The following is a 132,477-nucleotide window of genomic DNA, read 5'->3' on the forward strand; positions in this document are numbered from 1 at the left end:
AAGCCCGAAGATATCGATCTAGTAAGTGGTTTATTTATGCCTTTAATCCTCTAATACCTACTCTTTACTGCGGAATTTTCTGTTAACATCTGAAACAGAACCATGTGCGGTAAATAGCGTAATATATTTTATATTTAATTAACAGCTTTCAGGTATTTGCACCTCAAATAAAACTGCTTGAATCTGAGCGATACACAAGAGTGGTAAAAAAAAACAAGTACAGATGACAAATGCAAGGGGGATACATGTATTTTCTTTAGTCGGGTTTGGCTCTTCCGAAGCATGATATTATTATTAAATAATGGCAACCAAACAAATTAGAATAGTAAAAAAATCAGAATTTTTTAAAGCATGTTATGTAAATTCATTTTAAGTGATGCACAAAAAACAAAAAAACAGGGTTATGTTTAGTGGCTAGTTTTTTTTCATTACTTTTAATGACTTTTCAAAAGTGTTAAAATGCTGATTTGCCACTGTCCTGATTTTTCATGGAACCAATTACATTTAATATATACTCGTATATACGAGTAAGTAGGGACGTAAACAGCCCATGTTCAGTTGTAAAAATAGGAGTCATAGTAGATTCCGAATTAATGTTATGGAAGAATGGAGAGAATAAACCAAAAAAGAAAGGAAATGAAAGGAAAAATGGAACCTTTAGGCTAACAACAGGAGATAATTATATAGATACCAGAGAGGTAAGCAGTTCTAATTCTATACAAGAGAGGTAAGCAGTTCTAACTCTTCAGATACAAGAGAGGTAAGCAGTTATAATTCTATAGATACAAGAGAGATAAGCAGTTCTAACTCTTCAGATAAAGAGAGGTAAGCAGTTCTAATTCTATAGATACAAGAGAGGTAAGCAGTTCTAATTCTATAGATACAAGGGAGGTAAGCAGTTCTAACTCTTCAGATACAAGAGAGGTAAGCAGTTCTAATACAACAAAAAGCGACTAATTGAACTGATATGATAACGAACACTTTCATGTGGCTAACCTAATGAACTTCAATACTTAGAAAGGTATCTAGAATTCAGAACAATAAGACTCACAAAGAAACGCAATTCCAGGAGACAAGTTCAAGGCCAGTTAATTCACAGAATTTGATCAAATTCATCAAATTTAATAGTTAATTTTTAAGTTCTGTGAAAGCTCTATTCAGGATCTGTTTTCATTCAAATTATGTGAAACAACTGGCCAATAATTATATAATAACAGAACTTGAACAGAACGTTTACAGATCTTGAAAATTAAATTTGAAATTTAATGATTTTTTCTTTTATTTTATAGATTTTTAAATATTACAATTTTCAACTACCATATTAGGCTAATGCCCGTGTTATGGTAGTCATACAAATTATACAATGTGAAAAAAGGTGAAGATACAAAATATATATATTTTTAAATAGTTTTTGAAAGTCTTTAGAAATTCTTTAAGGAATCCTCGCCCCCTTTCAAATATCCAACGTTTAACACCTAAAGTAAAAAGGGATATCTTATTAGTTGATTTTATATCAGTGCTCAATGCGTTGTATATTTTAAGGGCGATGAACCCGAATTGTCGCTGAGCGAATGTGGTTCTAGTTTTTGGGAGCTCTCAAATCAAGTTTGCTGAAAAGTGGGTCTGTACTTGATGTTGTGGAGCCACGAGCTAGTTATTTTTACGCATGTAGGATAAGCTTGTCTTAGTGAATGGTTGGCGAATATCTAAGACCTTGATTTTAGTAAATAGCACATTGGAGGGATTTGGATTTTTGTACATGAAATTTGTGGTATTTAAAAACCTGCATTAAAACATTTTTATCGGATCAAATATGAATGTGGACTAGAGTTATCAATATATATGTTCTAAATTATTCCTAGAGATTAAGAGATTTTCAAATACCCACAATTTCTTTTACCTCCTAAGTGAAACGAAATTCTATTGAAATGAAAATTTAATCACTTAGAAATATTTCAGATTAATTAAAAACTGCGACTAGAACACATCTTGACCTTTGAAATAAAGAACTGCATTTTAAAATTTATTTTTATTTATCAATAAATGACCTTCTCACAATACTACTTCTAACTAATATTTTGTATATATTTAAATATTATAACTTGTTTATTTTGTTATTGAATAGTTAAAATAATATACACATATTTATTTTTCGTGTCTCCCAAAAACGCATCAAATCTGTGGTATTGAAAAACCTGCATTAAAACATTTTTATCGGATCAAATATGAATGTGGACTAGAGTTATCAATATATATGTTCTAAATCATTCCCAGAGATTAAGAGATTTTCAAATACCCACAATTTCTTTTACCTCCTAAGTGAAACGAAATTCTATTGAAATGAGCATTTATTTATTTTTATTTTCTGATCATTTTCAAATTTTCTCTTTCGTTCAGGCTTTAATAATAGACTTTTTTTGGAAAATTTGCTGCAATCGAAAAAGAAATATAGTGCGTTATTACAATTATTGTTGTTATATCTCTGCTTACTATGCAAATTTAGTGTGTTGGGAACTGTTGATAAAGTAAAAGGTTCTTTACAATAATTGCGCGTATTTACGTTACAATAAATAAGTCTGAATTTAGCTACACTGTTTATTACCCGAGGGTTGGTAATTCTCTGTTTCTAGAAGCTTGAAGTCTGACAAGGATACCCCACAGGCAATTGCTACACTCTAGCGACATCTGTCGGACTCTGGAGTAAGCTTTCTGACTAGTGCCATCTATTGCTTGAATACCCAACTTATTACTATACATCACAATTGTTAATATTATTTTTAAATATGGTTGGTTAATCAAGAAATGATCATAATCACTGCATTTTCCCCACAGCAAAATTCTTCCCGCAAATAACCCAATTCTTGGAAATCTTAGAAATTCCCCGCAAATTGGGGGATTCTCCACGAATTGGCTTGGTGTAGAAAATTTAGACCATAGATTTAGAATATAGACTGGTTGTAATAATCAGCATATTAGTCATACTAACCAAACAGTTAGTTTTAATGACGTTGTGTTTTATTCGTTTTTAAATTACGATTTTTAATTTGTACGTATAAAACTTGTATATTCCGAATCAGCAAATGTTGATTTTTAAGCCATAATATATATTTTTTCGAGTATTTTTATCAGCCCAGTAAAAATAATGTTTCAGACTAAAAAAAAACTGCTAGTTCAAAATCTCCTACTTTTCGATATTGGTTTTATTTTAAAATGTTGCAAATTAAGTTCATTAGAAAATGATCATAAAACATTTAAATGTTTCAAAAAATATTTTAGAAACTTTGAAGATGAATGATGGACCAACGAAACGGATGATACTTTATGGAAACTATCAGTTTAGAAACTAGCTATGAGCTAATAACAAATATCATGTTTTTAAATATTGCTTAATAAGTATTATTATTGATGTCAGACGGTCTGCATAGATCAGGTAAACACTAGGGAATACAAGAAGGTGCTGCAAAAAAGCGCAATACCTTTGCACGAAGATGTCATCTCCCACCCGGCATGCCACTTGAAGTCCCGAAAACCCTTCTGGGCGGAAGGAGAGAGGCTTTTCCAATTACCTCTCACCCCAGAAGATAGGTGGATACTTGAGTGGCAAACGGCCAACGTGGGAAATGCCCATCTCATACAGGATCCCACCGAGAGACAGCCTGGGTTCTCATTGCCTCGCAAAACCTGATCCGCCATCAATAGGTTAAGGTGCTCCCATAGCCACACACCCACATGATGCACAGGTAGGGCCTTAAAGAGTCGGCGATGTGTGAATGTGGTGCGGTACAGACTACCGAAGATGTGGTCAACGAATGCCCGCTCAATTAATTCCCCGGCGGGATTGATGAGGTTCACATGGCGACGCCTGAGGCCCTAGAATGACTCGCAGACCTAGATGTCCCCCTCTGACCCCCCCACCATACGAAAGAAGAAGAAGAAGCAGAAGCAGTATTATTCCACAGTTCATATTATTCCATTAAAAGTTATAGCTATTTCGTTTATTAGAGTTCACCTGGCGATGTCCAAATTCCACAAAATGTATTCTCTGGTACCTAAGCCTTCTTTCCACAACAGGGGGACATTGGCTCTATAGATTAATACGTGTTTCTTCAATCTTTTCACTATAAAATATCAGAATTTTTATGAACACGTGTTCCGATATCCCTATATAGTCGTGTTTTACCGACAGTTTGTTAAACGTGTTAATTTCCCGTTTCAATTCAATGTCCCTTTTTTAACAGAAATACGCAAAATTTGACAAGTATTTTAATAAATTAGCAAAATTTTATGGTAAGTTTTCTCCTTGAATTACTGATTTTGGTTGATTGTTGTTGTTTAATTTAATTAAGTTTACATAATCATGTATTGTATATCGTGTCTTATTTTTATCATGATATTTCGTCTTAATATGACATCTTCAATTACGACCAGAGATGTGCTTTATTTCAAATAAATCCATTTCAAATGGAAATGCAAAATGCAAAATGGGTATTTTCCATTTTGCATTTTAAATGCTTTTCTAAAAACCATTTTGCATTTTAAATGCTTTTCTCAATGCATTTTCCATTTTAAATGCTTTTTTGCAACATTCTTCCTACTATCTTTACTCATCCTTTTTTAATAACCCCCAAATATCAGTCGGTTTTCAACCTCGCTATGAGAGATAATTTACATTCGTCAAGTTGCTCCCTGGTAGGAGCCCTGGCAATTGAGTGAGTGACCATTACAAAAAATACTGATTCAAATACTGAACATGTGGCCATGACGCTGTAATATTAAATGTTAGATAGCAGTTTCTATTTATTGTTATCAAGTTTAATTTGTAAAACTCCATTTTATTTTTTATATATTCAATTATATGTGTTTGTTGCACACAGAGATGTGCTTTATTTCATTGGGTTTATAAAAACAGTTTATTTTTAAACAAGTTCTACTGTGTAATTATTTTTACGCGTAACAGTTTGATAATGCCTTCAGAGAGCAAAACAGCTCTCACGCGTAATAATAATCACACAACAGAACTTGTTTAAAAATAAACTGTTTTTATAAACCCAATAGCAGTTTCTATGTTTTTACGTTGGCAACATTTGTCCCGCGCAAATTTTTTGTGGTTTCATAATCTGTAGTCGTGGTGTTTTTGGATTTACCATCATGTAATATGTTTGTTCTACATTGATGTCCATTATTAAACGACAAAATTGTTTAAAAATTCTATAATTATTTTAATTGTTTGACCTGAGAAACCATTTTGCATTTTCAATGCATTTTGAAAATAGGTATTTTGCATTATGCATTTGAAATGCTTTTCTAAAAACCATTTTGCATTTTGCATTTTCAAATGGAAAATTTTTGACCCATTTCCATTTTGCATTTCAAATGGTTTTGGGTACCCATTTTGCAAATCTCTGATTACGACCAGAATAAACTGTGTAAAATAAATGTGTTTCTTAATTGTCATGAGCGATTTTTTTTTGTTTTATATATTTAAAAACAATTATTATTTTTTTATATGTTGTCTTATTATAGGTAAAGTTACAAGAAGGAAATTCTAAACAGGTTTTATTTTGATATAAAATGTAAGCCGTCGGTTTCCCGAAAAATGAAAAAAAATATATGATGTCTATGTCTTTCTAGTCGATAATCGATAACAATAACAATAATAAGAATTTATTCCAGAATGTATGCAGGGATAGTGCAATGCAATGCAATAAAATAATTGAATAATAATAGAATAATAATAATACAATAGATAGGCACAAAACAATGAGGAATTTATGTGAGAAAAGATAAACACAAAAATGTGTGTAAGCAGCCGTTTATGGAGGATATTTGGACATCTCCCGTCTCCATAGGGCCATCAGACTCCATCCAGGCAACCATGGCAGTGATGATTGTTTTGTTTGATTGGCGTAGTCTGCGCCATAAGTTTCCCATGTGGTAGCGGAGAAGCGCTTTGAAAGAGTGCACCCGTCCCCCCAGGAACATTTCCGTAGCGCTGCAGTATCCCGGTAGGCAGAATAGATGGCGATAAGCATTATACGTCGATAGTCTTTTCGATAGTCAGTATAAGGAAAATTTTGTCGACAGATAATATGACGAGAGTCCACCACTTTCTAGAAACGTAAAGTGATGATTCTTCAGCCTACATTTAAAATGTAAAGCAGAGATAAATAATTGATGTAAATACAGAGACAAAACAATAACAAATAAAAAGAAGAAGAAAATATTTCATCTACTTTTTTATATGAAATAAATACCCACATAATTATTAACCAATATGTGGTTATTGTATCACTTAAAAGCAGTTTAATTTCGAAGGAAGTGGTTTTATCTGCTTTTATACCGGATTTAGGTACGTAGGAGAGGTACACTAATCAATGAAATGTATTTATTAAACTAATTGTTGGAGATATTTAACTACATATATAAAAAAATATTTATTTTACTTTGTCGGTTGGTAAATATATAATAAAAGGGACTGATTATACGAAGTTCTGCAAAATCGTGTGTTTTTGTTATTTTTTATGATGGTAAACTAATGTTTATAAGACAAGATTTTTTTATGGATAGGCACAAAGGATAACAAATTATTATAATCAGTAGCTCAGTGGTCCAGAGCACCTGACCGGAGATCAGAAGTCAATTCCCGTCGGCGGCATTTATTTTTACTCTTTTAGTTTGATCGTCTCCAGAAAAGTTCCCACAAAAAACTCAACACATAAACACGCTACAAGGTTCACAGAAAACTTTTCAGAAAATTAATCCTAAAAGCAAACAAAACTATATTTCAAAAAGGACCACACTACATGGCCATTAAAGTATATAACAACCTTCCACGTAGCATCAAACAAATAACCGACATACTTAAATTTAAATCATCACTAAAAACATTTCTCTTAAGCAAATGTCACTACACCTTAAGGCGATGCCATACGTCGTGTAATATTTTGAATCGAGCCCCTTTCAATAACACTCCTTACGTAGATGGCGATAAGGCTTAAATTCCCGCTTAACGCCATCCAGCTGTTTTGATTTAGGCAAGAAAAAAACATGTCCAAAAGTGCCTTTTATTTTATTTTGTGGATGTCCAGGCATAAATATTTAAATGTTTTTCGATCATTTTATAAATAACTTAATTTGCCACATTATACAATAAAACCATAACCGAAAATGGGTTCTTAAGTAGGAAATTTTGAACTTTAAAGCAGTTTTCATAGGCCTTATAAATTATTTTTTTCTGGGCTTATAAAAAGATTTATGTAAAAAATACTCGATTATTTCAAAGGCCAAGGATGTATTATACTCGCGGTATTTATTTAAAGCATCTGAAAATTTTCTAGGCGACCAAATTTTCAAACCAAAAACACATGAGTTTGCATTACTACGTATGGCAACGCCTTAAATGAATACCTTGCATAAATTAAATACCTATGTTTTTTATTTTTATTTACATACATTTGTTAACATATAATTGTTGGGTTATGTAATATGATGTGTATTTGTCGTGTTAGCTGGAAGAAATAGGATGTAACCTATAAGCTACCTATACACTTTGTACTCTGTATTTTAGTGCATTAAATATTTTTTTAAATTTGAATTTGAAATTTGAATTTGAAATTTGAATTTGATATTTTCAATTTGTATGGATATTTCAGGAAACTAGTTATTGATTATAATAATTTGTTATGTGTTTTTAGTTTGAAAATTTAATCGCTTAGAAATATTTCAGATTAATTAAAAACTGCGACTAGAACACATCTTGGCCTTTGAAATAAAGAACTGCATTTTAAAATTTATTTTTATTTATCAATGAATGACCTTCTCAAAATACTACTTCTTACTAATATTTTGTATATATTTAAATATTATAACTTGTTTATTTTGTTATTGAATAGTTAAAATAATATACAAATATTTATTTTTCGGGTCTCCCAAACACGCATCAAATCTGTGGTATTGAAAAACCTGCATTAAAACATTTTTATCGGATCAAATATGAATGTGGACTAGTGTTATCAATATATATGTTCTAAATTATCCCGAGAGATTAAGAGATTTTCAAATACCCACAATTTCCTTTACCTTCAAAGTGAAACGAAATTCTATTGAAATGAGCATTTATTTATTTTTATTTTCTGGTCATTTTAGAATTTTCTCTTTCGTTCAGGCTTTAATAATAGACTTTTTTTTGGAAAATTTGCTGCAATCGAAAACGAGCTATAGTGCGTTATTACAATTATTGTTATTATATCTCTGCTTACTATGCAAATTTAGTGTGTTGGGAACTGTTGATAAAGTAAAAGGTTCTTTACAATAATTGCGTGTATTTACGTTACAATAAATAAGTCTGAATTTAGCTACACTGTTCATTACCCGAGGGTTGGTAATTCTCTGTTTCTAGAAGCTTGTTGTCCGGCAATAATATCCCACAGGCAATTGCTACACTCTAGCGACATCTGTCGGGTAAGCTTTCTGACTAGTGCCATCTATTTCTTGAATACCCAACTTATTACTATACATCACAATTGTTAATATTATTTTTAAATATGGTTGGTTAATCAAGAAATGCACAAAATCACTGCATTTTCCCCACAGCAAAATTCTTCCCGCAAATAACCCAATTCTTAAAAATATTTGTAATTTTCCGCAAATTTGGGGATTCTCCACGAATTAGCCTGGTGTAGAAAATTTAGACCATAGATTTGTACTGAGATAGACTGGTTGTAATAATCAGCAGATTAGTCATACAAACCAAACGGTTAGTTTTAATGACATGGTGTTTTATTCGTTTTTAAATTACGATTTTTAATTTGTACGAATAAAACTTGTATATTCCGAATCAGCATTTGTTAATTTTTAAGCTATAAATTTTTTTTTTCGAGTATTTTTATCAGCCCAGAAAAAATAATGTTTCAGGCTCAAGTTCAAAATCTCCTACTTTTCGGTATTGGTTTTATTTAAAAATTTTGCAAATTAAGTTCATTGGAGAATGATCATAAAACATTTAAATATTTCTGTCTAAATTTCGCAATATAAAATTAAATATGCTTTTTGGCGATGTTTTTTTCTCGATTTTTTATCGAAAAAATATCGGTAAATTACCAACGTTTCCGGGCATAACTATCTCCAACGAACAAACAACAGTTCAAGTCGACAAAACATGTGTAATATAGTCGAGATGAACTAGTTATAGTTGGTTTTTCGTTGGCGATCAGCTCGAGGTGTTAAAAAATAACGGATATTATCGATAAAACTTTTTACGATGTGCTAGTGCTAGCCTTTTGGGGCAGAGTGGAATATACTCTCAGTGTTGCCCTGGTGTAAGACCATCAGCATTCACAATTGAAAAGTTGCTTCAGCCGTGGTTGGTGACTAGATTTGAATAGCCAGGAACAACTCCATCATCCTTTACCCCATCTCCTTTCTCTCCACACTACCTTGAGCCTCCCAAGATTAGGGATGTCAAAATCTTACGGTCGGTTGGGAACAGTGAGGACTCTCGTGCTGTATTCCCCAGACGTTTAAAACTGTTCTTTTACACAACTTTTAACAACGGAGGAAACTTACTGATGACGAAATACTGTTAATTTATTAAAAATCTGGTCAAGATATTTGTTTTGCTGTTAAAAATTGGACTGCAGGCCTGTAATGAAAAAAAGGACGGCGAAACACGTGTTCATAGAAACACTGATACTGTCGCATTCCGTCATGATATTTATTAGGAAAAGAACACGTGTTATCGATATATTCTGAATGATTAATATGTTATCAGGAATTTGGAACGCTCACACTTTTTTCTAAGTGCAGAACATTTTAGTGATGACTCGCTGCGATGAATGTACAGGATCGACATATTGTTTATTGTTTATTGTAGTATTTTAAGTAGGTACATAGTTATATATGTCCTAATACAATCCTTACATACATATAATTATAGTTACACATTTAAAATGAATCAATCACATATTTTCGTAATTTAATTTTAAATGTTTTTATGTTTTCTTCTGATTTTATTTCTTCTGGTAGCTCTCCAAATATCTTCAACGCTCCGTACATCAATGACTTTTGACTCTGTGTTTTTTTCCTGAAGGGGAGTCTCAATTCATTTCTTTTCCTCGTCTCATGTGTGTGTTTGTTCTGTAGTTTATCAATTTTTCTTAGGAATTCACTAGACGTATGGCCATTGATTATCTTGTAGATTAAAAATATGGTACTAAAGTAAATAATTTGTTTAAATGACAAGATATTTAACTCCTTCAACATTTTTGTGTATCTATTTTTCTTCAATATGGTTCTCATTGCTCTATTTTGTAGAATTGTCATTTGTTTCATTAAACCGTCGTTGGATAAGAATAGGATGCTGCTACAGTAATTTATGTGTGGTACAATAATTGCGTTGCACACATTTTTACTGGAAATTGTGTTAAGGAATCTTCTTATTCTTCCCAACAGTGAGATTTTTTTGGCAATCTTTTTAATAATTTGTTTTGTATTTTGAGCAAAAGTTAATTTGGTTTGTAATTCGATACAATATATATGTTGTGCATGTTAATTATGTTTATAAATAGGTTGGTAAATGCATCAATAAGTATGGTCTATAGTAAACAAATTTCAATTATCATTGTATTTGGTATAAGATCTAAATGTTCTTTTGTTCAAAATCTTAAATATCCGTTCTTCACCGATTGCTTTGAAATTTTGACACAACATTGCGTTCGAATACGCATGTGTTTTATATATACTATAAAGATGTCATCTGTGGCCGGTAAAAACAGCGCCATCTGTTGGACGTAAAAGCAACACGCGCTTTTGTTATTTTTTCTGCACAGACAGACTGAGCCATAGCAACGGGTTGTGCGGAGTACAGCTAATAAATCATAAAAATCCATACAGCTAATTAATCAAGATTACTTTAAGTAGTAGAAGAAATTTAAAATACAGGGTTTTCCAATAAGAGGTGTTATTTTGATATTCAATCGTAAAAGATCAATGGTTTCGTTGCTTGTGTGGCACGTAGCGCCGTCTTGTTGAAAGTAAACGTTGTCTAGATCAATAACATCCAATTCCGGCCATTAAAAATCATTAATCATCTCTCAATAGCGCAATCCATTCACCGTAACTGTTGCTCTAGCCTCATTTTCAAAAAAGTAAGGTCCAATGACTCCACCGGACCATAAACTGCACCAAACAGTCACACGTTGAAGATAAAGAGGCTTTTCAACAATAAATCTTGGGTTTTTCGAGCCCCCGATGCAACAATTTTGCTTGTTGACGAAGCCACCGAAGTGGAAATGGGCCTCATCACTCAAGATGATTTGCATTTGATTCACTCAAGTGAATTTTAATAACTTCAATGCGTTGTTGAAGCGTGTATCGTTCCATTTTTATTAATGGCGTAGTTTCTACTTGTAAAATGTCAAAAAATGACAGCTTCAAAAGTAACATCTACCGAAATAGCGGGCTATTCAAAATAACGCCTCTTATTGGAAAACCCTGTATTATGTTTTCTAAGAGCGCCGTTAATAAACATTTCCTTCCAATGTTATTATGAATGTTCACCTTCTAACTTCTCTACCAGTATTTTTAAAATTATTTTATTAATCCGACGTACCTCGGTCTGTCGGTTAACAGTAAGGTCAATCCCCCTCGGGTTGGTATGAAAAGAAAAACAAAAACAATTTAAGCATTTAGCGAGATTTCCAAAAAACAAATCTTTTGAAATAATTTGTAAACAGCAGTAACGGTAGCAGTAGTATACGCAGCGCAATTTAGCACAACATTGGCCAATCTGTGAGGTAGCTGTGTAAGTGGTCTCAGAACACGACGACCAATCACAGAGCGTTTTAGTGTATTGCGGTTTTAATCGTTTTTTTATATATTTAAAACAAACATTGACATTCAGAATAAATTTGTATATCTATTTGATTGTATCCACTTTAAGATATATTATTTTTCACTCAACATAACTAACTAACTAACTAACTAGCCATCAAGCCGTTCCCCCGCAGGGGTAGGCAGAGAGGACGGACCGCCAAACAACTCGGTCTTGGCACACACTTCTTGCCTCATTCACATTCATGCATCGTCTCATACATACTCTTCTATTGTTCTGACTCTTGACATGGCCCGACTCGAGTATCCGACTTCTGCTACCATTCGCATTTGCATAATATATCCTCCTTACACTCCTATCTTCGCTCATTCGCTCTACATGCCCAAACCATCTAAGCGTCCCTTTCTTAATCTTACTCATTACGCTTATATCAGTCTTGCACTCTTTGCGAATTCCACATTCCTCACACGATCAAACGTGGTTTTACGACACATACGCCTCAGGGATCTCATTTCAACAGCATTAAATCTACTTTCATCCTTTCTTTGCCAGTTCCATGCCTCACTTCCATACATCAGGGTAGGTACCAGCACTCCATTGTGGACTGCTAACTTCGCTTCTTTGGACAATTTTTTGTTAGCGCCAACTGCGTTCAGTCCTCCATTAATGGAGTTACCTGCATTTATCCTTCTTTCAATATCTCTGTCAGCCTTCCCATCTCTCGTAAACATACTTCATAAATACATAAACTCATCCACCTGCTCCAATTTCACTCAACATACTTATTCTTATATGGGCCAAATAGGAACATATTGAAACACGCTGTTGAGGTGGGAATTTTTTGATTGCGGAGGCAGATGTCCATTGTCCAAGCTGGATGTTAGAAAGTTTTAAGAAGAAGAAAATATGACGACGTGATTTAAAAAAAACTGACTTTTAACATTTTTAGAGAAAATTGACTTGGAAAATGTAGAGAAACTTTTGTGATACATTTGGAGGTAAGAGAGATTTTAGGTTAGATAATTTGTTGCTGAAACAATGGTGATTATACATCTGACAACATGAGAGGAAATAATCCGTTTATTTACGAAATACAATTACTATATAGTTCTCTGAACAAATGACAATATTAAAAAAATTTAAGTCTCCGTGTAGTGAAGTCAAAACAATAATAACAGATTGTTATTAATTTATTGCCGAAATTTAAAAAAAAACCTGTTTGGACGGCCATTTGCGTAAATGGTCACTTCTGGTGCGTCTTTACCATTTTTTGCAATACCTTTCGTTGTTATTATGTTTGTATTTATGTTGGGATTTCCCCCGTGACAGACCTCAATTGCTCGTTTGCAGACTTGAATTGATTGGAAACTGATTCTTTGAGCGTCATGCGGATTTTGTAACTGGGTATATGTTTCCATAGTCAATGTTTCTCACGTGATTTTTAGATTGAATAAAATTGGTTGATTTTGAATCAAATTCTTAAGTGGATTTAACCTTTTATCAGTCTAATCATTATAGGACTCTTAAATGAACACAGCAACTTTAGGAGAAACGTGTTGCTGCTGTTGGGAGAGTAAAGCAAAAGTATCTCTTGTGAAAAGGATGAAGAAACGCCCACTCATCTATAATAGTGAAAACATATTGTAAAAATACTAGAGCTAGTGGGTATATTAAGACTACCCCCGGGAGATATATGCAACTGTTGGAAGAGGAAAGCGCCAATTGTGAAGAAGATTAAGATATACCTATTACTGTATTGTGTCAGTACAGGAAATACTATATCGTGTCAATATATCTATAGGAATTTAAAAAAAGATTAAGATATACTTATTAATATATTGTGTTGATATAGGAATTACTATTTTGTGTCAATATATCTAAAGGAATTGTGAAGAAGATTAAGATATACCTATTACTATATTGTGTCAATATATCTAAAGGAATTGTGAAGAAGATTGAGATATACCTATTACTATATTGTGTCAATATATCTAAAGGAATGGTGAAGAAGATTAAGATATACCTATTACTATATTGTGTCAATATATCTAAAGGAATGGTGAAGAAGATTAAGATATACCTATTACTATATTGTGTCAATATATCTAAAGGAATTGTGAAGAAGATTAAGATATACCTATTACTATATTGTGTCAATATATCTAAAGGAATTGTGAAGAAGATTAAGATATACCTATTATTATATTGTGTCAATATATCTAAAGGAATTGTGAAGAAGATTAAGATATACCTATTACTATATTGTGTCAATATATCTAAAGGAATTGTGAAGAAGATTAAGATATACCTATTACTATATTGTGTCAATATATCTAAAGGAATTGTGAAGAAGATTAAGATATACCTATTACTATCTTGTGTCAATATATCTAAAGGAATTTTGAAGAAGATTAAGATGTAGCAATTATTAAATTGTGCCAAAATACTCGATATGGAAAGAAACGCACCGAGGGTGATAGTGGGAATATAGGATATCACTACCACTGGATTATAACATCTACAACAGCTGTAGGGAATGTGAAGAGGATGAAAACACCTATTAATCTATTGTGTCCATATACTCGAACACACTGAGGGTGATAGTGGGAATATTAGAAAAAAATAATTCTTGAATAGCCTAAATATCGTAATTTAAACACACAAATAAATAAAAATAGCAAATACCCGTACTAGATATTTGCTATACCTTATGCTTAAAAAAAATATGTATATTTATATATATTTTTATTTTGTTGCTAGAGCAATCCCGATGAGGTACAAAACCCTTTGTAGGACGAGAGGAACTTACAATACTATCAATGTGAGGTGTCAGCGCTTTATTAGCAGCAGACACATACCTGGACGGATGATGAACCTCGTGCTGGCACTGTTGGTGGACGCGGTGGACTCTTTCGCTGCAACAGCTGGTCCAGTTTCTTCACCACATATGATTCTTAAGTGGTCTTCATTCATTTTACGTGTACTGTTGTTTGTTTGTTAGCGATCTGCAGTCGTGCTCGGGAACAATGACGAGTTATCGACATTATCGATAAATACTTTATTTATTTTTTAGAAACAGTACAAAACAAAAACATTACAAATGCGATAAAAAAATATATAATTGGCTTAATATTATCAGGGCCGGCCCTATGCGGGCGCAATCGGAGCAGTCCGTTCCGGGCGCCGAATTGCCTAACTTAACCTAACAAGTAACAGTCCTAACACATGGCGCTTGAGATTATTTTTCATAAAAACGGCGCTACACAAAGGGTAAAAATCGGGAGACATTGATGCCAAAATGGTAGATCGGGAGATGAAGTGATAAATCGGGAGATTCGGTAACACAGCATCTCTCCTAGAACTAAGGCTTCAGATACCCAGCATTCCCAAGATTCTGCCATGGTTAAAATCGGGAGATATTGATGACAAAACGGTAGATCGGGCGATGAAGTTTAGTGATAAATCGGGGGATTTGGTAACACTGCATCCCTCCTAGAACTAAGGCATCAGATACCCAGCATTCCCGAGACAAAGCCATGCGTAAAAATCGAACTCTCTCACGAGAAGATGAGTTATTATGAGTCATGACTCATCACATCTGACTATCTTTTTAGTGGATATAGTTTCAGTTGTCTAAAATCTAAATTTTATCCAGCTTGCATTACCTTTTACGATGTACTTAATGAATTCACTTGCGGTTGAAAAAAAACATAAACGTATTACATATTTATAGTGGTCATAATATTATAATTTATATTCGCAAAAGATTTAACTGCATTGAATGATGACTAAGGCGTTTTTCATATTAAAGAGGAAATAATAAATCAAAATCTAACTTATCCAAAGTTCAAAGTAGTAGTTTTAATTGACATAACCGAAGACCCTTGCCTTGCCGAGGCACCGCTCTACCAACTGAGCTAATGTGACCCTATCTCCTTCGGTCATATTTAACTGTATCATACTTTGAATAAGAACTACCAAATATTGTCTTTATTTTCTCACCGTACTTTTGTATTGGCTGCTATCTTTATGTATGTTCGCAAGATTTAACCCGAACTAAATGCAATGTAGACAGTGTCTTAGAAAAATATTTTTTATTTTAATGTGCGACATCTTTTGTCTTTTTCTGCAAGTTAGGGTGAATATTTATTTTTGGAATAACTTAATAAGTAAAGCCTCAAATTTTAATATTTAATTATTGAAGACAATATTAGCGATTCCTACAAGAAAATTTGGAACAGAAAAACCCTGAAAAAATTTTGAACCCTATTTTTTTCTTTTTCTGTTTCAAATTTTTAGAATAACGTTTTCAAACTTCATTTTTTTACATAAATTTTCAAATAACATAATTTAGACAAAATCACGACTTTTAATTGTTGTTTTACATTCAAATATGTAAATAAATCAAATATTATGAGTAAAGTTACTTGCTGAGAAAACATATTTTATTGTACAAGCTGAAATAAACTAGTAGTGTTTATACCTATTTCTTTATCACGCATTTGCGAAAAAACTGATGATTTCGATAAAATAAATCTTCGTGAAAGTTCTGTGTTCATAATACAAATAAAAAATACTATATTTTTAATACTCATGCTTATTTATTTATATTACAGATCCATACAGGCTTTTTCTTAGAATTTTTAAAATTAGGTATATAGAACCCACGCAGAAGAAAATATTATGTTAACCTTAATTGTAATTATTACTATAGTTATTATAGCCTTCTTGTAACTATATTTCATACAGTTGAACACATCTACAATTTCTGTGAAAGTGTTGCCAACTGCATACAATCTAGGTACAAGCGACTATCTAAATGACTCAGTCCTGATATCGATATGAAGTAATGCGTACGATCGATTATTAATATGAGAGTATGGAATGTATCAAGAGCATCTCCTATCCTCTTCCTATTTTCCTCTTCCTCTCCCCTTCCTTTAACACCAAATTAATTTTAAGATATTAAAACTTCATTTCCAATGAACTTTAGCATAAGAAACTTTTGTGGCTTGACTTCATTTAACTTGTATATTTATATCTATCATTGTATATTATGTAAAAGCTGTTTGTTTCTTACAATGTAATAAATTATTGTTTCAATTAAAAAAAAATTACTATACTCGCTAAATCAGGGCTGTCTATAATTTCAGTAAAAATAAAAGGTAACAAGACTTCTATCTGAGAGTTTTAATATTTTTTAATGGTGACCTTGTTCATGTTTACCTGTCATTAATTCTGAGAAGTATCTGTTTGGTAATGAGCGCCACGTATTAATCATCCAATCTGCAGGAATATAAATTATTTGATCGACTTTTTTCTCCTAACTGCGCGTAATTTTGAGAATTCATCGCGCAATGATGTTAAATTGATTCGATTGTCTCGATCGATCGATTTGATCGTCTCTGATGGGTTAAATATATGATGTCCTGTCAGAAGGTGCGAGTTTGGTTGTTTACAGGTGAAAACAATATAATAAGCAGTAATTGTCGATTGAAGTACTTGTACACATTGAATTATTTGGCAGGTTGGGAATAAGCCGACGCAGCTCAGAGGTCCAGAGCAGCTGACCGGACATCAGAAGGTGTGGGTTTAATTCCCGTCGGCGGCATTTATTATTACTCGGGAGATATTTTCAATGTGGACATTTCAGGCGAGTAATTGATGCTTATAATAATTTGTGTAATTTTTTATTAATTATATTCATGTATGATTACATTTTTACTATTTATTACAATTTATTTTGATTAATATGGCTTCTACAATCCTGTTTAAATACAGGGTTTTCCAATAAGAGGTGTTATTTTGATATTCAATCGTAAAATATCAATGGTTTCGTTGCTTGTGTGGCACGTAGCGCCGTCTTGTTGAAAGTAAACGTTGTCCAGATCAATACCATCCAATTCCGGCCATTAAAACATATTAATCATCTCTCGATAGCGCAATCCATTCACCGTAACTGTTGCTCCAGCCTCATTTTCAAAAAAATAAGGTCCAATGACTCCGCCGGATCATAAACCGCACCAAACAGTCACACGTTGAGGATAGAGAGGCTTTTCAACAATAACTCTTGGGTTTTACAAGCCCCAGATGCGACAATTTTGCTTGTTGACGAAGCCACCGAGGTGGAAATGGGTCTCATCACTCAAGAAGATTTTTCGATGGAATTCCAAGTCATTTTCACGCATTTCAAGGACCCAATCAGCAAAGATTTTTTAGCTCATTCAAGATCATTTTTATTAATGGCGTATTTTCTACTTGTCAAATGTCAAAAAATGACAGCTTCAAAAGTAACATCTACCGAAATAGCGGGCTATCCAAAATAACACCTCTTATTGGAAAACCCTTTAAATCAATTGGGGCAGACGTTATATTTTCTGGCAGCACATTATAATATTGCATTCCTTTATGCTTTTTTGGTAGCCTAATTTCATTGTAAGTTCTTATGTTATGTCTGTGAATTGCGTTGTTGTACATAATTTCGCCTGGAAAGTATTTCGGTAACTGGTTATTTATTATTTCATGTATAAACATCATCGTGTTCAAGATTAGCATTTTACTACTTTACTATTAGCCAAGTTATTTGAACTTTTTCATTTTTTTTGGCAATTAGTTAAAGGGTTAAACAAAAACTCTAGCACAAGTTAAGGCTTCGACGCATATTAAAATACAACAGTTGATATTAACCCCCTGGCAACCGAGTTTTTAAAATTCCAACTTCAGACGATGATTTAAATGAAATAGTCTAGAGTCTAGCGATCAAAAGCGTCGGGTTCCCACAAAGGCCAGTCAAGTCCTTCTTCATCATCAGCTCATTATGATGGTAGCAGACTTTCAATATTGTCAGGAATAACATATATATATATAGGTACGTTTGTAATTCTTTAAAAAAAATCATACTTGCTGACGTGTACCATACTTGAATGGTTTGCAGTCAAGTTTTGAGGTTGTAAATTCTAGTGTACCTGAAAACGGAGTGCATTTTTAAGGTGGAAATAATATTATTGTGTTGTAATAAGTATTTGATTTACTTGATCGTGACATGTCTTCTTCCTGCCTCCTCGACTTCTACCCTTCACTTCCACGTCGTACATTCTCCTTACATACCTTTCTTAGTTCATCAGGTATGCCACATTTACCACACTTAAGTAGTTTTTGATTCATGTATTTCTCGAGCGTCCCCGATTTTTTCTAGCATCCACTTTGCGTATTTATCATGAAATTCACATTGCCACTGGAAAAAATTACGTAATATGACTTTAATTCCAGTCTAACTAAAACTACCGAATCCGGTCTGCGCGCACCGCTCATCGTGTTCTAATAGAGGAACACGTTTCGACGAGGTATTAACACGTCATAGAGCCTCTAATTGTATAACTCTATCTCCATATATCACATGTTTACTATTAAAAAACTACACTATGTCCATGACTTTTATTTGATTCCTTATCTCATTAATTGCGTTTAATCTTCCTCGGGTGTCCTCAAACACCCCTGTTCCAGTAGTTTGGAGTCCATAGGGCTCATATATTGCCTTTTATTTATAAAGATATTCAAATAAACTAATGTACGAGACTACAAATAGAAATATAAAATTACTTAATCATTCTAATTAAATATTTCATAATTAAACGCCATTGCGAGCAATAATTCGTATTCCGTACCTAGATGAATAATCAATGACGGAAAATACTGCAATAGTTCGATAAAAAACATATTGTATAAATAAGTCTAGTAATGTGACTCGTTGAGTATTTTCAAAGCGTTTGCTTGCTTATTGTCACAAGTGATTCGCTCAGTCTGCCTTTTAACTCCGAGCTGCGACGGTTGTCTCGTTTAGGCCAAAAACCGCAGCTAAACGTACAAAATATAATAACAATAAGATTTAAATAATTCAAACGCCTTATCAATTTATTGTGACAGTTTATTTTCAGTTTGTCAGTGAGTCCAATTGATTAAAAAATTATAATAATAAATAAACTAATTTTATGCAAAGTTTTGTGTTTTGTGAATTTTTGTGTTATGTGTGTGTTTTTTGTATAAAATCAATTGTTTAAAAGCGTTTTATATAAATTTGTTGAATTTAAATTTCACGTATTTAATTTTAGTGATATTTTATTGTTGTTAAAGTGTTATCAAAGAAAGGTAATACAATTTTTCTTAATGTGGCCATAAATTTGATTTTATTGTTTATGTTATGTTTTAAATTGGTCTGAGAAATTAATATCGGTCTCAAAAGATTATTTCTGTGTAAAATTAAGTTTTCAGTTGCTGTTCTCGGAATTTTAAATAGCGACATCTGTTCAATGTTATCTTTTGTGCCCTTGATTATAATATGTCGTAATAAAATATTGTGCCTAAGATTTAATTTTATATATTGGATTCTCGGGTTTAATCTCTTTTAAGTTATGTTGGGAAATATACAGAAAATGGAGACACGGTTAATAAGCACATTTAATAGAAAAACATTGTATCAATTATATTTCAATGAGAAGTAAGTATTTCAGTTTTCATAAAATCGAAAATAATGCATTTCAGTAGCTTTTTCGTAAAAAAAACGGAGAATTTGACGTATTTTCTTCACGCAATGTTCACATAATTTATTTTTATTTAATGCTAGTTTTTTTATTTATGTTTTAATTAAACCCAAACTGATAACCCAAGAACCTATTTTAGGGTGGTAGGTACATCTTTTTGTTTAAATCAGGGAAGAAAAAAACTAACCTTAAAACTTTGACATCAACAACAATGGCCACCAAGTAAAAATCTGTTCTAATTTTAAAATGTTAGATTTACCGGTCGGTGGTTGAGTTGACATCGCGTTTGGGTCCCACCCAGGCGTAGTGTGTTCAATTCCTCGGCTGGCAAGTCCTCCATCACAACACAAGCAACATTTTCCGCTTACTGTGGCGCTAGTAGGAGATTTTAAAATATTGTCAGGTTATTCGTAACCCGGGAATATTTTCTTTAAAATAATTTTTTTTCAAAAAGTTTTAAGTAAAATTTTTCTTCTCTTATCTAATCAAAAATACGAACTCAAGAACCAAAAGTAGGTTTATAGATTGTTAGTTTGAGTTCAATTAAAACACTTAAATATTATTTGCATGGTGTGAAGAAAAACGTCAAATTATCCGTTTTTAAAACAAAATTGCTAATAAATAGTTTTATTTATCTTTTTCGGTTAATGAAATTAATAGTTGATCCTTATTGTTATCTAACTGATACATTGATTATAAAATAAAATAAGCTCATTAATTATGTATCATTTTTTTTTGAATATTTTTCAATTTCTACAGCGCCATTTTTTCGCCTCTAGGACGCTGTGCAAAGATTATAATTGAAAAATGTAAATTTAACGGTACCCTTCTCTATAGGAAGTTAGCTATCATTATCAGTTAGTTACGAAGTTAGTTTCAGTAAGTGTGGTGTCTGCCTCTAATATGCTTTCTAACATGAAACCGCAAAGCGTTAGTTTAGCTAATCTCCAATATTTTATTATACCACTTTGTTAGTTACTTACGCTTTGAAACAAGGAAACCATAACCTATTTTGATATTTATATATGACGTAAATTAATGCGGTAATAAACGTTCTCGACTAATCTCTATCAAGCAATTTATATTGAAATAATACATTTTACATCAAAAGCGCTTTAAACTAGTCAATTTAAAAAATAATAATTAAATTACTTTTAACCCGTCTGGCTAACTTGTTCGTTTTTGGGAACAACCCATAAGGTCTCACCTTATGAGTTGTACCTCCTTTTCATGGTGAGAAATGTAATCTAAGTATAATCTGTTACAAATAGAAAACACAACGCTTTATATTCAAATCTAGATGTTAACCACAGAATAATTATAATGTGCACTTTTATGAAACTAAAAAGTGAAATTTTCTGATTTTTTTTACCAATTATTTTTATATGAAATGACAAAAGTTGTAGATTGTAGGTGATAGCAATTGAAAAAAAATTATGTTCGCTTTCAAAATTTTAATATACCAAAAATGTAATTTTTATTTATATTAATAAAATTTGAAAGTGTATTTTATCACCTTTCAAAAATAGTTTTTAGTTTTCGGATACGTTTAGAAATATTCCATTTAAATTAACTATTATTATTTGAAGCGTATTTGTGAAATGGTTCAGAGTTAAGGGAAAAATGTTTAGAATAAGAACGGTTTAAGTACGTAGGTACCTACTCAAAATTAATACTGTAATTTACCACTACCACACTCCGTCACTGTCATTGGCATTGTTTCTCGTGTTCAACAGCTGTTATTAGCAAGTGTGTCAAAAAGCTTCTTCGCTCTTTCATACACACTAAATAATAATAGTTAAAAATGAGATGAATGGTGCCGTGCCATTTCGTTGTGATTGTAAAAACGCGCCAATGTAGGTACGTACGTATATTATTCAACGAAACTCGAATAAAATATTGCCAGATGGGTTTTCAAACTGTGACAAAGGATAAAACAGTGGTGACATGTGGTGAAAATATGAATGATAAATTTTTTATAAAAAAAAATTTTACCGGACAGCAAAGTGCCCATAACATTTTTCACTCGAAATGTGCTAAGGAATAGCTGGTTAAAGTTTGTCGGGTACGTGCCGATACACCCTATATACACCTCTAAGCAGGTTACCGACACTATCACACTCACTCATCAAAAAGTCCCCAAGCACCTTAATGAAACTGTCGTATTTGGCAATTGACTTTATTTCTATTGGTAAATTGTTGAAGATTTTAGGAGCAAGAAAATTAAATTGTGACTGCCATTGAGGTTCTTGTTGCTGGAATAAAAATTATAATATAAACTAAAAATATATAAATCATTGAAGAAGAAGTTAATACTAATAAATCTAAACAAAACATGAAACAGAACAAGACACAGAAAATTAAAAAGGTATAGGTCGCTACTTGGAATCGAACCCAGGATATTTGTCTTACACGGAAAACAAAGAGTATGCCTGATTTATTAAAATTTTGTTGAAAACATGATTGCAATCCATTTCCTTATGAAATATTAATCCATTCAGAATATATCGGAACATTTTTTCATATTTTTATTAAAGAATCCTTTCATTTCAATCGTTTAATGCCCGTTTTTAAAGGGAATACAAATAATTTGACAATTTTTAATAAATTGTCTGGAAAATGCCTCATCCACTTGGCCATTGCGACCTAATTTTTGGCGTCATTTCTGTTGATCTCATATTCAAAAATCAAAATTAACTTCAACTAAAATTAACTTCGTTGCTTTTTTATTTTCTTTGTCTTGTTTCGTGTTTCTTTCAGATGTTTTATTTTTATTTTTTTTATAGTGAATACCTCACAAGAGTCCCAACTGCTCCCGTATGGAGCCAGTGAGACTATGGGATCCCCAATTGGGGGATGTTGTGAGGCTGAAGTAAGATGTATTAATATTATCTTGTTCTTCAGTGGTTAAATGTTACATTGATGGACATAAATTTTAAAAGTTATTCCAATAAAAATTATAATTTAACGTAGATGAACAGGGGATTATTATGTCATCTGTACAGATGAACATGGATAGTCTAAGACCCCAAAAAACAAAAGCAGGTATTCCTAGACAGCGTATGAAATGGACGAACGATGTCAATATGTTCATTGTTCGTTCATATTTTTATGTAACCAAAGTAGAAACAGATATGTTGTTATATAGGAAAAAATTACATTTACTTTTCTCACAAAATTATCCGATTGCCCAAGTAAGCGAACAAAGATTAGCAGACCAAAAGCGAGCTATTTTCAAAAATAATTTAATTTCTGTAGTCACATTAGAACAGATTAAAAGAGAAGTAGCAGATAGATTGCAAAGGGGAAATAATTTAGAACAAATTAACACAAGTTACAATGTCATATCAGATGCATTGAATGTAGATAGTTTGGATAATATTCTAGTCGAAATGTCCAATGATATTACAGTAGATTCAAATAACTTAGCCGTTATTTATAATCTTAGGGAAATCAACATTGCAAATTTAAACTTTGTTGATGAAAATGTAGTAGAATTAGCTAACTTACTTCATAATAATATAAACAGATATATAGATGTAGAGCCAACAGTTAGACCAAAATTACCGAAATTGCATACGTCAAAGAAATTATCTAAATTAATTTTTGAATTAAATAACATAATTTTACCAAAAATCATATTTGACGAAATTAGTTTTTTAGATCTTCATACAATAGTATACGCTAGTGCGATTACTGTTTGTAATAAGTTAGGAATTAAATTATCATCCTCTGATGATAGATCATATAGTTATAGTAAACCAGAATGGCAGATCAGATTAGAAAATGATGTAGTATTTTTAAGAAGTAACATAGCTAGAGTAATAGAATATAAAAATGGAAATAGAAGTAGGAAAATTTTGAGACATGTAGATGAAATTGGTAGAAAATTTGGTTATAACATTGATAGTCATAATAATGAAAATATAATCAATGATTTATTGGATTTATTAAAACAAAAATTAGGCGTAAAAGCTAGTAGATTAAAAAGATATAATTATACGTATAATAAAAAAAATAATAATAGATTATTTCAGAAAAATGAAAAAATATTTTATTCCAAACTTGACGATAAACAAAATATTATTTCGAATAATAATATTCCGTTACCATCTGAATCAGATATGCGCGATTTTTGGACTAAAATTTGGAGTAAAGATATAAAACATAACGAGTCAACTCCATGGATAGAAAATGAAGAACTCAATTTTTCAGGTATTGAACAAATGAGTTTTTCTAATATATCGGTTGAATTGTTAACCAAAATTATTAAAAATACTCATAACTGGAAAGCCACGGGTTGCGATTGGATACATAATTTTTGGTACAAACGTCTGACTACTTTACATCCTCTTTTGGCAAAAAATCTTTCAAAATTTGTCAGTCAACCTCAAAATTTTCCAAATTTTCTAACTAAGGGTATTACTTATATGTTACCCAAAAGCGAAAATATTAATAATCCTTCTCAGTACAGACCCATTACATGTTTACCGACAATATACAAAATTTTAACCTCTTGTTTAACAGATTTAATATATACTCATTTAGATGAAAAAAATATTTTACAATGGGATGGGAAAAACATATGGGATGTAAAGAACAATTAGTTATCGATTCTGTAATTCTAAAACAGATTCAAACTCGAAAACGTAATTTACATACTTACATACCAAAAGGCTTTCGATAGTGTCCCGCACTCGTGGCTGATCAAAGTATTAAAAATATATAAAATTAACCCCATTATTATTAGCTTTTTGGAAAATATTATGTCCTTTTGGAATACCAATTTACTTATCAATTTAAAAGGTAAGAAAATAGTAATACCGGGCATTTCAATTAAAAGAGGGATTTTTCAAGGAGACTCATTGAGTCCTCTTTGGTTTTGCTTAGCATTGAATCCTCTATCTAAAATGTTAATTAAAAGCAAGTTTGGAATAAAAGTTAAGGGTAATACAAGGGAGAGTAGTACAATTTCGCATTTATTATTTATGGATGATATAAAATTATTTTCGAATTCTGAACAAAATTTAGAGAAAATGATCGAGGTAGTTAAAAACTTTTCAGATGATATCAAAATGACATTTGGTTTAGATAAATGTAGAACGATCCATATAGAGAAAGGCAAAATTGTAGATGGGGACGAGAGTATATTTAGAAATTTCCAAATTACTAGTATGAAAAGGGATGAGGTTTATAAGTATTTAGGATACCCACAATCAAATAGATTAGACCATAGTAGTATTAAAAATGATATTAGGATTAAATTTCAAACTAGGATAAGGAAAATTTTAAAATGCAATCTATCTGCTAAAAATTTAGTAAAAGCAATAAATACTTGGGCAATACCTCTATTAACGTACTCATTTGGCATAATTAAATGGTCTAATACAGATTTAGATAACTTAGAAAGATTAATTAGAACTACGCTAACAAAATTTAATTGCCATCATCCAAATTCAGCTATAGAACGAGTTAATTTACCTAGAAATTTAGGAGGTAGAGGTATAGTCAAAATAACTTCTTTGAAACATAATCAGGTAGAAATGCTAAGAACTTTTTTCCATAGGAAAGCTCATAGCTCAGAAATGCACAAAATAATTTGCAAGGCAGATAGAAATATTACATCTTTAAATTTATACGATGAGAATGCCAACATTTTTATAAATCCCAACCAGGAATTATTAGATTCCTGGTCAAATAAAATTTTACACGCAAAACACTTCAATTATCTCAACCAAACGTATGTTGACAAAATTAAGTCAAACAAATGGTTGAGTATTGGAGAGTTGAGCGCAGAAATAGAAGGATTTATGCTTGCAATTCAGGATAGAGTCATTAATACTAAAAATTATAGAAAGCATATAATCAAAGATACAAATCAAATTGATGATTTGTGTAGAAAATGTTTGGCTTTTCCGGAAACTATAGAACATATTATATCGGGATGTTCTATATTAGCACCGTCCGAGTATACATTTAGGCACAATCAAGTTTTAAAAATAATTCACCAAAATTTGGTAATTAAACATAACTTGATTGACTGCCGTAATGTAGTACCATATTATGAATACGAACCAAATTCATTTTTAGAAAACGAATTTTATAAAATATATTATGATAAAACTATACTAACAGACCGAGCGATTAGTCATAATAGACCCGATATAGTTTTACATGACAAAATTAAAAAAAAATAACTTATATCATTGATGTTGCTATTCCAAATTCCTGTAATATTCAAAAATCTGTTAGTGAAAAAATAAGAAAATACACAGATTTAGGAAATGAAATAAAAAGAATTTGGCATTCTCAGACTATAAAAATATTACCATTCGTTATTTCGGCTACTGGCATTATACCTAGCTCTCTAATTAAAAATTTAGGCGTATTAGATCTATCAAAAAATTTATATATAAAGATGCAAAAGTCGGTCATTTTGAATACATGTAGGATAACAAAAGATTTTTTAAATATTTATGTTGAGGGATCAGTAGGATTTATAGGCCCTGTTAGAAGTTCTACCGAGCCGAACCCTCTGATATGAAAATATCTGGAGACGGTGAATTTTTTTTTCCCATTTGATATCTGGTGATATGACGTGTTGTTGTTCTTGTATTGTTTTGTATTTATTTTACTTATATAATGCACTTACATAGTGTTGATTGACTAGCTGATCATTTGTGGAAAAGTGAGTGGAAGGGTTAAGTTTTTCCTTTGGGGAAGACTTAACCCGGACAACTAAATCGGAAGTTTAAAAAATAATTATATAGTTTAGAAAAACACAGTTTAAAATAAAATGATAGTAGCGGATAGTGATTTTGTTTTATATTATTTAGAGATAAAAATGTATTGTCGCGATTACGAATTTACTAAAAGTTTATAAGGAAACGGCCTGCAATCCCGCTTTTAGTTCATTATGATCTAGAATATTCCGGTAAGTTCCGGGATTTTCTCAAACGTTCCAGACTATTCCTGAACATTATACAACATTCCTGAATATATCTTCTATCTTCTATATTCTATCTTCTATCTTCTATCTTCTATCTTCTATCTTCTATCTTCTATCTTCTATCTTCTATCTTCTATCTTCTATCTTCTATCTTCTATCTTCTATCTTCTATCTTCTATCTTCTATCTTCTATCTTCTATCTTCTATCTTCTATCTTCTATCTTCTATCTTCTATCTTCTATCTTCTATCTTCTATCTTCTATCTTCTGTCTTCTGTCTTCTGTCTTCTGTCTTCTGTCTTCTGTCTTCTGTCTTCTGTCTTCTGTCTTCTATCTTCTATCTTCTATCTTCTATCTTCTATCTTCTATCTTCTATCTTCTATCTTCTATCTTCTATCTTCTATCTTCTATCTTCTATCTTCTATCTTCTATCTTCTATCTTCTATCTTCTATTTTCTATCTTCTATCTTCTATCTTCTATGCTTTCTGCCTTCTGCCTTCTGCCTTCTGCCTTCTGCCTTCTGCCTTCTGCCTTCTGCCTTCTGCCTTCTGCCTTCTGCCTTCTGCCTTCTACCTTCTACCTTCTACATTCTATCTTCTATCTTCTATAAATAAAAATGTAAATGTTCGTTTGTAAAAAATCTTAAATCTCCGAAAGTTCTTCAACGATTGCTTTGAAATAATGATACAACGTTGCATTCGAATACGCGTGTGTTTTTATATATCTATCCTATATAGATGTCACGTGTGTCAGGTAAAAACTTTTTTTAAACTCAACAGCGGTTGAATTGCTTAAATCTGTTGGACGTAAAAGCAACACGTACCATTGTTTCTTTATCTGTATAGACAGACTGTTCCACAGCAACACGTGGCGGGGTACAGCTAATTTAGTGAATACAAAAGAGAAAAGAGTTAAATCCTATGGGGGTGGGAGGTGGGACGGAGGGGAAGGGAATGGGTCTAGTCTGTGTGGATGTTATTTATTGATGTTAGGTACGAAAATGTGGTGCTATGTATAAGTCGAATTCACTGTATGATGTGTTAAAAATGTATGAAGCGCGGTAAATGGATGTGTTATGTTATGAGTTAGTTTTGCGTTGTCTGATTTGTCTCACGGCTTAATTGAAAAACAGTTCCGGGCATTATGTGTTATTTCCATTGAGGTAATGGTTATTTTAAATTTAATTGTATGGTAGATTAAAATTCATAGTCAAAACATTGCGTGGAATTTGCTTTAGGCGTGTTTCGTGACGAGATCTAAATAATATCCAGGTGCTTCCCAGCCAAGTTGGTACTCTCGTGAGTGTGCTACGTTAAAAAAAGCGTTTTCCAATAAGAGGTGTTATTTTGATATTCAATCGTAAAAGATCAATGGTTTTGTTGCTTGTGTGGCACGTAGCGCCATCTTGTTGAAAGTAAACGTTGTCCAGATCAATACCATCCGATTCCGGCCATAAAATATCATTAATCATCTCTCGAGATCCATTCACCATAACTGTTGCTCCAGCCTCATTTTCTAAAAAGTAAGGTCCAATGACTCCGCCGGACCATAAACCGCAACAAAAAATCACACATTGAGGATAGAGAGGCTTTTCAACAATAACTCTTAAGTTTTCCGAGCCCCAGATGCGACAATTTTGATTGTTGACGAAGCCACCGAGGTGGAAATGGGCCTCATCACTCAAGATGATTTGCATTTGATTCACTCAAGTGAATTTTAATAATTTCAATGCGTTGTTGAAGCGTGTATCGTTCCTGTTTTATTAATGACGTAGTTTTTACTTGTCAAATGTCAAAAAATGACAGCTTCAAAAGTAACATCTACCGAAATAGCTGGCTATTCAAAATAACACCTCTTATTGGAAAACCCTGTACTATTATCCATTGCGCTATTACTCTCTTCAAGGCCCGGACGACTTGATCATGCCAGAATTAACGCGACCTCTTGAAGCATCACGAAATTCTGTCAACATTTCAACAGATCGTATTGGACATGTTCATCTCAGCAGCGGTGTCAGCATGCTATCTCTGGATAATATTTATGCCAAGGCAGTTTTTTCAAGTAAAAACAACTTTGCAAACCTTGTGAACGAAGATGTTGAGCAAATAGTAATTGTTCATATTATATTTCAATTGATTGATTTTTCTAAATATCTTTGCAAATCCAAACCTTATGTCATCATCCATTTTTATAGCGGCACGACATTTTATCTATTAATTAAATATTCAATATTTTATAATCGAATAATTATTGAGTAAAACCTGAAATTCTAATTTATACTCATTTATTTATTTATTTTTATTTTTATTTGAGACACAAGCAGGACATTTAAAGTACATTCTTGTGGTTAGTATAAAATAAATTTTCATACAAATATAAATATCCCAAGACTAATGTGTCTGCAGCAATCACATTTGCTCATCCACTATCACAAAAATATCAGTATTTTTTTATGCAAAGCTTAAAATTGCAAAAATTACAAGACATAATATTTAAAAAATATCTTTAATCTCTGGTAGATACTACGTCACGATCAAAAATTTGTAATTTAGCTTGAAATGCTTTGATTAAATCAAACATAACAATAATTGTTTTGTTGACGCCTTGCAATTTAATATTTAATTCATTTAAATGTAAGCACAAATCAGTAAAAAACATTAATTTTGAAAGCCATTCGAGGTCTAGTAACTCATTATATTTTTCAATGAGATTCTCATTTATTAAAAAAAGCCTAACTTCTTCCAAACACTCAACGAATCTTTGAAGAACTTTTCCACGACTTAGGCTGGCCGCATACATACGTTTTCCGTATTCGATTTCCGAATTCGTTTTCCGTATTCGGAATTCCGTGAGACTAGCGCAAACGTTCGTTTTTCTTCATTCGGAATGTATAAACGTCAGTACCAGTGTTGCCAACAAGGGCGATATATCGCCATTTAGGCTACTCAGAGCGAGAATCGGCGCCGAAAAAATCTAAAAGGCGACTGATCGCCAATTAAGCTACTTCAAAAACATCAATTTTAAACATGTCCCGAAATTCTCTAGCCACCCCCTCCCATGAAATTTATTTTTCTGGGGAAAAATTTTATATTTTCTTGAAATTCTCTAGCCACCCTCCCCATGAATTTTTTTTATTTTCTGGGGACTAATTTTATTTTTTTGAAATTCTCTAGCCACCCCCCCCCCCCCCCCACGAAATTTCATGTCCCACCTAACAGCAAATTCGGCTACTTTACGCTACCTTATGTATGAGAAACGGCGATATTAGGTCAAGATCCGTTGGCAACACTGAATTACGAACGGAAATTTCCGTACGTTTGCGTCGGCACAAACAAACTGTATGCAATAGCTGCGTTCCACATGACGTCATTAGGTTTTTTCCATTCGGTTTCTCCGAACGCGCCGGCTCGCATTCGGAACGTGCGTAAGGAATTTGTTCCGTTCGGAACTAAAACGAACGTGTGCGGCAGTTAATGTATTTTCTACTGATTCCGTGCATTCGGATGTCCGAATACGGAAAACGAATTCGGAAATCGAATACGAAAAACGTATGTATGCGGCCAGCCTTAACCATCACACATTGTTGTACATAAGTAAGCCCTTACATACTGAGTTTACCTCATTTAACAATTCTAAAAATTTTCGTTTGTTTAATCCGCGTGCAGATATCAAATTGATTAATTTTGTTACAAGAATCATAACATCTTCCAGTGACTTTAATCCGTGCTTTGCGCATAAAACTTGCTGATGTATAATGCAATTAAAACCCAGAACGGAATGTCCAACACGTTCAGTAAATAAATTGACAAAACCATTTTCCTCTCCAGTCATACTGCGAGCGCCATCCGTCGTTACTGATACAATTTTGGAAAGATCTATTTCTCTTTCAGTAAGTGCTTTTACAACTGCATTGCAAATATCTATTCCTTTTGTTCATGTTGCGTATGATATTAAACTGATCAATTCTTCTTTGATATTATTTCCATTGCAGTATCGAGTAAAAATTGCTAAACGAGCTGATCCAGTTATATCAGTACTTTCATCAAGGCAAAGGGAAATTAAATAGGATGACTTTATATCTATGTTTTACTGATGAGTTACATTTTTGGCCATTTCAATGATTCTATGTTTCACTGTATTTCTAGCCAAAGGCATATCATTAATTCTTTAAATAATTTTTTGTTTGTGTTCAAAATCTTCAAAGAGATTGGAAGCGCATTTTAGCCATGCTTCTTTCAGATATTCTCCATCGCTGAATGGTTTTCCGTGTTTAGCGATTACGTTTGAGGCATCAAAGCTAGCAGCAGTTATATTTGAACAACCGCCTATAAATTTCATTAGGGATGTTGATTGTACATTTTTATTTTTATTAGCTCGAGCAATAAATTCTTTTCGTTCCTCCTTACTTTTTTCAAGGAGAGATTTATGTTTTAGCTCAAAATGTCGTTTAACTGACGAAGTTCTGCATACAACTGTACCGGAGCATAAAACACATACCGCTTTTTCACCCTTTTTTATCATACCATTCTCTTCAGTCCACCAACTTTGGAAGTCTCTGCGGTTCGTTTCCGATACTTTTTTATTTCTACCAGCCATGTTTACCCTAGAAAAAAAACACAAGTAATGTAATTAAACACATAGTTATCGAGTTATATTATTTAATTATACACGTTAAAAATCATATCACACCATACAAACTTTGGTAGATAAGTTTCTGAATACGGATAAGACATTTTTTTACAAAAAATCTTGCACTCCAAGCCTATCAAATGTCGAGTAAAAATACACAAGTAACCTGTATTTCACGACGTGTTATGTGGTCTTTAAAACTTTACTGTACAAGTAATTAACTAAATACGAATAAAAACAGCACTTACGTATTTGTGCGCACGGCGAAAATAAATAAACCAATCAAGTTGCAAGCGTAAAAAAAATATTCCTATCGATTTCTCTGGAAAAATTGTCAGTTTCGGCGGGGAACATTGAATGAAATTTTCAAATGTAACGTAAGTTAAATTTGAGTTGAAACAACCCAATTATGGCTTGAAAAAAATCAACAGAATGACTGTTAGGACGGGTTGTTTCGGAGAATCTGAACAATTCATCAAATTTCAACGTTCATTTTCAAGTTCTGTGAAAGATTTTTTCAAGTTCTGTTTTTATTTCAGTTTTGTCAAGCAACTAGCTTACAATGATATAAAAACAGAACTTGAATAAGTCTTTCACAGAACCCGAAAATGAACGTTGAAATTTGATGAATTGTTCAAATTCTCCGAAACAACCCGTCCTTACATTTGAAAAGAAAAGAAGAATATGAACGATTGTTCAGATATTTTTGAAACAACTGGTCAAACCAAAAAAAAAATAAAAAATCAAACCAAAAGGGGTTGGTTTTCAGATTTCTAACGATGTTGGATTAACAAACAATATCCAGTTTCGATTTTCCGACGAAGTGGATCAACCTAAAAAATCTTGTTTCCATATTTCCGACGAAGTTAGGTCAATCTAAAATATCGTGTTTCTAAATTTCCAACGATTTTAGTTCAAAGTAAGAAGTTGTGGTTTCCATTTAATATCCAACGATATCAGGTCAACATAAAAGTTATGGTTTCCATATTTCCAACGTTGTTAGGTTGACATAATAGGTATCATGTATGTATATATTATGGCCAACAATGTCAGGTCAGCAAAAAAGGCCAACATAAAAGGTCTGATTTCCATGTTGGATTCAACGATGTCAGGTCAACGTAAAAGGTCGGGCTTCAGCGTCTAAGCAACGAATTTAGGTCAATATAAAAGTTTTTCTTTCAATATTACGTAATTGCAACGATGTAAAGTCATCATAAAAGGTCTGATTTCCATATTTCGAACATTGTAAGGTCAACATAAAAGGTCTGATTTTCACAATATCAGGTCAACATAAAAAGAGTCTCGTTTCCATATTTCCAAAAGTTAAATGAACAGAAAAAACATCTTGATATTGGAATATTCGTAAACACTTATAGCCCATCAATAGTATATTATAATACAAACTTTAACTTCTGAAATACACATTATAATCATGTGTTTTTATTTTGTTCTTTCATGTTTTCAATCAGTATATTGTAACACGTTGGTTTAAATAAATAAATCAATAAAGTGTAAAAAGAAATCCGTTAAAATTAAGCAAAAACTTTATTTGAAATGTTAGAAATTATTTTAGGCCTTATCACATCGAGCGTTGGCATTACAAGAAACATGAGATTACGTAATTCGAAATTGCAAGAATGAAGCTGTTATGTATCACGATAATTATTTTCTAGGTTACTATCTATGGTACATAAGGCATATCTTTTCAAAATATTTAAGAATAAAGATTGAAAACGTGGCAAAATTGCTGTTTTATTGTTTTTATATGTAGGGTCCACTGTCACATGAATATGTTGTAAAATAAGCAGTCAGTGTTATTTTTGCCATGGTAGTGATGAAATATTGAAAACATCCTTAAATAAACAATCTTATAGGGAAATAAAATATTCCCTGGATGGTCTGTGTTATTTACACGCCAGATCAACAACCACCTGCTTAAAAACTAGCACATCTCTAAATTAACTGTACTAAATATGCAGACAGAAAATATCACACGTATTTTTTTGATTTCTTTCCCAGAATTAAAACTTTGAATCGGATTTTCTCAGAATTCCAAATTTGGATTTTTAATTTAATAATGCAGAAATATTGAAAAAATTTCTGAAATACCTGACCAAAATCTGTGAAATCTAAAATTTCGTTTAGACGAACTGTACAAAATTTGTATTCTGTACATATATTTGAACTGTGCATATATTCTTTCTCTGAATTGAATCTTTGGATCCAAATATCTAGACTAGGGGTGTGATTTAGTTGTGGTAGTTAACACTCACCATTTTAAAAATGGTGAGTTTTGACCACAGAATAATAAAAATGTATTCCTCCATGAAACCAAAGGTTCCGACCAGAATTTGAGACAAAAAAATATGAAATTTTGTGAATTTTTTATTTATTATTTTTATATTAAACTTCAAAAAAGTGAGATTGCAGTAAAGTTTACAATACATTTGTATTGTAGAGTACGTATTTTTTTGTTGTTCGCAATGTTAAGTTCAGTGTTTAGATGAAAAAACGTATGCTGAACCATTTTTAAAACTGATTTCAAAATATTCATATTCAAAAAACTATATAATAAAATTGGGAAGCGTATTATATCACCTTTATATTTAATTTATTTTGAAACGGAAATATACACGAATTCTAGGACTATGTCTTTAAGAAATATAACGGTTTATATGCCAGCGGCCTGAGGGGTTTTAAGGATTGGTCAAATCTTTAGATCACGAGACATATGGTATTTGTATTTGACCGCCCGCACAGATAAAGCTATAAAGCTGTAAATGCCTACCTAATTATTGTCATTATGTGTTTAGATATATTTTTTTTTTTAGGAAATTTATCAGTTTCTTTCATGATTTTTGGCAAAAAAAATTGAGATCAATGCTCCAATTTCAACTCCACAATTCAAATCCACATTTTAGGACGGGTTGTTTCAGAGAATTTGAACAATTCATCAAATTTAAAATTTAATTTCCAAGTTCTCTGAAAGTCCTATTGAAGTTCTATTACTATAACAAAATGGGCCAGTTGCTTTGCAGAACTTAAATAATAATAGAACAAGAATAAAACCTTCGCAGTCCTTGAAAATAAACTATGAAATTTGATGATTTTTTTAAATTCTCTGAAACAAGTTTTGGCACCAGAATTGAGATCAATGTTCCAATTTCAACTCTCAATTCAAATCCACATGTTAATGTTTGAAATTACATTGTTGACATTTTTACTCGCAAATTAATCGTAATTTTTTTTATCTCACATTCAACTTAAATGTAGAATTATGAGATAACTAATATTGAATTGGGTCAATTAACACGTAGAGTTCAAAAGATGAAACGATGTTCAATATGCTCTACTAGGTGCCACACCAACGATATTATTAGATAACCATCTATAAAAATCAACCCGTAAAGGACAATGTTTTTTTATCATAGTACATCTATTATTATTATGTAGCGAAACAGTTTGGACTCTTCTCCTCCAACGACACGACCTACTTTGGCAATCATTTTATCAAATTTCAGAAATATATATATATTTTTTTTATATTTACTCCACACAGGAGGCCCTGAAGAAAATAATTTCCCTCAGGGCCTATGTCATCTTTGGGGATGCTGTGTGGAGGGTCTTTTTGTGGAGAGGAAGGAGTGAACATGGGTCTTGAAGAGTCCCATGTTGTAGGAGGGAGGAAACACAGAGGCTGGCAGTTCGTTCCACAGCCGAGCTGTTGAACTTAAGAACGAATCGTAGAAGCGACCCGTTCTCATGTGACAAGTGTCAACTGTGTACAAATGTTGGGCGCGCGTTTGGCGTGTATCCCGACTACGCACCGGTGCCGAAGGGATCAATGACGCTAGTTCCTCAGAGCATCTTCCATTGTAATACCGATAGAACAAGGACAGCATACCTACCTGACGCCTGTGCTCTAAAGATTGCAGTCCGTTTGTTAAGATTGGGGAATCTATCAAACGGACCGCCCGTTTCTGCACAGAGTCAAGGGTTTAAAGGGGTTGGCGTGTGTGCGCACATGTCTGTGTGTGAATGCTACCAAACGCTGATATAATGCATTGCCATCAATAACGAGTCTGTTTGTCGAGTTTCAGTTCGATCGGATGTCGGGAAACGGGTTAATTTCCACTTCCGAAATTTGCACTCACATAAAAATTTTATGAAAGTCAATAATGGTCTCAATCAAGGAAGATGATGGAATATGAACCAGTATACAAATAATATTGCTGAATTCGCGACAGACAGTTCAAATTTTGAATTACATTTGAATTTAAAGCTAATCCGTGTTCAAAAGTTCTTTGAACAAGTCACAGACAGACAAAGGACGGAAATTAGTATTTTCGTTCACTAGCAGACCCATGGAAAATCACTCAAATCATTGTAATATTACTTATATATTGCTTGTTAGCTAAAAAGCGCTGAACCGAACGTCACGAAATCCGACTTTACTGAAACAAAAGAAATCAAATTTTTATTTATAATTTCCTAGTAAAAAATATTTTATACATTATTATAGTACTAAAAAAAGAACTAAAGGTGTACAGAAGAAATCTGGTTAAAATGTTATATTACTGGTAGGTAATTTATCGTTTTATCGCTTTATTACAATCAGTTACAGTTTTCAGCGTTACACTTAAATTCAAAGCAAATTTTTAGAGTTTATCGAACAAGAGCAACAGACAAACGCACAACCGAAATTATTATTTTTGATGGTATTTAAAAAAAATATATACCACATAAGAGTTCCAACTGCTCCCTCCCCAATTGTGGTATATTGTGGGCTGATGGATATGGGATTGCGAAGAGATATTGGGAAGAGGAAGGTGAGGAAATACCTTACTATTATAGATCTGGTCACCAAACACTGCTAAAGTCATTTTAAGCAATGTTTCTATTCTAAATGATGGCGTTTGAACAGGGCGATCCTGTACATTATTGTTTGTATAAATGACTACCTAACGTGTACCCGAACGTGGCTACGAATGGTTTAATGTTTAGTAACTGAAAACTGTGTCTATTTTTTATATTATTCTAAAGAATTGAAAAGTTTACTTTTTATAAGTTTTTTTTCCTCGGGTCTCGCCGACTTCCATCATTCACTACTGCATAAAACATTGCTACTAATAAAAAACTACATAATATCGAATTTTATTCGATTCCGTTCAGAGTTAAGTCTTCCTCGGGGGTCCCCGACTTTTTCTACTGTTCACTACTGTCAGAGATGTACTGTATTTTCCATTTTGCATTTTAAATGCTTTTCTCAATGCATTTTCCATTTTAAATGCTTTTTTGCAACATTCTTCCTACTATCTCCACTCATCTTTTTTTCATAAGCCCCAAATATCAGTCGGTCCTCAACCTCGCTATGAGAGATAATTTACATTTGTCAAGTTGCTCCCTGGTAGGAGCCATGGCAATTGAGTGATACCATTACAAAAAATATTGATTCAAATACTGAACATGGGGCCATGACGCTGTAATATTAAATGTTAGATAGCAGTTTCTATGTTTTTACGTTGGCTACATTAGTCCCGCGCAATTTTTTTGTGGTTTCATAATCTGTAGTCGTGGTGTTTTTTGGATTTACCATCATGTAATATGTTTGTTCTACATTGATGTCCATTATTAAATGACAAAATTGTTTAAAAATTCTATAATTATTTTAATTGTTTGACCTGAGAAACCATTTTGCATTTTCAATGCATTTTGAAAATAGGTATTTTGCATTTTGCATTTTCAAATGAAAAAGTTTTGACCCATTTCCATTTTGCATTTCAAATGGTTTTGGGTACCCATTTTGACCATTTCTGACTACTGTATACCACATTGTTACACACAGAGAAAATGCGTAAAATCTTCGTCAGGCTTCCCGACTTTTTTTATCATTCAAACCACTCTCTAAGACACTAATGAAAACCAACTTTGAAATTTTTAGCGAAATCTGGCCAGTAGTTTTTGAGTTTATAGGAGACAAACAAAGAAACATTAACAAATAATTATAAGGAGTAATTTGTCGCCTGAAATACTAATACAAATTGAAAATGTCTCCCGAGTAAAAATAAATGCCGTCAACGGGAATTGAACCCGTGCCTTCTGATGTCCGGTCAGGTGCTCTGTAATCACTGAGCTATGTCGGCTTATTTCCAACCCGCCAAATGATTCAATATGTACTAGCACCTCAATCAACAATTACTGCCTATTGTATTTTTTCACCTGTAAACAACCAACCTTATTTTTGTAGGAAAGGATTTGTTAGTGCTAAATTTTTCACTAGATGGCGTCGAGACATATTATATCTTCATTTATTGGTGAAATATTTTTGACTTGTCAAATATTATTATTTTAAATGATAAACTAATGTTTATAATACAAGGTTTTATGCATAGCACAAAGGATAACAAATAATTATAAGCGAGAATTAGTCACCTGAAATATCATTTCAAATTTATTCATATTATTCGGGAGATATTTTCAATTTGTAGTGATATTTCAGGCGACTATGTATTGCTTATAATTATTTGTTATCCTTTGTGCTATGCATAAAACCTTGACTTATAAACATTAGTTTATCAATAAAAAAAAATAATATTTGACATTATTTTTTATAAATATACATAAATAGGTATATAGAGGTGTTAAATAACACAATTTTCTTCAATGAAATTTAATGTCTGCCGTGATTCGAACATAGTTAAATAGATTTTTGTGGATCATAAAATCTGTTGCCGAATGTGAAGTGTTTTCCATTTGTCCGTCGAGTTTCGGAATGTCTATTCTACCAAAACTAATACCCATACTACCGGATTTATTTTTCGCAATTTTGCACACTCTATAAAGATAATTGATTCAATACATTCATACAATAAATATCGAAGTAAGGTCAGTCGGGGGAAGTGCGTCCACGGCGTATGTGCGTCTAACAGCTTTTATGAGAAAACTTAATTTGTGACATCTCAGTACATATTTTATTCCCAAACTAAAAAAATTGTAGGTACGTTTATCTATCTTAAAAAATCAATGTGTGAATTATAGTGATTTGTTGTTTCACATCATCGGGGCAGATGTGTAATTGTATAATGTAACATATGGATTACACATCCGCCCTGATGATGGACACTGCAATTCTGTCCGAAACGTTGGCTAAAGAAAGAGGTAGAGCAACACGGCATAATACCACAAAAACAAATCACTATAATAATTTTCGCCGTGAAAACCTCAAATCATACCACAAAAATGTGAATGTTCGTTTGTCAAAATCTTAAATCTCCGAATTTTCTTCACAGATTGCTTTGAAATTTTGACACAACTTTGTATTTGAATCCGCGTGTTTTTATATGCCTATATTATAAAGATGTCACCTGTGACAGGTAAAAACATGCTATTTTAGAAGAACAGCGCCATTTTTTTGATGTAAAAGCAACACGCGCCTTTATTTCTCTATCTGCATAGATTGACTGAGCCACATCAACGCGTGACGGGGTACAGTTAGTTTTTAAAAATAAAATTTGAAAGCGATTTCACCACCTTTCAAAAAACATTTTTTAGTATTGGTATACGTTCAGAAATACGTATCGCATTTATTTGGATATTATTGAGATGCGGAAGTATGTACAAATTCTGTGACTGCTGACGGCGTCCTTAAGAAATATAACGGTCAATATGCCAGAGGCCTGAACGATTAAAAGATATTGCCCATAAAGAACGTTGTTTAATTTCGATGAGTATCTGACTGGGAAAATTCGAAATTCTTGCAGTTTTTGTCTCTTTCAGTTCCGTGCAAGATGTGTGAGAGAAATACAGGGTTTTCCAATAAGAGGTGTTATTTTAATATTCAATCGTAAAAGAACAATGGTTTCGTTGCTTTTGTGGCATGTAGCGCCGTCTCGTTGAAAGTAAACGTTGTCCAAATCAATACCATCCAATTACAGCCATAAAAAATCATTAATCATCTCTTAATAGTGCAATCCATTCATAGTAACTGTTGCTCCAGCCTCATTTTCGAAAAAGTAAGGTCTAATGACTCCGCCGGACCATAAACCGCACCAAACAGTCACACTTTGAGAATAGAGAGGCTTTTCAACAATAATTCTTGGGTTTTTCGAGCCCCAGATGCAACAATTTTGCTTGTTGACGAAGCCACCGAGGTGGATATGGGCCTCATCACTCCAGAAGATGATTTGCATTTGATTCACTCAAGTGAATTTAAATAATTTCAATGCGTTGTTGAAGCGTGTATCGTTCCATTTTTATTAATGGCGTAGTTTCTACTTGTCAAATGTCAAAAAATGACAGCTTTAAAAGTAACATCTACCGAAATAGCGGGCTATTCAAAAGAACACCTCTTATTGGAAAACCCTGTATAATAATAAAGACATTAGCACGATACGCTTTCTTTGTCGATGACTATTGGTGGTCCCCAGCTGAGATCGACTAGATAGGAAGGTTTTTTCAGAACTTATCTGCGATTTCAAAAAGGCAAATGCTAAAAATAGTTATGGAGAAATGTTTTAATTTTATTTACAAGTGGATTAGGTTATACGCATATAATATAGATCTTTATTAACCCCCGTAGTAAGTGTTCAAAGATGGTTTGAAAGGGAGATATGTACCTAAATACGAATGTTAGAGGGAGAGCGCTAATATTAAGGCCCCGTAGTAAGTGTTCAAATATGGTTTGAAAGGGAGATATGTAAATACGAATGTTGGAGGGAGCGCGCTAATATTAAGGCCCCGTAGTAAGTGTTCAAATATGGTTTGAAAGGGAGATATGTAAATACGAATGTTAGAGGGAGCGCGCTAATATTAAGGCCCCGTAGTAAGTGTTCAAATATGGTTTGAAAGGGAGATATGTAAATACGAATGTTGGAGGGAGCGCGCTAATATTAAGGCCCCGTAGTGAGTGTTCAAATATGGTTTGAAAGGGAGATATGCAAATACGAATGTTAGAGGGAGAGCGCTAATATTAAGGCCCCGTAGTAAGTGTTCAAATATGGTTTGAAAGGGAGATATGCAAATACGAATGTTAGAGGGAGCGCGCTAATATTAAGGCCCCGTAGTAAGTGTTCAAATATGGTTTGAAAGGGAAATATGTAAATATAAATGTTCTAGCCCAGCTACACTACTCGCGAAGTTGATCGAAGTTGACCGAATACGATAGTGTGGGCACGAACTTCGCTTCGCTTCGGGCAACTTCGCTTCGCTTCGCCCGACTTCCGATTGTTGTCGGTAAATGCGCCCGAGTCAAAGGACTCGAAGCGTCACGGCATAAATAAACCAATCACTGACTGGTTGGACTGAGTTACTCGCAAAGTTGCACGAGTGTGTGGGCACGCACTTCGAACTTCGGCTAACTTCGTCGAGGACTTCGTCGAAGCGTCGAAGCGAGTAGTGTAGCGGCCGCTTTAGAGGGAGCGCGCTAATATTAAGGCCCCGTAGTAAGTGTTCAAATATGGTTTGAAAGGTAGATATGTAAATACGAATGTTAGAGGGAGCGCGCTAATATTAAGGCCCCGTAGTAAGTGTTCAAATACGATTTGAAAGGGAGATATGTAAATACGAATGTTAGAGGGAGTGCGCTAATATTAAAAAAAACGATATGGTGAAAATATTTAATAATACACGACACGTTTGACATAGAACCAAAATTTTTGGAAAATGCTTTAATTGCATTTAAAGATACACTGTGAATTTTTCCATGTTTATAACATATTAAATAACAGAATAAAACGTGTTTTTAATAATTTTCGGAGCTTACTTTGCGGATTTTTTCTATCGAAGGAATTTCATATAATTAACGTTTCGGCATAACAATGTACCTATCTTCAAAAATCACATAGATTATTTTGCAACTTAAATACTTTAAGAGACGAGAAATTTGTTATAAATCGGTATAAATTGTATATGCGGGTGCTTAAGTAGTTATGTAGGTTTCACAATTTGGAAGGCGGGTACGGGTACCGCCGCCCCGGGAATCATTTATTGGACAAACAACACCTCTTTCATAGGTCACCCTAAGTGGTTTACTACGTTTGGTGACTTAGTGGGATGCTTGGGTTCATAGGATGAGGTTTATAGGGTCTGTTTGTATGGCGACGGATGCGTCTGTATACCAACTGCGTGGCGGACCTCTTTCGGAGAAACTGGTTAACGGAGACGTTTTGACCTCTCCAAGAGGATCTTGCACCTCAGTGGGAGGAATGGATTAATAAGCATGTCACTTCTGGACTCAATGACCGCTAGATTACTCCCCACCCCTCTTACCATTGTTTTTCCCAGAACTAAAAAAAACCATCCACACAGCACCCCCAAAGATGATTTGCCTCCTGTATTGAATCTTTTACATAATAAAATTACAAGCGTAATTTTGCATAATTATAGCAGTAGTTGTCGATTGTCGACGCATGACCGATGATAGTGTCAGTCCATATCCATGGCGTATCTGCCTTGAAGTTTTCATTAATTGTTTTGTGCTAAAAAAACTATGGTATTTCATTTAGGTTAACCTATGATTGCGTTGAAACATTTAACCTCTCTTTCGATCTCATACTCGTTGTTTGTAACAGAAAGAGAGGTAACAATGGAGTTTTCAGTGGCAGGCCAGGCAACTCTCCAGCCGATAAATACGTTGTAACCTCTCTCTCTCTCTTTTACTAACGGCGCGTGTGACAGAATGTAATAATGGAGCTCTCAATGGTAGAATCATGTTTTTGTGGATTCACCCAACGACCTAACTCACCTGGTTATTTGAAGGATTTTTTACGTTGCATTTTTTTTTTTTTTTTTAAATTTTATGTATTATATGTATAAACCTTCCGGAAGAAATTTTCTAAATGATTGTGAAAATGCTATCAAAATCCGTTGCGTAGTTTAGAAGAACTAAGCCCACAAACAACAGACGCGGATTTGAGACAGAGCCACATTGCTGTGGCTCAGTATGTCTGTGCAGATAGAGAAACAATAGCGCGTTTACGTCCAACAAATAGCGCTGTTTTAATAAAAAAAAATTGTTTGTGTAACAGCTTTTCTAAAATGCATATTTTTACCTGTCACATGTGCTCTATATATAATGTAGGTATATAAAAACCATGCGTATTCGAATGCAACGTTATGTCAAAATTTCTAAGCAATCATTGGAGAACTTTCGGATATATAAGATTTTGAACAAACGAACATTTAGAGAAGATAATTTCTTGAAATGATTTTTGAATCCCACTTCTGAAACCATGTTATATTGTGGCATAAATCTGAATGACGTATTTTAATAATGATATAAACAAAGTATACAATTTGTATTAGTTTATCACGCATATATATATTTTAATAACTAAGTATATTTTTATCATCTGCATATGCTAGGTAATTAGCATTTAAAAACATTTGTGAATATCGTATATATACACATTAAATAATAATAATAAGTGGTAAAAACGAAGTATTTTATTAATTTCAAATAATAATGTGCCTAAATGAGAACCTTGAGGTACATCGGAGGGCACAGAAAAGAAGCTGGACTTTGTTCCCTCAACTAAGACACTTTGAAATCTACTCCAAAGGTATGAAGTGAGCCACCGGAGTAAGTCACCATGGATGCCTAATTGTTTTAATTTTTGAAATAGAATGAAATGGTTTACCTTATCGAATGCCTTATCAGTGCAGATTACATCTACTTGGTTTCTATTGTCCATATTTAAATAGGGTTTACAAGTATTTTTACTGCCCCCGTCTCACTTAATTATATCTTCTGGCCTTTTGGATGAAACAAATTGGACCTAAAAACCATAGATATGCCAATATATAGACAGTCAAATTCTCATTAAGAGCCTACTTATTATACTATACACCAATGAAAAACTCTAATAGTTTATTCCATAGACTTTCAGAGTTTTTCATTGGTGGATATAGTTAGGCAATCATATGACGTCACAATATTCCGGTTCCAATTTTCGATCGGAGTTACATATATCCTCCTGGGATATCCTGTGTTGAGAAACTAGAAAACATTTTATTTTTTTTACCTGAATTTAGGCTTAATTTCGACAAGTACATTTTTTCGATAAGTTGGAAGCAAAGAAATGTGATAGAATTATCTAATTCAGGTTGGTATTGGTATTTGTTAACAATAATGTGATTAGAGAACTTTTAATTTAGATTTGTGCGAGTTGACTAATTTTTATTGCACAAGCATTGTCGATGACCTAATGTTTAGCCAAGATCTTCATTTCTTTGATCACTTTTGTTCAGTTTGCAATGTTTTCTGTGTATTTCAATCCATCATATTTCTTAATTTTCCGTAAAAACAATTAATGTTGCAGAAACTATTAACGGACAGAAACTATTATTAAATTACTAACTGATTTAAAATAAACATTCCTATTTTTAAATATTAAAATTTTAATATGAAACAAGAAAAATGTTGTCGAAATTGCCAAAGTCATTTTAAGTTATCTTTTTACTCCAATAATAGAAAAATTGTAAGAACTCGATAGTTCGAAAACATTCCTTTTGTTTGGGTATTTTGTAAGACAACTGTATCTTCACTTTTATATCGTTCATATAATAAACAATTAAAAATATTTTTTAAAGTTATACCGATTGTTACGATAGTGTAGTTTATATTGTATCGATGTTAACAAGTAAACAACAAGTAAACGCACACCAACACTAGTTTTTGTGCATACCGAAAGTTTAAAAAAAGTTTGTCGTACAAGTTTCAGGAGAATCCAAGCATTTTTTTGTTTTGTTTAGTTATTTATTTTGGCTTTCACCCAGTAAGGATGATATCTTGGCCATATAAAGTACAGATTTTCTCTTAAAATTAACGTTTTTTTAAACGTTTTTTTTACAGTTACATCAAAGATACAAGCGTGTTTTTAATAATACAAATAAGAGAAAATAAACATACATACGATTCTAGAAGAGTGACTAACAAACTGCACAGAGCTGGTATAGTAAGAGTAAGTGACACAAAATTATAAAAATAGCAACTTGTGAATAATATAAGCGCGTGTTCTTTGCAGTTTATAAGAACAGGTTTTTAAAATTAGTTACTTTAGAAAACAATACATAAATTATATTAACAAATACGTTTAGATGAATATGGAAGAGTGTCGAGTTTATTTATTTTGTAAGAAACAAACAGCTTTTATATAATATACAATGATAGATATAAATATATATAAGCCAACTGAAGTCAAGCCACAAAAGTTTATTATGTTAAAGTTCATTGAAAATGAAGTTTTAATATCTTAAAATTAATTTGGTGTTAAAGGAAGGGGAGAGGAAGAGGAAAATAAGAAGAGGATAGGAGATGCTCCCGATATATTCCATACTCTCATATTAATAATCGATCGTACGCATTACTTCATATCGATATTTCTTTAGGTTACTACCAAAAATGTCAATGCTGTAAAATTTTGTATTATATTGTGCACATATACGATGAATTGGAGAATTTTTTCGAATGTTTGTTCTACACGAGGGTAGATAAAATAAATCAGATTGTCGGGTTGATCTAGACGGAATATGAAGATTTATTAAATTGGTAAGTTCTGGTGAGTCCAGACCATTATTTAGGATTTTAAATAATAAGATTTGATAAAAAATTAGACGTCGTGTTTGGAGGGAGTTAAAATTATGAAATTTAATGGATTTGGTATAATTTGAGAAGTGTAAGTTTAGTTATGCGAATTATAAATCCAAGCATTTTATTAGCTTTGTTAATGATGTCATCAGTGTGTTGGATAAAGTTTAATTTAACATCCAGTGTTACCCCAAGGTCTCTGATATATTTTTTTAATTTTTTTTATTTAATATTGAAAAAAAAAAAATTTTTACATAGATAAATACAGGATATTAACAAGATATAAAACAATATAAATTAAAGTAGCCTTTCCTCACCATAAAGAGACAATGCTCTTGTGTTTGGTGAGGGAATTCTAGTTCAATTATGTACATGTTAGTTATGGTAAATAAATTATTAAGAAACAACACAAGATTTAAACAATATTACTTCTAGATGTAACTAGTGAACGTATTTTGGACTTATAATAGTTTAAGGCAATTTTTTTAATTTAAGGTAAAATTCCTGAATGTTTTCGATATTTTTTTTAATTTAATGGAAGGTTATTAAAATAAATTATGCCTAGATAAATATAGGTATTTTGAATGAGTTTAGTGTTAAATTTTGGGATTTTAATAGTTTTCTGGTATCTTGCTGATGTATTGAATTGCAAGTTATGAGTATTTGACTGTATTTCTTTATAAATTTGAAGTATTGAATATTTTTTATACATTTTGTCTACTGTAGGTACTTTGAAAATTGTAAAAAGAATTTCGGTAGAAAATTTTGATGGTTTTTTCAAAATTAATTTGACTACCAATATTCGAACTACTTTAAGTGGGTTCAAAATATATTTATATATATTTTAATATATTTATATATATTTTAATATATTTATATATATTTTAATATATTTTAGATATATTTTACTTCATTGATGTGTGTGCCGTTTAGTGTGTATACAAAGGATATTTTATTTTTATTAAGTTTAAATGTTAATTTATTGCATTTTGCGATGTTAATAACAAGTTTGTTTAATTCGCAATAGACAAAGAGACGATTGAGGTCCTTTTGAAATTTAATGCAGTCGTTGATTGATTTAATAACTAAGTATATTTTTTTATCATCTGAATATGCTAGGTAATGAGCATGTAAAAAACATTTGTGAATATCGTATATATACACATTAAATAATAATGGGCCTAAATGTGAACCTTGAGGTACATCGGAGGGCACAGAGAAGAAGCTGGACTTTGTTCCCTCAACTAAGACACTTTGAAGTCTACTCCAAAGGTTTGAAGTGAGCCACTGGAGTAAGTCACCATGGATGCCTAATTGTTTTAATTTTTGAATTAGAATGAAATGGTTTACCTTATCGAAGGCCTTAGAGTAATCAGTGTAGATTACATCTACTTGGTTTCTATTGTCCATATTGCACGTTAAATATTCCGTAAATTTCACCAAGTTTGTTAGTACTGATCTCTTTTGAAGAAATCCGTGTTGTTGGTTTTTTATATTACGAACAATTGTTGTGTAAATTTGATCGTAGACAATGCGCTCAAAAAGTTTACTAAATACCGTGAGTATTGAGATTGGGCGGTAATTTTCAATGTTAATTTTTGACTCTGTTTTATGAATAGGGATTATAATAGATTCTTTAAACTTTGTGGGAAATTTACCTTCTTTTAGTGACATTATAAATATGTAAGTTAAAGGGTAAGAAAGATTTTTGGTACATTTTTTGATGAAATATTGCTAGATACCGTCACTACCAGCACCCTTACTAACATCTAAATTTTTCAGGTATTTATTGATCATTAGATTGTCAATATTTATGTAGCCAATCGAAGAATCATTATTTACATAAGTAGAACTATCGATTGTGCTGATATTGTTCGTACCCATATCGCTTACGTAGGTGGACTTTTTTTTTTTTTTTTTTATAGTGAATACCTCACAAGAGTCCCAACTGCTCCCGTCTGGAGCCAGTGAGACTATGGCATCCCCAATTGGGGGATGTTGTGAGGCTGAAGGTAAGTGGGGAAGGGAAAGAGGAAGGTGGGGAAGTACCTGGCTATTCAGATCTAGTCACTAAACACGGCTAAAGCCATTTGGAGCAACGTTTCAATTCTGAATGGTGGTCTTACACCAGGGCGATACTGGTAGTATCTTCCACTCTGGAACGTGCCGCAAATATACTATATATTATTTTAATTAATTAATTGTGAAATAACACAAATTAATCAAATAAAATTTATTTGCGCACGCCGGGTTCGAACCCGCGACCTTCGGAATGGCAGTCCAATGCGTTACCACTGGACTATGCCGGCCGAGAGTGTTTAGAGAATAATTGACATACTTGATGAGCGCCGGTGCCTGATTCGGCTGATTCCATATATAGTTAGTAATAACATGGTAGAAATTTATTATATACTTGTACAGCGCCCTTGAGGTGATTTTGCACAAAAACGGCGCTAAACAAATCATCCAAATATTATTATTATTATTATTCTGCACCCGGAGCGCGCTGCTCCAATTGCGCCCACATTGGGCAGGCCCAGCGTATTCGAATGCGTTGTGTCAAAATTTCCAAGCAATCGGTTAAGAACTCCGATATTTAAGATTTTTAACAAACGAACATTCACATTTTTGTTGATATCGAAATATCTAAATTTAGGACATGCACATAAATAATATGATAAAAAAATTAAATATATATTTTTTATTCATTCATTATTATTCTATGAAATGATTAACAGAATCCTTATCACAAATTGGTCATAATTTCGCCGTATTTTGTCTAATTAATTTAATATTTAACGGTTGAATGAAATACAGGTTTTCCAATAAGAGGTGTTATTTTGATATTCAATCGTAAAAGATCAATAGTTTCGTTGCTTGTGTGGCACGTAGCGCCGTCTTGTTGAAAATAAACGTTTTCCAAATCAATACCATCCAATTCCGGCCATAAAAAATCATTAAATATCTCTCGATAGTGCAATCCATTCACGGTAACTGTTGCTCCAGCCTCATTTTCGAAAAAGTAAGGTCCAATGACTCCGTCGGACCATAAACCGCACCAAACAGTCACACGTTGAGGATAGAGAGGCTTTTCAACAATAACTCTTGAGTTTTCCGAGCCTCAGATGCGACAATTATGCTTGTTGATGAAGCCACCAGGTGGAAATGGGCCTCATCACTCAAGATGATTTGCATTTTATTCACTCAAGTGAATTTTAATAATTTCAATGCGTTGTTGAAGCGTGTATTGTTCCATTTTTATTAATGGCGTAGTTTCTATTTGTCAAATGTCAAAAAATGACAGCTAAAAGTAACATCTACCGAAATAGCGGGCTATTCAAAATAAAACCTCTTATTGGAAAACCTTGTATTACATTTATTTGTTTTTTATTGCAAAACGGAAATACTGTAGATAGCTGTAAAAAACATTTTGATATGGATGACTATTGGATCTGTTATCAACAAATTCAACGCGCGGTCAAGAAAGATAAACATATGTTTCAATGTAAACAAAACAGAATCAGTAACACTATTTGCAGATGACAAATATGCAACAGGCAAAAACTGATTCGTTTGTGTTATCCATATAGGATTTATTGACAACTTTAAAACACGTGATTTTGATATGAATCACGTATAATCACCGCCATCTTTTGTTAACGCAGGCTGTGCTGTAGAGAATGAACTGACGGCAAGATATCTGTTTTCGGACATCTGTACTGGGTTAGCATACATCATTTATGTTTTTTTTAGTATTGTACGATAAATTATTAATACGTTTACAGTAAAATGTTCTCATTGCCACTCTTAACATCTGGACAGATAAGTATACAAATGCCCAATTTCTACCGTTTTATTTTGATAAAGTTTCTCGTTAACTCTTTAAGTTCAAAAAAAATATATTTTACAGATGATATATATACATTTGATATTCCGTAACGTTAATTATATGAAATTATCTCGATTAAAAAAAATTACAAACTAAGCTTCAAAAATTATTAAAAACATGTTTTTTTTTTTTCTTTTTTTCGGGTGTTATGCCGTGTTGCGCTAACTCCTTCTTTAGCCAACGTTTCGGACAACGTTACAGTTGTCCATCATCAGGGCAAATGTGTGCCTGTGTGTCGTTACAGTCTCCATCATCAGGCACATATTTGCCCTGTTTCGCACATATTATATCGCACAGGCACATATCTGCCCTGTCTCGTCCGAAACGTTGGCTAAAGAAGGAGTTAGCGACACACGGCATAACACCACAAAAACAAATTACAAAAATACTTTTAGCCGTGGAAATCTTAAATCATTTTTCACGTTTTGTTGTGTTATTTAATATGTTATAGTCATGAAAAAAATTCACAGTGTATCTTTAAATGAAACTAAAGCATTTGTCAAGAGATTTTTGCTCTTTTTCAAACTCTAACAGCTCTATTGGAATTTATTTTACACGACTAGCATAATTCATCTTTATCTCGTAAGATCCATTTTCTAGTGCAGCTTCAAAGATTTTTCGGAGAATTTTACTCGAAAAGAATTGTTTTAATCATTTAGTTAAGCACATTGTCTCACATCAGTAGGTAACAACAACAACTAGTCTTATTTTAGTTTTATAAATGAGCAGTTTAACTCTTTTGCTAAGTATGTTCGACTCCAGTAGTCCCTTACAGGTTAGAGGTATAGTAGCATCTAATTCCAGCAAGCAAAATTGATGATGTTAAATTGGGTATTTTTCGTTCACAGATAATCTGGCAGGCGGCATCGGCAAATGCGACCCTTTGGGCGGTGTGTCAGGTCAGTGCGGCCCTAGTATGAAGACGGCGGAGAACCTGGGGAGCAAGGCCAACCCGCTATCCAAGTTGTTCTTCTGCTGGACCCTACCGCTGTTCTGGCGCGGCCTGCAGAGGGACCTCGGCACATCGGACCTGGGCGTGCCGCTCTCTTCTGACATCTCGGGGAAGTTAGCTGACAAGCTAGAAGCGTAAGTCTAATATAATACACAATGATCAGCCTGGCCTTAGAATTAAGACGGCGGAGAATATGCGGTATAGGCCAATCCGCTATCCAAGCAGTTCTTCTGCTGGACCCTACCGCTCTCGGACACATCTCTGGGAAGTTAGCTGACAAGCTCGAAGCTTGAGTGAAATATGATGTATTTTTGTACCTTTTACGGCAAAAACTGAGACATACTCATAAAGGTCGTTTTATCTCCTTTTGTAGTACTGTGAGATAAATATATTATGTATATGTGTATACGTTTTTGAAAGGAACGAAGCAATCGCAAGCGGCGTTTATCCCATCTTACCTTTCCCATAATTCGAGTCTCGGTTCGCGTTTCGGTTCGCAAATGTATCCGTGCCTTTAGAAAGAGGCAATACAATGCTTTGCATTTGTATTTAAAAGTTTACCATGGGTACTTACAAACAATTCCAATATATTCCAAAAAGTCATTTATTATTTTTTATATAAAACGAAAAATCAGTCAAATGACAATAAATAACCTAGTAACCTTGATGAAACGTTTTTGTAATTAAAAACGTATTTTGGTTTCCATTAGTTGTACCCTGCCAGGCGTTGCTGTGACTCCTTCCAGAACTTTCTGGAACGTTCTAGACTCACCTTTGGTACCTTATAGAACCTTCTTGATCATTATCCTTTCAGAACCTTCTAGAGCATTCGAGAACCTTCATGATCTTTCTGAAACCTTACCGACACATTCTAAAATAATCTTAAGCATTCGCGTCCTTTCCATAACAAAGGGCATTTTCGTCACCCACTCCCACCCACCCCCACCTAACTCTCTTACTCTCGATGTGACACCAAGGGCTATCTACCACCATAACCACGGTGGGCGACAGTGGCTAGTTGTGAGGAAAATTAGGCAGGCAGGAAAACATGGGTTTCTTTTTATAATATATTAGATTTTTTTAAGTTAAAAAGAGGTATTTTTAACTTTAAAAAAATCGGTAGCAAATATTCTTTAAAATAATTATGTGCGAGTATTGTATCGCTTTCAAAAATAGTATTTCATTCTGTGATACGTTCAAAAACAGCGAATCTATTTGAAAATAAATGTCAACCTGGAATATTTCCAAGCAAATTAATGAAACCACGAAACTGACAGGTTAAGTTGATGTAGTCATTGAACCTTATCAGGCGTCCATTCAATTGAAATTCCTTTAAAATATCACCACCAGTGTTTATGTTTTTTCATTAAACAAAATATGATTGAAAAATATTGAAGCTACAGTAGGTATTCAATAACACCCGTGAAAATCAAAAGCGTAGAATGTATTCTAGATTCTAGTAGATCAAAGACAAAATAATATCAACATAACCTATAATATGAGATAGCAGCAGATAACCATAACAGAAAGCAATAAAGAAGATGACACGTCATACACAGTTCATAGTGGGTGAAATTTAAATGAATCAAGTTTATGTATGTAAAAAGACAGGGAACAAACTTAAAAAGTAAAAACCGCAACACTTCGATAGAACCTAAAATTTCGCAACATTTTGAAAAAGAATATTTTCGCTTGCGTGGTAAACCATTAATCAGTTTTTTTTTCATCCTTAGAACACCATACGCAACACATAACCAAAACGAAGAAGAATAAGAAAGCAAAATATATATATAATTTACTGAACCATGACCAAATCATGAACATCTCGGAGAATAAGAGTTTCATGCTGTTATTAGGTGACAACTTTCGAGTCTTGCAAAAAACTGCAGCAACGGACAAGTACCGACATTCGCTACGTGATGCTTTGACCAGGCCAGCCGTTACAAAACATTACCTTAGGCACGCCTGCTTTCTGTTTTTGAAACACTCTTTGCGAAAACTGTTGCGAAACTATGTATTAAGTAACCATATTTAAAAAAAAGTCTCCTACGAGATTTGGTGGAGTTTGGAGTGGAACGAGAGATGCCCTTGTATTCGTATATGGTATTTTGAAAGCGACCATTCATAGAATGAAATATTTAATGGGTTCTTATGGTTTTTGGTGTTATGCCTGTTCTAGTCAAAACTTGTCTTATTATTACTTGTTACTTGGAGCAATTGAATTCATAATAGTGGTGTTTTTTTTTTTTTTTTTTTTTTTTTTATTTGGGAAAATCAACAGATTATTTACATATATAAGAATAAACTAAATAATAAAGATAAAATCCAATAACAGATTTTCACTTAAAATTATAATAATAATAAAAAATATTAAAACAAGAAACTAAGGGTTCTGTACCCGTGGCCTGAGAAATTTACAAAAAATACAAAATTGTAAATAATAAATAAAAAATAATAACAGATCTAGGAACACAAATAATATACTAATAACCAGCTAAATTTCAAAAATTTAAATTTAACTGATATACTAATAACCAACTAAAATTCAAAACAAAATGTATTGTAAAATTTCAACACAGCAGCAATCAATAACACTACACAATAGCAATAATAACAATATAATAAATGTATACCTACAACTAAATTGAACACATGAGTATAAATTGGAAGGTAAGTAACTGGAAAGGATTCAAAGCAATAACATGATAACTTCAAGTAGAATATTTAAAATTATTTAATGTTAGTTATTACATATCTTTTAAAGGTTCCTAAATTACTTGAGAATATGTCCATATCATTAAAATTCTTATTAAATATACTACAGGCTCTGAATATAAACGCATTTTGTCTTATATTAGTAGAACGTGTTGCGTTTCAATGTGAATCAACCATTGAAGATGTATCGTTCTAAACGTGGTGTTAATCTGTGTTTGCTTAAAAATCTGTGTTTAGGTAGTTAATATTATTTATCTTTTCCTTTTCACAACACCACTTTCTCGAGCTCTTCTTATTAAAATTCCTCAGCGTGTGTTTCACATAAATATTCTTGAAGCGTTATAAATACATGAAGGCTGATCAATAATTGTCCAAGAGATTAACTGGTAGAGAAATCATCTGTCTGAGGGGATCAATTAACGGGGACGAATTTTCAGGGGATCGTTGCTTCTAGAATAGGTTTCTTTGTTCTTATTCAACTGGTTTCATAGATCACTATGTTTCAAATACTTGTTCGTTTTCTAGATTGTTTTTAGGCTGAGATAATTTAAAGTTTATGAGTAGGTACTGCATGTTTTGCATTATTCACTACAATTGTTAATTCTTACATGGATCCCAACCCAAATCAGGGAAATAATTATTTATATTACGTTCAAATAGGATTATTTGATTGACCAAAGCTCAAGATTTCGTTTTGATACAATAATCAATCACAAGATTCTTATCACAAAAACAATTAAAAAGCATCTCATTCCTGGATATAGTAAAATGGTAACAAAAATCCCAAAATTTTTAGTTTTTTTGCTTCTCGAACAAACCACAAAAAAGCAAAAGAAAAATATGTAGAAAAAAGTACCTACAACATTGTGTACAGCACGTTTGTAGGGATAGAAATCGCCAGCCTTAAAAACTCAATGACGCGAAATGCCGAAATATCAAGATATCATAAAACCTTGAATTTACGCAAGAATATGGCCATTTATTAAATGATCATAAATGCATAATACGTGTAGCAATATGACACGTGGGCCGTAGTAGGAATGAAATAAAACAAAATGAAAACACGGTGAGGAAAGACAGTTTGGTTTTTTCTTGTTTGGCAATACACCTTGCTTGTTGCAAGTCTGTCCCGTGTCCAATGAAGCAAACAGACCATGACATTGCATTGCGCATTATTTAACTGACCACGTAAACCGTTTCATAAAAGTATTCGGTTATAGAAGAAGAACAGTAATTAATTGATCTGGACCATTTATATTCTATTGAAATATAATCGTCTCCGCTGTTATCCGCATCCAGTCCTCAGTCATTTCCGTTATTTTTTATACTGTAACCCCACACAGAAGGCCCTGAAGAGGAAAAGAGAAAGCACGGAGAAGAAGTTCTGGGAAAGAAAGGGTATGAGGGTTGGGTCCAGTGAGTCCAGGAGTAACGAACATTTTAATATATCCCTCCCATTGGGTCTAGATATCAGTTGGAGAGGTAAAAGGGTCTACCCAAACCAGCCTCTCCTGATCTGGCACGCATCTATATCACCAATGTAGCGAACCACTCGGGGTAACCCTATGACAGAGTTGTTGGTTATACAATAAATGGTTCTCGAGACTGCAGTACCCAAACCCGCCTCCCAAATTGAATATCTTATTAAATCCTTTCTCGCTCTGCCTCTGGATCTCTTCCACGGGGCAACCCACTGGCGTCAAAATTTTTAGCAGGAAATTATCAAGTAATTTGTAGCAGGAATTTAGCATTTGTTGAAACTATTCTTTAATCTAAGGGAGAGCGGCAACTATTCGTCTCTTTACAAAAAAACTTCCAGCTAGGTATTGTTGGATTTCGCCATGAACCTAAAAGGCCCTGGACGGAGCTATTCGAGAACAATTTGAAACCGCCAGGTGAGGGGGAATGTATGAAAAATGTCTTAGCATACACAAACTTTTTAGTAACATATCCCATCTTGTCTCTTCAAATACCCAAAAAATCACAAGACATTATAACTGCATTAGCAATATAAAAATAAAATAGATCCTTTTTTACAACTTTGCATACAAATCATTTCAAAAATTTGTTACGCAAGATGGCTGCCAGGCAATTCCTTCTCAAGTAGATTTGATTTCAATTTCATTGATACAAAATCGCACTAATTCTATGTCCAGGGTGTATTAGGTTCATGAATTTCACTCCTGATAGCTCTTGGGCACAACATTGAACCACTTTCTAGACTTCTGCGTGATTGTTTCCAAAACTCTTCCATTTTTGAGAATTATTCAAGGTTCTGACTGTCGAAGAAAGATTCAGATAAGGTGCCTGTAGTTGGTTTTATGTTTGTTGACAATATAAAAATATAAAAACAATATTTGACTGTATTCACATTCAAATAAACTTAACAAACTTTATCTTATCATTAATAAATGCCACATAATAAGATTTTTCAGAATAACTCAACCTTTTTACTACCAATATAAAATCAATAATGTTCTCCTCACCTCTGTTTTAACTTCCTTTCACACATAAATTCAGTTACCAACAAAGGATTAAAAATGCTTAGTTTCATTCTTTGAAATGGCAGAGACTTTCGTAATATTTCAATATTAAAAAATTTATATTCTTCTTTAGTCAAGTCGTTTATAATTTTTCTATCAGGTCCCCTCACTTCAAAATCCACTGTGATTCCATTGAAAAAATTCAGCATAAATTCCTTAGATTCATTAACTATAAACTCGGTCTACCAATTTAAACAATAAACTTCAATCACTTGATGAAAGAACTAAACTTATTAAAACTAGACAGAAGACTTGTTTCCGACTTGATATTTATTTATAAAATTGTTAATGGTATTATAGACAGCCCTGATTTATTAAGTCTAATTACCTTCCATATACCTATAAGAACTAGTCGATCCAAAACTCTTTGTAATTGCAATAAAAATATCAGGACTGAGTCATTTAGATATGCACTTGTACCTAGATTGCATGCAGTTGGCAATGTTTTCTCAGAAATTTTAGATGTGTTCAACTGCACGGAATATAGTTAGAAGAAGGCTATAATAACATATCTCAGTAATAATAACAATTGAGTTTGGCATAATACCATTCTTCTGTATGGGTTTTGTATAATTTTAAATGCAAATTTTAGTATTGATTACTGTTTCACTGAATTGTTATATTCATATTATCAAATGTTTTTAAAAGCTGTTATGGGCGTAAAATAAATAAATATTCTGTTGATAATTTGGGTTGAGAGGTGTATATTATTGCTAAAAGAATCGCTTCTCGAATTTATTTTGTCAATTGGGAGAGATTCGAAAGGAAAAACCTGAGAAAATTAAAATAATCTGTTCACAATAATGTTAAGTCTCCAAGATGCAAATATTAAGACGAGTACAAAATAAATAACTATTGGTTTTGTGTAAACACTTTAAGAGGAAGCTACAAGCCAAAAATATTTATATTCTTGGTATACCTTATATTGTAGGTAATAGGCATTAAAATAGCTTGACAAACGGAGTGTAGAAACGTTCGATTTCAAGCACAAAACTGGTTTTTATTTATTTTGTAAATAATTTTATAAGAAAGCAACACATTTGATCAATTGAAACTGTCACAGATAATCTTAGCTATTATACTGTATTTTTTAAAAGTTGTTTCCTTCTATTGAAAAATGTTTTTTTTGTAGTTTACATTTTTATTGATTATTTTTTTATTTTATTTGTTTTCTACTCAATCGAAACGATAGGAAAACTTTCAATTTATCTAAAGCATATTTGTTATTCATAATGTACACCAATTCGTTATGAAGATTAATCAAAATAGTGATTTAGCATTTAGCTTCGCCTTAAACAGCGTTATTCACTCGAGCAATTTTGGCATATTATTTCAAGTTTGCAAAAACGTTTTGAGCTATCGCTTGCCATAATATGCCAAATTTATAAAACCTAAAAATATGGGAAAAACGGAAAAAAACCTAGTTGGATTAATTGGCTTCAAACCGCGGTGATCAGTTTCATATGATTCCATATTAATAGTGACGCCAATCGCTCGATATGAACTCAGAAGAATGACATTCGTTTTTTTAACAATTTATTTACTTGCATAGCGTTCTACTTTGTTGGGATAGGAATCTGTTGTTTTTGGGTAATTATTTTTCGTAGGTGGGTAACATGTATTAGAGTTAACGATTTTAGAAATAGATTGTTCTACCTTTCGGATATTCCGGAATGTAAAGAAACAGATAAGTGCATCATTAAAAAGGATTTAAACGGGGATTTGCGTCTTGTACGAATATGTCAATTATTCATTAAGGCGGTGCACTACGTCGTGTAATATTTTAAATTGAGCCGCTATCAATAACAACCCTTACGTAGATGGCGATAAGGCTTAAATTCTAGCTTAACACCGTCCGCCTGTTTTGATTTATGTAAGAAAAAAACTAGGCCAAAAAGTGCCTTTTATTTTATTTTGTGGATGTTCAGGCATAAATATTTTTTTTTTCGATCATTTTATAAATTACTTAATTTGCCACATTATAGGTATAATAAAATCATAACCGAAAATGGCTTCGTAAGTAGGAGATTTTGAACTTTAAAGCAGCTTTCATAGACCTTTACATTATTTTTTTCTGGGTTTATAAAAAGACTGTGATGTTTTGGACATCCACAAAAATAAACGATAAATAATAAAATAACGTGCTCTAAAAATTTTTTGTTTAAACAACGACGGAAGATTTATTGACAGACAGGCCTTGAGTAAACAGATTCCCACGGGAAAGGAGAGACCGGAGGACAGTCAGGTTTGGAACTTGAGTGCGTTGACAGCTCCATGAAATCTATACAAATCAGAAGTGTTGTTTGAAATTGCAGTTAATTATTGAATTCAAATGGTATTAGAGAATATTGCGGAATATTGAATTAAAGTGAAAGATTATTGATCCGGTGTTTGTGTGAAGTGAAAGTGATTCGACTCAGTGGGAAAACAATTAATAATAATGACAATAATAATAATTGGATAATTTGTAGAGCGCCGTTTTGTAAAAACCCACCTCAGGGGCGCCAGGTGTTGTGCAATCGCGATTGTGTTATAAAGTTGTGTTGATTTAAATGTGTAGTTCAAACTAAATTACTTGTCTTAAAAACATGAAAATAATAATAATAATGATCGCGTTTTTAAAACAGAGTGACCGTATATAAAGGCAGCAAGTTTTAATCGGGCTAGGTTATTGATTTGGCGAGTTGGCATTCTATCCACGGAGACCGAAAAACCAGAGAATCAAATAGATTATTAACTGTGGGTTCGAATCCTAACAGATTAGGGAGGTACAATTTTATTTACAGGAATATTTAATTACCCTTTTATAAGCGTAGGGAGGAGGTCGAAAATTAAAGTGATTTAGCTATATAGTGTAACCAGGTAAGTTTCACACGAGGATTTGGAGGTGACTAACAGGGTGAGTTTTTTTAATATTATTTATTAAATTTCAGAGGACCTTTTTAATAATAGGATACAACCGAGGTACAGGAACCGAGTTTGCAACGCCTGCAACCCAAATAATCTTCCCATAAGAAGGGATACGCTAGACGCATTGTCAATCAGCTGTGAGCGAGAGACGAGTCAACGACCTTTTCATATATAGGCCGAGAGGCGCGGAGTACAGTCAGTCAAAGGGGAAGTTTTGCTAGCGTATGCCGTCCCAAATTGAAAGCGATCGGATGCGACCAGACGGAACAAAATGAAAACTTTTCTTCTGTTATTTGACTTTCTAATTTAATACTTTTCATCTATTATTTGACTTTCTAAGTTACGAATTGGGATGCACAAAAACAAATCTAAAGTCGAAAGAGGGAGATGGCAATCTCCGAAATAAAACTACCAACCGAACAACTTTTCTCAACAGGTATCTTTCGAGAGGTAGGCAGCCTCTTTAAATTAAATGCAAAAAATCAAACCAATTATCCGTTTATACCTTACCTGAGAGGATAGGTATTCAGTAGAAGTTACCCATACCTAATACACGAGGATGCTAGTAACCTCATAAAATAAATACTGGAACCAAATATTAAAATACAGACAGTCCTCATCCCAAATTTGGCATATCGAGTAGACCTTACATATATCTCACATGATAATTGGCTGAATGGGTAGGCACACAACCTATCGTTAATAAGCAGGCAGAATGTCGACAAGATCGTCGTGTGTTATATGGGTATTGACCTAGAAAGGGATGTAAATCCCCGACGGCGTGGGAGTTACAACGTTTTCTGGAGGTGGCACGTAACTTAGGACCTTGCGTGTCACATTTTCGCGACTAGATTCGTGATAAAGGGATGTTATGGTTTTCCCCTTATACACTCAGTAAAGTAGTTTATCCTGGAGGTGTTTGAGATTGGGGCAATTCTGAAATTGGTGAAGAGACCTGGTTTTCTTTATTCTGGCGTGAAGGTTGCCGATTTGGAACAAGGGGAGACCCGGCCGGTTGTGATATCCAGACACGCAGATATCGATCGCCTTGCTCAAATTATCATCCATCAGTTTTGTTTGGTAAGCGGAGGAGCCAATCTTAACTTGAAAAAAATTCATTTCCTTTCCTCTCCTTCCCCTCCCAAAATATATACATGGATGGCGCCGACAACTAACACCATAAATTTATCGTATGTATATCACATATATAAAATCTAACACTTTATTATATTCACATTACCCTACGATAGGGAGAATCGAGTAGCTAGGGGGGGGTGAGCAGGCGACTTAGAAGATAAGGTTTATAAAATGGTTTTGAAAAACAGCGGTAATGGATTCAACTCACTCTATCTCAAAAGAACCAAGGGATACCACACAAAACATAAATAACTAGGTTTCTAAACCGAGAAACAAAAACCCAACACAACGTTCGGTGAAGCCTTTTTATACTGAACCGTCACGTGAAATGAGTACGTTCAAGGTCGTACGTCACGTAGACAAACTAGGATGTACACACTTGAAGGGGTGTGTAATAAAGAAAAGACGGCAGGGAGGACCTTCCTACCCCGGATATATATATAACCAAAGCCTTATGGAAAAGTTACCTACGGGACTTAAGGAAAATGTATCGTAGAAAGAAGAGAAGGAAAAGTTTGAAGTAGAAAGGTCAGATCATTACATCTGGTGCCGTGACCAGGAGAGATAGATATACAAGCTGGTTTGAATTCATTACTGTTGTTGAAAAAAAAAAAAAATGGATTTCATAAACCTTATTAATTCACATTAACAGCAAAAGAAATGGTACCTATCGTCAAAAATGATAACAGAGACATCGTACTTCAAAGGCAAAATAGAATAAACAGACAGACCCGGAAAACATTGAATTCATTGTGACGACAAAAAACATCTAAAATGTTCATAAACAACGAAGCCAAAGGATAAACAAACATCGAAATCGGATTAATTATAACACAAGAATAAGATAGCTGGGACAAATCTAAAATAAACATTGCATTCAGATATCGTGAAGTATATGGCATATTTTATACCGTTGATATTTGAATAAATGTAAACAATTATTGTTTATTCCAGATCTAAAAGGCAGAGAATGTTTAAGACATAAATAATAAAAGACAGACAAAACCATCGGATCACCGCCGAGGACACAAAATAAAAACAAATCAACATGAAAATAAATAACACTCGAACATAATACAAATAACGTATTGAGGTGAAACAACACTGTTTAAACAAATAACTCAGAGTTTAAAAATAAACAAGTGTGACATGACATATTGAATTTCTACCCATAGAGACACAAAAACACTTGAAAAGCTGAGGGCGGAAAAAAACTCACCAGTAGAACAAGCCGATAATCACGGGAACCAAAAAAATAAACAGATGCTAGGTTAGAAACGAAGAACAGGGGCGCTCAACATTTTGGAAGAATTAAAATAAAATTTAAAATAAAAATAAAAAATAAATACAGAGGTATTCGAGAAACGTAAATTACCTATAGTTATTTCTAATCCCATCGACTAACACGAGGAAGCGAGATTACCCGTTGGGCTTAGAACTAAAGGGAGGCTGTGATGTTTTGGACATCCACAAAAATAAACGATAAATAATAAAATAACGTGCTCTAAAAATTTTTTGTTTAAACAACGACGGAAGATTTATTGACAGACAGGCCTTGAGTAAACAGATTCCCACGGGAAAGGAGAGACCGGAGGACAGTCAGGTTTGGAACTTGAGTGCGTTGACAGCTCCATGAAATCTATACAAATCAGAAGTGTTGTTTGAAATTGCAGTTAATTATTGAATTCAAATGGTATTAGAGAATATTGCGGAATATTGAATTAAAGTGAAAGATTATTGATCCGGTGTTTGTGTGAAGTGAAAGTGATTCGACTCAGTGGGAAAACAATTAATAATAATGACAATAATAATAATTGGATAATTTGTAGAGCGCCGTTTTGTAAAAACCCACCTCAGGGGCGCCAGGTGTTGTGCAATCGCGATTGTGTTATAAAGTTGTGTTGATTTAAATGTGTAGTTCAAACTAAATTACTTGTCTTAAAAACATGAAAATAATAATAATAATGATCGCGTTTTTAAAACAGAGTGACCGTATATAAAGGCAGCAAGTTTTAATCGGGCTAGGTTATTGATTTGGCGAGTTGGCATTCTATCCACGGAGACCGAAAAACCAGAGAATCAAATAGATTATTAACTGTGGGTTCGAATCCTAACAGATTAGGGAGGTACAATTTTATTTACAGGAATATTTAATTACCCTTTTATAAGCGTAGGGAGGAGGTCGAAAATTAAAGTGATTTAGCTATATAGTGTAACCAGGTAAGTTTCACACGAGGATTTGGAGGTGACTAACAGGGTGAGTTTTTTTAATATTATTTATTAAATTTCAGAGGACCTTTTTAATAATAGGATACAACCGAGGTACAGGAACCGAGTTTGCAACGCCTGCAACCCAAATAATCTTCCCATAAGAAGGGATACGCTAGACGCATTGTCAATCAGCTGTGAGCGAGAGACGAGTCAACGACCTTTTCATATATAGGCCGAGAGGCGCGGAGTACAGTCAGTCAAAGGGGAAGTTTTGCTAGCGTATGCCGTCCCAAATTGAAAGCGATCGGATGCGACCAGACGGAACAAAATGAAAACTTTTCTTCTGTTATTTGACTTTCTAATTTAATACTTTTCATCTATTATTTGACTTTCTAAGTTACGAATTGGGATGCACAAAAACAAATCTAAAGTCGAAAGAGGGAGATGGCAATCTCCGAAATAAAACTACCAACCGAACAACTTTTCTCAACAGGTATCTTTCGAGAGGTAGGCAGCCTCTTTAAATTAAATGCAAAAAATCAAACCAATTATCCGTTTATACCTTACCTGAGAGGATAGGTATTCAGTAGAAGTTACCCATACCTAATACACGAGGATGCTAGTAACCTCATAAAATAAATACTGGAACCAAATATTAAAATACAGACAGTCCTCATCCCAAATTTGGCATATCGAGTAGACCTTATATATATCTCACATGATAATTGGCTGAATGGGTAGGCACACAACCTATCGTTAATAAGCAGGCAGAATGTCGACAAGATCGTCGTGTGTTATATGGGTATTGACCTAGAAAGGGATGTAAATCCCCGACGGCGTGGGAGTTACAACGTTTTCTGGAGGTGGCACGTAACTTAGGACCTTGCGTGTCACATTTTCGCGACTAGATTCGTGATAAAGGGATGTTATGGTTTTCCCCTTATACACTCAGTAAAGTAGTTTATCCTGGAGGTGTTTGAGATTGGGGCAATTCTGAAATTGGTGAAGAGACCTGGTTTTCTTTATTCTGGCGTGAAGGTTGCCGATTTGGAACAAGGGGAGACCCGGCCGGTTGTGATATCCAGACACGCAGATATCGATCGCCTTGCTCAAATTATCATCCATCAGTTTTGTTTGGTAAGCGGAGGAGCCAATCTTAACTTGAAAAAAATTCATTTCCTTTCCTCTCCTTCCCCTCCCAAAATATATACATGGATGGCGCCGACAACTAACACCATAAATTTATCGTATGTATATCACATATATAAAATCTAACACTTTATTATATTCACATTACCCTACGATAGGGAGAATCGAGTAGCTAGGGGGGGGTGAGCAGGCGACTTAGAAGATAAGGTTTATAAAATGGTTTTGAAAAACAGCGGTAATGGATTCAACTCACTCTATCTCAAAAGAACCAAGGGATACCACACAAAACATAAATAACTAGGTTTCTAAACCGAGAAACAAAAACCCAACACAACGTTCGGTGAAGCCTTTTTATACTGAACCGTCACGTGAAATGAGTACGTTCAAGGTCGTACGTCACGTAGACAAACTAGGATGTACACACTTGAAGGGGTGTGTAATAAAGAAAAGACGGCAGGGAGGACCTTCCTACCCCGGATATATATATAACCCAAAGCCTTATGGAAAAGTTACCTACGGGACTTAAGGAAAATGTATCGTAGAAAGAAGAGAAGGAAAAGTTTGAAGTAGAAAGGTCAGATCATTACAAGACTTATCTAAAAAATGCTCGATTATTTCAAAGGTCAAGATGTATTCTACTCGCAGTATTTAATTAAAGCATCTGAAACATTTCTAGGCGACCATATTTTCAAACCAAAAACACATGATTTTGCATTACTACGTATGGCATCGTCTTAAGAACTCCCGAACAGGTTTAAGCTGGTAGCCGTATCTCATTGGAAAAACAATATTAGAAAAATCTATAACTTTTTTATAAGATTTCATGCCTTAGTATGATAGGTACATTACATTTTAATAAATACAGTTAAAACAATTGTAACTGTATTTATTTTTTAAAATATTTATATTGATGGATCAGTAGGATTTATAGGTCCAATTAGAAGTTATACCGAGCCGAACCCTCTGATAGTAAATATCTGGAGTCAGTGAATTATTTTCCCATTTGATCTCTGGTGGGTTGACGTATTGTTCTTGTTTTGTATTTATTATGCTTACATAATGCACTTGCATAATGTGGATTGACTAGATGATCATTTGTGGAAAAGTGTGTGGATTGACTAGATGATCATTTGTGGAAAAGTGTGTGGAAGGGTTTAGTTTTTCCTGTGGGGAAGATTTAAACCCTTCCACACACTTTTCCACAAATGATCATCTAGTCAATCCACATAATGTGGATTGACTAGATGATCATTTGTGGAAAAGTGTGTGGAAGGGTTTAGTTTTTCCTGTGGGGAAGATTTAATCCGGACATAAAGTCTGAAAAAGATATATAATTATCCATCCACTTTATTATTCAAGCAAGTCTTACTTTGACTATATATCTGGCTAACTTTGAATGATTTTTTATATATTATGGTACATATTTTGACTGGTCAGTGGCTGAGTTGGCACCGCGTTTGTGTCCCACCCAGGCGTAGTGTGTTTAATTCCTCAGCTGGCTATGTCCTCCATCACAACACAAGCAACATTTTCCGCTTACTGTGGTGGTAGTAGGAGATTTTCAAATATTTTCAGGTAATTCCTAATCCGGGAATGTTTCTCTTTCTTTTAAAAAATACATACTCGTATATATCTGCCTGAAGAAAGTTCTAAAAAACAATTTTCATTGAGACAGTGGCGTTTCTTTGGACGATTGTATAATATAACATAAAATATTATACGGTTCATAATTATGTAGGTATGTAATTAAGTATCCACATACAAATCTTATGATTTCAGGGGAAATTTTGGTTTTGATTAATTAAACAATAGAAAATTAGAAACATAATATCTTAGACGCGAGGCTAGAACTTTTAGTAAAATATAGTTTCTAACTGTTGGCAACGTTCCCAGAGAGAGATAATAATATCTTAGACGCCAAGCTAGAACATTTAGTAAAACATAGTTTCTAACTGTTGCCAACGTTCCCAGAGAGAGATAATAATATCTTAGACGCCAAGCTAGAACATTTAGTAAAATATAGTTTCTAACTGTTGCCAACGTTCCCAGAGAGTGATAATAATATCTTAGACGCCAGGCTAGAACATTTAGTAAAATATAGTTTCTAACTCTGTTGCCAATGTTCCCAGAGAGAGATAGCAATAATTAATTTTTTCTTCTTTTTGAATCACTTTTTGTTGAGCGTCGTGCCCCTATGAGAGTCAAAGACGACATTCCGGACTCATCATAACGCATCGGCGATCTTCTTCTGCTTCCCATTCTTTCTGCTTCTCATTCCTTCTCATTCTCATTCCTTCTGATTTCATTCCTTTTGATTCTCATTCCTTCTGATTCTCATTCCTTCTGCTTCTCATTCCTTCTGATTCTCAATCTTTATATTTTCATTTCCTTTAACAAATCTATTTATTTTCTTTCCGTAACTTTTATTGGTGTTTCGCAAGTTATGTATGAGGTCTACAGAACGATGCCCGTGCCCCTAAATTGGCACAGGCACCTGGTTATTATGTCTTCTGACCCACCACAATGCAAAATAAGAAGATCTGAAATTGGTCTCTACAATCTGAATCATGTATTGATAGTGTTCTTCTTATTCTAGAAACTGGTTCCTGGAGATCGAGAAGGCATTCAGCAAGAAGAGGAAGCCACGGCTGCTGAGAGCTCTCACGAAGACCTTCGTCTGCTCATACCTCTTCGACGGCTTTCTGGTCTTTATCCAATATGTCGTTTGCAAGTAAGTAGTAAATCTCATTCAATGCCATACTATTTTTCACTATGACAACTATAATTACCAAAGATAATAGAACAAGAAGAGATATTAAGGCAGGAAATCATGTAGGCTGTCGCCGATAATACGACCAAACTGCATGGAAAGTTATGTGTTTGGTGTGTAGGTAGAAACAAATGCCATGCGTGTATACGATTTGCAGTAGTATGGGTGAACGATGTTGGCAACACGTGCGGTCTCATACTAATAATGGTTTATGGCCCATCTCTCTTGTGTTTCTTACAAGTATTTTTGAAGTTTTTATTGTTCTGCATCTCTTACGAAATTAGTTCTTCAATCATCGTTGAAGACCTAATTTCGAAGAGATGTGGCTAAAAAATAGAAAATGTGCGCAATTTTCTCTTTTTTTTATTTTGTCACTTCCATCATGTGCTGCTGTAATGCTGATATTTTGACATTCTATTTAGCCTTCAACAAATTAGAGAAGACGTCAAAGCGGTTTGTTCTATACAAATATTTATTAGGTAATTCGCGAACAAGAAAAAAGATTTCGGTAAAGTGTTGAAACATGAACAAAGCCGGGCAGTAAAATTCATAAAGTTTTAAAGAAAGAAGCACGTTACACTTTTTAACGAAAACGTGTTTTTTTCTCTTAGTTAAATAATAATAGCCTTGATTTCGTATTTTTACTAAACTTTTGGAATAAAAAGTGGGAAACACGATTACAAAATAAATACCTAACCTAACCATAATAAAAAAAGCACTGGCAATAATAGCTAGTAGCTACATACTATATACTACCGACTATATCTACCTGCGTAGGTACATTCTAAACACAACGAATTATTAGCCCATTTCTTATCACAAGCAACACGGCAAAAAAACCTTCAAAAATTTCATTTTCCATGACACTAAAATGTTGTAATCCTTGAGACAGAATCATCACGTTTATATGCCAATGGTTCCCAAGCTATACTGTATTAATTCCTTTAGAACACGTATAGGATGTACCTTTTAAGTGAACACAAGTATTGTCAACAAAAACTTTGACGAATAACGTACACACAAATAAACATTCCAAGATTTCGAATAACCTGACTACATTTAAAATCCTTTTTTTTTATGTAAGCACCGCAGAAGATTCCCAACTGCTCCCAACTGCTCCCAACCGCCTGGAGCCAGTGAGACTCTTAAGGTAAATGGGGGTCCGCTCGTATGTACCCCCATTTGAATCTCGTGGAACCCCAAATTTTTTTCTAGCTGATATGGACCCCCAGCGAGCCGATATCGACCCCTGGGGGTCCATATAGACCACTTTGGGAACCTCTGGTATAGATGAACGCAAACCATAAACAACTAATTCTAAATTAATATGAATATAATGAATGAATAATTAATTGATTCATTAAATAGTTATGTTATTGTAATTACTATGTAAATTTATAATTAATTATGCCGTGAATTGAATAATTATCTGATACAAAAATTAAGAATAAAATGTAGAAAGATTAGCAATGAAATCTATTCGATTTTGTTTAAGGAAGCGACAAATGGGTCTAGTTATTTTTAGAAAGATAAGAACAATTGACCACTTATTGTGTAGTTTCTTTTCCGTGTCAATGTCAAACTGCAAATATAAATACTGCAAATTAACACCGTGGTGATAGGAAACTGATGTACGAACTACATATAATTGATGAATAAAGTAATTAGTTAGATTAGGTGCATTCCTTGTGTCTACAATGGGACGTTATACTATGTATATACGGGGTTTTCCAATAAGAGGTGTTATTTTGATATTCAATCGTAAAAGATCAATGGTTTCGTTGCTTGTGTGGCACGTAGCGCCGTCTTGTTGAAAGTAAACGTTGTCCAGATCAATACAATCCAATTCCGGTTATAAAAAAATCATTAATCATCTCTCGATAGCGCAATTCATTCACCGTAACTGTTGCTCCAGCCTCATTTTCGAAAAAGTAAGGTCCGATGACTCCGCTGGACCATAAACCGCCCCAAAAGTCACACGTTGAGGATAGAGAGGCTTTTCAACAATAACTCTTGGGTTTTCCGAGCCCCAGATGCGACAATTTTGCTTTTTGACGAAGCCATCGAGGTGGAAATGGGCCTCATCACTCAAGATGATTTGCATTTGATTCACTCAAGTGAATTTAAATAATTTCAATGCGTTGTCGAAGCGTGTATCGTTCCATTTTTATTAATGACGTAGTTTCTACTTGTCAAATGTCAAAAAATGACAGCTTCAAAGTAACATCTACCGAAATAGCGGGCTATTCAAAATAACACCTCTTATTGGAAAACCCTGTATTAAGATATTCAATTTGTCTTTCTTAACCAATTTGATGGTTTCTTGACAATTTTCAATATTTTGGTATTTTTTGAACTTAGTAAAATTGCACAATTTCAAATGATTTTTACCTATGAAGCCAGAGAAAATGGGAAACTAACCAATTATGCTAATGGTGCCAAAAACGCCAAACAATAATATACAATTGTAGTAGGTATTTTAAGATAATTAATATGCAGAAACAACTAGGTATTTCAAATGTGAGACAGCGTATAATCTATTTATATTTAAGCTCATAATTTCAAAATACATGGATACGCCACGAGATGTAGAAATTTTATACTTCCGAAAACAAATTTGTCACGAATTCAAAAAAATCACTATTTTAAAGGATTCAAGACATTCAATGAACTACCAACGGATGTTAAAGAAGCTAAAAGCTTTGCAGCTTTTCGTGGATTATATCTAAATGCTATAAAGTTTACATAAGTTTTTGATGTAGTGTAAAGTGTGACTAAATGTCATAGAAGTAAGTTGTACACGCAAGTAATTCTAAAGGTTCATACTAGATATAAAAAAATGTATTTGAAGATGCTGGAACAAATCCAGAAAAAAATTCCTATGGTATGTCTATATGAGGACGTATGTAATTTATTCGAGGTTCATGCACCATATAGACTTGAGGGAACAAATAGATTTAGCCTAAAAACCGGACGTTATGCAAATCTTCCAATACCTAATTTAAATATATTTCATAAATCGCTAGCCCGTTCCTCGTTGAATGTTATGGCTTATTCGCGCCTAACAACTTCAGCCGTAGTCGTCACCACGACTTGTTCAAGATACTAAGAACAGATCATAGCATAACAAGAAGAGTGATGTTTTTGAATGAAAACTCTGAGACAGTGGATATATTATGTAATTGATATTTAAGTGACCTTAAAACATTATTGTATAAAATGTTAAAAATGTCAAGATAAGATATCTTTAACTAAAATTTTATTAAATAATCTTTCGTACAGTAGGTATATATTTAAATTCTTACATATATTTTTTATATTTTAAAGTCTGATTCTCGTGTTTAACCCATAAATTAGATATCATAAAAGAACTCATTTTGGCTATCGGTGCGTCATCCGAATTTGAGTTTCATATAAAAAATTGGTACTGATTGTGTCAAGAATTCCGTCAAACGTTAAAAGTAACTACTTATGTATCATAAACTACACATGTATCAGAATAGGAAGTTGCTCTCTAGTTTTCCTAAGTGGGAGGACCATATCAGTAGAATTGTCCATGGAATTTGATCAGTGGGATGAATTTATACCGATTGAAGGATTGTGAATTATTAGGAATACTAGGTCATCTTACATGCCATTTTGTGATAAAATCACCTGAAGTATTTCTCTTCCAGGTCCTTCCAGCCGCTTCTACTTGCAATGCTGCTCAGTTACTTCACGGGGCAGTGCAGCCAGCAAGACGCGCTGATCTACGCAGGAGGAGTGGTGGCCCTGTCTCTAGCAAACGCCTTCATCCAGCATCACACCACGCTGAGACAACAACAGCTGGGCATGCGGGTTCGGATAGCCTGCTGCTCTCTGCTCTATAGAAAGGTAAGAAAAATCTATTCTTGGATAGAATTTGGATTCTGGGACACCGGGAATGATATGAATAGAAATGACAGACAACTGGAGCACTGGTTCAATAAAATATGGAAAGTAAGATAGGATGGGTCCAAGCTCTGTACCTTGGGGAATTCCAAAGTCTGACATTTCTTAAGCACTATTAACATAACCTATATGATCTCACCAAATATTGATTCATAACTTGAGAGTAGTTGCATTCGATTCAGATAGTTTGAAAATATGTATTTTTTTAAATTTCCACCTCTCCCCCTCCCCTTAGAGGGGTGTTACGCCATTTTTTGAGCCATCTATTCTACCAAGATGAATGTAACTGTAATAATCCCTGTAGGATAACCTACACTTTATTTTATGTCTTCACGGTTTAAAATGTATACAACTTTATAATTTATATTTTAGTTATAGTTAAGCATGTATCAAATAATATGTAAATACTCATTTATGTATCCAATACGTCTGTCTCGACACAGGTATATCCTAGTGAGACAGATATCGAAAAACACCTGTAAAACAGCTTATATTGATAGTAATTAAAAAAGCACTCAAGTTTCAGAGATGCAAGAATGTTTTCATATGTGTAATTTTAACATCACCTGTATTTACATAGAACAGTTGTAAGAAATGGCATGTTAGGTTAATAAAAAAAGTTGATTCTTGATATGAGAACAGATGGGACTCATCTGGGTCTTAAAACAGCTTGGGGAAGTGGTGAACGCCCTCGACTTTATACCTACAGAAGGTTAAAAAAGGGACAGGCAGGTCATTGGTCCTATGCCTGGTTTGAAGGACAAAAAAGGGCACCGAAACAAAAGAAAGAAGGACTTCGTTGTGTATTATTAAATGGTTGGCACACTTCTGTTCTTTTAAAGTGTCGCTCATAGCGTTTGATTGATGTATACGATCTCTCTGGAACAGCGGTGGCATCCTTTTATGGTCACTGTTTGAATTCCTAAGCGGTCAAATTCTATTTTTTTCTATTTTGATTTTGATTTTGTTTTCTTGATTGAATGGCTGAATTAAGTGGAATCTTGGAAGTGGAATTAACCCACTTCGCGACATCCGATCGAGCTGAAACTCGACAGTTAGACTCAATGTCGATGACAGTGCATTCTATCAACTTTTGGTGGCGATCATGCACATACACGTATTTTTATGAAAATGGGTGACATTATAATATATATCTACAAGTGGGCCCGGGCAGGCGTTGTCCTGCCACAGACCACCGCCTTCTATATAAAATAAAAAATATTATCTGAAATAAAAAATTTCAATTTTTTTTTCTCTCGACAACAGCGCCACCTATCGGGTCCAAAACTATTCTATATTTCAAGCTGGTAGCAAACATACACATTCACAAAAAAACACTGAAATCGGTTGGGCGGTTTCGGATATTAGCGTGTACGAACACAGTCAGTGATACGTGATATTTATATAAGATAAATACAAGGTACTATCCAATTAGAATTTGGCTTACGTGTTAACGTTATTGACTCCATTCCTTGGGGAGGAAGACTCAATCCTCAATCTATCAAAAAAACGGATATTTTTATTAATTCACAAAAATAGATGTAATATAGTAAAAAAAAGGTTTTTTCAGGGTTGAATTATTATAAATTTATTTATATAATTTTTTATTTGGTACAATATTTTTTACATTTCAAAGTTTTCCAGTGATGTTGGCCTCACTGGGTGGCTTGCCCGTGCTGAGGCCTTCATTTTATAATATGAAAATATAATCTACATAATACATTTAAAGAGAAAATAATACATTTATGATCTTGTGTGTTTATGAGTGATGTTTGTTTATATTGGTTTTGTGTGTTACGTGTAGGTTTTATTTTTATTTTATGCTATGACATTTTGGTAATAGTGTCTTTTTTGTTATTTAATCCATTTTGTAATTTTGTATGTGAATTTATTTTTATTTTCCTAAATTTTAATTCCAAGTTTTACACTGTTGAAAGCTTTTATAGAATGGTATTGGTAGTGTCTTTGTCCAAAGCTTGAATTTACTGTCGGAGTTTTTATGTTTTCTTTGTACGCTTGTCTAACTGGTCTGTTAGTGTTATTTTGTGTATTTTGAAAGTTAATTTTTTTGTCAAAAATGTAGTTTAGTAGTGTTTTAACGTATAATTGGCGTAGGTATATCTAGTACGTCACAGCTGTTGAATATTTGGTCTGTATCAGTCAGTCTATGTTTTTTTAGTATTACGTTTTCTGTGCGATTTCTATGTAAATAATCGTACATGTTATTTTTCATAACTAGAATTTAAGTATTTATATATATATGAATATTTTTTAAAAATTAGTTTCTACACAAGAATAATGTGACAGTTTTAACAGTCCTCTCTAGGATTTCCTGTTATATTTTTGTATGTAGTCTCTAGTTGTCCTCATAATGTTTGTAAGTTGATTTATCACTCTGTTCTATCAGCCATGTTTTAGGTTAATTTTAAATACATAAGTTCCCGTTATTTATAGTTTGATTAAGTATGGCATAATATATTTTCACACCGTAAAATTTAATGTTTCCCTGTCCAAAAGATGAATGCGAATTGGGAATAATTAGTACCTTTTTGGCGTATTGCTCTGGCCTAGTATTTATGTTGGACAGTGAAGTATTCAGTCATGTATAATTCTTTCAATCAATATTGTTAAATTTTTTGGTAGATAGGTATAACTCGCTTTAGAGTGGGATTCACACCCTGATGAGAAATTAATAGCAGCTATAGTTTTGTTTGATAAGAATGTTTTTGATTTTCCTCATATTTGGGGTTAATTACAGCGGTATCACCTTAGATAATAAAAACAAGAGAGCTGGCCATGAGTTTGAAATCGCATGCATAAAAGCGTCGCCAACATTGTTCACACATACTACTTCAAATTGCAATTTGTTTTTACCTGTACACCTAATGCATTACTTTCATCGCTTTGATATTCCTTGCAGTTTTCTCGTAACTCGGCGACAATCGGCACGCTTCCATGCCATATCTCTTGATCCATTATCTGTGTGTGGTTGGATAAACTGGACATTATCCTTGACCCAAATTTTTCTAAGCCAAATCTGGTTTCTATACTAATCTCGAATTTTCTTTGTTAAAAAATTGTGACGTGTTTATATTATTTATGTAAATAGACAATACTTTTGAATATAAATTATTTAATAATGGATTTACGACGGTTGATAAAACATAAACAAATAACTATTGTCAAATCTTAGAACTATTAAACAACAACATGCAAATTAAACATTTTTGCAACGGTTTTTCCTGTTTTGAAATGTTTTGTATAAAATTATGTTCTTTGGAACCTACACACGGAATTTAATTTACATAATTTAAGACCCAAATTTCTTAGAACTATAAATTTTGTAAACAATAAAATTAGCGCAATTTTTTATCTTTTTCAATATAATATCGCGAGCTTTCTGGGAATGATGCTGTAATGCTATACAGTGTCCAGAAACTCGTGGTAGATACAAACGAGAAACTAGTGAATCTACATTACATTTTGAGTCGATTTTATAGTATCCATAACTTTTTTTGATTTGAGCTTTGGTTTTCGATTAGGTAATTTTTTTGTGTCAAATTTGAAAAAAATCGCTACGTCGTTAATATCAGCTATTTAATAACTTGTCTCCAAATGTTTTTTAACCCCTTGATTTATATAAGTAAAAGAAAAATCGAAATGCTCATAGAGAATTTTTTTTTTCTCTGTGCAATGTACGGCTTGTATTTTCCCGCTTATATTACGAGTTTTTGGACACCGTGTATATTGAAAAGCTTCTGGGAATGGTGATGTAATGCTTTACTTGTTGTAAATGCATTATTTGTTATCATGATTAATTTATGGGTTATTATGCCGTGTTGCGCTTCCTTCTTCTTTTTAATGGCAAAGTATTGTGAGTAAAGACAAGCCTTTCAAAGAATGAATTTGCGCAACTAATCGTGCCGTGCCCAAGCCGGGCTAGATTTATTTACTTCAATTTATCATGACATGTCCCATTCGTTGTCTCATCAAATACCCCAAGAAAATTCGTAAGCCGTTATGCATCAACACTATAAAAATAAATTTCAAATACTTGCGCGCAAATCATTTTAAAAGTTTGTCCTAAAAGATGGCTGCCAGACAATTTCCCCTTACCCCTAGATTTGGCTTCAATGTCATTCATAAAAAATTACACTAAGCTATGCCCAGAGTAATGAGTAATGACGGGTAATATCGAGTAGCTATGGGTAAGCCCTCATTTTATTAAGAGCGGGAGCCACGGTACCAGTCTAATATATTTATACGGCTCAAAGAGTCGACTCAATTGAACGGGAGCCGTGAGCTTAGAGCATCATCAGCTCATTAGCAACATGAATTCTTTGCTCCACCGGTGCGACTCCCAGCTCCCAACTCGCAGCTCCCAGTGTATAAATAATCATACCATTCTTGGTACTGGTACACTACCTTGTACCACAAGAAAAATAAGATGATAGGTAGTTAGTACGCGTATACACATAATATGTCCAAGTTCACATGTTGGACTGCCTCCGATTATATAATAAGAAGTAATACTTTTAATGGTGTAATTTTTCTAAAATATACCCTGATAAAACAGAGTAACTGAGTAGTGCGAATATGGCTCATCAAAAATGCTAGCTCAATAATTGTGCGACTCGCTCATGATCGACTCATAGCCTTATGTCAGATATCCGGTATTTGGCCAATTCAATACCCTTTGCATCCATAGAGGAATTGTATACATTTCCTCCATTGTTGAATCCATCCAGCATCCCCGGTTTGAAAAAGGTACACTCATTGAAAATTATTAAAACAACAATGATATTAACCTTTTCTTTTGTCAGATCCTCAGGTTGAGCACCACATCCATGAGCCAGACCACCGCGGGACAAGTCATCAACCTGCTGTCCAACGACGTCAACCGCTTCGACAGCGCGCTCAAGTTCCTCCACATCCTGTGGGTGGCTCCCATACAGATCTGTGTCTGTTGTTACCTCTACTATCACCGTGTGAGCGCAGTGGCACTGCTCGGCGTGTTCTGCATCCTGTTGCAGACTGTGCCAGTTCAAGGTGTGTTCCTACTAAATAACTTCTTTACTCCTACTGCTGTTAATTACTGGATACGCATCACATTGTGCTTGTTCTATATCCTGGGCCAAATGGCGCCTATAGCTTCAATTGGCATATTTTTCTAACGCTTTTACAAACCGTTAAATAATCATTTTATATTTTTTATGAAGTGACCATTTTACAAAACATATTTTTTTCAATTTATATTTTCAGCTTACGTCAGCAGGATAACATCCAAACTACGACGAAAGATTGCTGAAAGGACGGATGAACGTGTTAGACTAATGGATGAAATCATTTGTGGAATTCAGGTACGAACACCTTTTAATCTAATCAACTCTAAGGGAGCGTATAAACACGCAAGCCGAACTGCTGAGCTGAACCACGACTTATGGGAGAGGAACAAAGCAACTACAAATTAGTAATTCGTTGCTCAACTTAGTGAGTAATACGTTCAGTTAACTATCCCGCTGCCAAGTGGGGGAGTAGGTAGCACTCAAAATTACTATCCTCCTTATATTAGCTTTTTTTTTTTTTTATGTGACACCTCACAAGAGCGTCCCTGCCTGTGCAGTATACAGACAGGGGAACTATGTCACCACCCGGTTGGGCAGCGTTGTGAGGCGGAATAAGGTAGGAGCTGTAGAAAGGGATTTGTTAATGCGGGCCTTGAAGAGGCTCGGATTATAGGAGGGAGGAAAAACAGATGCCGGTAGCTCGTTCCACATACGAGCCGACTTACACAAAAATGAGTCGTAAAAACGGCCCGTTCTCATGAAGCTAACGTCAACCGTGAACGGGTGTTCAGCTCGTGTCCGTCGAGTTTCGCGCACGTGCACCGGTGCATCAGGAATCAATGCTTCTAGCTCCTTGGAGCAGGCTCCATTGAAATACCTGTAGAACAGACACAGCATGTCTACATTGCGTCTATGCATTAGAGAAGGCAATCGGTCTGTTAACAACGGGTTGTCAATCAGACGGATCGCTCTCCTTTTCACAGATTCAAGCAGGTTTATTAAGTATTTAACTTAAATACTTGACATATCATTTTGGTATTTTATGCATTTCTGCTCAAATACATAAGTTACCATTAATAATTGGGATTTCTATGGTTTAAAAGCCCATAAGACAGAAAATTGGTTACAGACGTTTTGTTTGACATCTTGGCCTGTCAAGAGTTAAGTAATGCAGGTTTTAATATTTAAAAATAAATAAGTTAATTTACATTAAATTTACCATTTATCCACTAATATATTGAATGTTTTCAGGTGATAAAGATGTACGCGTGGGAAATGCCTTTTGAAGATGCAGTGAGTGAAGTGCGTAATAATGAACTGAAGTTCGTTAGCAAGGCCGCCTGTCTCCGGGCCATCACCTCCAGCTTTATAGTCTTCACTGAAAGAACGTCGCTGTACGTGTCTCTTCTGGGACATGTGCTCCTGGGATATCACATGGATGCTCCAATGGTAAGTTGAGCTATAGCTGCACCGTAAGCCAAAGATGCAAAGACAACATGTCTGTTGCCATCAGAGATGTGCGAAATGGGTACCCAAAACCATTTGAAATGCAAAATGGAAATGGGTCAAAACTTTTCCATTTGAAAATGCAAAATGCAAAATGGGTTTTAGAAAAGCATTTCAAATGCAAAATACCTATTTTCAAAATGCATTGAAAATGCAAAATGGCTTCTCAGGTCAAACAATTAAAGTAATTATAGAATTTTTAAACAATTTTGTCATTTAATAATGGACATCAATGTAGAACAAACATATTGATGGTAAATCCAAAAACACCACGACTACAGATTATGAAACCACCAAAAATTTGCGCGGGACTAATGTTGCCAATGTAAAAACATAGAAACTGCTCTCTAACATTTAATATTACAGCGTCATGGCCCCATATTCAGTATTTTTTGTAATGGTATCACTCAATTACCAGGGCTCCTACCAGGGAGCAACTTGACAAATGTAAATTATCTCTCATAGCGAGGTTGAGGACAGACTGATATTTGGGGTTTATGAAAAAAAGATGAGTGGAGATAGTATGAAGAATGTTGCAAAAAAGCATTTTAAATTTAAAATGGTTTTTACAAAAGCATTTAAAATGCAAAATGGAATATGTATACCCATTTTGCATTTTGCATTTCCATTTGAAATGGATTTATTTGAAATAAAGCACATCTCTGGTAGCCATGCGCAGAAAGGGCGTGATTTATGAGTAGTTCGCTAGCTCATTGGTGGCTTGCTGCATTTGCCGCCCTTACCTTCTTTCATTCCAGATGATATTATAGTGGAGTGGTGTTTTGCTTTGGTCCAATTAAGTTATTTGGTTGACACTGAACTAGATAAAAAAAATCAGTTTACTGTCCGAACCCTATACTAACTATGGCATACCGATAACAAAATCTCTATTTAAACGATGATTATTTAGATATGATGATATTTATTAGTTTTTTAACTGCGTTGTATGTTATTTAAATATTATTCTAATGTAACTCATTCTCGTAATAATATTATATTGTGTTTTCCATGTTGGCTAATGTTTCTCGCTTTAACAGGTGTAATTCCAGCCCAATTCTACAACATGCCATACGTTGGCTAATGTTTATTCCCTTTCCTGGTCTACTGCCTAACCCAATTCTGCAACATACTCCAGAAAATGTTGATTAATGTGTATCCCCTTTCCAGGTATACTTCCCCACTAGCCTAAATCTACAACATACTCCAATATGTTGGCTAGTGATCATTCCATTTCCAGATCTATTCCAAAGCCTACTCATTGTTTAAATTTTTTTTGTCTTTTCAGACCTACTCCCTAGCTCGATTCTAAAACTTGTTATTTAATGTTTTTCTCATTTTTATATCTACACCCTCTTCCAATTCTAAAACATGATGGCCAATGTTTATTCCCTTTCCAGGTCTACTCCTTAGCCCAATTCTACAACATGCTGCAGAACATGTTAGCCTACGTGTACCCCAATGCGGTGTCCGCTTCGGTGGAGTGCCTGGTCAGTGTGAAGCGCATTCAAGAGTTCCTTCTGCTGGAAGAGAAGTACATGCCCCCTTTAATGGGCAATTTGAGCAACGGAAAGGGATTAGACAATAAATGTAAGCAAGCAATAATTTTTTAACTAAGAAAGTGCAGGATAGGAAGTTTTGGGAAGGAAAAGGTATGAGGTTTGGGTAGTAATCTGAGGGTCAGTGTGTCCAGGAGTGACATTTGAATCCATTCCTTTCACTGCGGTACAAGGCGTTGGATCGAGAGAGTCAAAGGATCTCCTTCAACCCGGCTCTCCATATCCAACCCGCCACGTAGCTGTTAGGCAGACGCATCTTCCACCAAGACCTGGAAAAACCTCACCCCATGATAGATTGTGAAAGATAATCGACAAATAATAAAAACAAAGATAGATAAGGCATGGAAGTGTACCGAATGTCGAACAGCTACAACCAAACTTTATGTGGATTATCAAAGCGGTTAATTAATGTTCAACCAAACTCGTTTGTTGTGTAAGAAGATACAACAGCGAAGAGCCACTATGCATTGATGCTCTCCATTGTTTCCATTATCTATGAATGTAAGAAGCATTAAAAAAACATTTGATATCGTTTTTCAGCATTCGAGCCGGCAGAGAAGTACCGAGACACCCACATAGTCCCATTCATCCAGTCCAGCAAGGTGCGGCCCTGCACTCCTGAAGGAGACTACTCCATCAACCTGGTGCAGGCCGGGGCCACCTGGGGCGGCTGTGAGCAGCAGAACATCAGCGACCTGACTCTCCGGGTCAAGCCCGGCACCCTGGTGGTGATCATTGGGCAGGTCGGATCTGGGAAGGTATAAACATATTTCTAATTATTAAAAGTTGCTGTTTAAATAAAATAAATAATATATTAGCCTCTCCAGCTGGACTCTCAAGACCAATCGCCTTGCACCATAGTAGAGTATCGCCACATTCATTTTTCCGCCACTCCTGGACACACTGACCCCCAAATTCCTTCCCACCCCTCATACCCTTTTCCTTCTTTCAACTTTATCTTCTTCCTTTTCTTAAAAAAAACCCTCTGCATAGCATTTGAAAACATGACATATGCCCTTAGGGAAATTATTTTCCTGAAGGCCTTCTGTGTGAGGTATATTTAAGAGATAAGAGATAAGAGACAGGAGACAGGAGACAGGAGATAGGAGACAGGAGACAGGAGACAGGAGACGCCCGAGGAATACTTAATGCATTATCTCTATACCGGAAAGAGTTACGAAGTTGAATTAAAGTCGATGTAATAGTCGAGTGCTTTACCCCTCGAATACGGAGGCCGTCAATAAAGATAGTATTCTGATTCGGTCTAACATCATGTACACCTTGTAATTCCAGAGTTCCCTGCTACAACTGCTGCTGAAAGAGCTGCCGCACAATTCGGGGGTGGTGTCGGTAAAGGGAAGTGTCTCCTACGCCTGTCAAGAGCCATGGCTCTTCGTTTCAACCATCCGGAACAACATCCTTTTCGGCCAGACCTATGACCCCAAGAAATATAGGAATGTAAGACAATAAATATAATCACTCTCTTCATCTGTGCTTGTATGTCATTTGTAAAGTCAACGCCAGCAGATCGACTATCCTAAAAAAACTACACTTGATTTCAACTTAAATATAACTATGAGAAAAACGTTGGGGGCTTAAGTAAACATACACAAAATAGGTTTTTAGGGTATTTTAATAATTTATGCATATTTCCTAACCTTCAAACTTAATTTTGCTTTAGAAAAAATGCAACTTAAATGCATCTTTTACCATCTCCCACCACATAAGTAGTTATTTATTGTAGTAATTGATTGAAACCATGTGCCATTTATAATTTTTTTTGCATATTAAGCATGCAGCGGATTTTAACAAGTTTATCAAAAAGTGGGGCCACCTTTTCGGCTGTAAGTCAATATTTGTACGCAACCAAACACTGTATATCCTGACAGATTTTACCAATTAAAAACACCAAAACACATTTCCCTAATCTAAACGAGGGTGTTACTAATAAACGTGTTTAAATTTTACACCACTGACAAACAATTGTTTACCAAACACAAATTTCCGTTTCTCAGATGTGTAAAATTTTAAACACATTTATTAGTAGGGTCAGTTTTTAACTGTGGGACAGCTGAGATTGCCTTTGTGAATTATCTATAAAGAATGTTAATCACTTTGAATTCTAAAAAAAGAAAATTCCAAAAAGTCAAAGTTTTCATTAATTCGAAACATTCTTTCTAAGTCGTACTATTTTATTATGTTGCATAAAAGAGTACAATTCATAAATGATAACTATTAACTAGGATAAACTTTTCGATTGTAATTAATCGATAATCTTTCGATCCAATATTTTGTAATAACAAAACCATTAAAAGTATTGGAAGGCTTGAAAAAGGGTATTTTTTATTGATTATTAAAATCTATTGATGATTGTGGTTGATAAATGAGAGACCAAGTTCCTTACCATGGTATATAATATTCAATGGTTTTCTTTTTCTTAAACTCATTTTGAAGATCATTGTTACAAATGTCCAATCTTTTTCCAAGGTATGCACGGTTTTTCAGCCATAAATTTTCTTTGCTCTTCGATTGATCTAATAATGCCGATTGTACTGCTAAAAGAACATCCTTCCACGTTCGGAATTCTGAATGCAAGATCTTTTTGTTTTGTAGGTAGTCCATGTGTGTGCCTTGGAGCAGGACTTCCAGCAGTTTCCACGTGGAGACCAGACCCTGGTAGGCGAGAGAGGAGTCTCCCTGTCAGGGGGACAGAGGGCCAGAATCAACCTGGCCAGGGCCGTCTACAGACAGGTGATCATCTCATTTAAAGCCATAACAACTCTTAAAACACAATAATATATTTATTCATTTTCAGTTTGAACATGTATACAAGTTGTCAGGGGGTAAAGTGCCTAACTTCGGAAGGTGATTTTACATGTTAATACAAGTAAGAAAAGATAAATAACGTTTTAAGATTAAAAAGTTTAATAATTTGTATGGAAAAATATTTTTGTATGGGGAAAATAATGGAATTTCGAAAAAACTTATTTATTTTTTTACTTCTACCACCATGTAGAATCATCTTCCTAAGTTTGTGCACTTTATCCCTGGAAACCCTATATAGTCAAAATTTGAACCTCTTGTAGCGATGCTACGAGAGTTTTCTAGAACGCTCGCCAATACAAAATGCATCATCGGTCCCAGTCATCTCGCAACTGCGCAATACCACTGACTCGGAATAAACGATGTGACACAACACAACATAATCTTTCATTGTCTCCACCAGATCCTAAAACTCTAATAAGGCAAGATATAAAGATATATCAAAAAATCGTTCATGACAAGTAAAAAAAAAAATTATGCTATTCATACTGTAGACACGTTACATGTCATGTCATCTTTAGGGCTTCAGTATGGAGGATCTGAGAACCTGGGTCTTGAAGACTAGCAAATAATTCCACTGCCGAGCTGTAGAGCACAAGTGGCAAATGTCGATGCGATGTGTGAATGCAATGGAGTGCGGACCACCAGACATGTGGTCAACGAATGCCTGCTCCATTCATTCACCACAGGGATTGATAATGTCCACAGGGCGACGCCTGCAGCCCAAGACTTGCTCAAATACCTAGATGTCCCTAGAACTCCCCCACAATACGCAAAAAGAAGACTGTGTACAATTTTTTGGCATGCGGCTTGACTCCCATCTGTACACCAGTGTCGACAAGATGGATAATCTATATAAATAAAATTGGAAATGTTCATTTGTTCAAAAGCTTAATTCTCCGAAAGTTCTTCACGGATTTCTTTGAAATTTGGACACTACATTGCATTCAAATACGCTTATGTTTTTGTATAACTATACTATATAGATGTCACCTGTGACAGGAAAACAAAAAAAACAGCGCTATCTGTTGGACGTAAAGGCAATATTGGTTGTTTCTCTGTCTGCACAGATAGACTGAACCACAGGTGAAGGGTATAGCTAATGAATAAGACCTGGAGACACTGAAGACCTGGATACTGTCAAACGGAGTGCCTGTTTCCACACAGATTAAACAGTTTTTTGTGAGCATCCAGGCAAGAGGTGCCTGCTAAAAACCTTGTGATTTGTAGAGAATTATTATTAGATGCATGTCTTATACTGATTTATAAATGTGGAAATTCTAACTATACAATTGAAAATGTTCTCCAAAATGCCCTGGAAAGAATATCAGACTTGTGATGTCCCGAAAGAAAACAATCATCTTTTCTGAACACGATTACTAATGTTATCAAAATTGATCCTGGTAATAAATTACATCTTTGCGATTCTTTCAAGGATAAAGAAACCATCTTGTCACTTCGAATGCAATCAACAATGTTCTCAAAATTTGTTTTGACAGCATCGTCATTCCATTGTAAGAATATTATGTACTAAATACACAATTTGGCTGTCCAGAAACGGGAATCCTTCCCAGATGGACAGGCAAAGATTATTTTTTTTTGGTATTGTTTGTAATTTTATATATAAAATAAATAAATAGATAATAGAAACAAGGGAAGAGCTAATGAAACTAATCAGGATGAAACCCCCCCGAAGTGTCTCCAACATCGTTCACCCATTCTACTGCAAATCGCATCAATGTTCAGTGATGCACTGCCTTTGTTTCTCCTCATACACCAAATGCATATCTGTCATTTATAGTCCTTACAGTTTGGTAATAGCTTGGCAACAATCGGTATGTTTATAAGCCATATCTCCATGTATTTCTATTATCTATGGTGTGAAGCAAGTAAAACTGTATGTATAATTCTAGGCGGACATCTATCTCCTGGACGATCCACTGTCGGGAGTGGATGCACCTGTGGGCAACCACCTGTTCCATGCGTGCATACGGGAGTACCTGCGAGGCAAAACCCGCATCCTCGTCACACACCAGCTGCATTATCTCAAGTCTGCCGACCTCATCATCATCATGAACAATGTGAGTATTTTGATTATCGGAAGAGCTAGGCATCCAAAATAAGCTATCAACAGTCTGCCTAGAGTTGCTACTGACAGTTGCTCGCCAAACTGAGAACTCCAACCCGGAGAAACTAGATAGTGAAAAGCAGGACAAGCAGCTGTGCTTGCTTCGTTCATCGTCTCACTTTCATTAACCTCTCAAGAGTTCCAACTGATCCCAACTGTATGGAGCCAGCAAACTATGGCATCCCCAATCGGGGTAGTTTGTGAGGCTGAAGGTAGTAGGGAGGGGGAGGAGATGAGGAAGAAGAAGGTGGGAGATTACCTGACTATTCAGATCTGGTCATCAACAGAGCTAAAGCCATCAAACATCACTCTTGACATCACCTGACTCAAGCATCGGATTCATCATCATATTTTTTATTTCTCGCTATAGCAATCCCGATGAGTTACAAAACTCATTGTAGGACGGGAAGAACTTACAACACATAGGCGGGAGCTTATTGGTACAATTTTACGCTAGTATTTTGATATCAAAATTATAAGTTTAACATATGAAACAGTACAAAAATAGAAAAGGGAGGTTAAATAGAACAAACAAGAAAAAACAAAAAAGGAAACAGACAGATAAGCGCAAAGCCAAGGTAGTAATTTACAAAAAGGTACTTACCCACTAATACATAGGTAAAACTAGATTATGCTCGATTACAAATACCGAGGATAGGAAAGGAGAGAGACAAAAACAAGAAAAAAATACAACACAACAAGAAGTAAGTGTTTTTGTTTTTATATCTTTTTAAAAAATATTATTTTAACCACTTAATGCTTTTGAACGAGCGATAACCCGAACACTGCTCGCGTCTTTTGACTTGTTTTGCGTTATACAAGATAAACAAACGAACTGCGCTAGCCAGATTTTTTTACTGTTTTTATTTTTTATTATAGTTAGTCTTGTTTTATTTTTTTGAATATGGTTAAGTTTTTTTACATTTTTAATTCCTTCTGTTTTGTTTTTTTTTTGAACTGTTCAATTTTAAATTATGTTAACTCTTTATAAAAAATAAAATAACTCAATGTTTTTAGTTTCATTTTTGTTAAAAAAAAACCGAGTATTAAGTGGTTAAAGCATTACTTTGATTTTTTGCATATGCTGGCTGTTTTTATACGTATCTGGGAGAGAGTTATAGAGTGCGTAGGTAATATAGTTAAGAGATTTTATCCCGTATTTTGAATGAAGTTAATAAATGAGTAAATCCTTGAAGCCCATATAGTACACCATATGGGGGTAATTTTGTACTTCACATGATTTATATGGAGATCTCACGATAGCTGGGAATCTCCTACAATCAGGCCCAAATAGATTGGATTCGTTTTCTTTTTGAGACAGTTGTCACCAATTTTGATAATGAGGCTGCAAGTTTTCTTGTTGCCGAAAAGTATGTACTTATGCGTTTTTTTACGTTAAGGGTCAGTTTTTTTATTCTCAACCAGCTTGGGAGATGGATTATCCGAAGGTTTCACAAAGCAAGCAAACAATAGTCAGTAAAAAATGGATTTGTATATTAAAAATTGGTTTCTTTAATAAGTTTCAAATGAAAAAAGAAAAGTATGTACATACTAAGAATATTGTCGATAATTTAAATAATGTTAACATAATTAGTTAAAAGAAAGAAAAAATTAGAAGTTTATAAATATGAAATAGTAGTTTAAGCCACTTTACAAAAAACAACATTCGGCACTTCTTGTAAAATTTAGAAGTTTATAAATATGAAATAGTAGTTTAAGCCACTTTACAAAAAACAACATTCGGCACTTCATGAAAAATTTAGAAGTTTATAAATATGAAATAGTAGTTTAAGCCACTTTACAAAAAACAACATTCGGCACTTTATGAAAAATTTAGAAGTTTATGAATATGAAATAGTAGTTTAAGCCACTTTACAAAAAATAACATTCGGCACTTCATGTAAAATTTTTATTTCAGGATCAATTTTAAGGCCAAATTTTTCCATGACTTCATTTGACATCTTTAAGCATTGCTTTTTAGTTGGGTTTTGTGTTCTATCGACTATTTCTCTCTTCTTTTTCTTTGACAAGTTATCATCAATATGCATGTCACTAATTCCATAAGAAATTACGTTGAATCCTGCGTAGTACGAGTATTTCAACACACGGTCTGGCAATATTTGGGTATTATTTGACTTGGGTTGCAGTTTGAATATGGGATAACCTTTACACTCTTTTACAATGTGCTCACCGAAATTTTTGCAGTGATTCAATTTCGGAAACTGTACAGACATGTTGATCGTGTTGATTTGTAATAGATTGTTGTCTCCTGTTGCAACGCTTTTTAAATGTTGTAACAATCGTTCGGGAGACATTACGGATTTTCGGTCAAGCGGCAATACAAAGCAAACTCCATCCTGATGTGATATGATCCCTGTATAATTGCTTACGAAATCGTGAATAAAGATGCTCATCTTACTGTATAGAAATTCTTCAATGAAGATTTTAACACATGGTTTCTCGTTAAGACTGATTTCGAAACGTTCAGCGAAGAACTGAGGCTCTTCAACGTAATATTTGTCATTCTTCATGTCGTAATGTAGAACTTGTTGGGAAACAAAAGGAATATTACAGCGTGCTTTAACGCGATAATCACTTTGCTTTATTCGAGGCATAGATTGTTCACCCCAGAGATAAAGAAGATAAACGAATCCCAAAGAAATAGCTACCACAACAAGGTATATAACAATGGCCGCCAGACAGTAAGTCAAGTCAACAAATGTTTTCCGAACACTATTTGAAACCTCTTCAGGAATTACAGGTTTTTCTCCGTCCTCCAATTGAATAGGGTGATCCTTGCGCAGGATGTTTTGAACATCAATCCTACTCATCTTGAATTATTTATTTAATTTTAATTAAACATTAGCCAAAAGCAGAAAATTTTGGTTTATTTTACTGAGAATTGAATTTTGTTTGGTGAAAAATGAGTGTCACATAAATTCAAATACTTTTAAAAAAAGAAAAAAAAATGTAACTTTTCAAATTCCCATAATATTTTTAAAAGTATTTGAGAAGGTACCTACCTACCCAAACTGCTTTAAATTGTCCAGATGCATATTTTTCACATTTAGCTTATACAAAGTTAGAAATTATTGGCACTTTCCGAAAGGAGATAATTTCAAATCATATTCTAAAGTAATTTAATATTATGACTTTTTATAATGTGATTTATTGAAGGTTTGTAAGCGAATTACAATTGCAAAAGTGTTTACTGGTATTTTTTAAATGTATCTGCACATCAAAGGCTTGAAATGTGAAAAAACAAGTACCTACTTTCAGCAAATAGGAAAACTTAAAAGAATTTGAATTTGGTACTTTCAACAAATGTCGTAACTTTAATTTAGGAGACAATTATAACCTCATGTTTGAAATCGGTGTTTCCAGAGTAATGAAAGATTTATTTCCACTTTACAAAGTTTCTAAACTTTGAATGAAGTTAAGGGTCTATTAATTGTCCTTGCAGGGCAGAATAGAGAACACGGGCACTTACGAGGATTTGGAGCGAGAAGGTCTGGACTTCACAGGTTTCTTGGAAGTGAATGCGGCTCCCGGCGCCACCAAGGAAGAGGTGGACAAGGTGCTGTCACCCACCAAGAGTATCAGGGAGATATCACGGAGGATCTCTGTTGCGGTGAGTAAGCCGTCATTATGTAGAAGTCAGACTATGCCAGACCAACCATACTGAAGAATACATTCTGTTACTTTGTGTTAAGATATTTTAATCCATTATCTAGAACAGCGATTCCCAAAGGGGGCGGTACCGCCTTGCATCCCCCTGGGGGCGTTGATAAGATCCAGAATGGCAGTGATGGCCTAGAGCAGTGTTCCGCAAACTTTTTGTGTTCAAGGTACACCTATCAAATCAAGAAATTTTAGAGTTACACCAAAGAAAAAAGCAATGTTTATATAACATTTATTTATTACTAAAATCAATATACCTAATATGAAAATATGTTTAGTGAGAAATGTGAGCCTGTTAAACTGAACACAGGCGATCGAAATTTGGAGCAATCGTTGATGAGGCTGCTCTCATCTCTTCATTGATCATCCTCAGACATTCTCTTTTTTCGATTTAATAGTAGTGAGAGTTCAAAATCCCAATTCGCATAAGTAGGTTGTGGCAAATGGTAATATATTTTCAACAGCATGCTTTGAAAGCAGTTAATAATATTTTTTTTATATGCAGCCAAAAATGTGCTAGCTCTACTTTGGAAAATTTTTGTTTTAATGTCCGATCAGTTTTTAACTCTATGAATTATTCCTGCTCGTTTATCGGTAAGTGTCCAAGGGACATGTTATCCAAGAGTTGATTTCGTATCCAATCCATAGGTTGTAGGTCACACTTAGGAAAATAACAGTTCATTTTTTCTGCTAATAGCACCAAGTGTTTCACTATCAAAGCCTGCACTTTGTTTCTGAATCGGCTGCTATGACATTTGGAAACAATTCATTACTACCACTGATAGCGTGGCTGATCCATAACACCAACTTAGCTCGAAAGCTTTCAAGTTTGTCCGGAGACGTTAAAATATAAGAATTCCTGCCTTGCATTTTTCTGTTGAGCTCATTTAAATGAGCGAATATATCCGCCAGATATGCAAGTTTTACTACCCATTCTTCTTTTTTAAACACAGAAACAAAATATGAACCCTGGGCCTCTAAAAACGTCTGGGATTCATTTTTTAGCTCGTAAATCCGAAATAGCACTTTCCGCTAGAAAGCCATCGTACGTATGAAACAGAAGTGACTGATATTATCTCTCATCTGTTCCCATTTGCTTTCTTATTGTCTTCAAAATACCTTGAATTTTTTCCGCGGCACACCAACTGATGACCACGGTACACTGGTGTGCTGCGGCACACGCTTTGCGGAACACTGGCCTAGAGGGCAAATAGCAAATTAACGAATTCAAATAAGTCATAGGTAAACCATAGCAAGAAATTATGCATTTTAACCGATCAATTAGCGATTAGGTATTATTGTTATTTTGATAATATTGTTTAAAAAAGCCTTTTTTTAATTTAGAAAGTGCCATTTCCGTATTACAAATAATCTCAGAATGTTGAAAATCCACTCACATCCACCATTATAAGTGGAAAATGTTGTTTATGCAATGGTAGAGGTCTAAACTAGTAGAGGATCGAACCCTCAACACCTGAGTGGGAACCTACCATGGGATAACTACCATGCCTCCAGTGTCGGCTTTGTGCAGGCGCAATTAGTAAGGAAATTAGGAAGAAAGTCCGAAAAGCGGGAAACTCGTGAATCTACATCACATAGAAAACCCACAAAAAGTTTTTTTTTTTGATCTGAGCATTTCGTTTTTTCCGCAGTAAAAAAGCTTTTTGAGCCGGGATATAATTGAATATAATTTTGAGCGGGTTATTTAGCTGGCCGTTTTTTTTCAAATTTAACCGGTTTCTTTGCCGTCTATGAAACCGCCGAAATAATTTCTCTGAGGAACTGGTTATTTTTGGAACCTGTTCCTTATCTTCTGCTCTCAGAAATTTGAACTGCAGTGACAACCCATTAATCAACCATTTCTAATAGGTAGAGTGCTGAAAAGGATCTTAACGTAGAGTTTGTTTTAATCTGATGACATATATATGAATCTTCCGTGATTGGTTTATTTATGAATTTTCCAGTCGACGGGAAAGATGGAATGCGAGGAGAAGGAGCCGGTGGCACAGGAAGAGGAAGCCGAGGTGCTGGTGACGGGGCGCATGCGGGCCAGCGTGTTCTGGAAGTATTGGAGCGTGGGACGCCGGCCCTGTCTGCTGGTGGCCATGGTGGTGGCGCTGACGCTCAGCCAGCTCACGGCCAGCATGTCCGACTACTGGGTCACTTACTGGTAACACACACACACACATAACCTATAATACTGTTTCCCAAACTACGGGCCATGCCAGGTCACGTACATTCTGTCACGAACGACAAACTAAATCTACCGAAGTGTTAAGAAATCACAAATAGTTGCATTCATTACATGTGAATGGTTTCTATCCTGAATGCTTAATGCAATTTTTCAAAGATATTTTTTGAGAATAACAATAGTTGCGTTTGGAACATGGGAGTGGTTTCTCTCCTGACCGCCTTTGAGCACTTTAACAGTTTATTTTGACGTTGCAGATGTTAAGTAAAAATTATATTCATGACATGGGAATGGCTTCTTTCCAGAGTGGGTATAATGTGATTATTTAAGTTTATAAAATCAACCCATCAAAAAACTATAATATATCAGATGTCGGGAAGTGGGTTACTACTTCCAAGATTTGCATTCATTCATTAACGAAAACAAAAGTGAAATTCAAATAGATTTATTTGGACGTGAATAGTCTGGCCTTAGTTAGTTCCATAATGTGCCTAAAAATATATATAAATAAATAAAAGCTACAATAATTTTAAATGTGGCATGTAAATTTTGTGATCAAATGTTTAATGTAAATATTTATCGAAATGATAAATATTTACAGAGTTGATATTTAGTCCTGATGAAGCTTGGGACAAGCGAAACCCGGTTGGCTATTGTTATTAATTCAAAAATAAAGTGGTGTCTTACTAAGTGTATGTTTTTTCATTCAATATGTCACACCCCAAAGTATTTGCTTCCTTCGAAAATATTCATCGAAATGCTTATTTAACATTTTAGGACCAACCAGCACACCCAGAACCAGCTGATAATGAAGCAGCTGGAAGATCTATTCCTGACCGCATCCGTTGGAAACCTGGAGCCATCTTATGGGATACTAAACTACGAATTAAACCCACAATACAATCACACCCTGGAGACATTCATGAAGAAACATAACCTCACCGGCCCCAAAATCAAAAGCTTCTCTAAATCGTGGAATAAGAGCAGTCCAATGTCCAATCTGTCAGAGTTTATTGGACCCTGGACAACCCTACAGTATCTCTACGTATACTCGGCGTTGATTCTCATCTGCATCGTCGTCACCATATTGGGTACAACACTGTTCTTCAAGGCGTGTATCAAGTCATCAGAGGGTCTGCATAGACAAGTTTTCAGCAGAATTTTAAGGGCGAGAATGAGCTTTTTCGACCACAATCCTTCAGGTATTTGCTAATAATTCATCTCCATAATCTTGTAACGCATTCATATTACGTGGCGTAAACAGATATGTGCCTAAGGTATCCAATTTGTGTCGTTTTTTTATTTCCCAACTGCTTCCAACCGTCTGTAGCTGTGAGACTATTTGGGGTATATTTTGATGCTGAAGGTAGTGGGAGGGGAATGGAGATAGGGTAGATCTGGTCACCAAACACGGCCAAAGCCATTGCAACGTTTCGATTCTGAATATATACGCTTAGGTGGTTAATCATTTACAATAAATGACATCATCTTTCCAGGACGTATTCTCAACCGTTTCTCCAAGGACATGGGCACCATTGATGAGATGATGCCCAAGGACATGATGGAGGCGATCCAGATCATGGTGCTGATGGCCAGTGCCCTAGTCATGGTGTCCATCACCAACCGGTGGCTCCTCATCCCCACCGGCGTTGTGCTGGGACTGTTCTACCTACTCATATCCATGTATCTGAGCACCGCCCAGGATATCAAGCGGCTTGAAGGAATAAGTAAGCAATCATTTGACTGTTTTAACCTTTGAAATGCCGAGCTTCCGTTGTAAATTCGCGCAGCAGCTCAATTATAAACTGTAAGCTGTTTATGTGCCCATATTAGTATTCGAGTATGATTTATTTAATGAGCGTGGCCGAATCCAAAACCGAATGAATGCCCAGAAATATTTATCGCTCAAAGCAATTATTTTGTATTCACCATCAATTCCCCATCGCTAAAGTGGTTATAAAAAAAAATCGTTTTTAAATGCCTGAATTAAAGAAATTGCCATAACTTGAAATTATTTGGGGCAATACTTATTATGTATTACTATTTCTCTACGTTGTATGGTCTACTGCAAATGTCAATAGACTACACAATACATATTAGCATATTGCGGAAAATTCTAAATAAATACATTATCTTTATATGTATACGTTTTTAAATATCTATATAATAAAAACGTAAATGTTCGTTTGTTTGAAATCTTAAATCTCCGAAACTTCTTCACCGATTGCTTTAAAATTTTGACATAACGTTGCATTCGAATACGCGTATGTCTTTATATATTTATATTATATAGATGTTACGTGTGACAGGTAAAAACATGCTCATTTGAAAAACAGCGCAATCTGTTGGACACAAATAATTTTTTTTTAATACAGCGCCATCTGTTGCACATAAAAGCAACACGATTGTCTATCTATTGAATCTATTGTTTCTCTATCTGCACAGAATGACTGTCACATCAACGCCTAGCGGGGTACAGCTAGTATATATAAATAAGTATGTAAATATTCATTTGTTCAAAATTTTAAATCTCAGAAAGTTCTTCATCAATTGATTTGAAATTTTGACATAATGTTGCATTCGAATAACAACTTGTTTGATCATCAATTTTGTTTGATTCTAGCCAAGAGTCCAGTGTTTTCCCACGCCTGTGCCACCATCAAAGGAATCGCCACCATCAGATCTTCGGGGGCCCAAGAGCGCCTCACACGCGAGTTTGATGCCCATCAGGTAATAAAATTTTCAGTACAACATAAAAATCAGTTCCCGTGCGGTGTCATCCATGTTTCACCTTATACGGCCATGATTTGCTAAGGCCTAATCGTTAAATCGTTTTAATTGATTATCCATTCTGAATTTTTCGACAGTTGCCACTTCAAATTTAATAATAGACCTCACCAATTCTCAGCCCATTTCAGCAATTGATCTGCCGTCAAGTGTAATGGTGATACTATTGATGAGTAGCCAAAGCCATTGGTGTCCAAAGCTTGGCGCTCAAGTGTGGGCACATGGCGGACTATTCAATTTGATATATGAATACTGGCGAATTGTTGATTTTGTGCTTTCAACTAGTAAAAATAATGGTGGATAATCGAGCGATCATCGAGTACTATTAACTCAAACATTTAACCTTTTGAACGCGTTAATTTGCCCCGTTTTATCTATACCCGTACGCGGTACATATTTTCAAATACCTATGCACGCAATTAAATGTCAAATTATAGCATTCTGGCATGATTTATTGGACTATATAGACAGAATAGATTATTCTCCACAGTATGAAAACAAATCCTAGTGTGTCAACACTCTTAGATGTTTATAAAAACAAAAACATAAAATTTCATACAAAGACGTACCCTTTTGAATGTGGTCCCGCCATTCACTCGGCGTGTGTGTACTTAGGTGATAGACACAAGTGGGACACCATGATCACTTATCATTTTTAGTTATGAAAAGTTATGAATGACATACTAGTACTAACGCCATCCGTTGACAAAAATGTAAACTAAAGGACTAAAAGGCGCGAAGAGGCGCACTTGATTATCGATCTTTTTTTATGAAATACAATTTTATTTTTGAGAAATACTTTTAGATGTCAGCATCGTGATAGTTTTACGAATGTCCGAGTGAGCAAGAAATACATTTAAGAAGAAAGAGCGCTGAAATATCAGCCGTCAAAGTTTCCGTATCAACTGTTGATACAGCCGCGTGTGAGTATGAACTTTTTGTCATAACAACAGTTGATACGGCCGCGTGCAAAGAGTTGAGAAATTCAAATGTGGACGAATAAATATTATTTGATTTTTGTTGAAATTTGTATTTTACATTTATAAGAATTGCTTGTATGAGAACTATATTGTGTAAGATTGATTCACTGATTTTAGATTATGATCTTTGGTCCTTCTTCCACAGAGATATGCAAGTATCCGATACTGTTGGGTTAGGTACTTGTGGCGTGCAGCCCGTACCTATACCAATTATCGTTGAATTCTCGAAATGTCAAAGCTTTCATAACCTCACTAACACCCAAAACAGTTGCTGTGTCTGTGATTATTTGTTCCTAGCATTGATCTAAAGCACACACATTATTACAAATAGTATGACACAAGTGACACCATGTTTAAAGTCTTGACGACATGAGTGTACAAAGTGAGTACGGCGAGTCATACCTGGTATTACCGGTATACAATGGACGCCCGAAGTTTAAAACATGTTGCGACCATGAAGGATCTTGGAATCATGTTTGATAGTAGGCTGACATTTTATGATCATATTGAGACGGTTTGTAGCACTTCACTGAATATTCTGGGCTTTGTTCTACCCACTGCAAGGAATTTTGGAGATACCCGGCTTTTTATAGTTTTACTTAATTCCTTAGTAAGGAGTAGACTTGAAAGTGCGTCGATAATTTAGAGTCCACACCAGGTAAAGTATTCTCTCATATTGGAGAGAGTTCAGAAGAAATTCTTAAGATTTCCCTACATGAGGGAGTATGGCTACTACCCGTGCTCTATCCTACTGACTTTCTTTTGGGTTTGCTTGGAATGAACTGTAGGAATCTTCAGACTGATGGTTTGAAAACTCTTACATCATGGAGAGCATTCATTTCTATGTTTCCGATGGTTATCTCTGTCACCGACTACATAGACTGTTTTATTTCCCGGCCTGCAGAACTAACTTGCCTGCAGGTCATGCCTGTGGGGAGAGCAATCTTGCTGTTGAAAAGAATCAATTCGGATATCGACATTTTTAGCATAAATGAAGCTCTATTTTTACTAATACCAACTGTTTATATTAATGGAAGAATTTTTATGACCTGAATTTTGTAATGTTATTAAATGGATAAACTGAATTGAATGTGCAGATGTATAGCGGTAGTTGCAAAAAAAACTTGAATCAACGAGTATCGGACGTTTGCGTATCCTTGTGGAAGAAGGGCTTTGTTAGTGCATTGTAATAAACAAAAGAACAATTTTCTCATAATTTTTTTGTCTACTAAATGTTGCTCTTTGTTTCAGGATATCCACACAGCCGCCTGGTACCAGTTCTTGGCCAGCAGATGCACACTGGCTTTCTGGCTCGATATTGTATGCATTATGTTTGTCATGTGCGTCACATTTTCATTCATATTCTTCAACGACGGTACGACCTTTAAAATATACTCTCTTTCCGAGATACATATTTTTTTTCTTAATTCTAGAATTTCTTTATTGTTTTTTTAACCCCGCCCAAGAGGCCCTTAAACAAACGTATATAACCTTGGGAATGCTGTGAGGAGAGTATTTTTAAGGAAAGGAAGGAAAGGAAGTGATTCATTCTCATGCGACAAATATCAACCATGTACAATCGTAAGGCACGCATTTAATGTGTTTCCCAACATTGTTTCTCAGAGCATCTTGTATTAAAATACTGTTAGAACAAGGACAGCATTTCCTACTTGTCCTGGACCGATTAATCATTTTAGACGACTCACTGGTGAAGTTATTGGGTATAACTGGAGGATAGAACAGAATATTCCAGGCTGGAACCGCAATGACAGCCTATTTCAGATTGGTATCTACCATAATTTTTATATCCCAAGAATGAGATTCGAGACGCCAGGTCTACAAAATGTACATATACATCTATATATGCCCATCACGAGTTCTGACTGAGCTAACGGCTCATCGTTCAAATGATCTAATCTTTTTATTAAAAGTGACCCGATCTTTCATTGGTAGTACGTGAACTGGTCGATCATCTGAAGATTGTAATCCATTTGTTAAGTTACAAACTCTGATTACTTCATGCTTGAATGATTCATCTTGCTCCGTGTTCCAGGGTCCATCCTATCGGGCCATGTGGGCCTGGCCATTTCACAGTCGCTGGTGTTGACGTCGACCTTCCAGTTTGGCGTGAAGCAGGTCACAGAGGTGGTGGCGCACCTCACCAGTGTGGAGAGAGTGCTGCAGTATATTAATGTTGAACAGGAGCAGGGACTTCATAAAGGAGGTAATGCGATATACCAATGTTATTTTATTGAGCCTTGTTCTGTTAGGTAGGAGTTTTTCGCTGAAATTCCAATGTAACATTGGCATCAAATGGCCATTTTATTTTTTTGATATTGAAAGGTTCCCGTTCAACGCCGATTTCAGATTTCTACAATATTGTAATCAACTGACAACCATAACAACATGCCAGTTGTACTATTATGTTGATCAAAAATTGTTCAAAAGATGAAACGGGTTTAGAATTGGCATTTAACCAGGACCTTTCAAATGATATAAAAACAAAATGGTGCTGATTTGCCATTCAATGCCAATTTTACACTGGAATTACTGTGAAATGGGTGTTTCGGCCTTAAATTACAATATGTTTTTATTTTTTTGGTAATGGCTGCTTTTATTAACCTTTTGAACGGGTTAATTTGCTCCGTTTTATCTATACCCGTACGCGGTACATATTTTCAAATACCTATACACGCAATTAAATGTCAAATTATAGCATTCTGGCATGATTTATTGGACTTTATAGACAGAAGAGATTATTTATTCTTCACAATATGAAAACAAATCCTCATGTGTCAACACTCTTAGATGTTTATAAAAACAAAAACATAAAATATCATACAAAGACGTACTGTATCTTTTGAATGTGGTCCCGCCATTCACTCGGCGTGTGTGTACTTAGGCCACTGCGTTGATAGACACAAGCAGGACACCATGATCACTTATCATTTTTAGTTATGAAAAGTTGTGAATGACATACTAGTACTAACGCCATCCGTTGACAAAAATGTAAACTAAAGGACTAAAAGGCGCAAAGAGGCGCACTTGATTATCGATCTTTTTTTATGAAATACAATTTTATTTTTGAGAAATTCTTGTAGATGTCAGCATCGTGATAGTTCTACGAATGTCCAAGTGGGCAAGAAATACATTTATGACGAAAGAGCGCTGGAATATCGGCCGTCAAAGTTTCCGTATCAACTGTTGATACAGCCGCGTTTGATTGTAAACTTTTTGCCGTAATAATAGTTGATATGGCCGCGTGCAAAGAGTTAATCTAACTAGCGATTGCTAAGATAAAATTCTAAAGGTATATAAATCACAATACATAAAACAGAAAGTAGGAAGACAAGCCGTGAAAAATTATTAGTATGAAACAGCTTGCACAAACATTTCACAGACATAATTCAGTCATACTATTGTAAATCATATATCTCGCCTTTGTTTCTACCTACTTGCCAAACGCATAACTTCCATTGGTTTTGCCGTTTTGATAGTCCGTGTAGTTTGGTTATAGCTCGGTGAAATTCGGCACGCTTCCATGTCATATCTACCTTTGTTTCTATTTTCTATGGACATGACCTATGTTTTATTTTTATCTTTGTAACACATTTTCTTTGATTCCAGACAAGCCAACTCCCAAGAATTGGCCCTCTGGTGGCTCCGTTACCTTCAAGCAGGTCAACCTAAGCTACAATGATGGCGATAAACCAGTGTTGGAAGATCTCAATTTCCATATTGATAGTGGATGGAAGGTAATAGTATTATATCAATTATTTAACTAACAAACAAAAAATCCAGATTTGCATGTAATATATTATATATCGTCGCTGCGCTTGCAAAATCCGCTATGTAAAAAAACGTTACTTTTCAGGAGAAGGAAAAAACTGATTAATTCAACAATGGATCGCATTTTTTAACATCAAAATATACAGAAAATTAGATATTTACGCCGGATTTTGTATAAATGATAATTTACAATTAAATATTTAGTTCTTTGGCGGTTATATTTAATTTTGTGAATAAATGACACATAGCTGATTTTATATGGGTCTTTAAATCCGCTTTGTGTTAGAGGTAGCATATAGCGGATTTTGATGTACGTACATTTCAGACATGACGGATTTTGCATTCAGTTAGAAATGATAGTGATTCTTAAATTGCGTATAATTTAAATGTATTAACGTATGCGCAAAGCATTTATAACAAACCAATAACCTATTTCTAACGAATCTTTATCTTTCCCAGCTGAAAGTTTACTTTTAAATAAGTAATTATCGAGTGAAGGTGAACTAAAAATATTTTGAGTAAGATAGAAAAACAAGTTTATTACACATTAAATTTTATTTATTGAAAGAAAAAAAACAAGTACCTAAGTTATCAACAAAATCAGTATTTGAGATTATTACATTTTATTTATCAAAAGAAGAAAAACAAGAAGATAATCATTAGTATTACACCTATTACAAACCAAACAATATTCAGCAATAATGCAATCATGATAAATACAACTTTCAACAAAACAAATAACTTCTCAGTTATGTAAATAAACAAACTGCTGGTCTAATAACTATTGAGATCTTTAAAATTTTATAAAAAAAACAGAAGGTACGTAAGTAATCTACCAAATCACTATTCGAGATTATTACATTTTATTTATTGAAAGAATAAAATCAAGTAGATTGTAGTAACTAGTATTATATCTATTACGTATTATTCAACATTAAAACAATCATAATAATTACAACATTTTAACAAAACAAATAACATATGAGTTATGTAAATAAACAATGATAACTCCTGCTGGTCTTATAACTATTGAGATCTTAAATTTTTTTATAAAAAATAGAAGGCACATAATGTAATCTACCAAACCACTATTCGAGATTATTACAATTTATTTATTAAAAGAATAAAATCAAGTAGATAGTTATTATACCTATTACAAATCAAACATTATTGAACAATAATACAATCATAATAATTAAAACTTTTAAACAAAATAAATAACTTCTCAGTTATGTAAATAAACAATGAGAACGCCTGCTAGTAAACTAAACATTCATCTAATAACTATTGAGATCTTTAAAATGTTATAAAAATAGAAGGTACGATAGTAATCAACAAAATCAATATTTAAGATTATCATAAAATGAATGATAATCTCGATGCATATATAACTTTAAGGATTGTAATTGCTCAAACTTAGACTTATCAATTTTTTTTGTTCTGTGTACAATGGTTGTGGTGTTGTGTATAAATCTTGCCTTCTCCTTTGAGGCAGAAGTGTCCAGTTATCAATGTGTCGGAGTTTGTACATAACCTCACCGTGCTTGTAGAGCAGCCCTCTGATCTGGGTAACTGTAGGATCTCCAACCTTTTTGCCTGGACGAATAGTGCAGTAATTACTGGAGAGTGTATCGTAAGCCTTAAAAAAATTGTAATCGAGATACTTAACCTTTTGAACGCGTTAATTTGCTCCGTTTTATCTATACCCGTACGCGGTACATATTTTCAAATACCTATGCACGCAATTAAATGTCAAATTATAGCATTCTGGCATGATTTATTGGACTATACAGGGTGTATCGGCACGTACCCGACAAACTTTAACCAGCTATTCCTTAGCATATTTGGAGTAAAAAATCTTATGTGCACTTTGCTGTCCGGTAACGTTTTTTTTTAATAAAAAATTTACTATTCATATTTTCACCACATGTCACCACTGTTTTATCCTTTGTCAAAGTTTGAAAACCCATCTGGCAAATATTTTATTCGAATTCCGTTGAATAATGCACGTGTGTACCTATATTGGCGCACGTTTACAGTCACAACGAAATAGCACGGCACCATTCGTCTCATTTTTAACTATTATTATTTAGTGTGTGCGAAAGAGCGAAGACACTTTTTGACATACTTGCTTATAACAGCTGTTGAACACGAAACGCAATGCCAATGAGAGTGATGTAGTGTGGAAATTTTAAATTTTTTTGTTTTTAATTGAAAAAAAAATGCTACCGGACAGCAAAGTGCCCATAACATTTTTTACTCCAAATGTGCTAAGGAATAGCTGGTTAAAGTTTGTCGGGTTAGTGCCGATACACCCTGTATAGACAGAACAGATTATTCTCCACAATTTGATAACAAATCCTCGTGTGTCAACACTCTTGGATGTTTATAAAAACAAAAACATAAAATTTCATACAAAGACGTACCGTATCTTTTGAATGTGGTCCCGCCATTCGCTCGGCGTGTGTGTAATTAGGCCACTGCGTTGATAGACACAAGTGGAACACCATGAGCACTTATCATTTTTTGTTATGAAAACTTTTTCTAAAACTGGACACGTAAATTTTATGTCACAAAATAATAACAAAATTGAACTAACGCCATCCGTTGACAAAATTGTAAACTATGGCACTCGAAGGCGCGAAGAGGCTCACTTGATTATCGATGTTTTTAAATGAAACACAAATTTATTTTCGAGAAATTCTTGTAGATGTCAGCATCGTGATAGTTCTACAAATGTTCAAGCGAGCGGGAAATAAATTTATGTCAAAAGACCGCTGGAATATCGGCATTCAAAGTTTCCGTATCAACTGTTGATACGGCCGCGTGTGAGTATGGACTTTTTGCCGTAACAACAGTTGATACGGCCGCGTGCATAGAGTTAATAAAGTAAGGTTTGGATGGTCTAGCTTTCCTCATTCGGTCCACATAATCCATTGGGGAGTATAATGGAGGAGTACAAAGCTTTTCCAATGTTGAGTGGACGCTATCCACCTCCATCATTGTGTGTCCTTTTTCTAATATGAGTTGCTCTATTTCTATATTCATATGTTTCGATATATCTGCCAGAGCACTGCTGAGGAATTTATTTTTATTTTGGTGAGCACAGCCGTCCGATATCAAAGTAATTTTTTTGAATCCCTTTCTAATTTCTCCCTCTATAAAATCTATAATACAAGAAACAAACTCATTTGCTGAAACACCTCCATCGCCTTCATGCCAAACGTACAAAAAAACATCTTTCGTATTGTTTTTATAAATGGTAAAGTCGTGTAACTGAAGTTTTTGCTTATAATATTGAGAGGAAACTAAAAGTTTCGGACAAAGCTGTGTGCTTTGAAGGTCCATTGTTACTACTAAATGTTGATCAGAGCAGGATGCAATAGCCAACTTCTTTGCATCTCTTGCTTCATTTTTCTTTTTAATGTGAATTGATTGTAGGATACGCATGTGTCGCATTGATCCTTGCGTGGTTTAAATATAGATATTTTATTACTTTCTAAAATTTCACAGAATTTCTTTCTTTGGACGCTAGTTATGCCGTTTTCTGAACACCACGACATGTAAATTTTATGCATTTCGGATTTGGATTTAAAACCATCCTCCACGTATGTTCTCGAACTAGTCAAGCGGCAATAATGACTCAAAACTTTAGGCAATAGGTCCAACCATTTTTTAACGGAATCTGACTTCAAAGACTGAGGAACTCTGGTCTTTCGTTTCGTAGTTGCTTGATTCTCATCATCGTTATCAATCTGTGTTGATGATATCCATTGAGCAAACGTATCTTTTGTAATACATAATGTGGCGTTAAAAAACTCTCTGCAAACTTCAACTTTTTTCACCATTAAGCTTGGGTAAGGAGCAGTCGACCCCAATGTTGCGCTTCCAAGCACTTCTACCTTCTAATTGCTGTCGCCGTTGTCGCCTCTTGAGTACTTTTCGGATATTTACAAGTCCGAAAATATAGGCTTTCTTAGCTTCCCATGTTGACAAGCTCCAGAAATAGTTAAACACGTCTAGGCGAGCTTGTTCATTAACCAATCCGCATAAAAAAGATCTATTGGATAAATTCAAGCCATGATGATTGCATGGTGTTTCTTTTATTTTTCTTTGAGCCCTTTTAACGTAAACTGTACGTCCACTTACTCTTTTAATACCGCTGTATTTTTTCCCCAGGACTCGTAAATTTTTATTCAACTTTCGTTTATCCTTTATGTCCGGTACATTAGTTAACAGATCGTCTTCAGAATTAGAGTTAGCATCAAAGCATTCGAATTGTCCCGTTTCGTGATTCAAAATAAACCTATGATTATTTGTGCCCAGTTGATCCTCATCATATTTCTCGTTAGAATTTGAAAGTGTAACTCGTTCAAACAGACCCGTTTCAGGGTTGAGTGTGCTCTCAGCATCATTACTCATGGTCAAGATTTCAACTGGGGATACATTCCCCACGTCTTTCTCCAAAACTGTTTCAGAAATGTCCAAATTATGTGAGAAGTTCGGGTCCATATTTTCTTTATCGTAGAAATCAGTAAAATCAGAACTATTTATGGCTAGTGGAATTGGTATATCATTTATGAAGTCCATATCAATTATTTGTTGTTGTGTTTCAACAGGTTGGGTGTTACTAATTATGCTATCATTTGTGACGTCCATATCAATTATTATTGGTTTTTGCTTTTCAACAGGTTGGATGTTACTAATACTTGCTTGGTTTTCTTTGAGTTCAACATGGTGATGATTGTTTAGAACCATATTCACCAATCGTTGAGCTCTAGAGTTACTAATACTTCCTTGATTGTCTTTGACTTCAGCTGGACGATGATTGTTCAGAACCATGTTAACCAATCGTCGAGCTCTAGAGGATCTCATCTTCGGTGTGGGCGGGTATTACCTGTTATAATGAAAATAAATTAGTTAATTAGGTATTATACACAAGTCAAAAATGTGTACATTTTTGGTGCGACTTATATCACCATGATTAAAGCTAATAGGCAAACATTTACTTGGCAAACGGAGTCTTAAAGTATACCGATTTTCGTGCAGTATTATTTAATTTTATTTTTAATAAAGTAATTATTTGAATTCTACTCAAGCCTAACGATAGGCAAATCTTCAACATATCCAAAACATATTCTGTAGTTTTCATTATGTAAAACCATTTGCAGTAAAGATTAATCGAAAATACTGATTTCACATTAAGCTTGCCTTCCTCAATCGCAAATATAGGTGAGAAATATGAAAACATTTTTAAAACTTACATAAATATTTAAATTATGTATTATGCTAGATTGTATTAAGCAGGCTATTGTTATTTTGTAATTAATGTTAATAAAAGAAGTGTGTTCATTCAATATCCGATTTAAGGCAAATGTTTAAGAAATAATTACCCTATAATAATATGTCAGCGAAACTTATGTATTAATTATTTATAAATATGATAAACAGATATATTCTGCATTTAAGTAGGTACCTAGTTGTAAGTAAGTTTGCTTAAAAAACATTTAAATTTTTTTATTAGATTATAACAGTTGTATTACTTACCGGCTTTGAAAAATTAACACTCTTCTACGTAAACGTAAATTATTGTGCACTGTAATGTAATTTCACACTATTTTAAAGCTGAAATATTATTTTTTGACGAACGTAAATAATCCGCAGGCACGTGCACCAAGACTGACTATCATAACAAGACTGTCCAAGTGTCCACTGTCCAGTCACGTGACTTGTAACATGCGCGTTCTGAACCAAGATTCAGTGCAAAATCCGCCATGTGTCTTAACTGGCGCAATATTAAGTGTTTTACTTTAGTCCAAAATGCGATATGTGAAGGAATCTTCATAGAGTATTTTGAAAGCCATTTTTTAAGCGAAAATACATAGCTGATTTTGCATTTTTCTAAACTAGCTTTAATATTAGAAAACGTGTTTCATAGGCCTATCCGCCACGTCTCGCTCTATCACAAAGCGTAAAAAACCGATATTCGCAAAAAAAACGTTTGTCGGATTTTGCAGGCGCAACGACGATATGTTAACCGCTTGTGAGTCATCATTGTCTGTTGGAAATGTAAAATTTCATCCGTTGAACGCCAGCCTTGCCTGTCGGCAAGGTAAAATCAATCTTTTTTTTTATTTTTTTATATTAACTCCACACAGGAGGCCCTGAAGAAAATAATTTCCCTCAGTGCCTATGTCATCTTTGGGGATGCTGTGTGGAGGGTCTTTTTGTGGAGAGGAAGGAGTGAACATGGGTCTTGAAGAGTCCCATGTTGTAGGAGGGAGGAAACACAGAGGCCGGCAGTTCGTTCCACAGCCGAGCTGTTGAACTTAAGAACGAATCGTAGAAGCGACCCGTTCTCATGTGACAAATGTCAACTGTGTACAAATGTTGGGCATGCGTTTGGCGTGTATCCCGACTATGCACCGGTGCCGAAGGGATCAATGACGCTAGTTCCTCAGAGCATATTCCATTGTAATACCGATAGAACAAGGACAGCATACCTACCTGACGCCTGTGCTCTAAAGATTGCAGTCCGTTTGTTAAGATTGGGGAATCTATCAAACGGACCGCCCGTTTTTGCACAGAGTCAAGGGTTTTTTTCAGGTATTTAGGGGCTCCGGACCAGAGATGGCTGCCAAATTCGACAGTAGGGCGCACTTGCGATTTGTACAGGGTCAGCAGTTGTGTACTATTAAAGTATCTGCGGGCCCTGTACAGTACGCCCAGCTTCTGAGAGGCCAACTTTACTCTGGCTTCGATGGAGCCCCCGTACCTGAGCTGGTCACTTATAGTTATACCAAGCATATCAATGGAAGGCCTGTTCGGAAGATTGCTTCCGTTGAAGGAGACTAGCTTACTTGCTTACTTGACTAGCTTGACTAGAGACTAATCTTTGTTTTTGAGGGATTTTAAAAAATGCTTAGCATGTTAAAATATATTTTATTCTCTTGGCAAGGAAATAGCATACAGTAATATTATATTCTATACTGTTGTTTAGTCATGCAAACACATTTATTTTATCTATGACCAGGTGCACTGCCATTGTCATTCCGTTGTCAACGGTCTTTTTTGTCATGTTACTATATTTGTTGATTCATCGTGAAGGACACTTAGCCAGTCGTCCCACTAAGTCGGTATCAGTTGGCAATCAACATAAACCAAAGACACTGCACGGAAAAGTAAAGTTCGAGAAGGTTGCAGTGCAGCCATTATGGGAATTCTCTGCACAGGGTCTTCGGTTTATGTCGCTTGCATACCAATACTGACCCAGTAAGATGACAGCTTTATTTAGCTTTACGAAAATGCTAGTTTTTAGCCCCGGCTTCGCTCACGTGGTATTAGGGAAAAATTACTGTATTTAGAATTTTCCCACGGGAATGAAATGTTTTGACACAATGAAAAGTAGCCAATATCACTTCCCAGTCCTCCAACTATCCTCATACAAAAAATTACATCGATTGGTAGTTCCATTGCGACGTGAAAGAACAACAAACAAACACACTTTCACATTTATAATATTAGTGAAAATTAAAATATTATAAAACCATCAAAATGTGTTTAAATTTCTTTATTTAACTTTCGTACATAAAATGTGGGAGAAAAAATCATTACTTTGAATTTAAGTACATTACCTGGTAAGCAGTACAATTAACAAAAGTATCATTTTGGAAAAAAACAAGTAAGTTCTTACGAAAATAAATTCAATTGATACACTGCGAACCGCACGCAAAATATACCCCGGTACGCTACGGACTATTCGGTCACAGAAGCTCAGCACTCCAAAGGTTGATAAGAATTTAGTTAATGAAGCTTTTCTTTTTACCGACAATTCGGTGAATCATAGATTACATTCAACTTTATTTCGTAAGGTAGTCACCATTGTTGTATATATATTTATGTTTTTGTTACATTATCTTGTACTATTTGTTTTTCCAGGTAGGAATAGTTGGCAGAACTGGAGCAGGAAAGTCTTCTTTAATATCCGCATTGTTCCGGCTGGCTAAAGTAGAGGGCAGCATTGTGATTGATGGGCTCGACATGAACCACATTTCTCTTCAGGTACCTACTTATAATATATAACAGCATACATATTGGAAGAACATGGCTGTTCTGTTATTACTACACGATATTATTTTAACCTCTAAATCCTCTGTCATTTTGCAATGTACATCTCTTGGGAGAACTGTAAGAACACAGAGTCCGCGAAAAATATTTTCACATTACATTTGATTCCAGATAATTTTGCTGTTTTTGAACTATTAGTCTAAAGTAATGGTGTTTGTAAGAGAGAGTACGAAAACAGTGTGCAATATAGTTGTGAATGAGGACTACTTGGAGCAGGTGGATGAGTTTGTGTATTTAGGAAGTATGTTTACGAGAGATGGGAAGGCTGACAGAGATATTGAAAGAAGGGTAAATGCAGGTAACTCTGTTGATGGAGGACTGAACGCAGTTGGTGCTAACAAAAAATTGTCCAAAGAAGCGAAGTTAGCAGTCCACAATGGAATGCTGATACCTACCTTGATGTATGGAAGTGAGGCATGGAACAGGCAAAGAAAGGATGAAAGTAGATTGAATGCTGTTGAAATGAGATCCCTAAGGCGCATGTTTGATCGTGTGAGGAATGTGGAGATTCGCAAAGAGTTCAAGACTGATGTAAACGTAATGAGTAAGATTAAGAAAAGGACGCTTATATGGTTTGGGCATGTAGAGCGAATGAGCGAAGATAGGAGTGTAAGGAGTATATATGTTGCAAATGCGAATGGTAGCAGAAGTCGAGGACGCCCGAGGAAGACATGGGACGATCAAGTGAATCAAATACTCGAGTCGGGCCATGTCAAGAGTCAGAATAATAGAAGAGTATGCATGAGACGATGTATGAATGTGAATGAGGCAAGGAGTGTGTGCCAAGACCGAATTGTTTGGCGGTCCGTCCTCTCTGCCTACCCCTGCGGGGAAAATACTATAATTACTATTTCACACGAAACTAAAAAAATCGTATATAATTATAAAACTACTGTCACTTTTTTCGTTTAATATAAAAAATATTTAATTTAAAATTGCAAACCTTGACAAATATTTTCAAATGCCAAATGTTATTTCATAGAATTATTTCTATTTTTTCAGGAGCATTTATGGTAATTTTTTAAATGAAACTAAAACCACGGTATTATCTCTTCTTAATGCTGTATAGATCATATTTCAAATTTTTATGACACCGTGTCAGGCTTGGAGATATATCTCCCAAAAAGACTCTACGGTTGTTTGTTGTCTGTGAAGAATATCTCCCAACTTAATGGATGATTCTCGCATTCAGTTGTGGCAGTGTATCTTCCTACTGGACGTCTTTGTGAATTTTTCTATTAAATACGACCAATATGTATCATCTAGTTTCAATGTTCGATCGATACGTCCATATTACGTTACATAACGCACCGAGTCGCTCCCGACTAGCAAATAAATCATTTCAAAAGAGCAAAATAAATGGTATGAAATCAATTATTGTAGCTATTGTATTCGAACCTCCCGTCAAAACATATTTTGACGGCATCACTCAGTTTTCTATAATGATATTTTATCTGTTTGAAATACCGAGCACAAGTTATTCCATAGGCAAAGTAATTATTGCGCATTTAATAAAAAAATCGTAACGACTATATTACACTGGTCGACATTTTTTTTTTTAAGTGCAGTTCCTTAAGCATAGCTAATTTTTTTATACGTATTTAGTATCCATAAACACGAAATGAAACAAAAAAAAAATTTAATTAGTCAGGTTTTTTTATTATTTAACAAAGTTTTTTTTACATAATTCTTCCATAGTATGACGGGCACTTACTTAACAAAATTTCAAAACTAATTCAATTTAATTTTTTTTGCTCCTGATTTGCGCTTGTGAGTATCTTGAGAGTCTCTCTGCAGGGTCCAGCAATAGTCTGCTAGCATAGATGGACTCCAGTTTCCTTGGTATCACTTTTCCATAGCCGCAATGTCCTGGTGAAATCGTTCGCTGTGCTCGTCACTGACATCTCCCATATTTTCAGGGAAAACATTCAAATGAGATTGAAGGAAGTGTATTTTTAGTGACATGTTACATCCCATATTTTTATAGGCCATGAACATTTCAGACACAATGCTAATATTGTCTTCACTTTTATGACTTCCAAGAAAGTTCTCAACAACATTCTTGATTCTGACCAAGCGGCTAGCTCGACTGGTCTCAACACTGTTATAAAATTCGGATCAGTCAAGACCTCCCTTATTTGTGGTCCCACTAATATTCCTTCTTTAATTCTTGCGTCGCTGATCTTAGGAAACTTTTGCTTTAAGTAAATCATGCTATTTCCATCCTTAGACAAGCCTTTTACAAAAATTTTCATCAAACCCAATTTAACGTGTAAGGGTGTAAGTAAGATATCCGTAGATTTTACTAAGGGAGCATGTTGAACATTCTTCGTGCCAGGTTTAAGGTGCTTTCTAGTAGGCCAGTACTTCTTGGCATAATGGTTTTTCCTGTCTCTGCTGTCCCACTCGCACAGAAAACAACAATACTTTGTGTATCCCACTTGCAGTCCTAGTAGGAGTCCTATTATTTTTAGATCACCACATATTTTCCATTCGTATTTTACATATTTATTTTTTGTTAACAGCAGCATCATGTTGTCATAGTTCTTTTTCATGTTTGCAGCATGACCAAGTGAAATGGATGGTCAAAAAATCAAAAAATCAATGATTACTCACGAATAAATATGAATTAATACACATTTTAGTAAAACTTAAAACCAATAAAAACCTGACGTGATAGAAAAAAACTAATCACATATCTGAAATCAGCATGAAATTTCCTGTCAGATTTGGCTACTTTCGTTAAAGGGACAAAAAATGTGTTGACCAGTGTTATTGGTCAAAAATAATTTCATACATTCTTTGGAGCTTTCATTGCAAACGTAGGTAATTAGATATTTTGAAGGAACTAATACTTTGCCCTTTCTAGGGCAAAGGGTTTTGCTCTTTTGACTTAATTAATTTAATTTTTTATTTGCTAGTTGGGAGGGGCCTGGTGGTTTTTGCGGCGTAATGTTGATGTATCCAATGACTTCCGCATTTATTTTGTTTTCCCCAGTTTTGTCTGGATCGACTGACAGTGTGTTTTTATGGGTTTGATTGTTATGATTTCAGGATCTCAGGTCAAACATCTCCATCATTCCTCAGGAACCTATTCTGTTTTCCTCCACCATGAGGCGTAACCTGGATCCCTTTGAGTACTACGATGATGCGGCTCTTTGGAATGCATTGGAATCGGTAAGTCAACCAACAAATAAATAATACGCTTTTCATATTTTAATATATATCATTACGGGCCTAATAAACGTGATTTCAATTTTACACAACTGATAAAGAACCGTTAATGTAAGGAAAATGGTACTTCTTTTTGAAACCAAGATATTCAGCGGCCTTCAAAATGCATTTAATATTTCAGGGACCAATCTTTATTGGAGGTTAGCGCTTAATGGAGGTCTGAACGCAGTTGCGCTAACAAAAACATGTCCAAAGAGGCGTAGATATAAGTCCTCAATGTAGTGGTGGTACCTTCTCTGATGTATGCCAGTAAGGCATGGAACTGACAGAGGACGGGTGAAAGTAGACTGAATGATGTAAAACTGAGATCTCTGGGGCATATGTATGATAAAACCATGTACAATCGTTTGAGAAATGTGGAGATTTGCAAAGGCTGATGTAAGCGTAGTGAGTAAAATTGAGAAATGGACGCTTAGATGGTTTGGGCATGTAGAGCAAATCAATAAAAGAATGAGTGCAAGGAGAATTTATGACGCGAATGTGAATGGTATAAGAAGTCAGGGACACCCAAGGAAGATAGGGCACAACCAAATACTTGAGTCAGGCCATGTCAAGAGTCAGAACAACAGAAATTAATGTGAATGGTATAAGAAGTCAGGGACACCCAAGGAAGATAGGGCACAACCAAATACTTGAGTCAGAACAACAGAAATTAATGTATGAATGTGAATGAAGCAAATAGTGTATGCCAAGACATAGTTCTTTGGATTTCCATCCTCTCTGCCTATCCCTGGGGAAAAAGGTGTGATGGTTAGTTATTTTTAATTAGGGAGTCAATCATAACCTCACATTTGAACCTACTGTAGTTTGTTCTAAAATCGGTGATACTCGGTGTTGCCATACTAAAGAGAATATTTAATTCCATTTCATAAAATTTCTACACATTCTTGACATGTAAAAAATCATGGACCGTGGGTAGGAACTTGATAATATTAAATTTATAATTTCCAGGTGGATTTGAAGGATGCAGTCCCATCTCTAGACTTCTTGGTGTCGGAAGGGGGGTCCAACTTCAGCATGGGCCAGAAGCAGCTGGTCTGCCTGGCGCGTGCCATCCTGAGGAACAGCAAGATACTGGTTCTCGACGAGGCCACCGCTAGCATGGATCAACAGTACGTTAACAAACTACTTACTTTCTCTTCCACTCACAAAAGACCCAATATAAAATTATGATATACCCGTTCCAGGAAAACTGAGAAAGAGAAAAGAAAAGACTTTACATCAATCACAGAATATCTCTATCGCTATCTAGAGCCCTATACCCTCTTGAGCGATTGGTTGTATTGTGTATTTATTTACCACAATATTTAATTAATAATATTCCTCAAAAAAGTAATATGGAAAAATACGAACTGCTTACTGCGGTTTAAAGCCAATAAATCCATCAAGATTTCGCCGTTTATCCCATATTTTTAGGTAATATAAGTTTTGGCACATTATGCTACGTATACATCTGCGTGCCAAACTGAACCTCAACTTATGGCAAAGAAACGAAGCAACCGCAAATGGCGCGAAACGTTGTTGGTGCAGTTGATTCGTTCCTTTCCCGTAATTCGTGATACAGTTTGCGTTTCGGTTCGCAAATGTATACGTACGCTTATACAAGCAATCAAACTTTTGCAAACTTGCCATAAACGTGTTACCTGAAAAAACCCTGACTCTGTGCAGAAATAAGCAGTCCAATATTTGATAGATTCCCCTAAAATTTTGTATGGATCGATCTTTAGAGCATAGTTGTCTGGTGGGAACACCGGTATGTCAATTAAAGGTGCTCCAAAGAACCAACATTGTAGATCCTTTTGGCACTGGAGTACAGTTGAAAGTAATGTCTAAAGTCTAAGTCATGGTTGACATAAGATTTCTCACAGCTTGTTATTGTGCTCGGCACTTAGCCGTAGAATGATTTGAAGTCTTTTGTTTTCTTCCTTCTGCAACAGGGGTTTCTTCAAGAACCAGGTTTATTCCTTTCTTTCCCTAACACCTAAACTGCGGTGTGACGAAGACAAGATATCTTTATATCAAGCAAGACATTGTTTCGACGACTGCCGAAATTGAACTGGTGATGGTGCGGGTTTTTGTGCGTTTTTATACACATAACTCATTTGAACCTCGTCGGATTACATACATTTTTACCATAAATTGTGGCTAAATATAACATAAAATATTTATGTAAGAAATTAGCTTAAAAAAATATCTATGATGTAATGATTATTTTTACTGAAGTGTTAAAAAAAACTCCACAAAGGATCCCCAAAGTTAACTAAATATAAAAAAATTATCACTATTATGCCACTAATGATTTTCTTACTACCAACAGAACTGATCACTTCATCCAGAGAATCATCCGCGAGAAGTTCTTCGACTGCACCGTACTGACGATAGCGCATCGTCTCAACACAGTCATGGACGCAGATCGTGTGATTGTCATGGAGAAGGGCCGCCTGGTCGAATTCGGCAGCCCGTTGCAGCTTCTGAGACAGCATGGCTTCCTGTACCGAATGGTGACAGACTCTGGCCAGGGAATGGCCACGTCTCTCATGACCATGGCCAGAGAATCGTGTAAAGAAGAAGCCAACAGTGAACTCGACGGAATGTTATTCGGCAGCTATCCCGAGAAGTGTACAACTTGAAAAGACAGTTCAAATATTTTTAGTGAATTTAAATTAATCTGAAACAACTTTAAAATTCCTTTTGAAGATGTTTTTTTTTAAAGCCTAAATGAGTGAATAGGTAGTACTTAACGGCATTCCACACTAACGCACAAATTCTTGGAAAAGTTTTACGAAGTCTTCGAAGTTTCGATCCAAACTATAAATCGTAACAAAATCGATAATGCAGCTCCGTCTGTTTTAACTTCTAGTTAATATTCGCTAAATACCTTTTATAGCTATGCAACTCTAATGTCGGTGTTCGTTACTAACAAAACCATAACATTATTACCTCGTCCAGTTTGTATGCTACAACACATATTATGTGTTTTTTTTGGCATACATGGGCAAGGAAATAAAGGTACGGTTTTGGGTGTAACTCGAAAACCCTAATTCAGAGTTACCTAGTTGTAGTAATACAGCGATATAATCTTTATATTTCTCTACTGCCGCAGCGAGCTGAACAAATTACGATGTTGGTTACAACGGAAAATTAATAGAAAAACGTTATTTTGTTCTGGAGTAGAGCTTCATTTTTGATTTTAGCTTTGTTTGTTACGTTTGTTAGTGTGGAGAATTGTTAAGTGGAATTTAAAAATAAATTTGCTGCTGTCGTAAAAAAAGTACTTAAGTGAAATTATTCGAAGGATTTTTCATTAATATTGAAGGATTATTTTATATATATTATTTTATGATGCCGCGGATGCTTTGTTATGCAGTATTTAAGTGAATTCTAATATGGCATCATTTTTTTATATGCCAAATAATGTGATTTCTCCATTATTATCGTAAATATAGTATTTTTTTAAAAACTCTTGTGTCGAGTGTTTTTAAAAATCAAATATTATTTTTTATCACAGAAATAAATAAAAAAAATTGTTTATCAATAATAGTGAAGCCAAATTTCTGTAAAAATTACCAATTATTACTATCTAAAATTACAATTATAATAAGTTTGTTTAATTTTTTTTGTAATAATCTTTAAAATTTGGTATTACAAATTCAAAACGGTTCTAGTAATTACAATATTTCTATAAGAAATGATATGAAATTTTTTAATTTTACTTATAAATTTATTGTGTATAATTTTTCAATATTATATATATAATACCAAATATTAGATTCGAATGAATTATTAATATATGTATTTATTTGAATTGAGCGAAACATAATTATTCATAACGAATGCTATTTTAATAGCTTACAAAAATCTTTTAACCTGTAATGTATTCTGTAACAACTAGCCCAGAAAAAAAAACATTCGCTTTTAATATTTTCAGAGTTTTCCTACATTTTTTTCTCTGCAAAATGTCACCACAACATTTTCTTTAGGTTGTTTTGCAGAATTTGAACAATTCAATAAACTTCAACATCAATTTCAAGTCCTGTGAAAGTCCTATTCAAGTTCTGTTTTTATCATTGTGGGCTAGATGCTTTACAGAACTGAAACAATAAAAGAATTGGAATCGAACTTTCAAATAACTTGAAAATTGATTTTGAAATTCAATGAATTGTTCAAATTTTTTGAAACAACCCGTCCTAAGGATGAGCGATGGTATGATTGATCTAATAATATATCCTCTTTGATTACTTATATATAATATACTAAAATAATTGCGCTTCCTTATGAAGTGTTCTCACAAATATTATTTTAATCTGTATTTCAATATCTTTTATTCAGAAACTGAGTAAAAATAATTAATTAAGAATAATATTTTAAATAAGAATAATAATTATTATTGATTTGTGCAAACGTTAACTTAAAAATGATAAGTTTGAGTTTAACCATGACTTGATGAGAAAATGATTGCTGCGTTTGATTATTAATTAGGTCATGTTTTAGGTTATACGATTTCAGGCGTTGATATTATGTAATTGAACAAAAGAAAGCGTGTATTTTTGACCAGTTACGTAAAATTGTCCGTGTTATTACGCATAAGGAATTATTAATCTAATATGTACATAATTTCTTTTATGAAGTGTAAATAATTCAATAAAGATTATTTAAAACTTGATTATATTTACAGCGTTTTCTTTAAATCGGGTTGTGTAGCGATGCTAAAAGTGAGTGAGGTGGGTAAATTATAATACATTTGTAAATGTGTCTATCTAAATAATGTGATGAAATATTCAAATTTGGAAACAAGCCCGAAATTTTGTTCACCTGATTTGAGAATTTTAGTTGAGTTGAGTAATATTACAATGCGAGTTGCCTGTGTATCGTCAGATTCATTTATTGACAAATTACAGAAAGGGAGACGATCAGGCCCTCTCGCTGCTCTGCGTGACTTGGTTTGTTCCCCTATCCCTGATGGTCTAGTCCAAGGCTGCCCAACCCAAGGCCCACGGGCCACATTGTGGCCCGTGAACGAATTACAAGTGGTCCACGTGAACCATTTTCAAAATACCCGTCAATTTGAAAATTACTTGGATTCAAAAAATATTTTCGTATCATTGCATCATCCACCAGGAGGCGTTGTGTGCAAAGGACATAAAGTTGAATGATATAATGGAGCCGGTAGTACGCTGCATAAATCACAAACGTTCAAAGGCTCTTCACAGACGTCAATTCAGAGTTTTATTTGAAGAAGAAATCAGCGAATTTGGAGAGTTACAACTATTTTGCGCTGTGTGATGGCTTTCAAGGGGCAACATGTTAAAACATTTCTTCATCTTGAGAGAGCATGTGTTGGAATTTTTAAAAGAAAAAGGGGCGTTACCTTTGGAAAGCGATTTACTCAAGAATAAGTACTGGTTGAGTGACCTTGCATTTCTTGTTGACATCACCAATTATCTCAAATTACAAGGCAAAGATTGTTCACTTCCGACTATGTTTAACCAACGAAAATATTGCCCCTTTTCCCATACTCAAATATTTGAAAGAGAAGCTCAATATTGCCACCATAAAGTACGAAGCTAAAATTAGATGCTTATTACAGTCGTTTGAATGCAGATTCCAGGACTTTGAAAGAACAAAACAAATTTACAAATTTTTGTTAATCCTTTCACAACCAGTTTGACTGAAATAATTAGTTATCTTGCCAAAATCCAGTTGGAACTCACTGAACTGCAAAATCATTCTGCACTGAAAAACCTTTTTGCAGAAAACTATTTTCAAAGTCACAAACTTTTTCAGAAGATATTTGGACATTTCTGGAAATTGGTACCAAAGGAAGACTTTCCTGCTATAACTGACCTGGCCTTTCAATTTTTAAGTAGTTTTGGATCAACGTATATTTGTGAAATTTTATTTCTAATCTTAATTTTGTAAAAAATAAATACCGCACATCTCTAACTGAGCAACATATATGTCTGATTTGTTGCTACTGTCAACATCTGAACTGACTCCTAACATAGGAAAATTATTAAAACAAAAAGAATGTCAGAAATCACATTGATTGTACTAATAGGCCACTTGCATCATATTTTTTAATTTTTTTTTCCGGTTAAGGAAAATATTCTAAGACATTCTGTATTATTATTATTTTTTTAATCGTATTTTTGAAACCCTGGGGATTTTTTGAAAATTTCAATCCGAAAAATCAGACCTTTTTTTATAAACCGGAAAGACGGGACATAATTTTATAGGTGAGAAAAAACAATGATTACATAGCCGAAAATCATTTTTAAAAAAAGAACGTTTTCCACACGAATGACACAGCAGAATAACGAGGAATAGCAAAAATATTACATCTCATAAATATTTTTTTCCTTGATCCATCTTATTGATCATAAATCATTATAATGTACAACGTCTATATTAATAAATCCAATGTAATATACTTGTACTTGTAAATTATAATAATAATATTATAAAATTTGATTTTGATAAAATCAGCACCATAACCATTATACCTCTAAAACACGTACCGACATCTAAATTGTACGGGGTTCTCTTCACATCTGTCAAAAATTCAAACCAAATGAAAAGTTCGCAGAGAACAAACAATAAATCTAGTGAACGAATTAAAAAATTCGCCTGAAATCAAAGTGATGCCATATAAAAAAATTAAATCAGTGTGGAATTTTACAAAATTAATAGGAACATTTTCAGTAGACGGGACATTTTCATGTAGTGACGACACGAGCCCAAATAATGGATTTATTTATTTAAAAATAAAAATAAATGTACATTTCTACAAAATTTTACTAACATTTTCGTAATCTTAGTAAAAAGATCTATCCACACGATTTTTTCCAAGTCGTTATGAAATCCATGCAAGTGGCCTATTACTTGGATTTAGATTTTTGTTACATAAAATGTTGTTTCGTTATTTGGCAGTAGATGCTATTTATTTTATTATTTTAATAAACGACAATAAAATTTCAATGTGTTTATTTGTTTGTTGCATAAAACAAGACATTAAAAAGCTTAGATAACAAAAATAGGAACCGTCAGTAGTCAGTGGAAACAGGTTATTTTAACAAATACTCAACGATTATTTTCTTGTGTACCGATAGCGGCCGTTGCCTAGGGGTTTGTTTGGAAATGTTTATAACCATAGCAACTAGTTCTTCACCTTATATAAGCGACAACGGGAAGGAACTCAGGCCAGTCATCAATTAAGAGTTCTACAGTGAACAACGTGTGAGCATTGTGGTTCCTCCGCGTCGCGCCCTGCCGTTTCTCCGCTACACGGACCTACCATACCTACGCCCCGGCTCTGCGCGGACTACGGATTACCATGTTGAGTAACGTTTTCGCCGCCCCCAGCCTGTGTTGTGAACAGTGTTTGTTATTTATGTTTTTACGTGAGAGTCCACTAACACAGGCTGGGGGCGGCGAACGCGTTGCTCAACCAGCCGATTATGTTCCTTTGTAACCGCGGTGGGCACCTCGATCCCGAGGAGTCCCTGGTAATCCGTAGTCCGCGCAGAGCCGGGGCGAAGGTATGGTAGGTCCGTGTAGCAACGCAGTGGAGAAACGGCAAGGCGCGAGGCGGAGGAACCGGCCATAGCGCCCGTTGCCAAGATGTTTGTTTGGAAATGTTTATAGCCATAGCAACTAGAATGTTCGGGAACGTTCTTCACCTTATACATTATACTGTGCAATATTGTGTAAGTGGCAGCGGTAAGGATCTCAGACCATTCATCAATTAGCAGTTCTACAGTGACCAAGTTGTGAGCACTGCGACTGCTTGCTGCCTACTGAGGCGGCCGGCCGCTATGACCGGTTCCCCCTCGCCGCGCCTTGGCGTTTTATCCACTGTGCTGCTACACGGACTTGCCATACCTTCGCCCCGGCTCTGCACGGACTACAGATTACCATGGATTGCTCGGGATCGAGGTGCCCACCATGGTTACCTAGCCTGTGTTAACAGTGTTTGTAATTTATTTTTTTACGTGAAAATCCACTACAACAACAGTACGTGGCCCTCATCAAGTCATCCGCTGACATGGAAGGACGTACACAATCCTAGCAAAAGAAAAGGAAGTCACAGTGACCATTGACCTCCTCAAACCAGCGTACCTTGCCCCTGAACCCAAGACAGATGCAACGGCACCGGCACCGGCACCAACCCTTCCTACGACCATTAACAAACAGGATTGGATTCACACCACCCGGAAGGCATGTTCGTTTTCGGGACCGCCTTGATGAAACAATGAGCTTTCTTTCTATCCCAGCCCTTACCCATGCTGCTTGAGGGGGATTCCTGTAGTAGTACAATGCAACGCGTTCGTCATCCCCAGCCTGTGTTGTGAACAGTGTTTGTAATTTTTTTGTCGGCATGACCATGGTGGGCACCCCGATTCCGAGGAATCCATGGTAATCCGTAGTCCGTGCAGAGCCGGGGCGTAGGTATGGTAGGCCCGTGTAGCGGCGCAGTGGATTAACGGCAGGGTGCGACGTGGGGGAACCGGCCATAGCGGCCGGCCGCCTCGGTAGGCAGCAAGCAGTCCAGGGCTCACAGGTTGGTCACTGTAGAACTGCCAATTGATGGCTGGCCTGAAATCCTTCCCGCTGTCAATTATATATGGTGAAGAACATTCCTGAACATTCAAGTTGCTATGGCTATTAAAAAATCGTCTTTAATTTGACTCCGTATCTAATTTCCGTGCAGAGATAATGTGTAAAGTCTTCATCGGGCATCCACAACTTCTTCAAAAATTCAAAAGTCTCTTGTCACTAATAAAAACGATCTTTGAAATTTTCATTTCGAGTATATAAGGTAAAAAAACCATTCATTTTTATGTACTTATGTAGATTGTTATCAAGTTTAATTTGTAAAACTCAATTTTTTCCAACAGATTGATAATGTATTCAGAGGGCGAAATAGCTGTCACGCGTCATTATAATTACACAGCATCTACAAAGAAAACACCAAAAGCTGAAGAAATAGGCAACAAGATCCAGAAAGATATAAAATTAGACCAAATAAAAATAGGAATAAATGGTTTACGGAAAACAAATAATCATATCATGCCCAAAATAAGAAAACGCAAGCTCTCTTACTGAAGAAAAAACTTAACTATAACTTGGAAGTTAAAGAAATTACAAAGAAAAAATCTAAGTTCATAATTAAAGGACTCAAATCAAACCTATCGGAAGAGGAAATAATCACAGGAATAATCACATAAAACGAAGGGATTCAAGACATCCTATCGAAAAATTAAGAAAAGTAAATTAATTTCATAACTGAAATAAAATATAAAAATCAACGTGATACAACGGATCAAGAACATGAAAAACAGTACAAATCTTCTAACTACATCGTGGAAACCAGCGGTAAAACGCAAAGAAGTTTATTAGCACTAGGAAAACTAAATATTCAGTATCAAAGAGTTAAAATAGAGGATTGTGATCCATTAACCCAATGCTACCACTCCTGTAAATTCTATGGAAGAGTAGTATTCAAATCTCTTATGTTAAAACCTAATGTAAATACGATTCTATATGTAATTACTTTATTACTTTAATAAAAAATCTGTTAAAATTTATTTATGTTTTATTTATTTACACTAGAAATTGATTATAATTAATTAGAAACAATTCTATTATTCCAACATCTTATATTCCGCTAACATCGCAGAAATTTATATCTGAAACAAACATATTTTTGTATTAACTGTTTCAATTGTTTAAACATACTCAACCAAACATATTTATGTATTAACCGTTTCAATGTTTTATCTTTGAATACTTGTTTGTAATATTGAGTCTTTATTTATGATGTCTTCAATTTTGAACAAGTTTGCAGAAGGGAATGTAGGTTTATTTTTCAAAATAACTTTAATAAATCGTTTTTTTACCACCTTTACAGGGTTAATAATTTTTTCAAATGCACCTCCCCATCCAATTATTCCATACTGAATTTATGACAGGACTAGCGCGCAATATACTTTTTTTTTAAATTATCTAACGTAAGGATATTTCTTAATCTAATAAATATATAAATTAAACGGGTGGCCGCAGTCACAGGTGTCGAATTAAAAGGCGATGACGTTCTCGACATCCAGAAAATTCCGGACCGACGACCTGAAGTCCCCCCAAAACTCCACATCAGATTTACTAACCCCAAAATAGACGACAGATTCTACTAAACAAAAAGCAACTGTACTCAATCATAACACAAGGAAACGGATTACAGAAGATTTTTGTTAGTGAAATCCTTGGTCCCTATTTCAAAGATCTTCTGCGGTGGTCTAAAACAAAGGCAAAAGAAATAGACTTCAAATATGTCTGGTACAAAAACTGTAAAATAACTAACTAACTAACTAACCATGACACCGTTTCCCCGCAGGGGTAGGCAGAGAGGACAGACCGCCAAACAACTCGGTCTTGGCACATACTTCTTGCCTCATTCACATTCCTACATCGTCTCACACATACTCTTCTATTATTCTGACTCTTGACATGGCCCGACTCGAGTATTTGATTAACTTGATCGTGCAAAAATAATGATTAGGAAAAATGAAGGTGACTGGCAAATACACCTCATTAAACATTCGGTTGATTTTAAAAAATTGATTAGTTTCTTTGATTGAGAGCCCCACTCTTACCGGTCATTCACTGGGCCGATTGCCCGAATATTGGTGATTCATATCTTATATGCTTATTTTCGCACTGTAACAATAATCACCTCCTACACTTTCAATAAAAGGTTGAAACCCTCAGTGATGGCCACGGATTAGTGGAGCTCTCATTCAAGGGAAATAAACATTTGTTTGTGTAGTATAAATTATAAAATGGCTATTAACATTAATATACATGTATGAAGAACAAGGTGATCAAATCAACCCTTTTACTACATCAGATGCTAAAATTTGCAAATATCTAATAGCAGAGGTAAAAAACACTATGTATAGGTATGTTCAAAGGTAGGTATTAGGAAGAAACTTGTGAAAGTGAGACGGTATTTGAGAAACCCCAACTAACTGTACTTTTATTTTCTTTTTTACCTTCATCATGTAAAAGAACAAAGTTACAAATCAATACCTATGCAATTTACATCATAATGTGCATTTTTAGTTGTAATGTGCAAACTTTCTTAAATAAATATATATATTATTATTATAAATACATTTCCTAACGCGCTTAACAAGTTCACATACGTGTTTCTTCTATTTCATTTGTTGGTCTATAATTACACCGAGGTACCTACTTTACTTCAGTAGTTTGGTTTAAAATGGGACAAGAGCTATTTTTTAATTTTTTTTTAAATTTATTTATTCTCATTTCTTTACACATATAATACATAGTAACAAATAGTATATAATAACATAATATTTAATAACAAATAGTATAAACAAGAATGAAAACCCACGAAGGCACTGCCTGAGTGTGGGTAATATAAAAACGATTACTATATTTTCAAGTACCTAAAGTATAAAATACATAAGTAGAATAAGCGAAAACTTTTTTTTTATTTGTTTTTAGTTATTATTAAAAGTAAAGAGAAAACAATATGTACCTACTACAGTTTAGAAAGTTACAGTAAGTGAGTTGTAGAAGGAAAGATAAATTTATAGAAAAAGCGTTTCAATATCTGCGTCTTAGCTATTACAGATAGTTTTATTACATTTTTACTGTGTATAGTTATTTCAATATTTTGCTAAGTATTATGTTTATTTATTGAGAAGGGAATATAAATAGTTTTTTTGACATTAATTGATAGAAGGTTTGCATCAAACGAGTATTTTAGGATTTGCATATAATTTTTTTAGTTTTCCTTTACAATATTCCAGTCCTGACCCTTTATTATAATGACAGCGTAAGAAATAATGATTACACTGATATTTTGTTTAAAAATATCGTTAACATAAAATATGATAAGTAATGCACCAATACAGTGCCTTGTGGTATTCCAAAATCACTTTTTACAACTTGTGTTCTATTGTGAAGATAACTTTTTAGCCAATTTAATGCTCTATCATTAAAACCCACATTGTATTAGTTTGACATGAGATATGCTGTCGAAATATTTTGAAGATCAACAAATATACTAATGTACTTCAAAGACTTATCTAAAGCGTGATAAATGATTTTGACGAATCTATCCATATCTCAATATTATGACTGAAAGACTCCTTTCTCGAATTCCACATTGTATTTTTATTTGTTCTTGAGCCTATAAACATTTTTATTTGTTTTTGCTTTAAGATTTGTCACTTAGCTTTATTTTATACTCAGCTCTAAATGTTTTTTTTCTTCAATGTTTCAGGTTTTCACCTTTCAAGGACATGATTTCAGATTATTGAAAGAGGAAAGGTGGATTTATTATTATTTTGTTTAAATTGACAAATTTCATAATTATGGAAGATTTGAGTTCAAATCAGACTTAGAAGAGATTAGATGGAGGTGGGGGGGGCAAATATGAGGCATTTCTATGTTCTTCTTTATTCTTTAAAACGTTTTGATCAAATACACAAGAAGTAAGGGAAAATTTAACTTAAATCAGTCACACTGATATGCCCGCAGCGCTCTTTTATTGGTTTACCTCTTCAATAGGAACAACATTATGATTACCTGAAGACATTTTCTTGATTTTCATTGCATGTACTGGTGTTGGTGTTCAATTTGGCAAACGGTAGTTTCTTAATTTCCTCCAGGACATGTTGATTGGAGTGTTTGAGAGGTTGGAAACTCTGCTCCAAGGGTGTTCTCTCTGCGAGGAGCCAGCATAGATCAGGTCATCTGTCCAGCATAGATCAGGCGGTGCTTGTTCAGATATGCCTCAAATACACAGGCAAAGTATGAATTCTCATCGACATGAGCTTCCGTGTCTGGCTCTCTCGTTGGGTCATCTTAAAGAGAGAAAATGACTAGATTAGTGCGGGACATTAAACATCATATTCTGCCCCTATACTGGGCTACTTTAGCGGTATCCGTCCATAGCAGGTTCGGCCATTTCTCGCACAGCCTTTCCTCTGGAATTGCCGTCAGCATTTCATGTGGGAGTAATGTCTTGTTGTATAATAGTGACGACCCAGAAAGCATAGATTAAATGTAAGTACATCTGTAAAGATCTGCGTATACAACGTCAATAAACCCTGTGAACCTGGAACCCGGTTTGATGCTGTTTTCACTTTGACGTTATATTTACTCAGATCTTACGTTACGAGAAAAAGAAGACTAAAAAATAATACTACAGATTTTTGAATACCACCAAATGTCAAATTTTACAGGAGGCACAAACAAAAAACCTCATAGTGAAAAAAAATTAAAGACTGGATGTTGTTTTTATTTATGTTTCGAACATAATATATTTCGAAATTTATTTTTAATCATTAAATATCAGTAAGTAAGGCTTTCTATTGACTTCTTCAAAAATTATTTTTTCTCTAATATCGTCGAACTCATCGCCGATCTCATACTCAAATTCCAATCTGGCACCTCACCGGTAGACTACATCTCGATCATATTTCTATTTACTAACTAAATGGCTAATTCTAATCACACTCATCAATAATCGCAAACTACACACTGTACAGAAACGACACTCACGAGGCGGTGGCACAGCCGTCTACGTGAAAACTTAAAGCGCTCACAAACACAACATCGCCCCCCCTGTCTACCATAGAAAGCACCTCCATTATCAAACGGTGTAGGTGTAGGTTCATTTATGTATCAAACGTTCCGGTCCATTGAGAATTATTAATTAAATTTGCAATCCTCCATCGCCAAACGCCGACTATTCTAGCAGGGGATTTTAACGCAAAACACCCCACCTGGAATAGTAGGCTCACCAACAAAAACGGACGAATCCTTCATGACTTTGCAAACTCTCATCCCGACCTAAACATTGCAGGACCCGATTCTTCGAAAACGCTCCCCGCACCCTCCCCAATAAATTTCAAGGAAAACCTCCCAAACTCAATAAAAGATCTCATAAAAACTAAAAATATCCTACGCCGCCACTGGCAAAAATACCAAAATCCCACCTTGAAAACTTCTATTAATCGCACTCAACTTCTAATAACATTTTTGTATATAAATAATTAATATCTTAGTTTCATCGGTCAGATTTATTAACATAAATAAATGATTTTTTATTAATTTACAATATCCATCCATATAAATAAAAATTTTAATGTTCGTTTGTTCAAAATCTTAAATCTCCGGAAGTTCTTCAACGATTGCTGTGAAATTTTGGCACAACGCATTCTTATATGCGTGTGTTTTCATAATAGGCCAGTGCAATTAGCGATTCGCGATCGAAGTAATTCCGGTAGTCCCAATTTTTTTATATGTTATATAAACTGATCCCCTGATGTAAAATCTGAGTTTCCGACCTTGGCGCACCTGTGCTCGCGCCGCCATTTTGAAAAAACTGGCCGAAATCGGGCCAAAATCTAGTTTTTCCCAAATATCTCATTTCCGATGCAAATTTCGGCTAAAATATCTTAACAAGTATAATAGAACATAAAATAACCTACAACTTTTGTAAAAACAAATTTCTTCTATCTCTAATGAAAAAACAAGTTTTTTGCGCGACTAGGTTTGGTTTTTTATAAATACCTCGTTTCCAGTGGAATTTCATGAAAATTTTATTGATACAAATTATGTAGAACATAAAATTTCAAAAAAAACTGGGCAAGTTTTATGTCTATCTAGTTTTTTTACCGATATAAAGAATAAACAAATCTAGGTAGGTACGCACAGAAAATCTATCACGGTTTATTATCACGTTATTAGATTTTTGTTTGCATTTTTAAATACATACATCTATAAATTTACTAGAGGGCACTTCGGTATGGGGGGGGCTACCCCCCCCCACCCTTCTACTCCTCCCCAGGGTTCCCTTCAGTTGCCGCGTGTCACGTCTTGAGCCTATATTACAGTATTATTATATATTATAGTATAGTACAGCCTAGTCCATATTTTATTCATCATTCAACCCTCTACCAAATAATACAGTACTGGGAAGTAGTAAAATACACGTAATTGATGGAGGATATTTACTGCACAAAGTTGTATGGGGTCGTGCTCAACCTTTTTCAGTAATTTTCCAGCAATATGTCAGGTATGTACAAAATCATTATGGATCCAATGCAGTAGTGGTATTCGATGGATACTCAGATTCTATGGAAAAGAAAAGCACTAGAGGGGTGGAAAGAGCACGGAGTGCTAGAGTTACAACTTCTGCTGAAGTTTTGTTTTTTGAAAGCATGCACCCACAAGTGCCACAGGAATAGTTTCTGGGAAATGAGAAGAACAAGTCTCATTTTATTTCCCTACTCAGAACCTCATTTGCACGATCCCACATAACGACAGTACAAACTCAAGAGGATGCTGACGTTCTCATAGTGAACACAGCAAATTTGTTGTCATCTCAACATGATGTAGTCATAATCGTTGGTCAGGATATTGATCTGCTGGTACTCCTCACAGCTCTCTCACCTCCCAACGTATATTACCAAAAAGTTGGAAAAGGTAAATCACCTAACGCGTTGTACTCGAACAAATGTTTTAAACACATTGAAATAGTTGAAAACATTTTATTCCTTCATGCCATAAGTGGTTGCGATACAACTGGAGCTCCGTTCGGTCAAGGCAAACACAAATTTTGTAATATTCTTCTCAAGAACCACTCAGTGAATGAACTTGTTCGTGTATTTCAAGACCCAAAAGCAAAGACAGAAACAATCACTTTGGCTGCCGAACAACTATTTGCACTTTTGTATGGTGGCAACGAGAAATCAAATTTAATGTACATCATTTTTGTCAAAGGAGTAAAAAAGAACAAATTCAATTTATCCAGGCTACCACCCACTAAAGATGCAGTCCAGCAACACGCTTCAAGAACATACTTGCAAGTGCAGACTTGGCTTGGTAACGATAAAGATCCGACTGAATGGGGGTGGAAAAAGGATGCTGTTGGGTTACTTACTCCAGTAACAATGTTGAAGGAAGCTGCACCTCAGGCCTTGCTGAACTTCATATCATGTCAATGCAAAAAAAGGTTGCGCTGGAAAGTGCACCTGTAGAAAGTCGGGTTTGAAATGTTCCCTACTCTGCATTCATTGCAATGGTAACTCCTGCGAGAATGCTGTAGAAGCCTTCGTTGATGACGATGACGAGGAATATGATGACCCAGTCGCCACAAATTTGGGTGATAAGACAGATGAAGAAGCTATTCAGGGCCAGAAGTAAGAAACTATATTCAAGGGCTCGTACTTCTGTCTAAACTGATCTACCATTAATTTTATTTTTTGTTATGCTGACAACTTAACTAATAAAGAAAAGAATGTCAATAAATGTTAATTTTACGAAAATACCATTTTTTAATCTTTTTTATGTACCTTATCATCTTAATTGTATTAATAATCTTAAATGTGTGTTGTGATTACGTTGATAGGCATGTCAGACCAAGCTGCGAGCACAAATGTAGTGGCTTGGCCTATTTTAGTGGTCTTCCCATTGGGAATGTATGGCGACCGATAAGCTGAAATAGTCGATCTACTATATTTATAGCTAGGTCTGACACAGGCATGACGATTGTTGTCAACGTATATGTTCTTAGAACAATAATTGTTAAAGAAAAATAAAATCAAGGAATGCCAAGTTTAAAACACCTAACCTCTGTTTCAATTTTTAGCCTGGTTTTGGTGGAATAGAGTTTGGATACGAAATAGAGATAAAAAATATAAATTATATACCTATTTCTTTAACGAAATTTTATTTTCTACAAAATTATTAACTATAAATTTTTCACAAAATTGTACTGGAAACGAGGTATTTATAAAAAACCAAACCTAGTCGCGCAAAAAAATTGTTTTTTCAAAAATATACGCACCTTTACGACTTTCCACCTCGGTACCTATTAGAGATGGAAGAAATTTGGTTTTGCAAAAGTTGTAGGTTATTTTATGTTCTATTATACTTGTTGAAATATTTTAGCCAAAATTTGCATCGGAAATGAGATATTTGGGAAAAACTAGATTTTGGCCCGATTTCGGCCAGTTTTATCAAAATGGCGGCGCGAGCACAGGTGCGCCAAGGTCGGAAACTCAGATTTTACATCAGGGGATCAGTTTATATAACATATAAAAAAATTGGGACTACCGGAATTACTTCGATCGCGACCCCCTTTTTGTCGCTAATTGCACTGGCCTATAAACCTATATTATATTGATATCACCTATAGCAAAAACTAAGGTAAAAGCAAGATTTTGTGAAAAACAGCGCTATCTGTTGGAAGTAACACGCGCTCGCTATTGTTTCTCTATCTGCACAGACAGGCTGAGCCATAGCAACGCGTGGTAGGGTACAGCTAGTTAAACATAATTCTTAATTACAGATGTATTATGTTATAAAGATTTTTCTTCCATTAGAAGAATTTTTTTATCAGTTATTTTAATTGCTTTATTTAACAGCTAATATAATAATAAATAATAAATAAATTATTTTCTTTGATTTCTGAAAAAAGTTGCAAAATTTTAGTTGAAAAAATGAAAAGGTCATACAGATATATACAAAATAATTGATTTTATGGTAATCTTCAGTGTCAAGTCTATTCAATTCAATTTATGGTAATCTTCATTGTGAAGTCTATTCATATTCAATTCATTGTATAGTGATCTTCATTGTGAAGTTGGTTCATTCTATTTTACGTTAATCTTTACTGTGAAGTCGGTTTATTCCATTTTTTGGTAATCCATTGTAAAGTCGATCAAATCATTTTATGGTAATCTTCATTTTGAAGTCGATTCAATTCATTTTATGGTAATCTTCATTGTTAAGTCGATTCACTTCATTTTATGGTCATCTTCATTGGATTCAGTTTGTATATGAAAATTATTCGTAGTTTTATAGTGTGTTCTTTTTATTTTTAAAAACATGAATGTTTTACATTTTCAGTAGAGTTTTCTTTTCTGAAGACAAATAACAAGATTGAAACATGCTGTATGCAAACAATACGATGCGAGTACCTGCTGTATTCGACTCTACTCTGGTTGCTATACATAACACCTGAAAAGATATTATTTTGTCACTTACAAGGTGCGCCATTATGTTCCTGATATTCATCCTTTTCTCTGTGTAATAACTATACCATCTCCATCATATTCATCGGTTTCTCTACATACTATGTTTACATATTGATGTCGACCAACCTCCCAGGCGATGAGTTGACTCAGGCCGTATAAGTGATTAAGACGTGTTTGGTTTTGTAGTGGTACGCCACTACTCGAGTCGGACGGTGTCAAGTACTACTTAGTATACAGTGCCAAGCGCCAGGGTACCTAGGCCGTCATAGAACATACTGGAAATTTCGGCCGTTGATCAGCGTTACGGGTGGCAATGTTTGTAGCCATAGCAACTAGAATGTTCGGGAACTTTCTTAGGTGCAACTTGAATCGTATTGACACCTAATATAAGTGACAGCGGGAAGGTAGTCAGTCAGTCTACTACGCGCTACGTTTTAACGCGCAAATCAAAACAACTAACTCCTTTCGCGCAGCGATAACTTAACTAATCCTTGCTGTAATAAATCTATTATAAAATACCACATCTTCAACCTTCGCAACAGTTTAATTTGGTTTCGATTCGTGCATTCCCGGGATAAAATAAAGAAATTGGCAAGAATGTAATCATTAAATAATTGAAAATTACAAGAGTGTAATGATTATTCATTGCAATCTTCCGCAACTACTTCACCGGTACCGTGTCTATCTTTCATGACTCGTAGCGAGTACATCAACGCCGTCAGAGCGCTGAGTACGAATTTTTGGAGGGGATGAGTTAACTTATCACCCTGGTGTTTGGCTGACATCAATTCGTGGCCATCAATCATAGATAAAAGGATGAATATAATGCAGCCGACATAGTCAATTATCTTTGAAAACATAGATGGTGGAGACTTTTCTGAAGAGGAGTATAAATTGTAAAAACCTCTTGCAAGAGAGGCGATGCCCACACCTTCCGCTATTCTGAAATAATAAAATACGTTCTTTAAATTATTTTATGTAAATATGTAGGTATGAATTAACGATTAATTAATAATCCTACTGATAGTTATGATTGATTGTGATGATGATCCCACTGATAGTGATGATAATCCCACTGATAGTGATGATGATCCCACTGATAGTGATGATGATCCCACTGATAGTGATGATGATCCCACTGATAGTGATGATGATCCCACTGATAGTGATGATGATCCCACTGATCGTGATGATAATCCCACTGATAGTGATGATGATCCCACTGATAGTGATGATGATCCCACTGATAGTGATGATAATCCCACTGATAGTGATGATGATCCCACTGATAGTGATGATGATCCCACTGATAGTGATGATGATCCCACTGATAGTGATGATGATCCCACTGATAGTGATGATAATCCCACTGATAGTGATGATGATCCCACTGATAGTGATGATGATCCCACTGATAGTGATGATGATCCCACTGAAAGTGATGATGATCCCACTGATAGTGATGATGATCCCACTGATAGTGATGATAATCCCACTGATAGTGATGATGATCCCACTGATAGTGATGATGATCCCACTGATAGTGATGATAATCCCACTGATAGTGATGATAATCCCACTGATAGTGATGATGATCGCACTGATAGTGATGATGATCCCACTGATAGTGATGATGATCCCACTGATAGTGATGATGATCCCACTGATAGTGATGATAATCCCAATGATAGTGATGATAATCCCACTGATAGTGATGATAATCCCACTGATAGTGATGATGATCGCACTGATAGTGATGATGATCCCACTGATAGTGATGATGATCCCACTGATAGTGATGATTTTCCCACTGATAGTGATGATGATCCCATTGATAGTGATGATAATCCCACTGATAGTGTTGATGATCCCACTGATAGTGATGATAATCCCACTGATAGTGATGATGATCCCACTGATAGTGATGATGATCCCACTGATAGTGATGATGATCCCACTGATAGTGATGATAATCCCACTGATAGTGATGATGATCCCACTGATAGTGATGATGATCCCACTAATAGTGATGATGATCCCACTGATAGTGATGATGATCCCACTGATAGTGATGATAATCCCACTGATAGTGATGATGATCCCACTGATAGTGATGATGATCCCACTGATAGTGATGATGATCCCACTGATAGTGATGATAATCCCACAGATAGTGATGATGATCCCACTGATAGTGATGATGATCCCACTGATAGTGATGATAATCCCACTGATAGTGATGATAATCCCAGTGATAGTTATGATGGATAGTTATGATAATCCCACCGATATTTTTGATTAATAGTGATGATAATCCAACCGATAGTTATGATTGATAGTGATGATAATCCAACCGATAATTATGATTGATAGTGATGATAATCCAACCGATAGTTATGATTGATAGTGATGATAATCCAACCGATAGTTATGATTGATAGTGATGATAATACAACCGATAGTTATGATTGATAGTGATGATAATCCAACCGATAGTTATGATTGATAGTGATGATAATCCAACCGATAGTTATGATTGATAGTGATGATAATCCAACCGATAGTTATGATTGATAGTGATGATAATCCAACCGATAGTTATGATTAATAGTGATGATAATCCAACCGATAGTTATGATTGATAGTGATGATAATCCAACCGATAATTATGATTGATAGTGATGATAATCCAACCGATAGTTATGATTGATAGTGATGATAATCCAACCGATAGTTATGATTGATAGTGATGATAATACAACCGATAGTTATGATTGATAGTGATGATAATCCAACCGATAGTTATGATTGATAGTGATGATAATCCAACCGATAGTTATGATTAATAGTGATGATAATCCAACCGATAATTATGATTGATAGTGATGATAATCCAACCGATAGTTATGATTGATAGTGATGATAATCCAACCGATAGTTATGATTGATAGTGATGATAATACAACCGATAGTTATGATTGATAGTGATGATAATCCAACCGATAGTTATGATTGATAGTGATGATAATCCAACCGATAGTTATGATTGATAGTGATGATAATCCAACCGATAGTTATGATTGATAGTGATGATAATCCAACCGATAGTTATGATTGATAGTGATGATAATCCCACCGATATTTATGATTGATAGTGATGATAATCCAACCGATAGTTATGATTGATAGTGATTATAATCCAACCGATAGTTATGATTGATAGTGATGATAATCCCACCGACAGTGATGATTGATGGTGTGGATAGTCCCACTACATAATGATGATTATTAAATTCAGAATACACTAGATGCATGCATCATTGATATAATTTTTTAGTAATATCCCAGAAGGGTATGTGTTGTAAAACCATGTTATAAAAGTTGATATCTGAAAAGATTAAAAGGCCGATTTACGCGTAGTGAAAAATTTTCTTGTAAAATTTTCCTTACTCTGCTTACTATTGAAATAACACCTTGTTTCAACATATTTCAAATATTTGATTTGGGCACAGAATAAGTTGTTGTGTTCTTAGTTTGGGTTAATAAAAAAATTTGAGCATATTTAGACTGAATCGCTATATTTCGCTATATATAAACTAAATCCAACATGGCAGCACAAAATCTTTTAACAAGGAAATTTAGATTTATGATTTAATAAAAATGGAACTTTTAAATACATCTTATACCATCTCTATCTCAGCTGAAGTTGAAATGAACTGTTATTTAAATAATGTATACGCTTCGGGGTAAGAAAACTTTACCAATATTATGAAAGGGACTCTTAGAAGGTTTGAAAGATACAACTAAAGGAAAAAGATAAAATGTGTTGGTTCATTCATCTCACTGATGATACATAACACTTAGGGCGACTTGCACCAACTATCGCAAATTTTATCTTAAATTGTATTTAACTAAACGTATTTAAGACCCTAAATACATTTTAACTTAAATGCGTTTAGTTGCGTCCTGCACCACGCAGTTGGGTGGCAATTTTAGTTAAACGCGTTTAACGCGTCGGTAAAACAGTTACCGCGTGTTTACCGCCATTTACGCGTAAATAAAACAGCTACGATGTTTCATTTTACTTGAAGTGTCAAAATATTTTGTGATTGTGTGTGTGGTTTAATAGTGTGTTCATTTATTTTATGAAGAAAAAGTTAAAGCAAATAGACATAATGATGAAATAATACAAAAAGAGCTTCTGTTGTTGGAATTAAAAATAAAACAATTATCCGAGTAATTTTGTTTTTTTTTTTATTTCTTTTACATATTAGGTATATTGTTTTAAAGTATTATAAGAATGCTGTAGGTATGATTAGAAGTTTACAACCTTGCAAAGTACCTACTCCTCGATAAGGAGTGTTAGCTCCAAGTGACGAGCACCTCGCTGATGTTTTATTGGTGTTGAATTTTAACTGAGGTTCAATTTCTTGCACTAATAATGATGTCATTTCTTTACTGAGACGAAATATTCTTTGAAACTTCTTGGCACTGAGTGTTTCAAATAAATTTGTTCTCTTGTTTACTTTTCTGACTATATTATAATTTATTTAAGTTATTTATAATTTCAATAACATAATTTCTTCATGATCGTCAGAATACAAATCCCAAATGTTCATTGTGAATACAAATTAAAATGAGATAGATTTTAAACACAATCAGAAATCGAAGAGATAACCTAAATATTTTTGACAGTACTGCTTTACGAGTAGGGCTAAACACGTTTAACTCAGTTAAACAGCCGCTTTTGGGTATTTAACTTTGACAGTTCTTTAAACGCATTTAACGAATTAAATTTTGTGGTGCAAGACGCCAAGTCGACTTAAATCAAATAATGTGTTTAAAATTATATTTAAATCAAATTTAACTTATGGTGCAAGCCGCCCTAAGAGGGACACAAGTTATGGATAATAATCTATATAAATAAAATGCAATGTTCGTATGTGTTAACCTTTTGACTCAAAAACTACTCGGCCGATTTAGTTTAAAATTGCAAGGTTTGTTCTTATTGGTGCCAGGAGTGTTTAGGGAGCGAATGAATGGTAGAAGACGTAGGGAAAGTCCGAGGAAGACTCATTACTTTACTCCAAACCATTCATTACCCCGGGTCAGGGATAGTAAACTAGTAATAATATAATTAGTCCAATCGTTATTAAAATACTATCTGATGTGTACCCGGCGTTGCTGGGAGTTATCTTTAGGAGATAAATGTAGTGTTTGGTGTTTGCGTTCGGGTAGCTTCGGGTTCTACCGAACATAACCGAACGCTACTAAAGGCCTCGGATTACATCGTCGGGTGGCGGGAAGCCATTCTCTCGCTAGACGGCCTTTAAGCAACTTGTTACTTATATTGTCAGTTTATTATATTCCGAATTAAACAACCTCCGTATATTAGAATCTACGACTATTAATATATATATTCTTCTTCGATGGCGCTACAGCCCATATCAAGCTTTGGCCTCCTGCAACAGTCGCCTCCAACTCCTCCTGTCCTCAGCGGCTGACTTCCAGTTTGTCACCTGGAGAAGCTATGCTGCATCCCCTCTTACCTCATCTTCCCACCTCAGTCTGGGTCTTCCCACTTTTCTCTTTCCACCTGGGTGACCAGTCAGAATTCTTTTTGGGACGCGTGTATCCGGCATTCTCTGTACATGCCCAGCCCATCTCAGCCTGAGGAGTCTCATGTGTGCAGAGATGCTAGGGGCCTTATATATATCGTACAATTCTATATTGTGCCGGATACGCCACTGTTCGCCCTCTTTCACGGGTACATATATTCTTCTCAGCACCTTTCTTTCAAAAGTATCCAGCATTTCAGCCATCTTTACCGTCAGTGTCAGCGCCTCACATCCATATGCCAATACAGTTCTTACAATGGTCTTATATATGGTTATTTTGGTTTTTCTGTGAACACTACGTGACTTAAACACTGGCAGCAAAGAGAAGTATGTTTTGTTGGCTGCTGTGATTCTCCTTCTGATTTCTGCTGGATCCTCATTGTTTTCTGTCAGGCTGGAGCCCAGGTAGGTGAATTGATCGACCACTTCGTATGAGTAGTTGTCTTTAAATAGTGCACTACTTCTTCTTCTGTGTGAGGGGTTCCTGCTCTGTACCATCATTTTTGTTTTGTCAACATTAACTCGCAGTCCTACTTCCCGCGCCCCTGTTTCTAAAGGGTCGAAGACCTCCTTAATGGCTGAAATTGATCTTCCGACAATGTTGATGTCATCCGCATATCCGACAACTTGACTGCTCTTGAAACAAATATTGGAGCCAGTGTCTATTAGTGTTTTTCGTATTATATGTTCGAGCACAATGTTGAAGAGAGTGGGAGCCAGACTGTCCCCCTGTTTAAGTCCCTGTGATACTGTAAATTCTTCGGACAATTCTCCGTCTATTTTGACCTGACATCTTCTCGTTATAATACTGGAGATTAAGGGCCCAGTATTATATCCTGTACACATCAATACGTTACAGATAAACATACACCATCCCGGACTTTTCTGTAGGCCTTTTTAAGATAAACAATTCCGTAGTGAATTATTTTGATCTATCTCATAAGGTTTAGCCAGCGTTATCAATGCAAGCGCCCGAAAGTATTTTTACGACCTAATTGCAATCGACTTGTCTCTACTATTTATAAATATAATAATAATCAATTACATATATAAACCTCCCGGAAGAAATTTTCTGTGTGTTAGTGAAAACCCTATCAAAATCCGTTGCATAGTTTAGAAGTACTGAGCGCACAATCAGACAGACGAGGAAAGCTACTTTATTTTATAGTATTTAGAGA

At 34.6% G+C, this 132,477-nt stretch overlaps 1 protein-coding gene across 1 annotated transcript; it reads left to right on the top strand.

The window, feature by feature from the left end:
• The first annotated feature begins 19,647 nt into the window (after positions 1–19,647).
• LOC149411199 (ATP-binding cassette subfamily C member 4-like) lies at positions 19,648–112,229 on the top strand. The gene is made up of 24 exons (XM_089647289.1): positions 19,648–19,975; positions 50,268–50,505; positions 65,633–65,767; positions 69,481–69,679; positions 74,560–74,785; positions 74,999–75,096; positions 76,054–76,251; positions 77,706–77,895; positions 78,405–78,622; positions 79,158–79,322; positions 80,478–80,615; positions 82,601–82,768; positions 86,279–86,446; positions 88,461–88,666; positions 89,465–89,889; positions 90,184–90,414; positions 91,311–91,417; positions 93,706–93,829; positions 94,508–94,678; positions 96,082–96,209; positions 104,182–104,304; positions 107,425–107,547; positions 108,556–108,716; positions 109,922–112,229. The coding sequence occupies exons 2-24, from the start codon at positions 50,336–50,338 to the stop codon at positions 110,232–110,234; spliced, it is 4,185 nt and encodes a 1,394-aa protein (XP_089503415.1). The 5' UTR covers positions 19,648–19,975; positions 50,268–50,335; the 3' UTR covers positions 110,235–112,229.
• Positions 112,230–132,477: the final 20,248 nt, after the last annotated feature.

Source organism: Hesperophylax consimilis, chromosome 26 (assembly GCF_061612785.1).
Source record: "Hesperophylax consimilis isolate HC1 chromosome 26, BYU_Hcon_1.0, whole genome shotgun sequence".
Classification (NCBI taxonomy): domain Eukaryota; kingdom Metazoa; phylum Arthropoda; class Insecta; order Trichoptera; family Limnephilidae; genus Hesperophylax; species Hesperophylax consimilis.

Excerpts from the sequence above, each read along its gene's own strand:
- LOC149411199 (XM_089647289.1), top strand. The coding sequence starts at position 50,336 with ATGAAGACGGCGGAGAACCTGGGGAGCAAGGCCAACCCGCTATCCAAG. Across the intron at positions 86,447-88,460 it reads CACGGAGGATCTCTGTTGCG|TCGACGGGAAAGATGGAATG; the intron begins GTGAGTAAGCCG and ends TGAATTTTCCAG. Across the intron at positions 89,890-90,183 it reads TTTCGACCACAATCCTTCAG|GACGTATTCTCAACCGTTTC; the intron begins GTATTTGCTAAT and ends TCATCTTTCCAG.